We start from the raw sequence: 122,215 nt of genomic DNA, 5'->3' as shown, positions 1-122,215 counted from the left end.
GCAAGGCATTAAGTGCTTTTCTATACTTTTATCACCTTTCCCCACATTTAAAGGCAACAGGCCAACAGGAAGGGAACCAGAAGGAGAAAAGTATTTCTTACCATATGTTGATTTATTCAGAGGGCGATGCATGTGTTTCCCAGCCAGGAGAGCATTACCAGAGGAATTAGCCCCTACATGGCCCTTTAAGTGCAGTCCCAGCAAATTGTAGATTCAAAGCAATCGTCTGGCCAAAAGGGCATTTTACGGATAGCTCCACAGCTTTGCAAAGACCAGCACGCTTGCAGCTGCCGTATTAATGCTGACAAGCACCAGGCAGGGACCGTCTGGGGAGACGTGGGCTTCTCCAGACAGGGGACCCCTAGAGACAGATACAGAAGGGCATTCGAGAGGGCCACGTCTTTCATTTCACAGACGAGTACGCTGAAGCCAGAGAAGTTATGTTTTGCCCAAGATCATAGGCCAGTGGGAGGTTGAACCAGTGAAAAAACCCATGGCCAATAGTTTCTGGCTCGATTCATTTTATTCAAGAAAGGTTGATTAAATGTCTACTATGTGCTTAATATGTTGGGGATACAGCCGAGCATGACACGATCCTTCTCCTCGGGGACATACAGTCCAAGAGGGGATGAGGAACAAGAGAAACGGCCAGTTAGACAACCATGGAGCGATGGATGTAAAGGGTACTAGGAGAGCCAGGCGAGAAGAGTGAGGTACTCAGCTGGGCTCAAAATTAAAGGGACGCCAAAGCGTCAGTAACCGAGATAAATATTTTCCTACTAAAGACAGTATCATTATGACCACTTTTCCCTTTGGTTCAGACTCCAGCACGGCTCAGCAAGTCACCCTGCTGCTCCTCTCTATTTAACATGTTAACATTTTGCTTCCTTCGGATTTTTTGCATTCATTTCGGTTGTTTAAAATATTACATTAAAATATTTTCTATGTTGATGACTGAGTTTTTCTGGTGCCTCCCCTTTAAAATTTTGCACCTTGCGTGAGAGCCTCACTCTAGCCTTCAGGGGAATCTAACAGAGCCCAAGGGGGGGTGGGAGGAAAGGGGGGGGCCTTTATGGGAGTTCCAGCAGAGGTACAAGGCTTTCAGATCCCGCTTCCTTGAGACCCACAGATTCAAAACGAGCCCCATCAGGGCAGAGGTAGGACATTTTCAGCCAGAGTAGCTCAGCCTTGACCTGTTTTGTTTGCTAACATTTTGTGTAAGGGCTTGTCGAAGTTCTAAATTGGTAGAAAAGGATTCTCAGGTCTAAAAAACTGGAAAGTTCTTACAGCAAGGGGGAAAAAATGAGATTCAAACATAGAAGACCCATCACAGCCATCACAGGGCCAGAGTTAGGGGCTGAAGGATGGAGTGCATAAGTGGAGCAGGCGAGGCCTTGGGGCCCCAAAGAGAGACGGGACACATGGAACATACCAGACGCTGACCCGCCAGAGATGACGGGTGTCGGAGTTCAGCTCTTTGCTCTCCTCCCAACTCCTCCCACAGCTCCGTTAGCTGACTCATTTGACAGACGTGTCTGGTCACTTTACTGGACCGCGTAGCGTGCGTCCCCTTATCTGCCCACCAAGGAGAGGCTCTAAAAGGATAATTTTTTAAAATTAGCTATCACAATAGAAAGTCTGCTTTCCTTAGACAAATGCTGAATAGATGAATGGGGGGGCAGGGGGAGGGCAGAGCCAGAGAAAGAAAACATCTTAGAAAAGATTCCTAAAATGAAATTAAGTGTAATCCAGCCAGATTGGGGGGGGGGGGGGGTGTACCACATTGCCCGACTCCAGGGGGCGACCTCTCAGTGTAGTCATGTAACTGGCACCTTCTGGAGTCCTGCAATGCACAGTTGACCACACAGCTGTGGTTTATGACGGCTGCCAAAATATTCCCAGGAAATCCTAGCTTGTGTCCGTATTTGGCTGATTCCCGCATCCGAATCCATGCATCCAACTTCAAACTCTTAGGCTCTTTTAGTTTTTAGCAAGCTAGATTCTCAAATTAGGAAAATTTTCTCTAGAAAAGCTGTTCAATTTTCATCCCCTTAGATCCCTGTAATTATCAGGGACGAAGGAAGTGCGTGTATCATGACAAGGGATTAAGGTGACAAGAATCCAGGAAGCCACTGAACGTCGTCAGCTAAGGAAGATTTCAAGATCAGATTCAAACTTATTATAGTGGTTGGATTATATATACAACAAACCTGATAAGATCAAGCTTTGGAGAAGATGTCAAAATGCACCCTCATAAACTCCCAGCAAGATGGGTATTTCTTAAAGGCTCTGGGGCTACGTGTTTAAAATCTAAATTATATGCACACAAATAATTTTAAAGCACGTTTTAAAAGTATGTCTACAGTGACCCCACCAAAAATGCATATGACTACAGGAAAAAGAATGGTGAGTTTATATGCATTTAAATGATGGCTCTCTGGAGAGTGTGGTTATGGGTGATTTTTTCCCCAGCTTTATTGGATATACTTGATCTAAGGCATTGTATGAATTTAAGGTGTACAACAGGTTGATTTGGAAAATTATACATATATATAATTATAGATATATATATTGCAAAGGGATTACCACTAGAACTTGAGCTAACATCGTCATGTTACATAATTACCATTTCTTTTGGGGAGTGAGAACATTCAAGATCTATTCTTTGAGCAACTTTCAAGTATATACCACAGTTTTATTGGCTATAATCACCATGCTGTAGCTCAGATCTCCAGAACTTACAACTGCAAACTTAAACACTTTGACTAACGTCTCCCCATGTCCTCCACCCACTAGCCTCTGATAACTACCCTCTACTCTCTCTTCTATAAGCATTTTTATTTTTTAATTATTATTATTTTTAAAGATTTTATTTATTTGAGAGAGAGAGCATGAGCGGAGGGAGCTACACAGGCAGAGGGAGAAGCAGACTCCCTGCTGAGCAGGGAGCCCCATGCTGGACTCGATTCCAGGACCTGGAGATCATGACATGAGCCAAAGGCAGATGCTTAACCAACTGAGCCACCCAGGTGCCCCCATCAGCATTTTTAGATTCCACTTATAAATGATCTCATACAGTATCTGTTTTTCTCTGTCTGACTTACTTCACTTAGCATAATGCCCTTAAGATCTATCCCTGTTGTAAAAAATGGCAGGACTTCCTTCCTTCTCGTGGCTGAATAATACACCATTTTTAATTTATGGGTGCCCCTCCCCCCCCAATTCTCTGATTTTACTTTTCTATTTTCTTTTTGAAAAATGTATTTGGTCAACAAACATTTATTGAACACATGCCACAGGCTGGATGTTGTTCCAGGTACAGGAGACACAGTGGCCAATCTCGTGGCACTTAGATTCTAGTGGCGGGGGGGAGGGGGCTCTAGGCAACAAAGGAGATGCATAAAATATGTAGTGATATGGAGAAAAATAAAGTAGAGAAGCCTTTCGGGGTACCGGGGAGGGGGTGACTTATGAGTGTCAAGAAAGGCCTCAGAGAAAGGTGGAGAAGTAAAGACTGAAAGGAAGTGAGAGAGGAAGGCTTTCAGTGTCCGTGGAGAATACTTTTCATGCAGAAGGAACAGCATTGCAAAGGCCCTAGTGGGAGGCGAGCAAGGAAGGCAGGGGGAGGAACAGGACCTGAGGTGAGAGAGGCAGGGGACTGATTATGTGAGATTTCAAAGGTCTTTTCAAGAAGTCTGTTCTACTCTGCTCTGGAAAGCCATTGTCTGATTTTGAGCAGAAGCCTTCCAGAATCTGGCACATTCTTCAGTGGTGTCACTCTGGTGGCGCAGGGGATCAAGGGCAGAAACAAGAGGACCAGCTGTGAGGCTGCTTCAATCATCCAGCAAGACATTCTGGGGCTCAGAGCAGTGGGATGGTGACCATGGTGCCGAACTAGAATTATTCGGACAGTGTGCCTGACGGGAATAGCTGCAGGTTTGGACAGGTAGTATGAGAGATAAAGAGAGATGTAGGTAGGCTCCAAGGTTTCTGGCCCAGTTGGAGTTGCCACTAACTGGGACCAGTGAGAAATAGATGCACCCAGACCATTTCCACTGCCCTCACCACTGATTCCACCCACCTTGCAATATGGCCGTAAGCCTGCCCTCCCTTCTCTTGCAGAAGAACCGGCCTCCCAGGAGGCAGGGTTTGGATACCTCTTCGCTGTTTAATCTCAGTCCTCTGGGGATCTCCAGTCTCGTGGCCTTACAGACAAATGTAACTCCAATCCCAGGCTCCTTCTCCTGTCTGACCCCTGAACTCCAAATCCCACTGCCTCTTGACATTGCAAATCTAACGTGTTCAAAACTGAATCCCCAGTCTTCCTGCCGATCTGCTCCTCCTACAGATGTCCCTGTCTCCGTCAGTGGACCCCAGTAAGAGGCTTTTCTGGTAAGATGCTGGGTGACCTGCAGAGCCACAGCTAGGGAGCTGTCCAAGGCCATGTGCGCTCCTGCCTGCCCGCCCGCCTGCTAGCTAAAATGCGTGCATCTGTTGGCTTTGCTTTTTGTGTTTTAAGTAAACTCTATGCCCAACATGGGGCTTAAACTCCCGACTCTGAGATCAAGAGTCGCCTGCTCTACCGACTGAGCCCACCAGGTGCCCCCGTGTGCGTCTGTTTGACCTATTTGTTCTGGGACTTGCTTGGATCATGACACACGAACTGATGGGGCTCAAATAATGCCGACTGGCCAGTCTGAAGGAACTGCAATTTACCAGGAAGACCTCATAATCTCTGTTGATCAGATTGATTTGGCCCATTTGCTACAAATAAAAACAATCATTTAATATATATAATAACCATTTTCTCAATAGTATATAAGGCAGACATAACAGCGTGTTTAGAGAATTTTACTACTTTTTGGACCTGTTGTACATACTGCAAGTTTTAAAAGTGTGCTGCCTATGACCTAGCTTTAAGACAACCCTCTGCCACCCCATTTTAACCAGATGGCTCCCCGGACTCCTGCTCGACAGGGACTCTGGTGCCGCCGCCCCCCCCCCGCCCCCACAGGGGATTCCAGAAGGCCATCTGCTCTGTTTCCACAATGTGCCACTTCCCTTTGAAACAGCTGCTCCACAATTCAAATTTCCAGCCCCAAGTTGGCGTTTCTCTGATCCATTTGTAACTTCTGCACTATTAATGTTTGGATTATCCTGGATAAATTTAGAGGTTAAAATTGATTCATGCAAATGGATGACTGAGTAAGCAATAAAAACATGACCTAGAATGATCTCATGGTTTGATATGGCAAAAACATGTTTTATAATCTGTTTAATAGCAAACTTGATACTTCCTGAATGTGTCAACTATAACACACCCTTTTTTGTTAGCAGGGAGAAAAAGGAAAACTATATTTTTCTTCTCATTCACAATCAAGGAAATTATTAAACAGGAAAATCTGGTTTGTCCTCAGTAGGACACTTTCTTACACTTTCCTTTTCAGCCTGTATTCTTTTTTCATCTTCTCGTGCAGGACTGGGGCAAAGGCAGCTCTCATACCTGGAATGGTGGCATTTAACTTCGTTTATTGCCTTGTTTATTACTTTTAACCTGCCTAATTCTGACCAGAGACCAAAACGAGCATTGTCAATAGCAGGACAGATGTGACATTATCTGTCTTTTGGGTTGACACACAGAGGAACAACACCACTTCCAGGATATTCCTGGCAAAATGTACACACGATCATAAAGAAACCCATCATATGAACCCAAACTGAGGGAGATTCTAAAAAAAAAAAAAACTGGTGTGAAATCTTCAAAAAAAAATTTTTTTTTCTGTACTTACCGGAACAACAGGAGAAATGGGAATGGGGTAGGTGGATTGCATGGCAGGACTGTATGTCAGCTTCCTTCTTTTGATGGCTGAGCTGTGGTTATGGAGGAAATGTCCTTGTCTTCTCGTAAACACACACTGACATTTCTAGTGCGACTGAGGCATCGTGTCTGCAACTTTCAATTATTTCAGAAAAATAGATAGATGGGGAGAGAAAGATGATGATGATAGATGGATAGAAGATGGATGGATAGATAGCTGATAGATATAGAAAGAATGATGGATACATAGACGACAATAAAGCAAAAGTGGCAAAATGTGAGCACTTTGGAAACCTGGATGAAAAGTATATGGCTTTGGGGCGCCTGGCGGGCTCCGTCGGTGGAGCATGCGACTCTTGATCTTAGGGTTGTAAGTTCGAGCCCCACGTTGGGTGTAGAGATTCCTCAAAAGTAAAATCTTAAAAAAAATGTATATGGCTTCATATTATTCTTTCAACTTTTGAAATTATTTCAAAATAAAAATTAAAAAAAGAGAAACATTAAAGAGTATTGTACAGCAAGACTCAGTAGGTTACTTACCATTACTCTTAAAATGAGAATGTTTACAATCACCATAAAACAAATGGCAAATATCCATATCTATGTTATTCTACATAAGACATAGACAGCACCTATCTATCTCTTTGTATCTATCTTGTCTATGTATATAATCTGCCTGGGACCCGGCAGACCTGCTGAATCAGGACATGGGGGTGCTTCTGGAAGCGCCAGAGGGGATGGCGGCTCACAGCCAGCATGGCAGCTCACCCTTTACACAAGTCTTGTCAGTTCTGCGTTCTGTAGTCTTTTCAGAAGTGTCCTGAAAAGTTGTGCTCCTAGGGGCCAGGCCTTGGGGAAATCTGGGTGGCGCCAAAGAGAAAGAAAAATTCAGTTGTGGGAAAACACAGGAATCAAAAAAGGCCAGAAAATGCACAAGGCACGTCCGTACACTGGTATGCTGACCCTTCCCTCGGGGAGCAGCCCCGGGGTGCACCCGTGTCTCCGCCACCGGCCTCCACACTGCAGCCTGTGGAGCCGCCCCTTCGTCCTCACCCCGGGGACAGCCTGGCCGGGGCTAGAGGGCGGCCTGATAATCTGCTGAGCATCGGGGAGGCTCGGGGTAAGGAGAGGTTTCCCTGAGCCGGGCACAACGCCCTCAGCTCTCTGCTGTTGAAACGCCACTTTGTGGAGAACATTCTGATACCCCCCACAGAACATCCCTCCTACCCACCCCCCCTTAGTGTGGGCCCAGGTATGAGCGGGACCCGCCCAGCCACACGGGGGAGCCCTGCTGATCTGGCTAGATCTGGTGAAGGGTCCGGGGTCATCTGAGCAGGGCGAGTACAATCCGTCCTTGGCCTGGCTGTGAAGGGAGGAGCGTGGGACCAGGTGCCACTCACGGTATCTTGAAATCGCCTGAGTCGCATGAGTAAGTCACCCTGTGGAAAAACAGACACAGGCTAGAAGGCAGAGCTGTGAGAGCAACACACGTCCTGAGGCCCAAACTTCCTTTAGGTGGTTCCCTTCAGCCTCCTGAACGGTTCACACAGCCTTGGGGAAGAAGTAAACCAGGAGAAAGAGTGTCACCGGATGTCATGGGATCAGTGGTAAATGGGAGGGAAGGACGTCCGTGGCCAAAAATGTCAGCAAAGTGTCAAAGTCCACAAAATGCAGCCATTTGTAAAACATTTATAAACGAATGCATATTGTAAATGTCCTGGAAGTTTGTCACCTATACTTAAAAAAAAAAAAAAGAAAGAAAAACAAAAAAACCCTACTTAAAATAAATAACTAAGTAACTGTCCAGGAAGGAGCTACGGTAGGCAGCATGATACAGACTTCTTTAATCCAAGGCCCAGATGGGTTTTTGGTTTTGTTTTCATGGAACACGTGAGTGTTTTGAGGAGCACAGTTTGGGAAGCTCGGCTGAGTCATCCCTCCTTCGTCACCGAGAGATGAGAGACGAGAAAGTGCCGGTGCCTGACCCACAGCAGATGTTCAGTTAGGTGTTCTCTCTCCCCTTCCTTCCCCCAGAACACCGCCCCAGAAGAAGAGACCCAAGAAGTCACTGAAAATTAATGTAACAAGTTACTCTGACAGCCGCTCTCCTGTTGCCCTTCTTGAAATCATCAGCCCCTTTATAATTAGGTCACTGCCTAATTCATTTGATGAATGACGATGTGGTAAGGTATGTTCCCCCCCCCCCCCATTTTTAATGTGAGATCCTCGACACCTCAATTCAAAATAGGGGTAAGAGCTGAGAATCCCAGGCTTTCTCCTCACCATCAAGGGCTGGCTCCTCTCTTCAACCAGTTTTTCGGGTCTCTTGGGACAAGTGACCCTGTGCAGCCTCCAGTTTGTCAAATATCTGCCTCAGAGAAGAGTCAGAGCCTTACATTCTGAGAGTCTCTTGAGGCTCACAATTCTTCAAGGCCACCTCCGATTTGTGAGACCCCCCCCCCCAGTCCCAGAACTGCTTCTGCGTTCACCAGTTCCGCCGAGGTAAACCACAGGATCCGAGAGTCTCAGGGTTAGATCCTCGAGGCGCTATGCTCTGTTCTGAGCTACTAATTCCCCGCCAAGCGGTCTTCCAGCTTTCTCTGAAACATCTCCAGGAAGGAGCTCGTTCTCAAGGAAGTCCATTTTGCTTTCAGATAGTACTAATTGAAAGTATTTCTTAGCTCTGGTTAAGTCTACCTTTCTGTAGTTTCTACCTCCTTCTACCTTCTGAAAGAAATTTTTAAATGCCCAGGTTGTCTGTAGCAGCTTACACTCAGAGCCTGCCATCTCCTATAAAGGAACCTTCTGCTGGAGCAGGCAGGCCTGCCCTGTCCACCATGCCCAGCTGAGGGAAGCAATCTGCTTCCTGGTACCTAAATGGCCATGTTCTATGTGGCAGCGCCATTCTGGTCTACCTAGGGGCTGATCCTTGGCCTGTGGGAAGCCCCTCACCAGTGTTTGTCTTGCTGGGGAGGGTGATGATTTAATTCATCAATGAAATTATTTCTCTCAAGCATTTGGACTAGAAAAATGGGGAGAGGTCAGTCAGATGATAACGTCAGCAAAGCAGAGACAAAACAAAAATCGCCAAGTCCTGTTAGTGATGAAGGCCCAGAACCAGAGTTCTGCTGCAGGGGGTATGGTACGACAGGTTACCTGTAACTGGACTCCAGCCATACGGTTCAGATCCTGCACTAGGTTGAAGTTCTAGGCTCAGGCAGGCCCAGCCAGACCACAAATATCTCTCTTTTCTGACAAACCTGACTGTGATTCCTCCTGGGTTTGTCATGCTGCTCGGCACTGTAATTGAGATTCTTGCCCTCTGTATTTTCACAGAGAGTCTTCTGAAAATTTCTGCATAACCTAAAATAAACCAAATGAATCTCTAAGCCTTGAACCCACAGAATTTAACTAAGAGTTCTCACATCTTCCAAGTCTTCTCTTCTCCAAGGTAAAGATCTCCGAACATTTAAGCCACCATTATGGAATGGCGTCCAATCTCTTGCACTGCTCCGCCTCTCTCTGAATTTCTCGGTCCCCCCTCCTCTCCTGCCATAGCCAGCATCGCAAATGAAGGAGACTGAAAGGCAGCCTGCCCTAAGCGCACCCCGTGTGGCTCCAGCATAAGCAGAATACTTGTATGAAGTCAAGTGTGCATCTTCTTTCCATCTCTGGAATGATCAGTGGAAACATTTCCCTACTTGACCAGCCCCATGAAACCCGAGGCTCGTCAGAACCAAACCTGTGAACAGAATTAAAATGGATGATTATCTGCACTCTCGTAAAGGGAATATGGTGTGGAGCCTTCTATTCATCTCCTCACTACTCCTTTTCACAGGAGGAGGTTATCGAGTATTGGCTCTCATTTCGATTTACTTAGATAGTTTTGGGAAAGGAAGTTAAAAAAAAAACCCTCAACTCCAGATCATGTGTTTAAATTGATTATCTCAAAGAAAATGCAAATGTTCTTGTGCGTATCCACTTTTTCGGCTGCAAGTAATAGAAAACCTAATAATTACGTAAACTATAGGACATTCTTTACTGGGGTATCTGAAACTGGGTTCAGGGTCTGTCCCCCTCCACCCCACTCCCCACCCAGTACTCAAGATTAGAATGTGTAATTCTTCCTCCAGAATCTGGCTTGACATTTTCACATAACTCTATTGAAGACTGCAAGTCCTGAAAATCTTGAGCCGCCGGAAGACGTCCCCTCCCATGTCATTAGTCAGGGTAGAGGCACTTGGGCCACTCTGAGCTATAAGGGAAGCAAGGAAGTTTCTGGCAAAGGGAAGTGGGATCGTCATGACCAGGCATCTGCTTCAGTGCACTGAGAATGCTTAAAAAGAGAGTTTTATTTTATTACTGAAGTTAATACGTCATTATTAAAGAAAGTCTGGAAAATAGAAGAAAAACATTTCCTAAGACCCCCACCCAAAGTCTTCTCTCAATGCGCTATGTACTACTGTTCTAATCCTATGGTACATGGAGAATGAGTTTCCTTTTTTTTTTTGCACTTAACATACGATTATTTTAAAGATTGATGGTTTTTGAAATATATTCACTGTCTTGAACTAAAACACAAAGCAAAGGAGGCGACAGGGAACAGCGGAAAGAGGGCTGGCCGGGGCCGCGTCCTGGCGCGCATTGCTCCTGCGTGTCCGTTTCCTCGAGATAAAGAGCTGTTTCCTCAGTTCTCCCACTTCCGAGGCCACGGGATCTTGAGAGCTGTGCTTGGAGACACACAAGCCACACTGTTCAGACACCGATTGGACAGAGCCGGGACCAGCCCCAAAGACACGCGGACAGGTGGATGGGAAGTTGCTGCCACGTGCCACCGGACGCCCCGTATGTCATAACAGAACATAGGATCGGAATAAATGACCATCGCAGAGTCCCAGATCTTCCCGTTTTTGAACAGAACCCAGAAACCTGGATTTTCAATGAAATTGTTTCATTTTTAAATATCGGTACCTAATTCGAAATACCGCAGAGGCAGCCAGCGCTGATTGGCAACTCCCGCTACGCCCGCGGCGCCCTTGATCGACGCCGGGAACAAGGACACACACACACGGGCGTTCTGAGGAGCCGCTTCTAAGACATTTTGGCTCTACAGCCACTGCATTATTATCATAAGTCTAGGACATCAAATGCTTATATTAATGGTGAATAGATACAGTGTAGGATTTTATCGCCTCTGGTTCCTTGCATCGGCAGGATAAGGACTTCGCACTGCTTCTTCCCCAATCCCCTGAGCTCACAAGTGCTCTGTATTGCAAACGAGTCAGGACCCTCCTTGGCCACGACTCCTTTTATATGTATCTTTCATGATCCCGCCTGGTCTAAAATCCCATCCTGCGTCTTTCGCCTGACTCAACGCGGTTTATGGAGACATTGGAAAGGAAAATGATGAATGTCTAGACAGGTGTTCCCCGGAGTAAAAACTGCCACCTTAAGCAGTCTGTCCTCTTCAATGCCCCTAATGCTGGGTCTTTAATCTCTCCTTTTCAGAGAAAAAATGATCAACATCACAGTGACAGGGAGCCCCTGCGCTTGGCAGTTCGGATTCTCACTCACTGAAAGCAGTGCAGAAAGAGGATTTAACGACTTTGAACTTTTTATGTGATTTTTGACTTTGACACAGTTGTTATTAAATGAGTTCTAAAAAGGCAACAGCCCCCTACAAGAACATCAGGTTTCTAAATGATTCATCTTCTCACAGACCTTGATATTCAATCCAGGTGTAGGAATAAACAGTATAGCCCTCGGGGTCTATCCTTGGGCCTTGGAAAGGCTTCAGTGAAATTCTATAGCAAAGGGCCCAGGCGCTTCCCCTGACTTTCTCTTTGTTCTACTAACTTTTTATCTCTGAAAAGCAAAGGGATTTCCTTTGGGGATTAAGCAGAGGAAACAACCTGAGGTGGCAATAGTGTTTCATTAGAATTATGAGATGCAAAGGTATCCTGGAGTCGACTGAGCAAGAAGCCCTTTACCCCGGTCTTGGACCTCCTCCCTCTTACCCAGCGGAGAGCGCCACAGCCCCTGCCCGTCGGGTTTCACTCTGTCCTTTCTCCCAGCCACGGAAAGATCCTGTGCAAACACAGAGGTGTCTCATCCCAAAGTGATGACGTGCTGCTTTTTTTTTCCCCTTTGTATTTTTCAAAGGTTTTATAGGTAGCCTTTTGTTAACACAGAATCATTGTGATAGATATTTATAAAATCAGTAAGTGCCATTCTCATCCTGCCAGGTCACTGTTTTGAGTCACTGAAAGGAACGGAGGTTAGAACGAGGCAGATGATTAATATTCTTAATGATACGTTTGTACAAAGAATGTGACGAAAGAGAAATACTCTTAAAAATACTCTTCCTGCTCACAGAAGGCCAATGTGCTGCTCTGCAAGTTTGTCCCAGCCACACTTTTCATGCCGAACCGGAGTCCGTAGAAGGATTGCAGTAGGACAGTCAAGAAAAGGATTTGTGTCAAAGGAGCTACACTAATGCCAACCTGACCTTACCCACCTCCTGTCAACACAAGGCTAGATAAAAAGTATACACACGCTGCTACTTAAGAGCCGTGAAAAAATCCTGAAAGAAACGATTCCATAAATCACATTTCTATTACATTTGTTTCTCCAATTTTTCCACTCCAATTAGTGGCTGTCATTTACTTTAAAAAGGTTCATGGTAACCCGAAAGTTAGCCGCGTTTTCATTAATTACTTTTGAACTAAAACAAGTTTTCTTCTCCTTTTGGTTAATGATTAACTTTAAAATTTTCAAAAAGCCAACTATTTTTCACATTTTTATGTGAACTTTGTATATTTTCCTTTCACTTTGTTATGATCACTTCTTACCTTGTTAGGAAGATCCTTGGCCCATACTTTCGGTGGTACCCATCGGATTTGACAGGTTGCATTTCTATTTGCATTTAAAAATACTCCTCACTACATTTTGGGGTTTCTTCACTGGCCCACATAGTATGGGAGTTTAAGTTTTCTTTTTCTTGTTTTCTGTATCATTGAGCATTTTATTTGGTTATTTCTAATTTTATGATTTGCTCTCTGGATATATATAGTGTTGTAACTTCCTTTATATCATGGTCAAATTTTGTTTAAAAATACACTTGGACAAAAAAGAAAATTTACTTCTATTTCCATGTAGTTCTTTGTACATATGTTAAGTGTGCCTTATTACTTATGTGTAATATTATATCCTGGATTAATAAAATTCTACTTCTGAGCTGTTGATATTCCCAATTATTTATGTTGAATCTCTGCCAATGTTTTCCTTATAAACTTTTTGCTTTATAAATTTAGAAATTTTAGATGAGTGAGCTCCGTCCTCCTACTGCTTTTGTTTTGAAATCTACTTTATTAGGAGAAGAATCTCAAAGCAGAGCCTTTACTTTTATTAGGAACATGTTTGAGATTTGGCCCAAAAGAAAAGGCAACGTTTGTACTTTGCAAAGAAAAAAAGTAGTTGTGCACAGCCTCTCCACCCGCATTAACCTCTGTCTCTGGGCAAGCCACTGACCTATTTTCCCATAAGCCCAAGCTGCCATTGTGTTACCTGACCGAGAGTCCCCGCTGGGGCTTATAGAGGACGACCTGGCAATTACACTGTGTTTCTAGATTCCGTGTACATTCATAAACCCTCTGGTGCCTGAAGTCTGAAACCTCGTGACCTGCTAAGGCAAAAACATTGTACGAGCCATAGTGGACAGGAAGCATACAGTGTATTGAAGATATAATTCCCTTAAATATCTATTATAGAGCCATCCATACATATCATTGAACCGGCTCATGAGTTGAACACAATTATTTGTCAATAACTTCCAAATACTGGAATCATTTCTTTCTCTCAGCAGCCAAATATTTCTATCCAGGGATAGAGGGCTTATCTTTCAATCCTCTTAGATGCCCAGAATTTATCTTGGGAACAAAAGACCAAGTTTGTTCCTCGTGTGAATGAAATGGTAAGCGAGGCTCTCGATGGCTTTGTCTTTAAAGAAAAGGCAGAAAGCAAATAATACTCGTTCTCTAAATGTCAAAGGCCAGGGATAGTATGAGTTCCAGGTGTTTGTCTCACTCGCATTTACTTTGTTCCCATTCCAGGCCTTTCTCCCACTTCTCCTTTCTGCCCTGCCTCTATTTAGGATAATTATGGCATTTGTATGCTCAGGTTGAATTCCTCCGAAGTTGCTCAGAGGCTAATTTTGGCCTGAAGCTTGAGGTTTTCTGTGTATGGAAGGCTAATTTCTTTTACTTTTTCTTTTTGTTGTACTTTTAATAATAAAAACATTCATTTTGGATTAAATATCAAGCTTTCATTCATAAGCACTTAATACCTGTATCCTTCCCACAGTTACGTAAGTTGAAATCATATTATTTGGAAATGCAGTCCAGGAAAACAAAATGATTAATAAATAGCAATAATATCTACCATTTATTGAGCTCTTAACTCTGTGACAGCTACTGTGCTAATCATTTCACAAACATAATTCAATTATTATTTTCACCTTTTATAGGTAAAGAAAACTAAGCTTCGTGAGTCCCTTTCCTAAAGGTCACACTGCTAGAGAAAAGCAAAGCCAGAATGTACAGCCGGGGCTTTCTGGCTTCAAAGACTATGCATGTGGGGCACCTGGGGGGCTCAGGCGGTTAAGCTCCTGCCTTCGCTCAGGTCATGATCTTAGGGTCCTGGGATCAAGCCCGAGTCAGGCTCCCTACTCGGCAGGGAGTCTGCTTCTGCCTCTCTCTCTGACACCCTGCCTCTCCACCCCTACTAGTGTTCTCTCCCTTTCTCTCTCAAATACATAAAATCTTAAAAAAAAAAAAAAAGGCTGTGCACGTAACTAGTGAGCTATACAACAAAGAGCAAGTCAGAGCGATGCCCACTCAGGCCCCAACATCGGGCATCTGAATTTTTACCTCTGCTATTTCTTCCAGTCCATTCAGCCTGGTTTTAACTGCTTTTGGCTGGAAGTGGATTGAAATCAAATGTTTTTAAAACACTCGAAAACAGGAAAATTCTCATTTACTCCACAAGTATCTGCTGAGTTTCTGTGAATGAGGCCATGTACTTGGTGGGGAAATCTAAAGATGACAGCGCTTGCTTTTTGAGAAGGGAGAGCCACAGCGGAAGGGGCAGACTTGCAACTGCACTGCCATCTACGTTGGACCACAGCCATGCAGGGAATGAGTGCGCGGGAATGATTTCATCCTGGGGGGTCAGGGCGGGCACCTGTAGGGGTGCCTGGCTGGCTCAGTCTGTGGGGTCGTGGGTTCGAGCCCCATGTTGGGTGTGGAGATTGCTTGAAGATAAATTTTTTTTTAATTTTATTTATTTGAGAGAGAGAGAAAGAGTGAGAGCACAAGCAGGGGGAAGGGCAGAGGGAGAGGGAGAAGCAGACTCCCACTAGCAGGGAGCCCAAGGTGGGGCTCTATCCCAGGACCCGGGGATCAGGACCTGAGCTGAAGCAGATGCTTAACCAACTGAGCCACCCAGGTGCCCCAAGAATACAATCTTTTAAAAAAATGTCTTTAAAAAGGCAACCTGTGAGCAGGACTGGAATGTTATGAGGGCTGAAGACAGGGAGTTCCAGGCGGAGGGAACGGCAAGTACAAAAGCCCTCAGGCAGGAGCTATTTTGCTTCTTCAAAGGAGGGCAAAGAGGCCACTAAGGCCAGGGGGCAGTCAGCGAGGGTGACCCAAGGCAGGGGGGGAGAGGAGGTGCACGACGAGGGGGTAGGGGTCTCTTTACTACTGTCAAGGCTTGAGGTTTTACGCTGCTGAGTGCGATGGGAAGCCCTGGAAAGCCCTGGAAGGTTTCGAGCAGAGCCACACACGTAAACTCGCTTTTCAGTGAGCACTCTGGCCTATGACGCAAGGACAGCAGGCAGGCCAGCAGGGACGCAAATGTCATCGTAAGAGACAATGGTGGCTCAGGCCCTGGCAGGTGACAGAGGTAGTGATCTGCTGAAGGAATGGAAGGTGAGGTGTGAGCGAAAGGAGGCAAGCGCCGCTCCGAGGTGTTCGGCCTGAGCACCTGCTGCAGAGCTGCCCTCGCCCAGACGGAGAGCTAGGGGAGGAGCGGGGGGGGGGGGGGCGGCGGGCGGGTGCAGCAGAGCTCGGTTTCTGACGTATTCAGAGCCCCTACCAGTCTTCCCCGTGCAGATGTTGGCCAGGCAGTTGACTATGCGGGTTAGGACGGAGAGGAGGCTGGAAATCAGAGAAAGACCAGAGAGAATCCGCAGAAGCATAAAAAAAGAGGGGGGAGGGACTATAAAATGACTCTTGAAAGTTTCAAGGCATTTTAGTTTCTATCACCACTGTTTTTAGATCGCTTATAAAGGTGTGTGATGCCTGCAAAGATGTGGCAACACCATGTTGTGAGAAGTGGTTATAGCTCCGTCATGGGTTTCTGGAGGGTGGGCCTCAGGCCAGCAAGCATCTGCATCATCTGGGAGCTTCTCAGAGCTGCAGATCGAGCCCCTCCCCCACCCGGTGACCCTACAAACGGGACAGGGCCCGGGCACCTTCGATAAATGCTCCAGGACATTGTGACGCATAATGAAAGGTGGCTGAGCTGGGTAAGAAGTTTAGTATTTCAAGGTTTTAACCATCTAAAAAGAAAGGAACTTTTTTAAAGGTAAAATGTCTTTATTGTTTGAAGCTTAAGAAATGGTAAACAAACCTCAGTATGACATTTCTTAGTCTTTTGAATGAGGTTATAAAAATACAATGCGCTTAGTCTGTATAACTTTTGAAAATGTCTAGAAGTTCACACTTAGTATAATATAAAAAGGCACTTAAAACACACAATGAGGTGATTTTTTAAAAAACAACACCTTATAGTTATGATTGAAATTGAGGAAAAATTTATAAACACAGACTCCTACATAAATAGGACTTGACTTTTCCTTCTTTTTCAAAACATAGACAGCATTTTCCCCATGTTATCTACAGACAGCATAAACGCAGACTGCCCTCTCCCACCTTCTTTGCTCTTGATTCAGCATATCAGAAAAGTAAGCAAAAATTAATGTTTTTCTTCAATTTAATCTCATTTTTTTTTAGATAAAACAAAACTCTTAATTTGTAACCAAATCTCCTTGAGCATTTTTTTTTTTTTGGAATGCCAGGCTCATTTTCATTTTGTTTTAAATCGCAGTTCGTTAAAAAAAAATAGGAAGACAATGATGTGAATATTATATGTACTTATTACTCAGCCACCAAAATCACCCTAAGCAACAACATTGCTGAAGCGTGTGGACATACGTGTGTGTGTCTGTAAACATCACTGGTGCATCTCCAGGCATCAGAGCACACCGAAATCCCACCAGCGCCATCTTGGCAACCAGGGTCACAGCTCTGGACACAGCCCAAGTCACCCCGCGCACTCATCCACGAGAGCAGAAGTGGCTTCATGCGTGTCCAGCTCTTCGTCTTCTTGCAGGTTGGGCAAAGGAGAAGCCATGTACACCAGAAACGAATAAAGCCCACTGCCCTGTGCCACGTATGTCAGTGTATTCTTGCTGTGGCAATTCTGTGCTTTGGGATTTTATAAGCTCATCATTTCAGGACACTGTGAAGAAAGAATAAATTTTGTTTTGAGCTGACAGAAGCATGAGTCAGACGACTCCCTCGTTCTCTGCGTCCACGAGGCAGTTTTAGAGGCAACTGCAGGACTTCAGCCCAAGCGTGTTGTTACGAAGGAAACACATCCATTGCTTTAAGGAATCGCCTGAACGTGATCAGTTGAAATGATTTAACAATGAAATTCGGAGATTTGGTCACCTTCCCAGCAGGATCTGGACCATAAACGAAAACTGGCATTTACAATGATATGGGGGAAATACAGAGCCACTTGAATAGTTATCACTTTATTACTGCAATCATAAATGGTAATGATTCGGATTAGTCCTTGACATTGATTTGTGTGTTTCAATTAGCCGTTAACTATGCCTCTTCTGCCTTTTGTTCTGTTGCTCACCCTTTTAAGAAATGCCGCGAGAGTTAGGATGCGGTTGTGTTGCACGAAGCATCTCGTCCTGCCTTCCTGAGCACAGGTACATGGGGTCACTTATCAAGCCTCTGCTCATGTTTTTCTATTTAACTTTTCTGCTGGATAACATTGAAAAGCCTTTGCTGATTTTCAAGGCAGTCTTTCAGCTTATCCTCTGTCAAAGTCAGTCGCTGCTCCAAGATTGAAACCGTCTGCAAAAGGAGGACAGAATGATCAATGCCTAGTGCCCTGACGGTGAGGACGATGATGCTCGTCTCTGCGCGGGGGATCCTTTTAGGAGCTGGAACGTCCACCCCTCGGCCAGGAAGGGGCTCACAAAGTAGCCCCAGAACCTGTTCTGCTTCTGGGCCCTACCACGGGCAAAAGCGCTCTGAAGCGATTTGAGGGAAAGATAAAAACTGATCCCTTTGGTAAGAAAAGAGTAAAACAGGAGGCCTCGGTAGACCATCCTTGTCTGGTCTCCCGAAGCACCAACGCCAGGGAAGAGGCCGCAGGGAGCCTGCGCGCAGTCCCGCATGCTACACGGCAGTGTGCGTGGGGCCCGGGGGCTACTTATATGCCATCACTGGTCACTCCGTCACGACCAACCATGACAGACCCTATCTACACCAGCTGGATCGCTAGTGTACTTTAAATTGCCGTAATGACCGGCATCAGTTCTCACACCTTGAACATGGTGACGGCACCTCACAGGGCTGTTAGGAAGCCTGAATGACGTAATGCACGTGAAATGCTTACGTGATGCCTGGCACAGAGGACTTGAAGAATCTTAGCTCTTTTAACTCCTGTGGCTAATAAATGAGCATATGGACACACACACACACACACACACACATACACACAAATGCATGTTTTTAAATTTGGCAAATCTAATTTGATATTGACTATTTCATCTTCAATCTTTCAGATTTCTTTTAAATATTTTATTATAAAATAAAATGGATTCAGGAAGCTGCACAAAACACGTGTCCCTGAATGAATCCTCATGAGAAAAATACTCTGATAACTAGCACCCAGGTCAAGAACTAGAACTCTGGGGCGCCTGGGTGGCTCAGTTGTTAAGTGTCTGCCTCCGGCTCAGGTCATGACCTCAGGGTCCTGGGATCAAGCCCCGCATTGGGCTCCTGCTCAGTGGGGAGCCTCCTTCTCCCTCTCCTGCTCTCCCTGATTGTGCTCTCTGTCAAATAGATACACAAAATCTTTTTTAAAAAAAAGAACTAGAACTCTGTTAGCCACTCCAGAGTTCTTTCCATGGGCCTCTCAGAATCCCCACTCCTGCCCTCCCCCTGACAACAGCCACTATCCTGACCATTACAGTAATTGCTTTCTTACATTCTCCATGGTTTTATCTTTCAGGTATACATTCCTAGACATTATAATTTTGTCTTACCCATTTTCAAAGTTTGAGATGTCATTTAAAGTTCCTTTTAATCTACAGCTTCTCATCTTCTCCCACTTTTTTTTTTTTTTTTAATTTGTCTGTTGACAGACTCAGGCCATTTAGAGTAAAGTCTGTCCGCAGAGCTTCCACCAGTCTGAATTTTAAGGACAGCATGCTAAGGGTGAAGGTCAGTCTGTTCTGTTCTCTACATTTTCTATAAATTGGCAGCTGACTCAAAGGCTCGATCAGACTCAGATTCAATCTGTAAGTCTACAGATCTAATAAGACCTATAGTTAAGACTATAGGTAGTGGCCTATTTCAGTAGAAGGTATGTTAATAAGGTTTGATCATTTCTTTTCTCATAATGTTGGGCCTGCTCAATGCCTAGATCTATCCATCCTTGAGGACTGTAAATGACGACATTCTAATTCCATCATTTAAAAAAATTATTAGCTGGGATAATTTATAAATAAGAGACACTTTCCTCATCTACTACTTGGTTATCCAGTGGTAGATTTCATAGAAAAGCAAGATAAATGTTTAATTATTTTAGTCAACAAGTTTCAAGATAATGAACTGATTCCCTATCGTCCTCTGAAGGCAAACAATTTTTAAAATATCATTATTTAATAGCTTTTGCTTTCATATTTCAAACTATAGATTACAGCTAATTAAGAATGATGCTGATAATATTTTCTACCATTTCTTGAGGACCTCTCTGGGCCAAGCATTTTGCCATATACTTTACATATATTATCACAATTCCACATGTTAAAGCTATTACGTATATTAGCAACACCTTTAACACTGGTTGACTCCATTTAAGTACCATATAAAATGTAATTTTGCTTTAGTTTATTTCTGGTTATAGTTCAGTGCAGATAAGTTATAAACACTGCGAGTGAGTTAGGAGATGTTCAGTCATCTGTAATTAAAGTGAATCAGAACATGTTTATTTTACTTGCTACTTGCCCACAGATTTGCTGTTTCTATTTTGCAAGTGTGTTGTGCTTGTTTTAACCTCTTTAATTATAAAAGAGAGCCAGGCTTGCAAAATTAAAAATTAAAAATCATAGAGACATTCAATAAATCTTAAATGATTCATTTAACCTTGAATCAGTTGTAAAAAGAAGGAAAGAGGGGTCACAAGGCTGAAAGAATAGAGAATGGAAAGATTCACTTAGGAGAGGCTCTAAGAAGGACCCGACATCGAATATGACAGTGTAGGTGAAGAAGTCGTGGTAATATGGGAAATAAGCCAACGAAAACTAAATTTGGCCTGAGGCCGGAAGAGAAGCTGCCTTTAAAGGGAAGAAATTTCTGATAAATACAAAGAAGGTCATCTCCAGTACAATACTGCAAAGTGAAAGTTAGTGATTTTAATATGATTTTCACTGAACAAATCTTGTGATGACTCCAAGTTTTCACATGGCTCTTTCCCACTATCTGTCAGGACCCCAAATCCACATACATGGCCCTTGCTTCTAAACACCCTCAGATGTTATCAACAGCTTTTTAATATTCATTTAATTAGTGGCTCTAAACCCTGTCTGTAAAACAGAATCGTATGGGGTACTTAAAAAGACAAATGTCAGGGCCTTACCCCAGACCAATGGCAATGGATTGTCTGGAGATGAGAACTGGCCCTTTGTGTCTGTATGCTTTATAACTGCCCAGGCGACTATAATGCACGGCCAGTGTGGAGAACAGAATGAGATGATTTCTATGCAAGATCCATTTCAACTTGAAATATGTATTCTGGAAAAGTAATTGACATTTCTCTAGCTCACATGACAGCCTCTCTTTCTGCATAGCTTGTAGCAAGGTCTGCTCTGACAAATATTGGCAACCTCATTCCATAGATCAGAGGAACAATAAGACTTCTTCAAAGGAAACATGGAATCAGCAGAGCTGGAGGAGAAACCTTTGATGTGTCCATTGCAACATACAACTTCCCTTAAATGACACCTGTATCTTCTGACCAAGAGTTGGAAGACTTTCGGTACATAAGGATCCATAGTATATCTTCTTTGCAAAGGTAAAAAGGGATCAAGGGACGAGGTAATATTCTAAAACACATATGCAAAAACCATCACCTCCAGAAGAACACAGCATCAGTGGAATGAGCTTTGGAATGAGGAAAGTTATATCTTGGACAATGAGAATACCTTCACAGTGAAGAAGTATAAACATTGTCAAAATTTCATTCTAAACAGAAATTGTTAATCATTTTTCTTAGGGCCCTTAATATTTCTTTGATAATGTCCTAATCTGAACACAATACATCAAAAATCTTCAGGTAAAACATTACTGGGCAGAATCATATACATTTAGAGCATGGAGTACCACTGCTATTCTTCCCAATCTCCACTGTTCCTTCTGGCCTCCAGATGGCAGATAGAGCACAAGGGCAGGTGTGTGTGTGTGTAAATGCACACATGCGTACGTACACGTGGGCTCTGATCTTACCTCTGTAAGATCTTACTACAGCAGCTCAGCAGAGCATGCTGGGCTATGCTGATTGCCACCTTGAGCTCGCCTTCTTTAGAAATCCCCCCCCGTCCCACTCTGCTAGTTCTGCAACCTCCAGTAACCAGGACTGTTCTGTATCACCTACCCCTAAGTACAAAGCACGCCAGCCCACCTGGGTCAAAACACTGAGTTGTTCCATGATATGCTCTAAAGCGTCCGTCACAGCGAGCGGTATGCTTCTTTGGCTCTCAGAAGGGAGGTCACTCATGTCTTCTGTTTTCTTTTTCAAGGATGTTGGTGAACATTCCGATGACAATAAAGAAGGGTTCAAAAAATATCCACTTATCTCTTCGCTCTTGTCTGCTAAGGTTCTGACGGTGGTGGTATCTGTTGTCTTTGACATCATAGAAAAGACAGGAAGAGTTATATTTTCCAAACCTCAACATGATATATATATGTGTATACACACACACACACACACACACACACACACACATATATATATATATATTTTAATATTCTTCTTCTAAATACCCGGCTTACATTTAATTGTTTATCTTCAACTGCAGTATTATAAAAATTACAATTACAGGGAGAAAATAAAGCTAACAATGAAGAGATAAAATTCACAATTTTCCTTGATTTTTTATATGAAATATACTTTGTATGTACCTGTCTGCTAGATGAGGTGTCTACTACTAAAAGGACTGTTTAGACGCACTCTAATTCTTAATTAAAAACAAATACAACATCAAGATAACCATCTTTTTTTTTTTTAAATGGAAAACAAGTGTGGGTGAGGATGTGGAGGAATTGGAACCCTTGCACATTGCTGGAGGGAGTATCAAATGGTGCAGCTGCTGTAGGAAAGTTTGGCTGCTCCACAGAAAGCGAGACACAGAATTACCATACAATGCAGAATCCCACTCCCGGGCATATGCCCAAAAGAAGTGAGGGCAGAGACTCGAACAGATGCTTGCACGCCACGGCTCACAGCGGCTTTATTCATAATAGTCCAAAGGTGGAAACAACACAGATATCCACCAACTGATAAATGTAGAAACGAAATGGGGTATGCACATACAATAGAGGGTTGTTTAGCCACAAAAATGACTGGAATTCTCATACATGCTACAACATGATGAACCCTGAAAATACTATGCTAAGTGAAATAAGCCAGATACAAAGGAAAATAGTGCACGAGTCTACTAATACGAGGTATGCAGAAAACAGGAGAGGTCACTATGGGCTGGAAGGAAGGGAGGGTGGAGTTATTGTTTGATGGGTACAGAGTTTCTGTTTGGAAAGGTGAAAAAGTTCTCAAAATAGATAGTGGTAATGAATACACAATGCTGTGAATACTTATTGTCAGGAAACTGTACACTTAAAAGTGGTTAACATGGCAAATCTTATGTTGTGTATATTTTATTACAATAAAATAAAACACAAAAAACCCTCCAAACATATGGTAATGAACAATCCAAAAATAAAATTTAAGAAACAACTCTATTTACAATAGCACTAAGAAGAATGAAATACTTAGGATAAATTTAACAAAAGTGCAAGGCTTGTTCATTGAAAACTGCAAACATCCCTAAAAGAAATTAAAGAAGATCTAAATAAATGGAAAGGCATCCACATCCATGTTCATGGACCAGAATAGATAATACTGTTAAGATGGCAATACTCCTCGGGGCGCCTGGGTGGCACAGCGGTTAAGTGTCTGCCTTCGGCTCAGGGCGTGATCCCGGCGTTATGGGATCGAGCCCCACATCAGGCTCCTCCGCTATGAGCCTGCTTCTTCCTCTCCCACTCCCCCTGCTTATGTTCCCTCTCTCGCTGGCTGTCTCTATCTGTGTTAAATAAATAAACAAAATCTTAAAAAAAAAAAAAAGATGGCAATACTCCTCAAATTGATATGTACAGATTCAATACAATTCCTATCAAAATCCTAGCTGCCTTATTTGCAGAAATTGACAAACTGATCTTAAAATTCATAAGGGAATGCAAGGAACCCAGAATGGACAAAATAATACTGAAGAATAAAATTAGAGGATTCACACTTCCTAATAACAAAATTTAGTACAAAACTACAAGTATGGCAAAGGGTATAAAGACAAACATATAGCTCAGTGGAACAGAACTGAGAATCCAGAAGTAAGCCCTTTTACCTATGGTCAATTGGTTTTTGTCAGGGTTGCCAAGACAATTTAATGCGGAAAGAAGAGTGTTTTCCACAAATAGTGCTAGAAAAACTACATGTCTAAATCCAAAAGTATGGATTTGGACCCTACCTCACACCACATACAAAATTACCTCAATATGGATCATAGACTTAAACATGAGAATGAAAACTATTAAACTCTTAGAAGAAAACATACAAATAAATTTTCCTGGCCTTGGATTAGACAGAGGCTTCTTAGATACAACATCAAAAGTACAAATGACTGACTAAATTAATACATTGGACTTGATCAAAATTAAAAACTTTTGTGCTTCAAAAGATATCATCATAAAACTGAAAAAAAAAAACCCATAGACTGGAAGGAAACATTTGCAAATCATAGATTTGATGAGATTTGTTGAAGAACATATAAAGAACATATAACTCCTACAATTCAAATATAAAAAGAAAAATACCTCAAAAATGGTCAAAGGATCTGAATGGGTCTTTCTCCAAAGATACACAAATGACCAATAAGCTCATGATAACATGCTCAACATCATTAGCCATCAGGGAAATGCAAATCAAAGCCACAATGAGATACCACTTCATACCTACTAGGATGACTAAAACAAAAAAGACAAAATATAACAAATGTTAGTGAAGATATAGAGAAATTGGAACCCTCATATATTTGCTAGTGGGATTGTACAATGGTGAAGCTACTTCTGAAAAGTTTCGTTAGTTCCTGAAAATGTTAAACACAGAATTACCAAAAGACCTAGCAATTACACTCCTTGGTATATATCAAAGAAAAATGAAAACATACACCCATACGAGACTTATACATGGATGTCAGGGAAGTATTATTCATGATAGCCAAGAAAATGGAAACATTCCATATGCATCCAAATGCTGTGATAATGAATGGATTCACAAAATGTGGTATATCTATACAATGAATATTATTTACCCACAAAAGGGATGGAGAACTAATACCTGCTACCATGTGGATAAGCCTTGAAAACATTAGGCTAAGTTAAAGAAGCTATACATAAAGGCCACACATTGTATGAGTCCATGTTCATGGAATGGTCATAACAGATAAATATATGAAAACAGACAGAGATTAGTGGTTGCCAGGAGCTTGGAGGAGAGAAGAAGGGGGAGAGATTGGTAATGGTATGAGGGTGATGAAAATGTTCTAAAATTCTGGGGCACTTGGCTGACTCAGTCGGTGGAACATGCGACTCTTGATCTCAGGGTCATGAATTTAAGCCCCATGTTGGGTGTGAAGAGAGGGAGGGAGGGAAGGAGGGGGAGGAGAAGAAAAGCAAGAAAGCAAGAAAGAAAAGAAAAGAAAAAAGAAAGAAAGAAAGAATAAAGGAAAGGAAAGGAAAGAAGGAAGGAAGGAAGGAAAGAGAGAAAGAAAAGAGAAAGAAAAGGGAGAAAGAAAAAGGAGGGAAGACAGAAAGAAAGAGAGAATGAAAGAGAAAGGAAGGGGGAAAGCAAGGAAGAACAAATGAATGAACAAACGAATCAAAGAGAGAAAGAGAGAAAGAGAAAGAGAAAGAGAAAGAGAAAGAGAAAGAGAAAGGAAGGAAGGAAGGAAGGAAGGAAGGAAGGAAGGAAGGAAGGAAGAAGAGAGGGAGGAAGGAAGGAGGAAGGAAGAAAAAAATGTTCTTAAAATGCTTTTTGGAGTGGTGAAATATTTTAAAATTAGACAGTGGTAATGGTTACACAACTTCGTGAATATACTAAAAACCACTGAATTATATACTTTAAAAGGGTGAATTTTATAGTATGTGAATTGTATCTTATTAAAACTATTATGAAAACAAACAAAAATACAAACATACACACTACAGAGGGTTTTTTAAAAATGTTAATCAGTTTTACATTTTTGGCTATCACGTGAGAGTTCCTGACAGAGGTCACCTCAAATGTGGGAAGTATACTTCTGATGATGATGATGACTGTTGACGACCATTAGCCTACAGAGCTTACCATGTACTTGGCTCTGTTTCAAGTACTTTACATATATTAATTGATTTAATCCTCACAATAATCCCATCAGGTAGGTTCTACTAATATTCCCATTTTACAAACGAGGAAACAGAGATACAGAGAGATTGAATAATTTGCCCCAGGCTACACACGTGGGACAGATGTATGAACCATAAGCAATCATACATCTCAGAGATGCTGAAGTATTCCAGGTACGTGACTTTGGGATCAAAGCCACTTTCTCCGTGAGAATCCCAGCCATCTTTTAGGAAGATGAAAACTTACAAGTTTCCCTCTATCGAAATCTTACAAATTTGCCATTTGTTGAAAATAATAAAAACAAACTCAAAATCACCATTTGCAATTCCAGTTTATTTTAAAAGGATGTATAAAATACACCTTCACAGTCCCACCTACCTAAGTGTATCTGCTCACAGTCTCTCTGTTTGTTCACTCAGCACATACTCCCAGGGCCTCGCTCTGTGCTAGGCACCCTTCTAAGCAGTGAGAACCCAGCAGTGGGCAGCATGACCCAAGATCTTGCTCTCCTGAAGCTTACGTTCTGGACCCTTCAATCATTTGGTAACTTATCTTTTCCACTTTCCACCCTCAGAAATTTATGAACCTACGTTTTTGTTTTATTATCTAGCAGGCTATATTTATCTTCAAAAACCATCCTGGTTGCTGAAGAGTTTTGCTCTGTACCCCCTATTCTTCCCCCTTTGTGATGTGCCTGACAATGTTAAAATACCTGAGTGGTATTATTTTAGGAGATGAAGCACTCATTAAAATCCACACCCCAAAACAATCCCATTACTAACCCTTTGAATTATTCACACCATGTGAGGAAGAAAAGCTAAAATTGTCCTTAAAATGTCCAGAAGTGAAATTCCTAGCAATCACAGATCATGGAAGAACAAGTTAACAAAGGGTTTTTAACGCTCCTCATGAGCCATGCCCAGATGCAACTATGACCCACCTCTTTCTGCTCTGAGCTCAGGGAACTAGGAAAGCAACATACAGCAATTCTCTACCTGGGTCCCCAGCTCGCGGCTGGTGACAAAGACAGAAATGAAAGCCACGTAGAGATGAGTATGAGGTACACGCAGTATTTGCCCGGATGTCCTGCCTCACAATCAGTCCGCATTCCGGATCGTAGGCAGCCACCTCACTGACTAGGGGCAAGGTGGGGATGGCCATGTACAACCATCCTCATCCCAAAATAAATAATTCCTGCTCAGACAACAGACTTTTTTTTTTTTAAGATTGTTTCTGCTCTGCCTGCAAAGTCTACTCTGCCCTTCCAGCACAGCTGAATCCTTTCTGATCTCTAAATGTTGGCTTCATTGTCACCTCAGAAAGTTGTCCCCGACACCTTACTGAAACCAGACTCTCCATTCTCCAAGATGGCCTCCTCCACAGGTTTTCCTCCATAACTGATCAGAGTTTGTGTTTACATATTTGTTCGTATTGCTGTCTCCCTCACTAGACTGTGCTATGGCCACTCCCCTACGACTGTATCCCCTGGACTTAGTAGGAACTTGAATACTTTAGAATATGTTAACCACCGATATCCAATTTTATTACTGTTCTCACAGATAGAAACCAGGCGCTCCATATCACCAAGACAGTCTTTTTTACACGGGTCACGACATACCTCCGTATGTACACGCAAATATCACTAGAGATGCTATAGCAACAGTTCCGATCATCCATGGGAAAAGGCCTCGAGCTAATTAAGCAACCATCTTTGAACTCCGGGGCTTTGCAGTCAGGGTGGTTAGTGAAGAAAGGGTAACAGGAAATGGACAAAGGAAAGATTTAAGACCCTTAGTCTAAGCCGTAAAAGATCTCAATACAGCCTTAATAATGGTCTTCTTGTTTGGGACCAGCAACAAATAAATGACTATCATATGACATGTGGAGGTGAATGAAACACAGCCAAGAATATGGGCAGAGAGAGGAGAAAGGGACGAGGTCTCCATCCCACATTCCACAACATTAGCCAACTGACATATCTCTCGTTCTGTTTCTCAGAGGCATTGGAACCTAGAAATTAGTAACTTGTTTCCCACCAGCCAACCCTGACTTTGCATCCTGCTTGTACAGGAAAAGGGAGAGATGCATGGCTTGGGGAAGTTTCAACATGCTCATTCATGAAATTTTTTAAAAAGGTTGAGAAGGGAAAAAATACGTTAAGATTCTGGGCTATCAGAAGTCCAGCAAATGAGGCTGCTGTCTCTGCTGCTCCCAGTGCACCTGGGCCCTCTCCTACCTCCAAGCTGCTACTACTCTTTTCCTGGGTAAATGCCTACCGAGCACTGACATCACAGCAAGCATTTACTGATATTAAATGTGAGTATGATGCACGGCCTGCTCTCGAGGATTCTGTTGTGGCCAGAGAAAGGCCTAGAACCCCCGTGGTGCCTGGTACATCACTGGCAGCGCGGAATGAAAAAGAAACAGGAGCTCAACACATGACTGTGAGACTGCAAAAAAGAGTGGTGCTTTGGTGCACCATAAAAGGAAGAAATCACACCATGTTCCCTTAGCTCCTACTTTTATTGCTGACACCTGAAGTACAGTGAGGTAAGAATAATTCATTGATTGCTTGATTCAGCAAGCAAAGGCCTCCTATGGTGGGCATTAACGCTGCAGCAGAGAGCAAGAGGGATGTGCTACCTTTCTTCGTGGAGCTTATAGTTCTCCAAGAAACCACGTCATCCAAAAGGATGGCAGGGCAATCACCACCCCTAAGTTTTCGTCGGATAGGCCCACGATGGCCACCTCAAAGATGGGAAATGCAGCCTCACCAAGTGCATGAGTACACCTGAGTGGCCGAGAAACCCTATGCCTACAGGTCAAAAGGCTCGACTCTCCCTTTGAACATGCAAAATAAAATAAGAGAGACAGAGTTGACTAATGCCAACAACTTTGATAGTCCTGAGAGCTAGATACAAAACATCTGACATTCTGGGGACAACTGACTCTTAACAGATTGTTTAGATGCCATGGAAAAAGTAATGCAAAATTTTTCATTTGCCACTTACTTTAGAGAATCAATTTTTTAGATTTTTTTTTTTTTTTAAGATTTTACCTATTCATTTGACAAAGAGAGAGAGAGACACAAAGCACATGAGCAGGGGCAGAAGGAGAGGAAGAAGCAGACTCCCTGCTGAGCAGGGAGCCTGACTTGGGGCTTAATCCCAGGATCCCAAGATCACAATCTGAGCCAAAGGCAGACCCCCAACTGACTGAGCCACCCACGTGCCCTGAGAATGAATTTTTAAAATACATTAATAGAAAGTGAAAATCATGGCATTTGCAAGCAAATTTTTATCAGGAAATAACCTCCAACAATGTAATCAAGGTCTACACATTTAAACAACTACTATTTATAAAATTAACAATGGAACATTCGAGATACTGTGTTGTGCTGCTCTATTACACATAGAAGGTCACGCATTATGCTTATTCCCTTCCTTCCTCTCCCCTTCTTTCCCCTTCCTCCTCCCCTCTCACCCACTCCCTGTCTGGGTGAGCAAGCCAGAACTAATCACTGGTGCCTCTCCGCTTGCCATCAGTAGAGCACGGTCATTTCCTGTTACATTTGTGTTTACGTGTCTATATTCCCAACTAGCTCATGAGAGAGTCTCTTGAGGGCAGGGGCCGTAACTTGACCATTCCTCAGGTGTCTGGCACGTGCATAGGACACTGACAGGGCTCACCAGTTACGGAGCTGAATTCACAGATTCGAATTCACTGACTTCTATATCAGTTGAGCCATCAACAAAACAGAAATATTAGTAATTCGACAGTATTTGGAGACAAGTAAAAACCCAAAGTTAAGCCAATACCTTTCTCTACTAAAATTACTGCCTGAAGTGCCTCCTATGAGGGAGCTAATGGAAGCATTTATCACATAACTGCAAATCTGCAGATCTGCAAATCACTTCTTGAGTTTTACTCACCATTCCCCCTCCAGAATATTTGATGGTTTCTGATGGCCTAGCATAAAGACTTTCTGCAAAAGTAGGCATTTCACATGTAAAGATAATCAGTGATTGGGCTTCAGATAGATCTTTAATACATGGGTTAAAATAAGTCAGTTTTAGCTTATAACTAATATTTTTAGTCTTGGTTTAACTTTGTAAGTAGAGAACAAAACAGACAAAAGTCAGAAAAATCTATCCAAAAGTGTTTTGACCCCTCCAGCTAAAGTGAGTTTCCCATCATTGAAAATTCTAAAATAGACATGGGATGGTCACTTGTTGGGGTATAGTATGAAAAATATACAAACATCAGGTCAGGAAATTCAAATGAATGCCCTTCAAAGTCCTTTCCATTCCGGATATTCTGAGATTTTTACATCACTACGCACGCGCGCGGACACACAACACACGAAATGCCTCCTTGAAATAGACTAGGATAACAAAGAATATCTTTTGCCTGGATAAAAATACAGGTAAGTATTATTTTCAAATAAAGAATGGATTCTTTATTTTCAATAACATTTAGAATACAAATTTGAAACTTCAATAATTTCTATATGGGATCTAAAATAAGGAAGACATAACACTCATTCAAAAGACATTTTCTTACTTAATGCCTACATGCCAGACAAATTCTAAACAGCAGAGATACAGAACTGTATTAGTTTCCTGCTACTGTAACAAATTACAAGTTTAGTTGCTTAAAACAACACAAACGTATGAACTTAAAGCTCGGGAGGTCAGAAGTCCAAGAGGTTTTACGGAGCTAAGAGCATGGTGCTAGCAGAGCTGTGTTCCTCCTGGAGACTCTCAAGGAGAGACTGTTCCTTGCCCTTTCCAGCTTCTAGAGGCCCCTGCCTTCCTTGGCTCATGACCCCATCACTTTAATCTCTGCTTCCATTGTCATACTCCTTCTCTAATTCCCATGCTTCCTTCTTTCCCTTACAGGGACCCGAGTGATTCTATTGCTCCTACCCTGATAATCCAGGATAATCTCCCTGACACAAGACCCGTAACTTTATCACATTTGCAAAGTCCCTTTTGCCATGTAAGAAAACACATCCACATATTCTGGGAAAGGGGACATGGACATCTTTAAAGGCCGATTAGGGTGCTTACCATAAGGAATGAATAAACAAGAGAGAGCCTGTGGACACGGGGTTATACTCAAGTGGGTGAAACAGGAAAATAAATATACAGATACGTGATGCAATGTCAGGTAATGACAAGGGTTCTGAAAAAAAAGCTGGGTAACGTGCTATATTATGATATAGCTTCATTGATGATGTATTTTTTTTAAATGGGGAAGGTAGAAAATAAATTTTAAGCATGTTAAGTTTGAGATACCTATTAGACTTCCAAAGGGAAAAGTCATGAATGCCATTGGACGTATATAATTCTAGACTTCTGTGGAGAAGTTGTGGAGAGTTATCTGAATATATGTATATATACCAGTTTTTATAAAGGATACAAATGAACAGCCAGATGAAGAGATACACAGAGCAAGGTCTGGAAAAGTCCCAAATACAGGAACTTCTGTTGCCTTGAAGTTGGAGTGCTCAGCATGTAAATATTATAGCCATGGGCCTATGATCAGTTGGTGGGGGGGGAGTCAAACAAGAAAAGAATTGCAAAGACTTCAAAAGGCAGGAAGGGAAGGAGCAGGAAAGGTGACTAGGGGCCAAGGGGTGGGAAGGGTAGTGGCCCAGAAGCCAAGGAGCAGAAGAGTTTCAAGGAGAGGGGGTGATCACCAGGACCAAGTGCTATAGAAAGGCTGATTTCAGTGAATCACTGGGACCTTGACCTTGAGTGGAATGGTGGGGACAAAATTTAATTGGGGGTGGATTCAGAAGAGTGGAAAATGAAGAAATGAAGATCAAATATGGGCAACTCTTTTGGAGAGTTCTGCTTTAAAGGAGAGCAGAGCAATGAGACAGGAGCTGGATAGGGATGAGGGGTCAAATGAAGTTTTCCTTTTTAAAGATGGTAAATACATTATAAACGTGTGCTGATGGAAAAGATCTAGTAGAAAGAGAGTATTGATGTCATAGGACAGTGAGGTGATAACTACTCAGTAAACGGGTTGGCTACGCCGTGCTGAGTGCCCTGGAACTTTGTATAAATAAATTTAAGATGCAATCAGTCAGCACGGCTGTCTAGTCAAAATCAGTTGCTTGGGTGTTGGTGTACAGTAGGCAAAGAAATAGATTTAATCAGGTTGAAATTTTTCAGGTGAGTACAACAGAGGGAGGAAGGGACAAGAGCATGGCTGTAATAATGGACTACAGAATCTAAGGTAGAAGAGAGGGACACAGGAAGTGGGCAGTGAAAAGGCAGGAGGCTCAATGGATTGGAGACCCTTCTGGGGTTGATGAATTATCAAAACTGGAGGACTGCAGGAAGTGGTGGTCAAAGAGTAGGAGGCTTTTACGCTGAGTTTACCATCAGCACAAAGGATTCAGACAGTCACTGAGTTCATCTGAGAATCCTGACAGAGAGAGTATGGCTGTCTTTCAGGAGTGACTCAGTGTTGCTCTATCTTTAGCTTTCTCCTTGAGATAAAAAAATCCTGTGTTAACCAAAGAGTGGATGAACCAATCAGGAAAACAGAAAAAGGAGCTATAGACTCACCCATGTGGGATTGTCAGAGGACCACACCAAAAGATTCATTCCCAATTTCTAACCTCATTAGGAAGAAAATCCTGAAGAAGAAAACCACAAGTCTTCTATTTTGTGTATCTGCACAGTGTAGTGTATATCCTTGCAGAAACATACCCACCTGCTCAAGCCTTATTGATTTAAAAGTATCTCTTGGATAAAATCGGAGAATGTCATGTGAAATCTGTGTCTCTCACATTACGTTGGCTGAGCTGAAAAAGACTTCTGTTTGTCCCTTGGAAGAAATCATACATCTTTCTCTCAAAGAAAGAGCCTTCAGGCTTTAGGGATAAGGTCTTACAGAAGGCTTTGATTTTTCTTCTTCAAGCCAAATTGGAAATTTCATTTTTGTCAGAAGACTTGAAAAACACACCCCTACGCAGCTATCAACTACAACATCTGAATGCTTAATTCAGGCCGCTCGGGAAAGGCAGCTGCCGCAGCAAATCGACTGTCTTTGTCTTTAATCTTTATTCTCATCTCTAGAGAAGCTTATTAATTTTGAAGCCATGAACATGTAGGATACAAGTAGGACAAATAAAATCTGTACAAAAATTTCCTTCTATGTTTCACTTCTTACATGATTAGGCAAACACAAACTATGACGCCGCACTCTGTTCAAAAAAGGTGCACGCGTGCGTGTATCTAAATTTTGAGGCAGGTAATAGCTTATATTATACAATGATGTATTTCTTAAAGATATTTTATATTACATCTTGGAAAAAAATGGAAGTTTGACGTGGAAAGCCATATTTGGTTTAGTTTCACCCACATGTCTCAACAGAGCCATCTGTTCACCTTTCAGAAAGCTGCCCCCTTCTCTGTGTGCACAACAGCAATCAAGAGAAATTAAGACATGAGTGAATAAGAAATGCAACCTCACTGCAATACTAACGTTTTTGAATGAATCAGTAATCCCTCTCTTTTTATCTAATAACTGGTTTTCTTCAAGTTCCAACTATGCTTTTTAAAACTTTCAATTAAAAGGTATAAGGACTAATAAAGCAGCCTTCGCCCCTACCTCAAGAAATAAAGTGTATCCTTTTCTGATCTAACCTCTTTCCCTCCCCTCTTAAAGATTACCATCATCTTGAATGTGGTATCTATCATCCCAATGCACGTCCCTTTACTTTTATCACATCTGTAGATATCCCTAAACAATAGTATTGTTTTTGCATGTATTAGAACTGCAAATAAAATGGTCATGTAGTATATCCTTGTAGAACTTTTTGTTAATCATCATTTTTAGATTTGTCTATGGGGATGCAGCTAAATCTAGTTCACTTTCACTGCCAAATAGTATTCCACTGATTGACTGTTCTACAATTCATATATTCTTTCTACTGTTAACTTGCATTAAATGCTACCATGAGCAGTCTTATAAATGTCTCCTGGATACAGGTGTCAGAGTTGCTCTAGAATGGAAAAGTTAAGTCAAAGTTTTACCAGATATTGTCCAAAATGTTGTCCAGACATTGTCCAAACTTCCTCTTACACGAGCAGAAGGCAATTTCCCCTTTTTTCTACAAAATCAATATTTCATTGTGCATTTCCATGATTACTGCTAACTTGAGCATATTTTATGTGTATATTATCATTCTTCTGTAAATTGCCTGTTCAAATCCTTTGTCCACTTTTTAATTGTTCTACCTCTCTTTTTTCTAATTAAAATTTTATATATTTGGATATCAGTATTTTGCTGTTTACATGTAAAATACATCTCCTACTCTGTGGTTTGTCTTCACTTCTATTTTATGGGATTTTCTTTATTCATACAAATTTTTGTTATAAATGTAGTCAAATTGATCAAATCTTCCTTTGTAATTTGTGCATTTCGTATTTTGTTTAAGCAATCCTTGCCTACCAGGAGTGTATAAATATATTCTTCTGTTTTCTTTTAGAGGTTCTGAAGTATTTTCACATTTAAGCTTTTAACTCCCCTGGTATTGATTTTGTTTGTGGCTAAAAGTAAGAAAATATGTATTTTTTCCAATTAGCCGGTTGTTCCAGCAACATTTATTGAACAGTCTGTTCAGTGCCTAATCCATCTCCATGGGTCTGCAAAGCCAGGCCTTTCACGTACCAACCATCTATACCTGAGTGGGTCTGTTTATGTGCTCCCTACTGTGGACTCGGTCTCTCCCTGTAACAGCACCACATTTAGAGCTTAATGAATCTCCAACGTTCATATTTCTTCAAAATTGTCCTGTTCCAAAAATTGGCTATTTTTGGCCCTTTGCTCTTCCACAGGAGCTTTAAAATCAACTTTTTAGGTTCATTAAAAATCTTACTGGGATGTTTATTGGAACTGCTTTCGCTTTGTAGATTTATTCAGGAGAACTAAACTAACACCTTTATGACATTGAGCCACCCTATCTATAAACATGGCACTCCAAAAACCATAGAATATTTTCTAAATCTCATGTTATCCTTACATGAATGCCTTACACCCTGTATTTTCTGTATCATTTCAATTTTAGTATATGTGCTTCAAAAACAAACACGTCCCCACCATGTGGGCATTGTAATAGTTATTCAGACAGAGCCCAACTTACCATGATTTTCAAATTACAGTTTTTCAACTTTATGATGGTGCAAAAGCAATACACATTCAGTAGAAATCATACTTCAAATTTTAAATTTTGATCTCTTCCCGAGCTAGCACTACGCATGGGGTATGACACTCTGGTGGTTCTGGGCAGCGGCAGCGGGCCGCAGCTCCCAGTCAGCCACACGGTCTCAAGGTAAACAACCACTCTACTTTCAACCATTCTGTTTCTCACTGTCGGTACAGTATTCAATAACTCACATGAGATAGTCAACAGTTTATTACAAAATAGGCTTTGTGTTAGATGATCTTGCCTGACTGTAGGCTAACGAGCCCATAGCACATTTAGGGTAGGCAAGGCTAAGCCATGACGTTTGGTGGGTTAGGTGTATCAAATGCAGTATATTGGGTGTAAACTCGTTGTAAGTTGAGGAAGATCTGCACACACAGCCAACCAAATCAACAAGTCAAAGTATATCCTCAAATAACTATCCTCAGGATTTTTGTGAAACAAGGTTATCATAGAATCAGGGACATTATTTAGAATGTATTTTTGAAACATTATTTCCTGAGCTTGCTTATTCTCTCAGATAAATAATGCCATTTCCTGGCCTTTCCTACAGGCCCTATTTTCTGTTCCTCAAAACTCTTCACGTGCCAGATTCAAAAGAAGTGAGCTGTGTGTTAAAAATCATGAGATAATTCTTTTAAATTGGACACACAAAGAACATCATGCTTTACTCACTTGAGTAAGACTTCAGCTCCCTTACTGTATTTGTTTTAGTGCTATGAAGAGGCAATTTCAAGACCAGAATTTATCCAATCATTTAACAAAGCCACATTCAGAAAACTGGCAAGCTTTACAGAACATCTTTTGGAGAGCAAATATTGTATTTATTTATTGTTCTATTCATCATGTAGCATAATGTGAATATTATACTACAATTAATAATAACTGTGATTGTAACAGTAATATATATTCACAGCTGCATTTAAGAACCACCCTTCTGTCTATTTACTACTCATTAAATCATTCAAAAAAACAGAGAATGAAAGCTTTCTATGAGAATTCAATATACACAGTGTACATTGTATTAGTTGACTTTAATTTGCATTTGCTAAATAACAGTCTTTCCTTATCTTCCCCAAATAGATGAAATTTGCCCCTCAGCTAAATCTCTATAAAAATTCAATTTTGCTTCTTAGGGCAATTATCAATTTTTCCTTGCATTTCTGCTATTTGTGACATCATATAATTTTTGATGCTCTCATACAATATGGTGGCTGTATGAATGGGACACCAAGTCACACAGACCTTTAACCCTGTATCTTTCGTACATTAACTATGTGGCCATGGACAAATTACTTGACCTGTCTAGGCCTTAGTTCTCTCCATCCATAAAATGAAGAAAATAATATTAGGCTACATTATAAGGTTGTTGTGAGAATGTAATGAGCTTAATGTATAGTTTATATTCACCTACCTACCATCATCAGTATCATCATATTATGTCCTCCCCCAACTCCTCTAAAATCTAATTTGCAAGGTTCTAAAAGGGCAGAAGCCACAGCTTCCCTTCCTTCACACAGTTGACAACTTGCTGAGTAATTCCTATGTTTAAGGCACACAAAGTAATTAATAAAATTTGTTGAATTAAAGATATTTCTCTATGTAGTATACTCCAAGTTTTTTTTTTTAATCCTCCTCTTTATATGTCTGGTTTCTCAAATTAGATGATAAAGCCATATAAGGGCAGGTGGTAGTTCAACAAATAAATGAATGAGCAATAATAAATAAATGCTGATAGTAAATGATTAAGTATATACTGAATATACATTTAAAATGAAAATCACTGACAAATTCAAAATAAAATATTAAGACATTTTCAGATGTAATTTAAACAACATACAAAAAGCAAGGTTACCATTTTCAGGCAGCTGCCTGAAAAATGTATATAATATTTTTAAAAGACATTTAGTAGGGGCGCCTGGGTGGCTCAGCCATTAAGCATCTGCCTTCAGCTCAGGTCATGACCCCAGGGTCCTGGGATCATCCCCGCATCGGGCTCCCTGCTCCGCAGGAAGCCTGCTTCTCCCTCTCACACTCACCCCTGCTTGTGTTCCCTCTCTCGCTGCGTCTCTCTCTGTTAAGTAAATAAATAAAGAAAATCTCAAAAAAAAGAGAGAGAAATTTAGTAGACAAAGATCTAACATCTATTAAAAATTTTTGGTCTTGTCGTTTACATGGATAAAAAATGGTTTCCTAATAATAATACAGGAAGCCAATCTAACATCAAGCATTTAAATCTATGAATCTCACCTAAAATATTTAACCCCTTGATGAAGATTATATAACTAGACATAGTTGAAAATTATGGCATAAAGCCTCCAGGAAGAATAGCTTATGAGAAGAACTTCAGTAACTGATATTTCATTATAAATAGCTGAAAATAAGATGCTATGATAACAGTGTGCCGTTTGATAGAGATACAATATTTTCCTTTCCAACGTTTTTGTTTGTAGAAAGGTGTGGGTGTTTCTCCCTTTCTTATTTTGCTGGTGGAAGAAACCTAGAAACAAAGAACAATACAAATAATAACTGCATTTATCAAGAAATATTTTCTCTTTTTTTCTTTTTAATCAATCACCATGGGAAAAAATGGTCCAGGAAAAATAACTTACAAATACTGCCATAAAATTCACTTTCTACCCATGGATGCTGCCGAGTAAGCATCATTAACGTCTCCCCTCCTGCCGCCATCATGTCTAAGTCAGAGTCTCCCAGAGCCCCAAAAGCTGTGGAAGCTCTTCATCAGAGATTTGAGCTCTGAAACAACCAATGAGAGTCTGAGGAGCCATTCTGAACAATGGGGAATGCTCTTATACTGTGTGGTAACGAGAAATCCAGACACCAAATGCTCCAGAGGCTTTGGGTTTGTCACGTATGTCACTGCAGGGGAGGTGGATGCAGCCATGAATGTGAGGCCACACAAGGTGGATGGAAGAGTTACGGAACCAAAGAGGGCTGTCTCAAGAAAAGATTCTCAAAGACATGGTGCCCAGTTGGCTGTGAAAAAAATTTTTGCCAGTAGCATTAAAGAAGACACTGAAGAACATCATTTAAGAGATTATTTTGAAGAGCAGGGACTGACATCATGACTTACCGAGGCGTGGCAACGAGAGGCTTTGCTTTTGTAACCTTTCATGACCATGACTCTGCAGACGAGATTGTCATTCAGAAATACAACACTATGAATGGCCACAATTTTGAAGTAAGGAGAGCCCTATCTAAGCAAGGGATGGCTAGTGCTTTATCCAGCCAAAGGGGTCGAAGTGGTTCTGGAAACTTTGGTGGTGGTTGTGGAGGTGGTTTTGGTGGGCATGACAACTTTGGTCATGGAGGAAACTTCTATGGGTCAGGTGGCTTTGGGGGCAGTTCAAGGTGGTGGTGGTTATAGTGGCAGTGGGGATGGCTTTAATGCATTTGGTAATGATGGAAGCAGTTTTGGAGGTGGCAGGAGCTATAGTGATTTGGGCATCCACAACAATCACTCTTCAAAATCTGAACCCATGAAAGGAGAAAATTTTGGAGGCTGAAGCTCTGGCCCCTACGGCGGTGGAGGCCAATACTTTGCCAAACCATGAAACCAAGGTGGCTACGGTGTTTCCAGGAGCAGCAGTAGCTACAGCAGTGGCAGGTTTTCACCATTGCCAAGAAAGAAAGCTTCACAGGAGGAGAGACACAGAGGTGACAGGAAAGCTACAGGCTACAGCAGATTTGTGAACTCAGCCGAGCGCAGTGGGGGCAGGGCCTAGCTGCTACAAAGAAGACATGTTTTAGACAATACTCATGTGTACGGGCAAAAAAACCAGTGATTAATTGTGTAGCAGGTTATTTTAGTTCCTGTTCTGTGGAAGATGTAAAGCATTCCAAGAAAGGGTTTTAATGTAGTTTTTTTGTGTGTTTTTTGTTTTTCTTTTTGCACCCATGCTGCCAATTGCTAAATGTAATAGTTTGATCACGGCACTGAATAAATGTGTCTTTTAAACAATGTGTTGTGTAAAGGTAGTCTACTCTGACGCCATCTTGGCAAACTACCTTAACAGTGTGAAGTTAGAATTCCTTCAAGGTGATACCAGGTTCCGTCTGAAATGTATTTGCAACCTGCTTGGGCACAGAAGCCACAGTCTCCAGAAACCCTGGTGTAGCTGAACTGACAGTTAATGTGTTGTGACCTGGAGTTCATGGTTAAAAGAACTTTATTTGGTTATTAATATGATTGCTGGCACATCCTATGCAATATATCTAAACTGAATTACAGTATCAGATAAAATTATAGATGGGACTGAAGCTTGTGCCTCATCCATTATCGTGTGTAATTAATAAACGATTTAACATCTTCTTGAAAAAAAAAAAAACAAATACTACCATAAAATTCAAACATACTTTTCATAGACGCCACAAGGCAAAGAGAGTATGAACTAGATTCTCTAACTCTATAAAAGAGTGGTTAGCGATCATGATAATTTGCGTGCGTGCATACACACACACACACACACACACACACACACACACACACACACACAGGCGGAGGTGGGCCATTCAGCAGGAGGAAGCCAGGCCACCATTAAATCATGTCCGATATTTCCTGCCATCACACATAACCAGTTTTATCTGCTTCATATTTCAGTCACAGTACTTAGCAGATAACCAGCATGTCTCAAATAAACAGTCTTCTAATGATCCCTCCTGATGAATGGTACGAGATTAATGCTGATCATTGGTTCATCATAATTGTTCCAGTATTTACTATGGAGTTCAGTCTGGGATCATTCTGTGCAACCTTATGGCTTTAATCAATAAATTAAAGATTCTCAAGTCTCTATCTGGACTGGGTGCTCTCTCCCCAAGGTCTATGTCCTATCTTGGTAAACTGTTTACTCAGTAGTTCCAAATTTAAGGTCATTCACCTCCTCTCCATTCCCTATGTTACTGCTTTTGATCAAGCACTCCCCACTCTGTATCTGGATTACTATTGCAACTGGCCCCCCTGCTTTTCTACGCCTCCAGTCTGACCTCCCTCTCACTCCTCCTCTATCACATTTTTCGGAGTACCTATTCTGAAATTCAAATTTCCTTGTCACCCTCCTGCTTAAAATCCTTCACTGGTCCTCCTGAAATTCTCAGGGTGAATTCAAACACCTTCAAATGGCATTCAAGGTCATTCATGATCCAGTTTCATCTCTTCTCTCCTGCCTCAACTTCCCCCCGCCAATGCTGCAGCCAATCAGGAATGCCCACAGTATTCTGAATTCACCATGCCCTCTCAAGCCTTCTTGCCTATGCAGAAACTGAGCTCTGTCCTTGCTCCCCATATCATCAGGCAAATTCTTAAAGAACCCGCTCAGGTATCAACCCACCTGGGAGGTTATTTCTGATTAACTTTTTGTTCCCCACCTTATTCTTCTAGTCAGTACACACATATGTGTATGCATACACACACACACACACACACACACACCTCCTATTTAGCCACTCTGCCCCTGTCCTCCCATAGCAACTTAGGCTATATCCCTATTGTTGGACTTAGTCCCTCATCTGTACATTCTCACTGTCTTGTATATAACAATGTTCAGCAAATGTACTGAATAAAAGAAAGAATGATCTATTGTAGCTGCCTCTTTTGCTCACCCTTCCCCCCATACTCACTGTTCAACTCATTCATACTGGCTTGCACCTGTATTACTCCATCAAAAAAGCCCTCCAAATGGTAACCAAAAATCTCTGCCAAAGTCATCAAACATTTTTCAGTCCGTCTCTTGGTTTTCAGCTATGTTGCTATACCCATGCCCTTGAAACACTCCTCTCTTGACTGCCAGGACGCTACATGCTCCCACCCACCCCTGGGCTCCAGCCCTCTTTTCAGTCCCTAGGGCATAACCAGCTCCCCTGCAAGATGGTCTTTGCACACACAGTTCCTTCTGTCTAGGACACTCCAGTGCTCCTAACCTTACTCTCACCTCAAGCCCCACTGAAGCTTTAGATCACATTTCTCAAACTTCAATGTACATGTAAACCACTGCGGATCTTATTAAAATGCAGAGCCTAATTCAGTAGGTGTAGGACAGGACTGGAGAATCCGCATATCTAATAAGGTCCCAGATGACACTCAAGCAAACTATTCATGGACCACATTTTGAATAGCACGGTTTTATTTTTTTATTATGTAAAGTATTTATTTATTTATTTGAGAGAGAGAGCGCGCGAGCTGAGAGAGCACCAGCAGGGGGGAGTGGCAGAGGGAGAGGGAGAAGCATGCTCCCTGCTCAGGGAGCCCGCCGTGGGGTTCGATCCCAGGACCCGGGCTCATGACCTGAGCCGAAGGCAGATGCTTAACCGACTGAGCCACCCAGGTGCCCCTGAATAGCAAGGTTTTATATCTCAGTTCAAATGTCTTTCCAGGAGAACCTTCCACCTTACCCACACACCTAATGAAGTCAAATGTCCCCAATTCATACTCTCACTGTACCATGTAACTCTCCATGATAGCTTTTGCTTAGACTTACATGCATCCTTCTCCCCAGCCCCCAATTCCCACCTAAGACCTGGCACATTCTTTTCTGAGAAATGAATGAACAATGTCTACTGAGCCTATTCCTGACACCCCAAATCACACTAACAGAAGGTTCACCGCCCCGAGCTCAGCTCCTACAGAAACCCAGCTCGTCTGTGGTTAGTTCTTGGAAGGATTTGCTATTCCTTCCCAAGACTCGCTCAGTTGGGGTCTGCTGAGCTACGGCCAGAGAGTAAATGATTCCGTATGCGCTGGCCTTTTTGTTCATTACAACAAGTGTGGTTGGACACAGTCTCCATGTACCGTCTACTAGGTATTCCAGGTTCTCTTGTGCTGGGTTTATAAGAAACAGAGTTTAACAAGTAAATTCTACTTATTGTGGCCAGATCCAAATCTCCTACCCTGGTGTGAGAAAAATTTTGGCACCAGGAGGGAATGAGGCAGGAGGAAAAGACAAAAACCTTTAGTACACTCTGATGTTTTTCCATTTAAAATTCATTGCCTAGATTCTCATAAAATCTTTTCTTTCTTGTGTTTAGGGGAAAAAATTTGACTAAAATTTGACTATAGGAAAAATTATATAAGTTAATGGCCGGATACAACAGCTAGAACATTCACATGGAGTAAGCTGTGATGGGGATATAATGGAAGAGCTTAATTGCGTAAGACACACGACAGGCAGAGGCAACACCACTGTTGCCAAGAGAACTGCCTGGAAGGAGTGCCAAAGCGAACACTAAAAATAAACAAAACATAGTTTGAGATATAAACTCCATGAGTGTCATTTCTCTTGACTAATAAATACATAAAAATAGTCATAAACACATAGTAGCACAACTAAAAAGATATTAACACTTGATTAAAATATTGTTAATATATCTTAGAGAAAATTGTTGCTCTCTGAATAACAAGTTTTAAGTGTACTTAAGGGAAGAGATCATTTGTTTTGAAATTACAAAAATTTTTTTTCCTCAATTCTGTTTGGTAAACCTACTAGTATACTCAACTTGAAAAATGGTGATGTATTTTTTTTAATAATAATCTTATTTGTGTGCAATTGTTCATGTCAAAGTTAGTTGTATACCAGAATGTAACTTTTTCTCAGAGGTAAGAGAAAAGAGATGTGACCCTCTGACACATTAGTGCCCAAAATGTAAATAGCCATAGTTTTATGCATTCATAATTCACAGAACACTTATGTATATAAATGATTTCTTGAAAAAGAAAGAACAACTTTTAAAATAGCATTAACATTTTGAATTTTTTCAGTAATTTGACTGTGTACAGAATTATACAGAAAGTACACAGACTTTACTAAAAATACAAATCTGGGAGAGTACATTGCTTAGTCAAATTTTTCAAATTTTCAACTGATTTTCCAAAGCACCTGTCTTCACTTTATCTTAATAATGCATTTCCAGTTCTGTTTAAGATAAGAAATTATTTTAGTTATTTATCATCCCCAAATTTCATTAGGTTATTAATTCTTATCCTCAATATGTGTATTTCAGAATTTGGAATCACATTCCTCAGCATGGTAATCTGCCTGACGCTAGATGTCATTTAGAATTAATTCATTCTACATAATATTAACTATGTAGAGAATGGACAAAGTAGGGCACAGATCCATTTCACTGAACCTGAAGCTTCAAATAGAAGTTGTCCAAGTGAACTAGGAAATGTCTTTGAAAGTTCCCATCTATGGGGACAAGGTTCAACACAGAAACGCAGCTCTGTTACATAGTGGCTCCCAGGGAGGAGATGCCCACGGAGCCCGAGGAGCAGTGAACGTGGAAGGACTGGCTCCCTCGGAAGTGTAAGTACTTGGAATGTGAGGGGTAATAACAGCAAGAGAAAAGAAAGGTTGGAGGAGACCACCTGGATTCTGCAAACGGGTGTATAGTTGCAAAAGTGCCTCAAATCAATAGAAACAAACAAAATATGGTATGCTTTCCAGCCTTGCCCACAAGATTTCCAGCCCAGCAAACTAAGGATATTTACCAGGAAAGCACAGCTCTGTTTAAAAATAAAAGTTAGTGGAAAATAGGATTCACTTTATAAAAGCCACACATCACCAAATGGAAACTGAAGTTATCATCTGTTCTACAAAGGAAATAAAACCTGTACACACCAGGACTAATAGCAGTAACAACACCAACGGAAACTTGGGCCCTCACAATTCTTGCCACAAAGAATATCCTTTCTTCAAAAGCAACGGACAAACAAAAAATGAAAATCTGTAGTAGGATGAGGTTGGGGACTTGGGGGAAGCAGTAAAAGAAAAGTAACTGAAAAGCCCTGCCAAGGAGGTAAACCCGCTCTATTATCGTGAGAGAGATTTAAAGATATGAAAGCTCAACAGCTGTTCTTACCAGGAAGCTCGATCCACACAGTTAGACTTGGACAACCTAGGATGAGCATACTATATGGCATGCCTCCTGGGTAATCAGTAAGAGACGGCGTGTCTTAAACACAATTCTTTGTGGTGAGGATTCTAAGACTAAGTTAAGGATTTGTGCTTGTTAACGTCTGGTATATGCTGAGGATTTAAGTACTTGGCAAGTAGGAATGGGTAATGTATAAAATCCCAAAGTAGGCTCCACAACCAATGACTTATAAGCATTGACACACTAGGGCCTATTTCTCCATATGCTCCCAACCAAGTACTGAGGTGCTCAAAACTTGTCCCCCCTATTCTCCCCAAACGAATAGTCATCAGGGTTTTTTGGCTACTATATTATACTCCAGCAAAGAAATATTTACTTAGGATAAGCCCTGTTGATAATAAGGAAGCTAAAACTAGGATTCAGAACGACAAGTCATGTGGTGTGGGTAGCTTAACTATTTGGGGAGTGGTAGAGTGTAGGGGGTCAGATTTTGGGCTCTGAGCTTAGTCCCATCTGGCCCTAGCTCACCTCTATCACTTTACAGTTGGTGGGACTTTGGGCAAGTTACCTTAACCTCTCTATTTATTTATATTTTTTTTAAGATTTATTTAGTTGAGAGAGTGAGCACGCATGAGCTTGTGAACAGGAGGAGGGCAGAGGAAGAGGGGGAGAGAGAGAATCTCAAGCAGACTCACCACTGAGCACAGAGCCTGAGACTTAGGGCTTGATCTCAAGACCCTAAGATCATGAACTGAGCCAAAATCAAGAGTTGGATGCTTAACTGACTGAGCCACCCAGGTGCCCGTGGGCAAGTTACCTTAACCTCTTTAGAGCTAATTTGTGGAGAGAGACTATGTGCATCCTTAGTAAGGAGACAAAATGCTTAGTCATACATAAAAAATCGTGACTGTTTTTGTGGAAACCATAGACATGTAAGGAGAATGCTCCTAAACTTGATTCCGTGAACTTGAAAATACTTGTCTATAATACTATATTCCTAGGTGAACAAATACAAGATGGTAAAGTTGGCAATCACCCTCAAATTATTTTATATATATTTTATATAAAATATATATTTGTATATATATTTTATATAAAATGCAACCCCATCAACATTCCAAAAGAATGTTTTTGGAGAATGGACAAAATAATTCTAAAGTTCATATGGATAAATAATAGGCCAGAATATCCAAGAAGCATTTGAAGGGAAAACTTGTGCACTATATTTTAATGAAATATTTTGAAGTTACAGTAATTAAAAAGGTATGAAAATAGATCAAGACCAAACAGATCAACAAGACAGAAGACAAAGGCCCCAAACAGACACAAGCACATAAGGATTTAGTTTTAAGAAGGTTCAAATCAGTGAGGAAAGAAACAATACAAATGGAGAATAACTTTGTTAACTATAAGTATGTAACTTATAACCAAAATTAATTCACCTAGAATTTCAGATTTAATTGTCAAAAATAAAACTTTAATGGGGGCCTGGGTGGCTCAATCGGTTCAGCATCTGACTCTGGTCTCAGCTCAGGTCATGATCTCTGGGTCCTGGGATAGAGCCCAGAGAGCATCAGGCCCCATGTTCAGTGCAGAGTCTGCTTGTCTCTCTCCCTCTGCCCCTCCAACCCGCCCACTCCTGCACACACACTTTCTTTCTCTCCCTCTCTGATTCTCCCCACCCTTCTCTCTCAAATAAATACATTAAACAAAACAAAACAAAACAAAAACTTAAGAAGAGTAGCTAGAGATGTATTTGGGAAGGACTTTTTTTTTGCACAAACTCCAAAGAAATCATAAAATTAAACTGATACTTTTCAAGAACTTAATGCAACAAAAACCTATCAAAAATCAGAAAGAGAGGGGCGCCTGGGTGGCTCAGTCGTTAAGCATCTGCCTTCGGCTCAGGGCGTGATCCCGGAGTCCCAGGATCGAGCCCCACATCAGGCTCCTCCGCTGGGAGCCTGCTTTTTCCTCTCCCACTCCCCTCCTTGTGTTCCCTCTCTCGCTGGCTGTCTCTATGAAATGAATAAATAAAATCTTTAAAAAAAAAAATCAGAAAGAGATGGGCACCTGGGTGGCTCAGTCGGTTAAGCGTCTGCCTTCGGCTCAGGTCATGATCCCAGGGTCCTGGGATTGAGTCCCACATTGGGCTCCCTGCTCAGCGGGGAGCCTGCTTCTCCCTCTCCTCCCCACTCTTGCTCTCTGTCACTATCTCTGCTCTTCCTCTCATATAAATAAATAAAATTTTTACAAAAAAAAAAAATCAGAAAGAGAATTCAAGGGGAAACAACAACGAAACTTTGTAGCACATGGCAAAGATGGCCAACCTTATGTATTAAAATGACTTAAGGATCAATTTTTAAAATGAACAAAACAATAGAAAAAATGGGCAAAACACACAAATAGGCAATTCTGAGAAATACGAACGAGCAGAAATCATGAAAATAGGTCAAAGCGCACAAGTCATTGTTCTTACCACACACACAAAAGGTAACTATGGGAGATAATAGATATGTTACTTATTTCAACTGTGGTACTCATTTCATAATATATTCATATGTCAAAACATCACATTGTACACCTTAAATATATCCAAATTTTTATTTGTCAAAAATAAGCATTTTTAAAAAGCTCACAAGTCACTAAAAAATAAAAATTAACACCTCTTGCTTATTACATTTTTAAAAGCTTTTTAAATTAAACAATTAATAATTAAATAAATATAACACCTAACATATGTTTTAGAATGTAGGAAATGGGCACGCTCATATAGTACTAGTGGGAATCCAAATTCACACATTCCAGACTGAATTTGCCTTCTAGTTTTTTTGGTTCCTACCCTTTAATTCAGTGATTCCTCTTATAGAATATGTTTCTTGGTTCTAAATCCACCCTTCAAAACTCTGTTCTGTGATGCTGTGATTGGGCCTCTGCAAACTACAGCTTTCTCTTGCCAATGGGTTACCCTATAGGCTCTGCCAAAACGAGCCATGATGGGGAGGCCAGAGGTCAGAGGTGACAGAAGAGACTCCTCCTCCTGTTTGATTGCTGCTCCAGTCAGCCTCTTCCCAGCAACAGCCTTGACCCCACAGAGACATTAGCACCAGGTGACCAGTGCCCCTCAGAAGTCTGGGTTCAACTCTGTAGGTTCTGCCCTCTGAGCTCTTGAGGCTGGAGGGGGGGCCTCTTCTCCAAGCCTCTAGCGTCTAACAGTGGCAACCTTCCTGGAAGACTATATTTTAAATGTTAACAACAGTTGTCTCCTGGAAATGTTTTTTTCTTGTGTTTTTTTTCTTCTATTTTTCATTCTTTGTATAATAGAAAATTTACTTCTTTAAAAACATACACAACCACACTACATAGTGGTTAAAAGTGCTCTCTCTAAAGCTAGATAAAGTTCAAAATCCAGCTTTGTTACTTACTGGCTGGAGGACCTTGGGTAAATTGCAAATGCCCAGGTTAGTATCCAATACATACAAGATGCTCAGGAGGAATCCCACTGAATGGATACACATATTTGTTTCCCTTGATAAAAGAACCATCTCACTTATGATATCCTTTTTTCACTTAATAAAAAAATAAACAAAAATCATATTTAAAAATTGTAAAAAATAAAAATCATACTTCCCTATAAAAATATGTGACTTTTAACTTTCACTTTGAAATAACTTCAACCTTATAGAAAAGTTGCAAGAATAATGAAAAGGACTCTCATATACCCTTCATGTAGATTCATGTGTTGACATTTTGTCACATCTTCTATATCATTATCTTTTTATCTAATTTATTTTCTGAATCTTCTGAGAGAAGCTATAGACACTCTGCCCCTTTACCTCAATTACTATTGTGGGTATTTCCTAAGGACAAGACCGTCTGCCCATACAACCACAGTATCATTATCAAAATCGGGAAATTTAGCATTGATACTATCATCTAATACTCAGCCCATATTACATTTTTGCCAACTGTCTTAATCATGTCCTATATATCAATTTTCCCACTGACCTGGGATCAAATCCGGAATCACACACATTGTATTTAGTTGTTGTTGAATATGGTATGGCTAATTCCATCCGTGGATAGATTATACCTCTATTTAAGCAATACTCTTGTAAAGGACATCTGATTTGTGTCCACCTTTTTGTTATTATAAGTCATGCTGGAATAAACATACTTGGATAGAAGTCTTTGTCAGTACATCTTACTATTTTTTTAAGACAGGAAAACAGAAACCACAACAGTTATTTTAACAGAGAGAATTTAATATATGATGCGGAAGTGTGTGAAGGCTGAAAGGGAGCACAGAGGCGAGAAACAGTAAATGCATGAAACAACTACCTCGGTAGCACTGGAGAACAAAGGAAACATGCTGGATTATTGGACACTAGGCACTCAGATGCCCCTAGCGGACTGAGATGGTTTGTTCATAGGAGAGAAGAGGAATGTTCATTAAAAAGACACTCTGAAAAGGAAGAGGAAATGCCTGGCATTCCTTCTCCATCTCCCTTCAACTTAGAACAAACAAGTTAACTTGTATGTGCTTTAGTAAAATAATCCAAGCAAACACGCAAAAAGTAAAAGAATTTTGCCACCATAAGCACTGAAACCCAGGAGAATTCTGTAACGATTTGGAAAGCAATTTAAAATGTACACATAATATACACACTGGGCTTTGTAGTAGCCATCATCATCTCATGCAAAGAGAAAACGCTCTAGGAATTAGTTTAAACAAACAAACAAAAAAAGTCAAGTTATACTAAAACATTCTTCAACTGTAAAAATCCATTTGGAATGTAAAAGATAGGAGCTGGTTGGTTGGTTCAAAGAAACAGAGCTTTATCTATGTTCGAGAATGTATGATTGTGCAGAGTATGTTACCTTCTACTGATGCCCACTTCAGAAAATAAAGAAAGGAAACTGAAAGACACAGAAGGAACTAAACAAGGACCAGCACTGGCCTTAATAGCCACGCCACTGATTATAAGGGTTTTAATCTCTCTGAAGCCCTCACATATTTTACAAATGTTGATTTCACAAAGTACAAAGAAATGACTGAAAATTCATATTAGCGGATTGTTCACTACTTCCACCAAATAATTAACTGTCAAGTGGCTAAACAGAAGGCCAAAGCCAACTAGCTTTACCGTCTATGCAGCACCAAACAACTCAAAACCAGCTAGGTAGAGACGGACAGAACAGCTGAAAGCTGAGTTTACGATTTTCCACGAAACTCTCACAGACCCACATGTGGTGTTAAGCTCCACAGTGAACCGCCCTCTGGGTCAGCAGCAGGAAGCTCCTTCCCGGCTGACCGGCTGACCGTCCAAGAGACAGACACTTCTCAGAGTGCTACTGGAGTAATTTCCTGTGTGAAAAGCTCACTGCTGTTCTTGCATTCCTCAGGGTGCATTTCTTCTCATCTCAGAGGATGTTGCTCTTCCACAGGAAGAGGAAGGAACCAGTTGTTACTGGCTGTGTGGGCGGAGAGAGCTGTGGGGCATTTTCAGCATGCCTCAGGCTCAGCTGTGGGAATTGGGGGTGCAGCCGAGTTCCCAGGCCCGGGACCCTGGGTAGTAAGTACAGCAGCAGTTAGGGGTCACGGCTTAGAAAGACAGAATCTCAGGAGGCTGGAAGGCAGAAGTAATACCTGGAACTTCAACACCTCCAGTTCCCAGAACTGTGTTAATTTTCTAAAGGAAATTCTAAAAGAGTACTCTGTTGGGCTCCCCAATAGCGTAATTTATAAAATCTTTTTGCAGAGAGTCTCCTTTTATTCTTTTTTCTTTTGTACATTTCATGAAGAAGAGTTTAAGTCCTAAATCATTTTTGTTGAAAAGTAATTTGTATAACATTTTTTGGTAAAAGGAAACACTCATTAATGTAAGCTTTCTTTCTCTGTGACCTTGAAACTGGGAATGAAACTCAAATTAGTACGTTCTTCATTTAGCTAAGTCAAACACTTGGAACTTATGATCATTTTGATTTTTATTAAAAAGTACATTTTATTTCAACGAAAAAAAGAAAGGCTCTGACCTACACTATTAATCTCTTTTTCTAGTTGTACTATTTTAGTAAATTTTACGGACTACCAGATCTTTGTCTTCTAAAAGAAAGAAAGAAAGAAAGAAAGAAAGAAAGAAAGAAAGAAAGAAAGAAAGAAAGAAAGAAAGAAAGAAAGAAGTCATGTTCCTTTAACAGACTAAAAGTTTTAGTTGGATTTTTTTCCTGCAACAATCCAAAACCACATTTTTTAAAGGTCAGCTATCACATTCACAACTGTCGGTAGTTTTCTAACATACTGGGTCATGATATACTTCAAAACAAAGATACAATTAATTTGGAAATAGTCTCTTTCCATCTCTAATATTTTCTCTCCTATCTCTAAAATAACTTGTACCTGAAAAAAAAAAAGCGCTGTTTTCTTCTAAATGGTAAAAGATCTGTGAAAACATTTTTCTTCATTACTTCTGTTGATTATCATGTATATCTTCTTTTTTAAAATGTCTCTGACAATTTAATTCATTTCTTACAATTTCAAGGGACAATGTTTTAAAATTATTTCTCAACCCAGATGAGAATTCCTCTTTTATTCCTACTAAGCATCTCAGAGTTACATTTAACTTTTTGAGTTCTGGATAAAAAAAAATTACTATATCCTATTTGACATGTTCCTTATTGTTTGAAATGAAGACTAAAAGCCTTTTAATAAAGGTTGGACAAATTGTGGAAGGTACCAGCTAGTGAGTCTGGACACAGATTCTACAAACATCTATGTTCATTTCCTTTCAAATGCTTGGAGCAAGGGTCAGGAGAAAGATAGCTCAAGGCCCACTGAACCAATGTCTAAAGATATGTTAACTTGTGTTTCCCAAAGCTTAGTAAGCAGCAACAAAGTTACAAACGTAAAAAGTTTCAGAAGTCATATGGACTAAACTTACAAATTAAATGCCACCTTATAAAATATTGCAAAGTTTAAAAACTTAAAAAAGAATCTCCCCTACCTCCAAATTTGGAGGTGATTTATATACGTAAATCCAGCAATGTTAACACACAGGAAAGTAGTGAAAGCAGGAGGATTGTGCAACCTGATTTTTACTTATTTTCCTGGAAAAGTAAATGGGGACTCTGAGGACAATAAATTGCATATTACCATTTTACTCCTTTAAAGTTATAAATTTTAGTTTTGAGACATTTAGGTTTGCATACACCATGTTCTTTTGAGTAAGTCTTTCCAAATCTTTGCTTACATAAGCAGTTAGGAACTGGAATAACTCTGAACTAGTTATGCAATGTTGTTTAGTAACCAGGACAAACTGTTGCCACAACATCCATGGAAATATTCTCTCTGTATCTGCAAGTTTACTCTTTGTATGTCCATATATTTTATCAATGCATTAATATTTTTCAGAGAGCATATACCATATGACCATCTCTGTGAAAGCCTGTAACATTTTCTTCCTAATATATGCTGAGACAAAAATCTTTCCAAGAGGGAAACCAGCACACTTTACTGAAAAACACAAATCTAAATGACATCTAGGAGGGAGGAGTGTGTTTTACCAGCACGCTTCCCTAGCCACAGCAGAGTATCTCTTGCACTGATTCCACTGCTCTGATGGCTTTCCTGAGCCTAAAGAAGAATATGGTAAAACCACAGTTCTTTTTCTTTCAGCAACCCCTCCGGCAAAATGACTCGGAGCCAGAAGATAATCTCAGCTAGCCTGAGGTTAACTCAAGGCTACACCTTACTGTCCCTGGGGAAAGGAGATAGGGAATCCCACAGCTGACATCCAACCTGTCAGGAAATCCTCTTGGCTCTGCCTTCAAAACACATCCAGAATCAGATCACTTACGCCACCTCCTCTGCCACCACTGTGGGTCAGGGGACTCTGGCCTCCCATCTGACTATTCATCAGCTTCCCAGTTCGCCAGTCTGCATGCTTCTCTCCACCACCACCCCTGAGCCGATTCTCAACACAGGCATAGCAATGCTGAACCTGTTAAAACTGAAGTCAACCAAGTTCCGCCTCTGAAGGACACCCTCTGGCGGCTCCTACCTCACTCTCACTCTGCCCTTCCAGCACAGCTCCCACTTGCCTGGAGCGCCTGCCCAGATACCCACAGGGCTTGTTCCCTTCATTCCTCACATGTCTCCTCTCGCATGACTCTTGTCCTGGCCATACTACCTAAAGCACACCCTTCCTCCTGCTGCCTTTAGTGCTTTCTACACCTTTGCATTTTCGGGGGCCTGTCTATGCTTTGCCCTACCATACTATACAGTCTATCTTTTAATCTGTCAATTGCCCGTCTTCCCCACTAGAATGTAGAAAGCAGACTTCTCCGGGGCAGGTATTTTTGTTTTGTCCACTTTTTCTAAATTCAAGAGCAGTGAATGACACAGAATAGTTACTCAGCAAGTATGTATTAAGAGACATATCCGTTGTGAGAAGGCATGTTCCTGGCATTCTACCACATCTGCTACCAACTGAGTCAAGCAACTTCAAGATCCCAAACTAGACTGATGCACTTTTATTACTGTGGTATATATTTTCAATTTATTTCTGAGACATCTACTTAACACCTTGCTTTACCCAACTGGAATGTCCCTTTCAAAATCCTACTCAACTCTGGTCAGGACAAGAACTGGTCAAAAGTTTCCTTCTAGAGAAATTCTCTAGTTTCCTCCAGCCCATTAATGGTCTCTTCTGAGTACTTCCATCAATAACCTTTCATGATAATCACATACTCCTGACATCTAGTATCCTGAAATTGCCGCTTATTTCTTACACTCTTATTTCTGTTGGGGGAGGTTGTACGTTTCTTGAAGTCAGCTCACTGAGCAGCTCATGTAATGTCTTCACGCACTATAATTTAAACTATTTTGACTGATGTAGCAACAGAAGACTGTAAACCCTTGATTTTTTTTCTATAATATAATTGCAAATTCTCATTTATTGTAAAGAATTAATTTGACCTGAAATACTGTCCTCAATTCTAAAGAAAGGAACCCACATTATGTCCATATTCTACACAGCTGACAGAATGAAGATGAGAACATTCTTTTGGTTCTCAGTGAAGAGTCAGTCTGGTGTTTTGACAATCAGTCAGAGGAACACTAGCAAGATTACCAATTTCATTTTGTTTATTTGTAGGACAAATAATAAAATTAATACGTCAAAACTTCGGAATATAATTTACCTAGAATAAAATATTTTAATAATCCTAGAGTATTTTAAATAAATTTTGTTTATAATCAGTATTTTTTTAAAAAAGACTTTATGTTAGGATACAGATGAGAAATTCCTATCTTGCCTGCCTTTTACAGGAGAGAGGTGAGCATAGGGGAGGGTCTGGAACATCCCATACAGCCACATCCCATGTCAGTGCTAATGCTAAATGCTGCTGTACAACTCTGATGACAAAATCTTGGTCTAGTTCTAACTGAATAAATGAAATATTAAATGATTCAATGGAATCTTGGAACACCCTCAGAAAATCAGTACATAATAAGTAACAATGTAATCAGAATAAAGATTTAGGAATTTGAGATCAACATTTTTTTTTTAAAGATTTTTTATTTATTTATTCAACAGAGATAGAGACAGCCAGCGAGAGAGGGAACACAAGCAGGGGGAGTGGGAGAGGAAGAAGCAGGCTCATAGCGGAGGAGCCTGATGTGGGGCTCGATCCCACAACGCCGGGATCACGCCCTGAGCCGAAGGCAGACGCTTAACCACTGTGCCACCCAGGCGCCCCTGAGATCAACATTTTAAAATTATGACTATTTGACAACCAGTATATCCCTTTACAAACGGCCCCCCCCATTCTGTTTTTGTTTGTTTGTTCTTTTAACAGAAAAGCTTTAAAAATGCAGATTGATGGAGTGCCTGAGCAGCTCAGTCAGTGGGCCGTCTGCTCAGGGCCTGATGGGATGGAGCCCCACATCAGACTCCCTGCTCAGTGGAGAGTCTGTTTCTCTCTCTCTTTTTGCCCCCCTCCTCTGCTCGTGCTCTGTCTCTCGCTTTCTCCCTCTCAAATAAATAAAATCTTTAAAAAAAAATGCATATTGGTAATACCTTATTTTGATCCTGAAATACTGTATCACGTCCTACCTGCCATTAGAGGCACAAGTATAAGCCACAAATATACCAATGTTACACTGTATGTCATAACTTGTAGTAAGAAAGCATCAGAGCCTAGATATCAGTACTCTCAGATCTATAAATCATTCTGAATGTAATATTAAATCAAGACAAAGCAGGAATAGAAGCCAACTGTTTCTTATATCATAACAAACCTGGCTTTTATCCTACTAGGAAATTTGACAAATTAAGGCTTAAAGAGTAATCTTTTTAATGTCCCATCTTGATGAAATGAATTCTAAGGAAAATTTCTTCCAGTCTTGTATGAAAACCAAACAAATAAATCCCCAGATAAAGGTAACCACAACATTAAAAACCAAAACCACCTTTAAATACTGGTTTTTGGCTTCTAGTATTTCTCTGGGTTTTAAAATTATAATCACATGCAAAGTTCACATCACAAATACTTAATGCAGTTGTGCTTCATGCCAGAGTGGAAACAAATCTCCCTTACAATTATGCCTGATTTGTTGTGTAGAAGCAGAAGAAAAGCAGCTAATGTATAGAGACCACAGATTAAGAATTACTTACCAGTAGATTAATGAGAAGATGAACATTTAAAGTGATTTCACTTTAGTTTTCTACCCAGTTATCTATCAATGAGCTAAAAGGAAGGGACAGATAGATATACATATATATGTATATATAGAGAGAGAAAGAAAATTTAGAGGGGAAAGTTTTAAAGATATTCTTTATAAAAAATATGCTTTATGAGCATATATTTGTGTCTTCAGAGAATGTCCTAGTAAAATAAATCAAATCAGAAGTCTTTATACCTTGCCTGGAGGCAACCAGCTATCTTCCAGATTATAAAAGAATCTACCTAGATGGGACTTCATTAGACTAATCTTAAACTGATTTATAGCAAATATGTTTTTGTTTTCCTGTGTTTTCTTGTCTTATTTTTATGGACCATCAAGCACACAACTCAAAGTAACAGTAGCAAGTCTTCTTTGTAATACATATTGGGTTGAACCATGGGAAATCACTGACGTTAGACCACTTTGGCCTACAAAATGGCAATTTCATATAATCCAACCTAATATTATCCCTTATGTGGACAATATTTGTACTCTTCAGTGTTATTAAATGTTTTATAGCATAGCTGCAAACTTGTCATGTGTCTATCATACAGAATTGTCCCCTCGAAGTTCCACATACATTGTAGTCCCTGAGTCAGGGTCCTATAACATGGACTAGTCGACTTGGGCACCTTTGGATCACCATCCAGGGATAGATACTCTGCTATCACTTGCTACGTGGCAATTAAGCCACTTGCATAGCATACTGGAAAAACAAAAAAAATCTGGATTCTTCAGGTCAAGAGGCTTTGCAAAACCTCAAAGGCAACAGCAGGAAGAGTGAGTCTCAAAATATAGACCAAAGACTTTTGATAATCTGTGATGACTTTTAGGCCAGAAATACCCAAATTTGGTAGACTAACAGCCTCAGAAGAAGGCATCACATCTCAAAAACCACCTCTCTTTTGCTCCTCTTACTGCAGGGGCAAAAATCCAACTCATTGGAATATATGCTTTTTGAGTAAGTCACTGAACATAAATGTATTGAGTACCTATTATTATTTTTTTTAAAAGATTTTATTTATTTATGTGATAGAGAGACAGCCAGCGAGAGAGGGAACACAAGCAGGGGGGTGGGAGAGGAAGAAGCAGGCTCCCAGCAGAGGAGCCCAATGTGGGACTCGATCCCAGAACGCCGGGATCACGCCCTGAGCCGAAGGCAGACGCCTAACGACTGCGCTACCCAGGCGCCCCTGAGTACCTATTATAAGCCACCAATCAATGTGGCAACAATTAGGTGTCCAGTTAATTTTTAATGTCAAAAGTAAGCTATTAATGCAGAAGTGCTAAGAGGTATATTTTATAAACACGAATATTATAAGAGACAGGACCACAGACCTGCCTGAGGTTCTGTGACAATTCTGCATGACAATTAGCCTGTTGGTTACCCCTCCTCCCCCAACCCAAGGTGATTTCTTGCTGGAACTTCTCATGAGTGATCTCAGAGTCTTCTCTGCCTGGGCTTAATAGTGAAAGAACCCTTTAAAAAGTACAGTTCTTTTTGGTACAGGATAGATTCAACATGGACTAGTCCCTCTACAGAATTCCTCTATCAAAAATACCGTTCTTGAGATCTGCTGGAAAGGGCGTTTTTATTTGTTTTCTTTCTTGGCCACACATTAATAATTTCTCCAAAATATTTAACTACGCTGACACCATCACAGTGGTGTGACCAAAGACCATGCATGCCATTCCTCCCACTCATTCTTGTGACTACTTTTGCATTGACTAGCAGGAATGGATGGCAGCAATGATCTGCCTTGCAAAGGCTAACAGACTCAGATTGAAAGGCTGAAACTCTCAATCTTTGACTTTACACTGAGTAAATAAATTACATGTATATAATTATTATAAACAAAATTGCAAGTACAAGAAATACTTAATGTCTGGATAATCCATCAAGAGGGATGAATGAAGAGAAATTACTATTTTTTTTAATAGCTTCTCAGGAGAAAACTAGAAATGAGTTTAGCATCTCTGAAAGGCAATTAACAGAGAAGAAAACCTGTTCTGTGACAATAAAGTGAGATGTCACCTGGATGGCACCTTAATAGGGAATGAGACAGGCAGTATGGGTTAGATTGAGTTTAAGGTCATCAAAGTAAAGCCTTTTCTGAAAATTGGTGCTGCTCCCCCTTGTGGCTATTTAGACACATTGCAAATACGACTTTTGTATAAGTTTTTTTAATGCTATAATGTTAGGCTAATTATTTAGCCCACTTTTTATCTCCTCTCCCACACACTTTTAAGGAAAATGGATTTTGATAAATAATTAAATGCCATTTAAATTTCAAGGAAAACTTACTGTGGTTGAATCAAAAGAAAGGACGTCCACAACAGGGGGAGAAGAATTCTGCAAATCGATTACCTCAAGCTTTGGATTAATCTGTGTGTATATATATAAGAAAAGTTAACATTAGTTTTTTCTACCATTAGAAACTGGATGCTATTTGTAACAACCTAGAGGCTATTTCCTAATATATTCTAAAATTAAAATATATTGCTATATTTATGAACATGGATACAAAAATTTTAAATATATTAGCCTATCAAATCTATCAATGTATAAGAAAAGATTATGACCTGAATTGATCCCAGGAATAAAAAGCTGATTTTACATTAGAAAATCAATATAATTTACCTTTATAAAGGGATTTTTAAAATAAAATAAAATGACCCACCTCAAAGATGCAGAAAAAAGTCCTAGCCAGTTCATTAAAACAAGAAAAGGAAATAAAAGGTATTAAGATGTAAGAATTGGAACAGAAGAAATAAAACTGTCATTCATATGTAATTATCTATGGAGAAATTCCAAGAGAATCTACTGCTAAAACATTAGAACTAATAAGAGAATTCATGAGATCCAAAATCCATACACAAAATCAAATACATGTCTGTACTTCAACACACAGAAAATGTAACTTTTAAAAAGACATCATTTATAGGATGCCTTGCTGGCTCAGTCAGTAGAGTATGTGACTTGATCTTGTGTGGTGAGTTCAAGCCCCTTGTTGGCGCAAAGCTTACTTTAAAACAATAAAAAAATTTTTAAAAAGACATAATTTATAATACCATAAAAATTTAAATACATCACCATAAACATATAAACATGTGTAAGATCTCATGGGAAAAATACTAAAATTAATGTAAAAGATATTTTAAAAGATTTAACTAAATAGAAAGCTACCATAAAGAGCTCAGAAACAGAGCCCTATATACAGGGAAATAAACACAAAAGAAAAACAGCATCACAAATCAATAGAGGAAGGATGATTATAATTGAGAAAACTGGCTCACTATATGACATACAAAAGTGGACAGTACATAGATTATAAAACCTAAACGTTATGTTAAAACCAGGAAGTTATAAACTATAAGGTAAATGTAAAGAATATCTTTATCACATGGGATCAAGAAGGACATCTTAACAAGAGCTGCAAAAGCAAAACTGTAAGGCAAAATGTAACAACACCACCTAATTTTTAAAAACCTGATCTATCTGATGACATCAAAATTAAGAATTTCTGTTTAACAATGGACACCACAAGTTAACAATCAGGTCATGGAAAAGGAGATAGATCATGATGTCTAAAACTGAAAAAGTAGGTTTTTCTTAAATATCTACAAATCAATGTGAAAGAGATCCCAAGAAAAAAAATTATGGAAGAGAAAACCTAATAGTTGACCAGCGTATGGAGAGATTTACAGAAACATTAGTAATTAGACCAGATTAAAGCAAAATGCCCCTTGGATATTACACTCTGAAAATGAGAAAGCTCAATGATGCCAGCCTTGTTTATAGCAGTACTGTTTATAATGGTAAAAACAAGCAAAAAAAGCCACAACCCCAAATCCCCTAATGTATATCAATGATAGAAAAGACACATAAGTTGTGGTAGTTACTACTGTGGTACAGTCACTGGACTCCTGCACAGCAGTGAAAATAAATGAAACACAACTATGTACGACATTTCATTGTACAAATTTAGAATCTATATGTATGACTCCCAGGATTTTAATTTTTTTAAAGATTTTATTTATTTATTTGAGAGAGAGAGAGCACACACGAGCAGGGGGGAAGGGCAGAGGGAGAGAGAGAATCTCAAGTGGACTCCCTATTTAGTGCAGACCCTGACATGGGGCTCGATTCCGGGACCCTGAGATCACGACCTGAGCAAAAGGCAGACGCTTAACCGACTGAGCCACCCAGGCGCCCTACAAAATTTTAATTTTAAGTGAAAAAGCAGTTTACAGAGAAATACAGTCAGTATGATTTCATTTGTATAAAGCTTAAAACCAGCTAAAACTAAATAACATCTAATTATAGATTAAAATATATTATAGTAAATGAAAAAAGGAAAGCAAGGGAATAATTAACTAGATTGGTGATTACTTCTGAAGGAGGTTACTTCAGAATTCAAGGAGACCAAAGGAAAAAAATAAAAAATAAAACCACATCATCAAATACTTATTAAAGATTGTGAACACAAATTAGTTAACAAAGGGCAACAAAGATAGGAGAACTTTGTATCAAATGAATGGTACCAGCAATGAGTATACAAGAACCTCAAAGAAGAAAGTGTTGACTGGGCACTTAGGAAGAAAAACTTTTCCGTGGAGGAAACATAGGAAGGGCTTAAAATGGATCCTTGAAAAAAAAGGTTTAGAAAACAAAACCAGAGACAGAGATGAGGTAAAGAGCATTCCTGAGCACAGAGGCAGAATGCTGACATGATCCTTCTGAACAGGGTAGTAATAAGACTACTATATAGTGGGAAGGGTGAAGGAATTTGGGAAGGCACAGAAAAGTTGGAGCCTGCAATGTGCTTCAGCAAGATGAACCTGACAGAGGCCTGCAGAGCGCCTAGAGTAACGCTGGGTAACAGTGAGAATACTACTGCAACAGTCCGGGACCACGCTGATAAGGGCTGAGCCTGTGGGAAGAGGGGCAGAATGATTCTAAAAACACTTATCATGTTTGATGGGTATAGCTAGAGTTCTGGAAACATTAAGAGGTTTTTATAATTATCCAGCCACCTGTGTGAGAGGTGAGTGCCCAGGAGTGCCCACGGCCCAGAAAAGGGGTTGGCACGGTGCAGGATGAGGACGAGGGCCTATGGACTCAGCCTGCCAGCACCTCTGTTTCTTTCTGGCTGCTCCAGACAGCAGAAAACACAGCCTCCGCCATCAGCTCTGAGTCCACAGGGGAGGCCAAGATAGGAAACCTGAGGATGAATCACTTTCCTTCTGATCTTAGCCTAGCCGGCCAAAGACACTGCTTGCAGACATTTTATTCTCTTTTATCTACTGCCACCTAGCGTAGATATGTAGTGGAAAAATACAATCTTGTTTTACCATCTGAAATTGGAATCCTCAAAAAATCTAAATCCCAAGGAAACAGCATCTCTCACAGAGAAATCCGTAAAGGTCTCCAAGTTGGAAAACTCTCGATGTAACTAACGAGTTGCTGCCACATACATTAAATGGAGCAGGACTTTCTTACTAAGGAAAACTTTACAGTCTTCTCCAAAAGAAAATACGTGGAGGGAGCGAGGCTTCCAGTGAGGCTCTTCGCTAGCAAACCTCCAGGAAGATTAACAGTACATCCTAGCTCTCTGTCCTTATTAAAGGGAAGAACCGTGTCATAACTACACTCACCTTGAAATGGAGTGGGCTGCCTTTTGAGGGGCAGAGTTCTATCACTGAACCAGGACATATCATTGAGGGGTTTGTGCAGGAGAGAACCCTTGTGCGCACCACCGCATTCTGAGGTGACCCACCACACCGAGGAGTCCATGAGCACAAGGACTGCTACTAACAAATTCTGAAGGGCAAAGAATATGCCTATCTTGGTCTTTGTTGCGTACTCTAAAGCTCGTACAATGTCCAGCACACATATACTGTCTGTTAGCAGAATAGCATTTAATTTTGATTATTTTGAAGCATTACATCAAAAATGGTTAAAAGTACAAAATGGAACCAGAGGGCCTGGGTTGAAATTCTAGCACTGCCACTTACTAACTTTAAGTTTTAACTTATATGTGCCTTAATTTCTCAAGGAATAAAAATTGTACTTCATAGAGCTTTAAAGGAAGATTTAATGACAACTTATGTAAGCCAAATAGAATAATTTTGTATGTATTTCATATTGTTATTACTAATTTTATTATTATGTAATCTCTGAAGAACATTTATTGAGGTCCAAAACAATATAAACATATGTCATGGCTAGAAATAAAATACAAGATTTGTAGAGAAGTAGTCATTTTTTTATCCAAAATTATGTTTTCAACCTTAAGAAAAGATTGAGATAAAAACCCAGTCTCAGCCCTGAAGACTTAAACTGATAATCTTTCAACAATGAATCATGGCCAGACTGTCACAAATTATTATTATGTAGATATTTGGTTAAGTTAAAGGAATTTTTCCTTCCTGTTAAATATCGCACAGAATTTTCTGTGCAATATTAAGAACATAGATTAAGTTCATCTCAAATGGCTATTATAAGATTAAAAAACACCAGAACAATTATTTTATTAATAAATTCTTTTTAACCATAATCCCTTCCTACAATATTCTGCAATTCTCCTAGAATAACTATTTTGGTGCCTGTCACCTTAAGATGGCTTTATTGTCTTCCCATTAAAATATGCAAAAGAGGAAGTTACTGCACACACATTAAGTTCCCCCTCAAGAAGGAAAGTTTGGTTTTGTCTGGGGGTAGAACTGTGCAGTTCAGCTCACACCAGTCTGAAGAAGGTAAAGACAGCATGAATAAATGACGTGCCATAGCATATCGTGGTCGGAGTTAAGACACCTGGGTTGGGGCGCCTGGGTGGCGTAGTCGTTAAGCGTCTGCCTTCAGCTCAGGGCGTGATCCCGGCGTTGTGGAATCCAGCCCCACATCAGGCTTCTCCACTAGGAGCCTGCTTCTTCCTCTCCCACTCCCCCTACCTGTGTTCCCTCTCTCGCTGGCTGTCTATCAAATAAATAAATAAAATCTTAAAAAAAAAAAAAAAAAGATACCTGGGTTTAGGGGCACTTGGGTGGCTCAGATGGTTCAGTGTCTGCCTTGGGCTCAGGTCATGATCTCCAGGCCCTGGGATCAAACCCACCCAATCCGGCTCCCAGCTCAGCCGGGAGTCTGCTTCTCCCCCTCCCTCTGCCTCTCCCCCTGCTTGTGCTCTCTTTCTCTCTCTCTCTCTCTCAAATAAATAAATTAAATGTTAAAAAAATAAAAAAGATACCTTGTTTTAAAATTGGGCTTCTCTCCCACCAAAAAAAGAAAGAAGTTATCATATTTTTAATTAAGATGGAGTGCCTTGGGGGCATCTGGCTGGCTTAGTCCACAGAGCATGCAACTCTTGATCTTAGAGTTATAGGTTCAAGCCCCATGTCGGGTGTGGAGATTACTTAAACTTTAAAAATACATACTAAAAAAAGAATAAAAAATATCGAGTGCGTAGGCCAGAAGTGCTACAAAGGATCTGCGGTTAGATCAGCAGAAAGGCCACAGGAGGGATCTGTCTCACGCAGCTGGGACTAGGGCTGTATGCTGCGTGCCTTCTTTCATGTGGCCTTCTCTCATTTATTCTAAAAGCAACCTGCTATCACCCTCTCTACCCATGTAAGAATTAGTAATTTACATATTTCCTCAGCTGGAACCCAAGGTCTAAGATGCCACCTTCAAACAAGCAAAACACCTACAATGGCAAATGGGTGGCCTTTGCAAAAGGCCAAACGACTTCACCCACAACACTGAGATTATGCCACTCAAATGAGCCTCACAGAAAACACACAAGAATAGAAACCATAGGAATACTACATTGATTCAAACTCAGAAATGGAATACTAATGGTTACTATAAAAAGAGCAAGTTAGGGATATTAACTAGATCATTTAGGAGCCATTTTTTCCTATACCTTTTAATAATACATTTTTATACTGTGAATCATGAATTCCGACCTCAAAAATAAAAAAAGGTTTTTTTTCTAATTTTCAAGTATTTCCAAAGTAGCATATGATACATAAATTGACCTTGCCTACCTTTGGGAAAAAATCAATCCACCAAATTTAGTAGTTCAAAGTAAAATGTAGGGATCATAAATGGACAGCATAGTACAACCTCTATTCCGATTCATCCTCTTCCATTCTAGGCGATATTTTCAAACTAATAGTTTTTTGGTTCTATGAGGTTGTCCTTGGACATTAACTTGAAGCCTTTAAAAAATTTGATATTTAACATTTATTTCTAATAGCAAAGATGTCCTCTGTCCAGAAAACTCCATACCATTGCTTTACGATAAGATCTTTTCAAGAAAAAAAGGAAAAAAAAAAAAGCAAATGGCTGTTCGTATGCAGCATCCTATCACTTCTCTGGCACTTTATATCGCATGATCTGAAGATGTTTTACAAATATATGTCATACTGTGTACTTAATTGAAGCAACCATGAGTGCTTTACAGATAATTTAAACTGGATACACAGAGGCTGACATTCTTAAGGCCACAAACATAATTCAGTCACAAGGCTCAACATTCTGTTCAGCAAAACTGAACTCTAATTCCAGGATGAAAGGTTCGTTTTTAATAGATTTTTCAAGTTACATGTGAAAATTACGGTCTAGAGTGACTTTGCATGGCCTGGGTCATCTCGACCTAGCCAAGCAAAGCAACCCAGCTGCTTTTACTGCTTTCTGGCTGCTGTGTCAGAGCAGAGCTTCTCGGACAACTTGTTGACATTTTCAAGAAAGTCCAGCACTGTTAAGTGGGCTGGAGCTGACAGCAAATCACAGAGAAAATGGCTTGGGTCTCTAATGCGGGGGTAGTGCGGTGTCATGGAAATATCAGTGAATTAGGAGTCAGGAGACCTGGGCTCAGCCTGCGCTCCACCCCCCACCACTCTGGAAAGGTGGCTGAGTGGATGACAGGGCAGCAGCAATGCTGAGGATCACGCCCAGGCAAGCCACAGAACTGCTAGAATAAAAAACACCACCAGTCAATAAAACCAGCTGGGGTAAAACAAAAAAAGGGAACTTAAATTAAAATATATTTCACATGTACATCATGTGAACACGTGTGATCACAGGGAACCCACAAATACATTTATCATTGTAGAAACTGAAACAAATATGTGATGAACCACAAATTGTATTACATAATTACTTTCAAAGAAATTTAAAAAATGATACAATAATCATCAATAATCATGAGATACAATAACAGCACAAACAAGTAGTAAAGCGCATGGTAAATACTTGGTTTAGAAGAACTGGAAAGATGGTCAGAAGATGGGAAGGACAAAAATTATAAAAAAGAACTGAAAATAAACACTACCAAAAAAAAACTAGGACAGAAATCCCCAAATAAGGCTAAACAAAATCTAGAAAATAATCCAAAAAACTTTTAAAAGTTTTAAAAACTTACATGTACACACACACACACACACACACACACACACACAGTGACTAACAGAAACCCAAATCAAAGAACTGATTGGGGTGGAGACACAGGGACCATGGAAAGGAATATGGATCCGTCACATAAACAGTGCGTGGGGTGACTGAACTTCCACTTGGTAGTAAGCATTAAGAACTCAAAATAGCTAGTCTAAAAGCAAAGCAAGGCTCTGTCGATGATGAAAAAACAATTCAGATAAATAAGTAATAGTGATTTCCAGTATCAGCTCTTGGAAGAGAAAGGGGCTTAAGAAGAATCATGCAAAATGGAAAGAAACAGACAAACACCAGCCAAGTATCCAGCAAAGATGAATGTTGCCTTTGAGAAGAGTAGGACATTTAAATCTATAGGACCTAGGGGAACTTGTCAACAAAAACGTATAGCTAAATAGATAATTAGATATTTGAAAATGTATGTAGGCAAAGTAGGCAAATAGTAAAATGGTCTTGATGATTAGGTTTAATGCCTAAATCTCTTTTTACTGCCCACAAGATTTTTGTTTTGTCATAAAAAGGCTTTACAATACCTATTCCAGGGACTGTTACAAAAATTCTTGCCTTTCAGCCCTGTTCTCGTGACAGCCATCACAGACGCTCCCTAAACACACCAAGAATATGAAGTAATTCAGGCTGCATGGTCACCACAGGCCGCAGGTTTGATTTCTCATTTCCTATGATCATTGACACAATTTTTAAGCTTTATTTCTAGGCCTTTAAGCTGTGAACCTGAGAGGTCTCAGCAGAATTACACACTATCATTATTTATAGCTTCATTGTATTAGTGAAAATAATTGTTTCTCAAAGTGCTGCTATTTTAAGACATAACTAGGTTTTTTATAATAAAGTATAATTTCAAGCATCTAGTTAACCAATTGCCCCAAAATGTACACTTGCAAACAGTAGGATGACTGTGCACAAAGTACTCACTTCAACAGTCTCAATTTTCCCTTCGTGGGGATGTGGCGTCCTTGGGTAAATATCGACAAGATGTGGTGATGCATCAAAATGTAACCTTTTGAGATTTCTTTTCATCATGTCTTTACAATTCAAGTCATCAAAATTAGTCCTCCATAACAAGACCTATAAAAACATTAGTATGTTGGCATTTAAAATTGACTTGCATGTAAAAGCAACAGAACCGATTTAAAAAAAAACAGTTTATATAATTATTCCTCATGATAGTCAGGAAGGCTAGATGTATATTTCAACAGTGCTACTACTTCCCAATACTCCTTTTTTAAGGGTGGGAGGGAGAGATTTAGCACTTTGAATTGCCTTCATGTCCAATTTAAAATTCATACTAAGAAAATAATTTCTTACTTTAAAATCCTCTCTTATGTTTTCGAAGTTCAAAGTCATGTTCTTGGCTTGACAATCCACCTCGATGAATACATCTGCCTATGAATGACGTTTGGTCATTTCCCCAAAAATGCAGATTTGCTACATGAACAATTTATGTTTACCATCCTCAAGGAGCTTAACATTTGAAAAGCAAGACCTCGATATAAAAGGTGAGGCAAGAGTTCAAGTGGAAGTGCCACACCAGCCCTGGGAATTCAGTAAATTCCGTGTACGATTAAGTGTCAAGATGAGCACAAGAAATAATTGCTGTCTGAGTTCCAGAAAGCGTCAGAACCGGCGCTACTGCAGCTATGAGACAGCAGACTTCCTGGCATGAAATTAAAATATAAACTCATTTATAATCATCTTAACACCTACAAATGAGCTGGTTGCAAGAATCCTAGCTGAGGTCTCGGATCCCTTTACCCTCACCAAATCAAAGGAGCCGGAAGACGTACAAACCTGCATGTCTGCACCTCCTGAGCTGAACAGCTCTCCACCTTTTGAAAATGAAACAGTAAAGACGGGTCCCTAAGAAATAAACAGAGATTAAAGAAAACAAAAAAAGCACTTGGTATTGTTTTCTCATGGCCAGGAAGACTGTATGAATTTTTCATCCTAATCTATGTAGACGATTTATGCAGTAAGTCTGATAGAACGTATCTAGTCACTGCCAACTAATGTAGGCAGAGTAAAGATAATCGAGGAAACTATCCAATTATATTAAAACACAGAGAAATGATACTAGATTCAAAAAGCAATACTAATAAACATATGAAAATACATTTTCTTTCCATTTAAAGAAAAGCTTGTACGTGTGTACGTGAATAAGAATGTCTGTTGAGATTTTCTGGTTTTGGACTCTTTACTCAACAAATCACTAGCAGAAACTGAATGACAAGTCTGAAGGTGATACAAACAAAGGCCGTTTCCTGACCACAACAGGCTTCACTGAGCTCTCCCTTCATGCGGGCAACAGTGAGTCACGGACAGTTGTGCCAGCAGCACACAGATAGGCGGAGAGCTGTGACTGTGGAACGCTGGGATCACGACTGTTATGAACGATGACCTGGAGCAAGAATTAATGGTTGCAGCCAGTTAAGCAATTACTGCAATTATCGAGGTGAGAGGTAGTGAGGACCTGAAATTAAGCAACGACTGTGGAGTTGGACAAGTCACAAAATGCAGAGCCTCCAGGTCAATTTGTCAGTCAAGATAAGAGTAATTCTTTCTCATCGCAAAAATAGTAGTATATTGTTCGTTCTTAATGTTCTTAATCGGTATAAGAAAAATTTGGGGGGAAAACCATTTTGTATTTTTCAAGTAGATCTTAGGTTACTATAGCCTCTTAAACATCTTTACTCTAGACTATGAAAAATTCCATCTTTGTGTACATTGTTTTTGTCCTAGAATATTATCTTTTTTCTATTATTCTGTATTATTATTATTATTACTATTCTATATTACTCCATGTATATTCTAATCCTTGACCACTTTTATTGGTTGTTTATTCCACCTAAATCCATGGACACGCATAGATCTGAGGGGTCAGTGTCTATTTCTGCTTTGCTCTAACACAGCTGCAGAACAAATGCTAAAGCAAAGCAGGAAGGCAGGCAGGATATATGAAGGCAGAAAGAACCCCTTCTCCCCTAGACCACAAAGCTTATTCTATTTCTGGAGATGAACAGCTTACACTTGGTTAAAAGGAAGTACCTAGTACATCTTCAAAAAAAAAAAAAAAAAAAAAGGATGCAGGATGCATTCTAAAAACTTTAGAGAAGTTTGAATATTTACCCAGAAAGGAGGAATAGTTTATACACTTAAAAACAGTTCTTATTTAGTGCATTATATGCTGGTGTGTGTGGGTGTGTGTGGGTGTGGGTGTGTGTGATCGAACAGGCTCAATCAACAGCAAGCCTCTCCTCACGGCTTCTAAATTAATTAAAAATTAACACATAGGAATGTCATCTTTCTTACTGATAAAGGCTTGTAAAGAGAAAATGTGGCTTAATCTGTGGGCAAATGGGCTGAAGAACCGAATCCCAGAATTAATCACATTTGAGTCCCCTGTCACAGGCCAGACCGGACAAGAGCAGGCATTCCCACAAGAAGTATCAGAGAAAAACACTGAGGACAGGCTCCTAACAGAAGGCACTGGGCTCTCCTTGTTGGCTTTCTCCTTCTAAACTCACCAGTCAGATTAATGAAGAGGAGTGTGTGAGAAGGTGTGAGGGGCTTGGTGTCAGAGCTACGGGACAGCCTCCACATGAGGGAAAGATCAGAAGGAAAGAAAAAGCTTATCCATCGCCATCTACACTACATACTGAGGAAGAGAGCAGTGGGGGATTAAGCTAATGGCCATTGAAAGATACACATTGATTCTGATCAGAATTGCAGTAATATTTCTAAGCATTGCTTCCAGAGGATAAAAGCAAAGCCCTGAAAGCAAACATGTTGTGTGTGTGTGACAGCAGTAATGTGTGCTACGCCTGGAAAGATAATAAAAACATATAATAAGATGGATCAACACTTTAAAATATGTATTATTTTAAAAGCACAAATCTTAGTGTTAATACCGTATGTCCTTGAAGTGTATATATGAGCCTTCCTTCTAAGAGATCCAGAATCTTCAGTGTGCCATCAGAAGAAGCAGTGATGAGGTAGTTACCCGAAGGATGGAATGACACACAGTTAACTCCACCACTGTGAACTGATTCATAGAAAATAAAAGCAAAAAGTTCAGAGAACAATTTTTAATTCTAAAGATGTTTCGTGGCCCTGTTAGCAGTATTAGGTTGGGAACCACTATCAGTTAAAGACAGTGTCTCCACAATATCAGAATTCCAACTAGCTCACCAAAACAAGTAAGTAGCTTGTCATCATATGGCTTCAACTTCCAGCGAATGAGACAGAATAGCTTTCAAAGTGGAAGTGTGCCATGGAAAGATGAGCTTGTTAACCACATAACTAGAAACTCTTCAGATACGTACCAATATAATATAACCAAGAGTTGTTTGCCACCGGTTCACATAAGGTATACAAACTAGCCTTAAACGAAATTTCATAACCAATTAGTGGCTTGAGGCTCAAGGGGAGAAGAGTGTGGAGTTCTGTTTGTAGAAGTGCATAGTCTTGCTAGCTTGTCTGAGAATTCATTCCTGGACACCATCTTTCCAACAGGAGGCAGCATGACACAGCCATCAGAAGGCTGTTCTTCCATTTACTTTGTAAGCAGAAAACCCTAAGCTAGTCTATCAATTATTTTAGCAAGTTACTTACTCTCCTTAAGTCTCAATTTCCTTATCTTTAAAATGGGGACAGCAACAACAACAACACTTCCCAGGGTTGTTGTAAGGATTTAGCACAGTGTCTGCTACATGGTAAGTATTATACTTATTTTAAAAGGGAAATGTGAATTTAATATAAATCCAGTACAAACCAAGAAATCAATTCATTTCTCTTCTAGTTTCAATACACAGGCGCAGTAGGATGTTGTTTTCCACCAGTTATAACACCTATTTGTGCTCAAAGAACTCCTTCTGATTCAGAATTCAGAGTCCATTTCTATCCCAGACCTCTCATAATATACAGAGAACCAATCTGCGAACATCTCACAGTAACTTCTTTTTTAACAGCCCTGGCGTCATTGTTAAGGTCCCTCCACCTCCCTCTCCACTCTGACACCCATCCCAGCTTCTGAGACCACAATGGGGATGGAACTGTTCTCCAGTCAATTCAAAGGCAGCCCCTGACTCTGTTTAAGAGGGCCAAACCACACTGAGAAGCATGGGCTGTCGGCTTCAGAGGTTCCTGGAGGAGGCCAGGCATCAAATGGATTCTGTTGTCATGGAAATTGTTACCTTGATAATGCTGAAGCAACTTGTTTACTCTGATATCCCAGATTTTCACCGTGTGATCAGAACCTGCTGATGCTATACATGTACCATTAGGGTTAAAATCCACAAAATTTGCAAACCTGGGAGGAAAGAATAAAATAGCCTAATATTGATTTCTTTCCCTTCATTTCTTTGTTTGAATTTTAATAACGAAATGTCTCCTTACCAAACTAACCCATATAAAAGCACAGAGAGAATGGACTTACCCTACAGAATCTGAGAAGTTATTAACACACTGCTTATTGGTGGTATCCCAAATTTTAATAGTTTTATCTTCACTACATGATACAATTAGCCTTCCATCAGGGGAAAATCTGGAAAGCACAAGAAAGAAGACTGTCTTTGTGAAAGGCTCCTGACAACCATTCACACCGCCTACACACACACACACACACACACACACACACACACACACATTAGGCCGTACATATTAAATACCAGAGATCATAGTTACCACACCATGCAGCAAAGTCATAGTCTACAACCATCTTTCTAACTAAAAGTAAGCATGACAAATGACAATGACAGACCATATCAAAATATACTATATAGACCAACTGTCTTTTTTCCTTTTATTACTTGATTTAAATGATTTAGTTTTATGGCACTTGTCCTAGGTCTTTGATTCAACTCTGCACTCCTCCCAAGCCAAGTACTTTGGGTTTTTTTTTTAAAGTATTCTTTATCTCATTCTTCTATTTTTGTCATTTTCCAGTATCATCCACATGACCTATGAGAGTCTTTATTACTCATCCCACTAACCCTGTATCGAAGCTTTTTGGAAGAAACAGATTGGCATGTTGAGAATTAAAATTAAATGATACCACCAACAAAAGAATCAACTCCCTAAGCCTGTAACTTCCTGGACTTCAAGAGGCCGGAAGTCTCCGGTGGATAGCTCATTTATACAGAACTGAAGGTACTGATTCATGGGCACACCTACCATCCACACGACCCATTAAAAAACAAATGAGACAATTCTCAGACCTCTCATCTGCTTTTATGCACTCTCTTCCTTTAAGAACCGTTCTGAGGTTCATTCTTTTTCCCCTAAGTGGTAGGGGGAAAACAGAAGAACAGAAGACCAAGAAAAAAAACCAAAAAATTTCAGACTATTAGGAAACTATGAATAGTATTTTTATTATTAATACTTTAGCAATAACAAAAACCAAAAAAGACAGACTTATGTCATAGACTGATTATATTTCAATTTTCTCTGTACTTTCCCTCTATGCCCAGATGACTACAAAGGTCATCAATTAAGGGTGTGGATTATAATTGAAGGGTTTCGTTTATGTTGTTCTCTCACTCTCTCCTCTCCTCCCTCCCCATTTTGAAGGCTGACTTAAAAATAATTCTTCTTGACAGAAACTTTGAATCTGTCATTTATGGACTTACCATATAAAAAAAGGAGGGTAGAAGCATAATTAAGTTCTACGTGAAATAATCTTTTAAAATTCTGGAAAGTGGGACGCCTTCAGTTAAGCATCTGCCTTTGGCTCCGGTCATGATCCCAGGGTCCTGGGATGGAGTCCTGCATCGGGCCCCTTGCTCAGCAGGGAGCCTGCTTCTCTCTCTGCCTGCTGCTCCCTCTGCTCCTGCTCTCCCTCTGACAAATAAATAAATAAAATCTTAAATAAAATAAAATAAAATTCTGGAAAGTAACCCTGCAAGGAAATGCTTGCCATGCTGGGTAGTTCAGCTTTATTTTATATTATTTTATTTTTTTAAAGATTTCATTTACTTGAAAGAGAAAGAATACGAGCACAGAGGGAGAAGGAGAAGCAGACTCCCCACTGAGCAGGGACCCTGATGAGGGGCTCAATCCCAGGACCCTGAGATCATGATCTGAGCTGAAGGCAGATGTTTAACCAGCTAAGCCACCCAGGCACCTCTTGATTTTATAATAACATAATATTTTATTAATCTTTTCCTCTAGAAAAGAAGTGAGGAAGATTCACATATGAAGAGCAATATTAGAGAAATCCTTCAAATAGATGATAGTATTTCACACGATCCTGGGGAAGGAACACCTATTCAGTACCCCCACCGAAATAAACGTCGCATGATAACACAACTAATACAAGGAATCAAATTGCATTTCTTAATAAATTATCTTTTAAAAATCACTGTGAATATTTTAAAAAGTATTTCTAAGACATTACTTGGTTCTTACATTTTCAGAAAGCAAAAATGAAAGAATGGTTAATAAAATGGAAATGACCAGATTAAAAACAAAGTCATTGACATTACTGGCCAAATACCACCACCTCCATTACCGTTATTATCCTGCCTACATTTATTGAGCACGTATATCTTAGAATGGATCCTAACACATTACCTATAGCAACTCATTTAATCCTCAAAATAATCCTACAAAACAGTGCTACTGGTAGCCTTAATGTACAATATACCCAGCCCCATAAAGGATCAGGTAACTGCCAGAGCCACACAGCCAGGAAGATTTGACCCGGCAGTCTGGCTCCATAGCCAAACCTCTCAGCCACTCTGCTCAAGTCCCTGACTGAAAGGAGACGTTCTTCAACTGACTAAATGATTTAGAGCACAGTTCAGTGTGGCTTCTGGGTAACCACACAAAGTTCTAGAGTGAAGGGAAACCATGAGGCAGTGCTCTGAGGAGGCTATGTGACTAGGCTCTGACCAGCAGGCTAGCCACTGGACTATTCTCTAATACAAACCTGTCTGTGCTGCCATACGCTGTCAGTGTCCTTGGGGAAGATATTCATTCATTCATTCATTCATTCATTCATTCAAATATTTACTGTGCACCTGCCAAAACCAGGCACTGGGCATTGTCCTGGGTCCTGGGGATAAAGTGGTGAATGAGACTGGTAAGATCCCAGCCCTCATGAGGTTTACGTTCTAGGAAGGGCACACAAATATCATTTTAGATAATGCTAAGAAAGGAGTTTGTAACAAAAAGGTGTCAATTTGTCAGCAGAAGTTCCATTGGAGCAACAGGATTTTAAAGAAACCTGTGAATAAGAGAAAGGAGGATCTTGGCTGGCTAGAAATTCATCCTGAGCAGGAGGAGCGAGAGCTCCAGGTGCTAAAGAAATGAAGGGGATGAGAATGTCAGGTAAGTAAAGAGTGAAGGGCAGCGGGGGTGGGGGGTGGGGGTTCTACCCCAGGTCAACACGACCAAAGGAGGACTCGGGGTTAAGGCTGTCCCTCTCCTCTGGACACCACATTATAATCTCTGCATATGGCCTCTCTATATGTTGTTGTTGTTTCCCTTGGGAGGGGTTAAAAGTGAGGATGGTGGTTTGTAACTTCTCTTCTCCCCTTTCATTTTAAATTAGATACATCAAAAATAGGTTAGCACCAATGAAACAGGCTTCTCTTTGCCCTGACTTTGGGGCAAAGGATCGTCCTTTCCTTTGTCAGGGCTTAAACAACATCTAACTGGGTTATTAATTTTAAGAATGTTAAGAGGATTTAAAATTTCTACTGAAACATCAACAGATTTCTACCTCTCTAATTTAGCCCCACTCAACCACCTTTTAAAGCCTGCTCAGCAGGGAGTCTGCTTCTCCCTCTGCTTCTGCCCCTCCCCCTGCTCCCTCTGCTTCTGCCCCTTCCCCTGCTCTCTCTCGCTCTCTCAAATAAATAAATAAAATCTTTAAATACAAATAAAAAATAAAACCTCTAGAGAGTGTGTCACTGACATGGACATTATATTAGTCAAGACTGACTCATGGATTAGCACATATGAACTGTCTGTAAGGTATCTGGGACATTAACTGAACTACTATTTAATCTCTTAAACATAGTGATACGCATTTGAGAGAATCAGGAAATTACTGAGCTTCTTTCTAGAAACTCTGGTTCACAGGTCCTTGAGAATAGCCCAATTGTGTAACAGGAGTTCTTTAAGTTGGAATCTATGGAGTTCCTGAAACTCTATGTAAAATTGTATTACTCTATGCACAGATATAGAGCTATTCACTCATTAGAGAGCCAAAGGGGTTCATGAACCATGAGAAGTTTCAAAGTGTTTATAAGAAATAAAAATTTTCCTTTGACCTTTATTCTAGAAACTATAAATCACTCTTAAAAGACATTGAGGAAGACATAAAAAGATGGAAAGATATTCCATGCTCATGGATCGGAAGAATTAACATAGTTAAAATGTCCATGCTACCCAGAGCAATCTACACTTTCAATGCTATCCCGATCAAAATACCGAGAACGTTTTTCAAAGAACTGGAACAAATAGTCCTTAAATTTGTATGGAACCAGAAAAGACCCCGAATCTCCAAGGAACTGTTGAAAAGGAAAAACAAAGCTGGGGGCATCACAATGCCGGATTTCGAGCTGTACTACAAAGCTGTGATCACAAAGACAGCATGGTACTGGCACAAAAACAGACACATAGACCAATGGAACAGAATAGAGAGCCCAGAAATGGACCCTCAGCTCTTTGGGCAACTAATATTTGATAAAGCAGGAAAAAACATCCGGTGGGAAAAAGACAGTCTCTTCAATAAATGGTGCTGGGAAAATTGGACAGCTACGTGCAAAAGAATGAAACTTGACCACTATCTCACACCATACACAAAAATAAACTCCAAATGGATGAAAGACCTCGATGTGAGACAGGAATCCATCAAAATTCTAGAGGAGAACATAGGCAGCAACCTCTACGACATCAGCCTAAGCAACCTTTTTCATGACACATCCCCAAAGGCAAAAGAAACAAAAGATAAAATGAATTTATGGGACTTCATCAAGATTAAAAGTTTCTGCACATCCAAGGAAACAGTCAGAAAAACTAAGAGGCAGCCCACGGAATGGGAGAATATATTTGCAAATGACACTACAGATAAAGGACTGGTATCCAAGATCTACAAAGAACTTCTCAAACTCAATACACGAGAAACAAATAAACAAATCAAAAAATGGGCAGAAGATATGAACAGACACTTTTCCAATGAAGACATACAAATGGCTAACAGACACATGAAAAAATGTTCAAAATCATTAGCCATCAAGGAAATTCAAATCAAAACCACACTGAGATACCACCTTACGCCAGTTAGAATGGCAAAAATAGACAAGGCAAGAAACAACAATTGTTGGAGAGGATGTGGAGAAAGGGGATCCCTCCTACATTGTTGGTGGGAATGCAAGTTGGTACAGCCACTCTGGAAAACCGTGTGGAGGTCCCTTAAAAAGTTAAAAATTGAGCTACCCTATGATCCAGCCATTGCACTACTGGGTGTTTACCCCAAAGATACAGACGTAGTGAAGAGAAGGGCCATATGCACCCCAATGTTCATAGCAGCAATGTCCACAATAGCTAAATCGTGGAAGGAGCCGAGATGCCCTTCAACAGATGACTGGATTAAGAAGTTGTGGTCCATATATACAATGGAATATTACTCAGCAATCAGAAAGAATGAGTTCTCAACATTTGCTACAACATGGACGGCACTGGAGGAGATAATGCTTAGTGAAATAAGTCAAGCAGAGAAAGACAACTATCATATGATTTCTCTCATCTATGGAACATAAGAACTAGAATGATCAGTAGGGGAAGAAAGGGATAAAGAAAGGGGGGGTAATCAGAAGGGGGAATGAAACATGAGAGACTATGGACTATGAGAAACAAACTGAGGGCTACAGAGGGGAGGGGGGTGGGGGAATGGGATAGACCGGTGATGGGTAGTAAGGAGGGCACATATTGCATGGTGCACTGGGTGTTATACACAACTAATGAATCATCGAGCCTTACATCGAAAACCGGGGATGTACTGTATGGTGACTAACATAATATAATAAAAAATCATTATTAATAAAAAAAAAAAAAAAAAAAAAAAAAAAAGAAATAAAAATTTTCCTTTGGAAATTTCTTATCATTGGAATAAATAATCTATGAAAAAGACAGTTGCAGCCCTCAGGGCTCTGACACCAAACCCAGGAGGCATTGCTCCATGCCCAGCAAGAAAGAAACAAATCATTAGTAACTGGTACTCTGAAGCCAGCGGCTATTCAGTAGGAGGGGAAGCAGTAAAAAGCAGTGGAAATAAGACTGCCCAGTCAGTACATGGTCCCGAATTCTAGGGCCAATTCTGCAACTGCCCAGCTATGTAACCTTGTGAAATTCAAAACCACACTGGCCACCGTTTTCTATTTGTATAATGAGGGCGTTTGGATCGCATTCAGACCTAAACTTTCATAGACTCATTAAAAAAAATATATTGGCAGCCTCAGAGTTTGCTTTGGTGGGATTTTGTGTTTGGATACTGAGGGTGAAGCTCAAGGCAATAAGCAAAACATTTATGTTTTGTTGTTGTTTTTTTAAGTGTTGGTCAGCATCAGAAGAGAACCCATCTGTTAACGACAGGAACAGGATTCATTCCTACAGCTGCTGAGACAAAAAGCAGATGAAAGAGATATAAAAAGATTTAACTATGCCATGAAACATGCTAATTATTTGTTGGGTCATTTACCATTTATATGCCCAGACCTCTCTCCTGGGATCTCCACCCATAAATACAACAGCCTGCTGGGCGTCTCCTCTTGGATATCCTGCAGGCACCTCCGACTCTGAACTTGTCCAAATCTGAACTCATCGTCTACCTCCCCAAACTGCTCCTTGTCCAGTGTTCCTTTTTTTCAGTAAATACTTTCTCAGGCCAGAAACCTAGGAGTCGTGTTTTGTGCCTCTTTCTCCTCCACCCCCCCCCCCACTCCAATCCAGTATCAGGCCCTGTCTCTTCAAACCACAATGGGAACTAATGTCTTCCATTCTCCACAGGCAATAAAAGTGATCTTTAAACATTAAATCAAATTTCTCTGATTAAAACGCTTTGATGATGTTGCACTTCCCTTGGGAAAAAGCCTGGCATCCTTCCCACTGCTTACCAGGTCCTCCAGAGTCTGCCCTCCTGTCTCCTCATCATTCTACTTACTCTTCCTGGCATACACACCTCTCCTCTCAGGTCCTTGCTCCTGTCGCAGGAAGTTTCCTCACCAGCTGTTCCCTGTGCCTCAAATGCTGCTCCCTACTCTTTATCTAGTTTAAAATACCTAAGAGGATTTTACTCATCCTGCAAGCCTCCGCTCAGCGTCACTTCCTCAGGAAGTCTTCCAGACAACCCCCCCACCCGCCCCCCGCCCAGGTTAGTCCCTCGGTCTGTGTTCTTAGAGTAGCTCATATTCACACTTAGGTCACACTTGTAACCAAGCAGTCTGTCGGCTTCCCCAATAAATATAAGCTCCAAGAAGACAGAAACCACATCTGTCTCATTCATTGTTGCACCCCAGACACAGTATATGGCACTGAGTAGGTCTTCAGTAAATATTTAAGGCATTTAAAAGAAATTTTTTTAAGAGAATTGGGTCCAACTTAATATCATAGCCAATGAAAGCTGATGTTTAAAATCTTTGCAATTTGTTGTGCAGATCAATATACCTAATGACGCTTAACTGCATACTTGAAAACGGTTAAAATGGTAAGCTCTATAATATATATATCTTACCATTATAAAGAAAAATCTCTTCCATTGAGACGGTCAAAGATCACGTGTAACACTACCAACAACTGAAAATTAAAGGTAGATTTTTCCCCTAAAAATTAATGCTGGTAAAGCAATAATGTTGGAAAAGTTGTCTCAATAGGCTGTACTTATTTTTGATGGAGGATACCATAAGAAAGCATACGTTATCCTAGAGTACACATTATGTTAGGAATACAGGGCCACAATAATTTTACCTACTAGAAAAATTCTTTGCCACTGGAAAGACAAAATATTTCTCACCTATGTATATTTCAAATGATAAATGTTTTCTTCATTACTCATTAAAGAAAAATTGCATGTTAAAAACATGGGAAATAGAGTAAGTAAAAAAAAGTCCATAGTCCCATCACTCAAAGTCACACTTTACATTGTATGTATGATAGCTACTTTATCTTTTGTACTATAATGAGTTCTGAATTTTGCTCTCCCTCTCTCCCATAAACATTTTCATGTCATTACTTGTATATGGTTTCCCCTTTTAATGGCTACACAATAGTCTAAATTTATTTAACTAGTTTTATTTGGAAAAATTGTTTCTTTCCAATTTCTCATCATTATAAATTATACTGAAAGCAGTATCTTTGAATACAAAGCTTTTTTTTGCATACAAAAGAGTATTCACTCAGAACATATCTCCGATTGTGAAGTCACTGCAACAAAGACACCTGATATATTTTGCAAATTGATTTCTGAAAAGACTACACTAGTTTATATTTTAGAAGCATGAATATATTTCCCAATATACAGCTTATCTTAAAAATATTTCTGTGAATTAAAATGTATGACCATAAACAACAGTTACTCCAAAGAACATAGCTAGCTATTCATCACTTCTTACATGAATAGGCACCATCTCTATGCCACATAGAGTAAGTCTAGGCTCCAAGAACAAACTTATGGTAAGTACCAAGCATAGACAGACACGGAATTTTAATGAAGTCTATGCCATACATTTAAAATTCAAATACTAAAGGGAAAAACAATTGCTCTGCTGACCCTCTATATTCATTTAAATATACCGCCTATGTATTAGGAGGAAGAGCAGTATCATTTGGACAACTTTTAATGTTTAATTGTTTAATTCATCTACAAACTTTGTAAATGTACAGTATGCAATAAAGATCCCACTTCATATTCTTCCAAACAGAAGTCCAATTTCTTAACTATATATTAAACAGTCCATCCACTTCCCCACTGATTGGAAACACCATCTATCATAAAACATATATGCATCTCCTTCTAGACTTTCTATGACTTATTTTCCTAATAGTATACCATTATCACCATATTTTAATTTCTATAATTTTATACTGTGTTCTAATAGCAGTTGGACAAGTTTCTTCTCATTTTTTCCTTGTCATTTTTTTCTTGGCTATTCTTGCACATATAACTCATCCATATGAATTTTGAAATTGGCTTGGTAGGCTCCACTAAATTCCTTTGGCAGAACTTCTAGACAGAGGGAGTAATGGTTATCAGACTTAACTCTCCTACTATAAACAATCATACAACTGGACAAAATATATGAAGCAACTATTTTTAGGCACTGGAGAGGAGACAGCAAGGGTTGTGAATTTTGAGAGAGAGATAAAAGGAGATGAGCGCCAGATCGATCCCAGATTTGTACCTGGGAGCATTTTCCAAACCATGGCACAAGGACGTAGAGCCCAAGGAGACAGCAGCAGTTAACTGGGCAGAAAAAACAGAAGTCAGAATTCAGAACTGGACTAAAGGCCTGGAATTTTAAAGGCAGGGTGTGAGAGAGGAGCTATGAAGAGCAGAAACCCCCCAAAACATCTGCCTCCAAGCCCCCTTGAGTCTGGTCAAATACAAAGCTGCTTATGCTTTGGACAACCAGGCTTGACAGAGAGCAACCACTGAGACTAAGAGCTGAACAAAGATGCCAGAGGTAACATAGTAGTGAGAGATGTTCAAGTTCTAAGCAGACTTTGCTAAATGCATCAGGCATTTGGTTGAGGCCCTAGAAAGGACCAGGACTACAGCCCAAATGTAACCGCTACTCTAGATCCACCCTAAAACAGCCTAAATCCAAGCCTCAAGAGAAGCTAGCTGAGCCAGCAGAAAGTTAACTGCCTACCAAAACAAAACTCTACACTTTCTAGAGATGACAGAGTAACCCACACCCTCGAACACTTAGCAATGTTTGGGCACACAATTAAAAAAGAAAAAAAAATACAAGACATACAAAGAAGCAGAGAATCTTGACCCACATAGGACATCAATGTTAGAATTCACAGATAAGAACTTTAAAACAATTATTATAAATATGTTCAGGATTTAAAGGAAATGATGGGCATAATGAGCAAACAAATGAGGAATCTCATCAGAGAAATGGATAAGCTTACAGTAGATCAGACACTGTAGGAACAAAAACACCAGGGAAGCTGAAGAAAGGCCAATAGAAACTATGCAAACTGAAGTGCAAAGAGAAAAAAAGTTTAAGAAAATGAGCAAAGCCTCAATAAACAATGGGATGATATCAAGATTCAACATACATGAATTGAAATCCCAGAAAGAGATGAGAAAGAAATGAGGGCAGAAAAATATATGAAGAACAAACAAAATTTTTCCAAATGTGATAAAAACATCAATCCATATATCCACACTGGTCCATAAACCATAAGAAAAAAATACAAAACCATAGCTAGGTTCATCATGGTCAAACTGCTAAGAAAAAAAACCTAAGAGCAGGAAGAAAAAGAGATACATTACATATAGGGGAATAACAATAAAAATGACTACTGCCTTTACATAAGAAAATTGCAAAGCAGAAGACAGTGAGAAGACATCCCCTAAGTGCTAAAAGAAAAATTATCCACTAAATTAAAATTCTACAGAGCAAAAATATCCTTTAAAAAGGATAAGCAGAAAGAGAGAATTCATCACCAGGAGAAATTCATCACTACAAGAAATAGTACCTGAAGTTTTTTTAGGTTGGGGGGAAGTGATACCAGATGGAAACTTGGATCTACCTACATAAAGGAATAGACAGTGCTGGAAAAGGTAAATAAGAGAGCAAACATAAAGACTTTTTTATCTCTTATTTTCTTGAAAAGAAAATGGCTGCTTAATGTAGTATGGGCTCATTGCCATATACAGAAGTAAGATTGTCAAGATTTGGATAAATGGAGAAAGATTTTTTAAGTTCTGACAGAACTTTTATAACTTTTTTTTAAAAGATTTTATTTATTATTTGAAAGAGAGGGAAAGGGTGAGAGAGAGAGAGAGAAAGAGATCATGAGCAGAGGGTAGGGGTAGAGGGAGAAGCAGACTCCCCACTGATCGGGAGCCTGATTCGGGACTTGATCCCAGGACCTGAGCCGAAGGCAGACACTTAACTGATGAGCCACCCAGGCACCCCAGGATTTTTATAACTTTCAATATTATATATAAAATGACATAAATTAATTCAAAAGTAGACAGTGATATATTAAGGATATAGACTGTAACCTCTAGAGGTTGCTACTAAACAAAAACCAAGACAAAGAGCAAAGCTAAAAAGGCCAAACAGGAGATAAAATGGGATACTAAGAAATAATCAATCCAAAAGGAGGAAAAAGAAATGAACAGGGGTGCCTGGGTGGCTCAGTCAGTTAAGCATCTGCCTTGGGCTCAGGTCATGATCCCAGGGTCCTGGGATCGAGTCCTGCATTGGGCTCCCTGCTTAGCGGGGAGTCTGCTTCTCCCTCTCCCCACCCCCTGCTTGTGCTCTCTCTGTCTCTCTCTCTTTCTCAAATAAATAAAAATCTAAAAAGAAGGGGAAAAAAAGAAATAAACAAATGGGACAAATAGAAAACACAGAGTAAGAGGGTAGACTTAAACCTAATCATAGGAAGAGTTACATAAATATAAATGGATTACGTTCTCCAATTAAAAGGCAGAGATTTTCAGATACAAGTACTTGGAAATAAAGTTACGTTCTGATAGTTAAATACATAAAGTACATTCAATGAATGATAGCAGTTACCTATAGTAGCAACCCCAAACACTGTGTGCAAATGTGTGAAATGACTGTGAGCACAACCGAATGGTGACTCCAGTATAATCCACAGGAGGAGAAACTGGAACATGAGGGTAGTTGATAGCTGACATTAAGTGACAGTTTATGTTCATTCACTTGTTTAATTTTCACAAAGACTCTATGAGGAACATACCCCTTGATACCCATTTTATAGCGGAACAGACCAAGGCCCAGAAAGATTGAATCATGTTTGCAGGATCACGTGCTGGTGAGCCCACACTCTTAACGACCCTGTACTGCCTCTCTGCTGAATCTAAACAACTGTGCTGTGCACCTGGGATGTACTATGTCACTGGAGAGGAGGTGTCCAGCCACAGCAGGAGGCAAGAGGAGTCAGTCTGTCTCCTGCCTGGCCCGGGGAGGGAGACCTGACCAGCTGATCGTGCAGTTTCCTGGGCAGGTGTGTGCACGTGGCAGAGGTGGCCCCATCACACAATCTGAACCTGAGAAGACTATTCATCAACATACTTTTTTCAACAAACTTTCTTGCTTTAGTTCCAGGACCCATCAAGTCCTTATTCTGACTTTGTTAGCAGAGGAGGAAGGCCCTGACTGAAGCAGGCAAATATTCTAGTCCCTCTGCAAGTTAGCACTGTCACTGTAAATAAGTAAATTGGCATCTGGCTTGTGTTTCAGACTCTCCTAAGTTTATTAAGCATGACTCAGTGCCTCAGAGCATTGTCACCTCTGAATAAAAAGTGAAAACAGGACTTCTGGTCCTTCAGATCTTTGGAAGGAAGTCCTGGACTGGGATGACCCTGGCAAGGCTAAGTTCTCACAGGAAGTTGCACAAACACTGGAGAGGCTGGGCTTGAGGGGTCAGTTGAGCCCTCTCAATGCTCCTGTTGTCTAACTACAATAGCATGAGCAAGAAAAAAGATGATAATAAATGCATGAGAAAGACTCTCAAAGCATGCTGTAGAGCATATACATGGAAAGTTGCCCCAAAGATGAGATCCTTATTCATTAAATTTAACCAAATTAGTTATCAAAGAACATTCCTCCAGAGAGGCCTCTGCAGTTTCACATGAATCACTCATGCCAAACAGTTAGAAAACAACTGAAGAAGGAAGGAAGGAAGGAAGGAAGGAAGGAAGGAAAGAAAGAAAGAAAGAAAGAAAGAAAGAAAGAAAGAAAGAAAGAAAAGAAAAGAAAAGAAAAGAAAAGAAAAGAAAAGAAAAGAAATCAATCCACCTCGGAACCACAAGGTACCAGCGAGATAAAGGCATTCCATTAAGACCACATGAGCTCAGTACAAAATTATCTCAACAGGGATGGACCAAAATGGAAAAAAAAAAAAAAAGTGAAGCCCCATAAACATTCTCCATCACAATGTGCATGTACAGTCCTCTTATATTTGATATAAAAAATCCACAGAAATGACTCTTTCTTGAAGAGGCCCATGAAAACTCCCACCTAAGCTACCCGCACACCTCTCACTGATTCATTCAACCCCCATTTCTGCACACCTCCTCCGAGCCTTCCCCACCCCATACTAACACTGCAGTGCTTCTCCCACTGTCCATGACTCCATCGCCAACACTAGCCCCTGGTACCCGCCTCACTGGCTCCCTCCCTTCAATCAAAGTCACCCCAGCAGAGATATGTAAAAGAGCACCTTCCAACCCCAGCACTCTCTATCTTGTTACCCTACAGTATTTTTTCTGCAGAGCACATATCACTAACATATTTTCTTATTGTCTACCTCCCTTTGGTAGAAGGAACTCTACAAGACTGGGAATTTTGTTTTGCTTTCTATGGTTATCTACAGAATTTAGAACAGTGCCTGTCAAGAGAATACAGTATGAACAAAATACTTGTAATTCAAAGTCTGACAGGGAAGAGAGGCCTAAGCAAACAGATCTCATAAACAGGACAATGCAGGGGCATAAAGGACTTCTGATAAGCTGGGAGTCCAACGTTTCCTGGAGGGAGAGATCCAGAGCAGGACCGTGAGAGAGGGGGGATTCAGGGGGCATTCCAGACAGGGCAGGCAGCATGTGGAAAAGGCACAGAACACAAAAGAACACTGCACACAGGAACTCTGTATCGCTGCAAGAAGGGGATGGAGATAGGGACAAAAGACAAGGTTGTAACAGGAAGGCAGAGCAGACATGCCAGGGCAAGGAGTCACTGAGTGGTTTTAACCTGAGGAGCAGTACAAGCAGATTTGCATTTCCTAAGGGTTTCCGTGGAGACAGTGGAGCAGTGGTGGTGGGGGCTGGGGAAGGAAGGCAAATCTGCAGAGAGGAACATTTGGGTGTCTTGAGCGCACGTCACTGGATGCAACAATATCTCCCACTTTTCCAAAACACTGCTCAACTATCACATCTTATAGAAAGTGCCTTTAAAAAAAAAGTGAGAATTTTTAAGGCCCATTTCTCATACACATTTACATGCACATACAGAAACACATGCTAATAAAACCAGGTTTGACTGTGTCCAGAAACCACACCATGTAATTAGATAGCAATTCTTTCTTTCTCCAGCTCACAGCTCTCCTGCCCCCTGAGTCGGTATCACTGTGAGGTCAGCTCTTTGCCCACGGTGTCCCTCAGCAGCCACAGGTTTAAATAAGCCTAAGGCGCGGCTGGCTGGCTCCATCAGCAGAGTATGTGACTCTTGATCTCAGGATCATGAGTTCAAGCCCCAAAGGGGGTGTAGAGATTACCAAAATAAATAAATCAACTTTTAAAATAGGATTTGAAAAAGAAAAAGAAAATAAGCTTAATGTAGAAATCCCAAGGGAAAGGCCTGCCATTTTAACAAGACTCACTAAGTCCTGTAGGCAGGAGATGCCCTGCTCCAGATGGCAAGCCTGAGCTCAGTGCCCTCTGCAGGGACTGGAGATCGGGCTGGACCAGCATACACATAACATAAAGAGAGACTGTGGGGGAGGGCGGGTTCCTCAGGGAAAATTGGGCACCATCTCCAGAAAACAGAACAGATGCTAGACAGACAGAAAAGCAGGGTTCCACCATCCCTCCTCCTCTCTAACTGATGAGGGAGAACATTTTTAGGGGGGTCTTCCCCAATTCCTAAATTTCTCCCTAACTGATGCTGCCTAGCCGGAGGAATGGCAGGCTTCTGGCATCACTCAGTTCTGAACACAGTATTTCTCATTCTCACAACAGTCCATTTGAGAAGCCTCATTACCCTCACCTCCCACTGAGGCTGAGAGCCATAGACTAACTTGCCCAAGGGTAATTATGTGGCTCAGGGAGGCATATGAGTCTTGGCCTAGCTCAAGCCAACTTTCTAAAGCAGTCATGCTGTGGGATGTAAGATCAATTAGTAGAGAGCTTGGGAACGATCATGCTTCTTCCCCATTCCAAACCCTCTGGTGTCTCTGTGTCACCTGAAGGATGAAATCCAAAGTCTTTTTCATGACATCCATGACACTGAGCCTTCCCCACATTCCCCCTCCACCTCACATCCCACTTCACTTCCCCTGCCTGGCAACAGCTGAATAATTAATGTTCCCAGAGCACAAAACGTTTTCCCAGGCCATAGCGCCTACTCCTGCTGATTCCCTCTGTGAATGGCTTGCCACCCCTCCCCATCTGACAAAACGCGGCTGCCTCTTCTCCTGCCTGTCCCTCAGGGCTGGGCCCAAAATGTCCTCCCCAGCTTTTCCTCACAAAGGTCTAGTTCAGCGCCCCACTGCATACTCCCTTAGTGCCTTGTGCGTCATCCCAATGGACACATTAGTTTGTAATTATTTTGTATCCATTTTTTCCCCACTGAACGATAAAATATAAAAGCTCCTCGAGGCTCAGACTGTGGTTTTCATCTCTACCTACCTAACACGCAGCATGGGTGTGTGGTATGTAGCAGGGCTATGCTCATTAAAGGAATATTCTGAAGATCAAAATTTTACATTATTGGCGACCTTTTCAACATTTCGTAAATTCTTCTTGTATTAGCAACACCTTTTCTTTTGCATGTATATTATACATAGATGATTCAGTACAAGGGCAAGGAATAAAATACCTCCTAGAATTTACTATAGGAAAAATTTTGCCTTATCTGAACAACTTGACAGGATTCCTTTTCGTTGTTAGAACATGAAAATACATCAGCCATCGTCATCCCATTGATACCTTGGCTGCAGGAAATTCAGGCTAAACCTGTCAGATTTGCACTACCCAAAGTTACATGGTTCTAGATAGAATTGTCTCTCCGTTCCCTCCAGTTGTGTTACAGTTATTATAAACCACCTTGAATTATTTTAGGAAGGAAATAGCGACGGACAGGACACACTAGATAAATAACGGCTATCATTCAATGTTTGTGCTTCTGATGAGCTCCCTGATGAAGGTAACAGAAACCAGTGTCTTTGCCAACATATGCAGAGTCAATTCTAGTAGGAGCTGAATTATGACCCCCAATCCCCGGCCTAGTCTCCTGTGTCTCTGTCTGTTCTCCGGGTCTGATCCACTGGACGATAGATCTCTGTTCACAACATCATTTCATAAATAAATACAAATGATTTGACCAGCCTCTTGGGACCACGACACGTCACCTCCTTAGGTGGGAAAAAATTATCAACTAAAGTTTTACAATATCTTTAAAAATGAAACAAGACTGTGATATCTAATGATGATGATGAGGACGACGGCTAAGATTTATCTAGCGATTACTCTGTGGGAGGCACGGTTCTAAATGTTCCACATGTATTTACTCACTTAAATACCATGACAACCTGTGCAGCAGATTATTATCCTAATTTAACAGGTAAGAAAACTAAGGCACTGAGAAGTTAGATAACTTTCCCAAAGGTCACACAGCTGGTAAGTGGTGGGGCTGGAATTTTAACCTCTATATTTAGGTCCCAGGTCCATGTTCTTGACTACACAGCTCTATGGCGTATATAGAAATAAGACTGAGATGGCCAGAGCCAAAAGTAGCTGAGATCTTTAGAAGGGGAAAAAAAAAAGCTATTGACTAAAAATATGACCTTCTGTCTTTTTTATTTTCATTAGCCTCATTACCCTAGATTATAATCAAAACCTGAACAATAATTCCCATTGAGAGCATGATAAAAGGAGCGTGGGATGTAAGGCGAGACAGACAGAGCTGGGCTCCCCCACCCACTCCCCCTCCACCACATCCTGGCTGGGGATGCCCAGCACGTTGTTTCATCCAGTGTGCACAAAGTTGGCTGGCTGCGGGCTTCACAGATTATCCCCTAGTTACCATGTCTACACTAGTCCCCTTCCTTTGAGAACTGTCCTCTCTCCACCACCAGAATGCATGGTTGGTATGTACTCTCACCCCTCAGCTGGCTGGGGTAACTGGTCTCGGTCAGGTGCCTGGCTAACCTGAGACAACCACAGTGTCTCAGTGCCTGGAGAAGGGATGGGCACAGGATCCAAGCTGAGAGCTGCCCCTGGCACTTGTCTAACTGGAGTTAGGAGAACCTTTTCCTGTGTAGTCACAGAGCTGTGAGGACTTCTGCCAAGAGCTGGCAGTGACCTCAGCAGCAGGGTGTTTGACAGAATAGAGTCGGCGTGTAGGGAGGCCTAGAGAGACACTGGGGGCATTGGAGTCCCTGGTTCTAGTGTCCCCTTCTTCACTCCAAGGATACCAAACATCAGCCAATTAATCACCTTGAGAGGACAAAAAGAATTTCTTTGGGTTTCTATCACTTTCAACTAGATGAGTTCTAACTTTAACTCTGAAACTCAGTTCCCTTATCTGCAACACTGGGAAAATAAAACAATTAGCCCTATCCTCCCAGGGCAGCTGGGGAAATATTTTAAGTACTTTAGCAGTATGTCGTAAGAACAGAAAGGGACACCTACAATAGCACTTGTCCTAATAGACTACTGCCAAAGACTGTGGAATCATTCTTAGTTCCTCTCCTTGTCTTTCTCATCCAGTGTGACAGCAAGTAGTGTTGGTTGTATCTTCAAACTACGTCTGGAATCCAATCACTTGAAATCTCTACTGCCACCACCGTGGTCCAAGCCAGGGTATGAACTACTACACATAACCTCCCAATAACACCCCCTGCTTCTGCCCTGACTTTGACCGCCTATTCTCCACACAGTAGTGAGAGCAATCCCATTAAAACGTTGGTCAGAGAGGTGAACACGCTCCAGCGGCATCTCATCTCACTCGGTGCATGTCAGCTGTTCCTGACCTGGCTGAAGCCTCCCTCGGGGCCTCTCCTATTCCTTCCCCACACTCTGCTCCACACCAGCCTTCTTGCTGGTCCTCGAACAGCCCCCAGGCTCCCACCCCAGGGCTTCTGTACTAGTTTCCTCTATCCAGGACATTCTTTTCCCAAATATATTCAAGCCTTGCCCCCTTCCCCTCTGTTAGGTCTCAGTTCAAAGGCCACCCTCTGAACACCCTGTTTAAAACTGCAGCCCCCCCAATCCATTTTCCTGTTTATTATCTGTCTCCCCTTTCTAGAATGTAGGCTTCATGACAGCGAGGGGTTTTGACTGTTTTGTTTCCTATTCTTTCCAGCATACAGCAGACACACAATAAATATTTGCTTAATGAACGAATGAATGAATTTGTCCTCAATCCTCTTTTCTGGGGGTTGGGGGGGGTAAACATGGATGACAGCAGGAAAAAAATGTGGAAATCTTATGACAAAGCTTCACACTTACTTGGCACAGCGTACCCAGTGTGTATGTCGGTACAAGGAATACAAGAAACGCTGGCGGTACATGTTCCATACTTTGATGGATTTGTCTTCAGAGGCTGTAGCTAGAAACTGGCCATCGGCTGAAAAGTCTACACTTCGAACTGGAGCTGTATGAGCTTTAAATTCAGAGGATTTCCCTCTCCTGGAAATAAACAATTTAATATTTATAACACTTGATTTCATTATAATCAATAACTATTGATTATATACAGACTTTGAAACATATAAAACAGTTAAACTCCTATAAAAAGTTAACAAAAGTATGAAAAGTTTCTTCATCAACACTCTTTAAAGCTGGTTTTACTAATTAAAGTCACAACTGATCCTTAACAGGAAAGACATGGGTGGTCCCACTCAGAAATGCACTTGCTGGTTTTGTTTTAATTGGAAGCTACAGAATAATATTTTTAACAAATCTCGACCATCAATTTTAACTTCCTGTTGTTCCTCTAGAAAAAGCAATAAATAGTTTAAAGAACCGGGAATCTAGAAATCTAAGATAGATTAAATGAATAGCTCCAAGGAAGTGTTTTCAAACTGGGGTCACGTGGAACTCACGTGGACCAGCAGTCTGGGTCGGGAGGGAAGAGATGCCCCTTACGCCATTTTTCCCCTCTACAGAACATGGCTCTAGGTGATCTGACTTTCCTGTTTCCACTTGTGTTCGCACCCACCAGCAATGACAACTGAGACCCCCAGGGTGTATCTCAGGCCTTGCTCAGGCCAGGCCCAATCTTACACTCACAAGCAAAACAAAGGACAAATGGTAATAACACAATCCAGTTCTCAACTTTGAAACTTCAGATGCTTCTTTTTTCTTCTTGACTAGGGTGAGAAAAAGAGAATAGGAAAAGAAAAGATGGAGAAAATAATGTGTGGCGTTTAAGGAGAAGCACCAAGGAGGGAAAAAATGTTAAAATAGTTAGGGGCAGGCTAGCAGATAGCACTGGAGTTCAAAGGTGGCATTTGGGAAATACTACTTTGTGTCGGCATTCCAAAGTTCCCAAGACACTTTGGAAAGTGTCTTTTCATTCAGAAAGTCGTATTTACATGTAACTGAAAAACATTGGGCAACAGAATTTGCAGAGCTGAGAAGTCATACTCAACTGCTCCCCTTCTCTTCCCACATTCAGTAGGTCAACAAACGGATTTAGTGATAGTGATAAATTGCTATGACTTCCCAAATATCCTTTTAATACCTCTTCTTTCTATCCCAGCTACGCTTACACTAAGGTAGATACACCCTCCATATCCTTCACTGAGATTATCACAAAAGCTTCTTAACCCATATCCCTGCTCTAATCTTCTATCCTCCTCCAGTCACGTATATATTGTGCTTATTACCTCCCTAAAAGTGTCATTCTAAGCATGTAAATCCCTGCATAAACGTGTCACTGGCTGCCCTCCAAGGAAAGGTGCAGAGCCCAAGCTGCCCCGCGAGGCATCCTGCCGCTACACTGAACTTTGGACTCAGAACAGTTGCCGAGCTTCAAACACACCTCTGGCCTTGCACTTACTGCTTTTTCTCAGCCTGGATTATTTCCTCCACCCCAACCCCCCTTGACTCACTCAGGCAGGCTTCATTGCTCCTTATCTGCTACATCTATTTTGCTTATTACATTATACAGTACTTAAAAAAAATAGAACTGTTTCTCTTCTATTAAGCCGTGAGTTTTTTTGAGGACAGGAATGATGATTTATTCATCCCTATGAGACCAGCATCTAGCACAATTATCAGGCATATAAAAAGAACTCAATACATTTTGTTGAATTCCACTGGGAAAGGTCATTACTTAAGGTTCTTAGAGCCATCCCGGCTTATCCCTCCAGTGGTCTGTAGAAGGTAAAAGTGACTGTCATACATTTCCATCACCTGATACATGATATTATACCAGGAGAAACTAAAATTGATATTTAAAAAAAACGGGAAGGAGCATTCAGGGTCTAGTTCAGTGAAGTTTCAAGGGAAAGTTCTATGAGTGGCAGTTAGGAGTATAGTTTGGCTGAATTCAAGAATACAGCCTAGAGAAAACAAAGACAAGACTGCCACCTGCTCTGACCAGGAAGCCAGGAGACAGTCCGACTCATCGGGATCGGCCCTGGTCTTCAGTTCTACACTCCACACTCCAGCAGGCTATCCAGCTGGACTTCTTTCTAAAGGGCCCGCCTCTCGGCTATACTCTGGTGTGACCCCTGGACCCGGTCTCAACAGGAAGCATGTAAGAAACCACAATAGGAGTGCCTCGTGTTTGCTGTGCTGCTGCTTAACTGCTTTGTAGCTCCTCACCTCGCCTTGACATCTGCTCTCTGCCCACACATATTTACGCCCCCTTTCCGCCCACATTCTCTTGACTGCCCAGTATGATGAACTGAGTCCATGCTTGTTCCTACTATTCTCCCCTAGCCTGCCAGTCACCAGGTGTAGTGTCTGCGAGTATGGCCGCCTCCTCCTCTCAGCCCTGTACACACACGCTACTCCTCTCCCCTCCCCACCCTTCCCCCCGCCCCTTGAGGTGGATTCTACCCAATTCTCCTCCTTTTGCACCTGGGCTGGTTGTGACTTACTCTGACCAACAGAATGAGGCAGAAGTGACACTGTGAAGTGTCAGACCTAGCCCTTCAAAGGTCCAGCAGCCTTCATTTTTACTGTCCTAGAACCCAGCTGCCAGGCTGTAAGGAAGTCCTCATCCTGGCACAGAGAGGGCATATGGAGGACCAGATGCCCCAGCCAACAGCCAGCACCAGGCCGCAGGCGTATGAGTGAGGTGCTGGACCTGCCAGCTAGTGAAGCTAAGTGAGTAACAGCCAACATCAAATGGGCAGAAGGATCATCCAGATAACCCACACAATTATGGGAAAGGACAGTTACTGTATTAAGCTAAGTTTTGAGGATAAGGTTATACAGCAATAACTGATAGATCAGTCTCCATCCCACTGCCATGATCCACGAATGCCCTGGCCTCACGATGGTATGATTTAGAAAGAGAAACCAGACACATCTACTCAAGACTAACTGTTGCACTTAGATCAGTCCATACAATTTAATGATTGTGTGCGTTTTGCTTACATACCCTTATATAGTTTATTCACTAAGAGTTCCTTGAATTAGTAATGGGAGACGGAAGCTGTGTTGTAGTGAAGACAGTAGATCCACTAGCCCTAAATCCCCAAAGTTAAGGATTTTAGAAAACACTTTCCCTTTTGGACCCCAAACCAGTCTCCCTTCTTCACAGCTCCCCTGTACATTGCCACCCACAGTGTCATGAGAACACGGTGCTTCTCTTCAGTAGTTTTCGCTACCATCAGGGTATAATGTTCAGATATCTCAGCATGGTGTTTCCCTTGGGTGGTGGCAGAAAACAGAAGTGCCTACTGGCAGGAAAATGCCCTGTGAACTTCCACGTGGGGGTGCCTGAGACTGTCCAGTCATGTACCACGAATCAAATCCTGCCACGAATCAAATAGAGCCAAGACAAATACTCAAATTCTTATTCTCTGAGGTAGTTATGGGAGGAAATGATATACTCTAGCTAAAGAATAAAAGGGGGGAGTATGGGTGAAACCACTGATAACTGCTGATACCAATAGCTGCTGGACGTCGTGGGGCGGGGGAATCACTATGTTGTTCATTCTATTTTCATGTGTGTTTGAAAACATATAATTAAGAGTTCAAAAAAAAAGTTCAAAAGCTTTTTAAAAAATCATGGCTCAATAATTGCTTAAAATAGATAAGCTATCAGCTAGGATTTTAAAAGCCTCTTATAGAGAGGTTTGTTAGGATAGGACTTTACACAAATGCTATGATTTATACATTTGTCAGAAACTTTCCTTAGACAGAAAATAATGAATGATATGCACCAAAGAATCGTCCTGGCACAGGAATTAATAGATATCCAAAGGTCCCCAAAAGATCCACAAATGGGCGATAGTAGGTTAATAAACTATAAATTTCAGTTATATATGTCGATGTGTATCTCTCTGGGGAGGCAATCTGAAGTTTACAATGGATTTATAAAGGGATTGATAACCATCCCCCTACCAAAAAAAAAAAAAAAAAAAAAAAAAAAACCTTAAGCATATTTCCACGGTTAGAAATAGGTTTCAAACAGAAGGGATAATTATGAGGAAAAAATGATATGAAATAGTTTGCTAACTTTGGAACAAGGGCAACATGTCTTGCATGTGACTCAGACTAAGGGCAGTGCAGGTAACCGGGAGTGCAGGCATTCCCAAGAAGCGCACAAGGACAGCCAGGCTCATTTTCTTTCACATTCCTAAATCCAGAGCATATCAGATATTTCTTTGTTTCTCTTACTTATCAGGAATCCAGAGTCTAACAGTTCTGTCTCGTGAAGCAGATGCCAATAAGTTTCCGAGTGGGGAAAACTGCACGCTGGTTACAACATCCTTGTGACCCACATATCTGAAAGCTCTGGCTTGTGGCTTGCAATTCCATAGCATGAGAAACGTATCCCAAGAAGCAGTAGCTATTAGGAAAGAGAAGAACAAACCACTGATTGTTAAAATGCAAATGTAGGCATGTGTCATTACAATGGGCAGCATATCTTATAACAAGATGTCCAGGTAACAGAGGGGCTGGAGGTTGTAAGGCTGACCATGTAACAGAAAAAATATTTTTAAAAGTAACCCAAAGCTACATCATTAATGTGCAAGCTTGGCTGAGTCCTATGCAACCACAAGTCAGGAATACTGGCCCCTGCACCTGGTTGGAGCTCAATGATGATTTACTAGAAGGTGGCAGCACAGCATAACACAGTCCGCAGAACTAGGAGAGGTTTTGTCTCTCTCAGGGTGACTGGGAAAGTTACTTAACCTCTGTGTCACAAAGACCGAATGCTTTTCCTGAGAGGGCTGGATGAGATGATTTTTTAAAAACTGTTTATGCGGAGAGAATTTCACACTTAAGAGGAAACATAAGAATAGTATAAAGAAGGTTAATACGCCCTTTGCCAGATCTACCTGTTGTTAATATTATGCCCCATTTGGTTTATAATTGACTCTTATGCTCACTTGTACTCACTCTCTCTCCATATGCAAGCGAGCTCACACGCATGCATACACACACACACACACACACACACACACACACACACACACATTTTTCTTTCCTGAGCCATTTAGAAGTAAATACACCATCATGGCATCTTTATTCCTAAATACTTCATTGTGTTTTTCTAAGAATAACAATACTCTCTTACGTGCCCATAGCACTATCAACTTCAGGAAGTTGATTACTGACAATACTTTAATCTACCAATAGTTTTCCAATTCTGTTAACTGACCCAGTGATGTCTTTTATAGCTGGATAACATGATCTTAAAAGTCTCTTTCTGCTCTGACATTCTACAATTAATAAAAGAATTGTATATGTCAAACAAATAGCTTAAGGCTTTAAGGAAATAAAAACAAATGCAACCAATGGTGGAAATAAATGCCTCAAAGAATGAACAAATAAACAAATGAAAGATCAATCTAACTCTTGCCCCCAAGTAAAATTTTATATATGCATGTAGCCCCCAAATTACCCCAATAATAGGAACCAGGTAAATGACAGTCACTATCTAGATTGCAGAATTCTTAGAAAAAATGCAACTTTCTGTTAGAGAAGAGAATATAAGTCACTGAAAACCTTCTAATTTCTTTGGCCACAGATAAAATTCACCTGGACTTAGCCTATGCATTGTTTCCATGTAAAATAGTTACAGTGAATTGTAAAATTTCAGGCTATAATGCAGTATACTATCCCCTTTTTAAAAAAATACAAAAAGTTGATGTTCCACCACAATTCATAAGATTATTAAATATTTACATTAGAGTCTGAATTATCTGGAGGTAATGTAGACAAAACAGGGAAAACAATGAATTATCACATGCATCATACTTAGGACCCATTTGAGTTCTAAAGTATTATGCTGCAAATAAGATCTACAAAAAGAAGTAAGACACAATCCCTTACCTCAAGGAATCACAACATCATAGAGGAGATGGTTCATTAATAATATCATACATTTTCAGAGGACTTTTACAAATTATTCATTCTATTTTCTGTACCTCCCACTCCTTCTTATCTACTGTGCCCACTCCCCCACTGGCAAGTATACTATGTTCTTTGTATTTACCGGTCTGTTTCTTTTTTTGTTTGTTCATTCATTCATTCGTTTTGTTTTTTGGATTCCATATATAAATAAAATCATATGGTATTTGTCTTTATCTGACTTATTTCACTTAGCATTATACTTTTGAAGTCCATTCAGGTTGTCACAAGTGGCAAATTTCATTTTTTTTATATGGCTGAGTAATATACCTCTCTGTGTGTGTGTGTGTGTGTGTGTGTGTGTGTATACATACCACACCTTTATCTACTCATTTATCAATGGACGCTTGAGCTGCTTCCATATCTTGGCTATTGTAAATAATGCTACAGTAAACACAGAGGTGTATATATCATTTTAAATTAGTGTTTTTATTTCGGTAAATACCCAGTAACGGAATTAATGGATCATATATTTCTAATTTTTTAAGGAATCTCCATACTATTTTTCATAGGAGCCGCACAATTTATGATCTCATCAACAGTACATGAGGGTTCCTCTTTCTTCACATCCTCGCCAACATTTATTTCTTGTCTTTTCAATTCTAACCATTCTGATAGGTTTAAAGTGATATCTTGTTGTGGTTTTGATTTGTATTTCCCTCATAATTAGTGATGTTGAGCATCTTTCCCATATGTCTGTTGGCCATCTATATATTTTCTTTGGAAAAAATGTCTATTCAGCTCCTCCACCCATCTTTTAATCAGATTATTTGTTTTTGGGGTGTTGAGTGGGTAAGTTTTTTATATACTTTAGAGCTTAATCCCTTATCATATATATCATTTGCAAATATCTTCTCCCATTCACTAGGTTGCCTTTTTGTTTTGTTGGTGATTTCCTTCACTGTGCAAGAGCTTTTTATTTTGGTGTAGTCCCAATAGTTTATTTTTGCTTTTGTTTTCCTTGCCTGAGGAGACATATGTAGAAAACTGTTGCGAAAGCTGAAGTTAAAGAGATTACTGCCAATGTTTTCTTTTAGGAGTTTTATGGTTTCAGGTCTCACATTTAGGTCTTTAGCCCCTTTTTTTCACTGAAATTGAATTTTTATTCCAAATAACTGTAATGGCTAGAAAGACAACAGATAAAACTGAAAACTATTTGTTTAACTGGGAATTAGTAGTAGTTGGTTTCAGGAGAGCAAATGGCGCCATGACAGCCTGGCACTCTGGTAAAAATAATCCATCTTCTTCTGATACACAATCTGGATGTGCAGCATGTACAGCAGATAACATAGAAAGAAAAAAAGGAGGAAAGAAAAGAAAAAAAAGGGGACAAATCCACAAAATTCCAAACCTCAGAAATCAACATTCATTTAAGCACATAGTAGTGAAGGTTTTTGGTAGCAAAATTTTCATAGCTCTTAAAATGGAAGTCTTCAAAAGTACTTCTTCAAATTCAAAAGCTAAAAACAATGAAGAGAGAAGAGTTACACTGGCTTAAAAGAGCTGCTGTCCATCACAAAGATGACAATCAGTCCCACTTCCAAACATAGTGAGATCTGAGGAACCTGCCAATAGAACGGAGAGGCCACCTGGCAAGCACTGACATCACCGTGAAACAGTTCATTAATAATATCATACATGTTCAGAGGATTTTCATATATTCTTCATTCTTAGTGTCTCGTGGAGTGGTTAGTGATCCTGAGGAAAGGGCTTTTTAAAAAATATTTTACTTATTTATTTGAGAGAGAGAGTATGCACAAGTGGGGAAGGGCAGAGGGAGAGGGAGAAAGAATCTGAAACAGACTCTGCACTGAGCACGGACCCTGAGATCACAACCTGAGCTGAGACAAGAATCCGATGCTTAACCGACTGCGCCACCGAGGCGCCCCTGGAAAGGGTATCTGAGCATAGACTTGAGTGCAGTGAGGAGGGATTCAGGCTGACATGGGGAGGAAGAATGCTCTCTGGGCAGAACAAACCCCACGCATAACTGCGCAAGTCAATAATGTATTTGAAAGACTGAGGAACAGCAAAGAGACCAGCATGTCCACTGTGGAGAGCAGAAAATGAGAACAGTGGGGTGAAAGCCGAGAAGAAAGCAGATTCCAGGCAAAGAGCCATGGTAAGATATGTCTATTTCACGCTAAGTGCAGTGGGAAACCTTTGAAGGATTTTGAGCAAGGGAGGATCTCGTGATCTGAGCTAAGAAAATTACCACTCTTACAGTAAGAAAAGGATGGTCTTTACAAAAAATGATGTTGGGTCAACTGGATATTCATAAGGGGAAAGAATGTATCTTGACTTTTTACATTTTATACTAAACACAAAAATAATTTCAGAAGAGTATAGATCTAAAAATGTGATGGGTAAAATGACACACTTTTAGACTAGAACACAGGAGAATACCTTCATGAGCAATGGGATGGACAGGCAATAAACAGGACATGAAAATGATTAAATTACTAAAATTACTAAAGGAAAAGCAGTAATTTGTACCACACCAAAATTAAGAAACTGTGTTCACTGAAAGATACCACCAAGTGAGTGAAAAGGCAAGCCACAGAGTAGAAGAAGGTATTTGCAATACATATATTCCACACTGAACACAGAATCTGTAAAGAACCCTACAAATCAATAAGAAAGGGCAAGAAAATAGGTAAAGGGCTTAAATAGGCACTTCATAAAGGAAGATATCCAAATGATCAACAAACATGAAAAGGTGGTCAGTTCCATGAGTCGCTCAGCAAATGCAATGCAATGAATGAGATGGCACTATCCATCCGTCAGAATGACTACAATGAAAAAGATGAATAATACCAAACCTGGACGAGGAGGTGGAACAACTGGACCTCACATATAATGCTGAGGGTTATAACCATTTTGTTAAATTGTTTTGATGTTTCTGCTGAAGCTGAATATATACTTACCATTTGACTCAGCAGTTCCACTCCTTGGTATATCCCTGACGGAAACTCTTACGTAGGTTTAGCAAAGGACGAATAATAATGTTTGTGGCAATATGATCCAAAATGGACCAAAACTAGAAATCCAACTAGCCATCAAAGATGGATACATAAACTGTCATGTATTCATACTGTGTACCTTCTGTGTAATGAAGTTTCATGTATATAAAGTTCAAGAAGTAGTAAAACTAATCAATGGGGTTAGAAATCAGTATACTGATTACTGGGGGCAAGAAGGGAGGACAGTGGCTCCAAGGGAGCACAAGGGGGACTGCGGGAAGTACTGGCTCTGGGTGTTGGTTAAATGGGCATGTCACATTGTGAGAATTTATCAAGTTGTCCAGTTTGGTTACATATCTTATACTTCAATAAAATATTAAGAAAAAAAAATTTAAATATCACTCCGATTGCTCTGTGCAGACTATACAGGGGACAAGGAGACAGAATTGAAGAAGGTGGTGGTTTGGACTAAACTGGAGGCCATGGAAGTGGGAGAAGGAGTAAAAATTAAGATACATTTAAAGGTAGGGGCACCTGGGTGGCTCAGTCAGTTAAGTGTTCAACTCATGATTTCAGCTCAGGTCACGACCTCAGGGCTGTGAGATTGAGCCCTTCGTTGGGCTCTGCACTGGGTGTGGAGCCTGCTTAAGATTCTCTCTCTCTCTCTCTCCCTCAGCCTTCCCCCACCCCCAAAAGATATATTTAAAAGTAGAGCCTGTGCAGCTTGCTACTGGATTCAGTGTAAGGAAGAGAAAAAGCAGCAGCAAAGGTGCCAGGGTTTTGGACTGGACACCCAGATGAATCTTGGAGCCATCTAATGAAATTAGAAAAACCAGAAGAGAAGGAGGTTGGTGGTGAGGCAGGATGGAGGAGGAATCAAGAGTTATTTTTTAGGATACAGTGAGTTGGAGATGCCCATTAGACATCCAAGTGGAAATGTCAAGTAGTGGGAGGGGTATACTCACCTAGAGTTCCGGGAGAGATTTTAACTGCACATTGTGATGGCTGAAAGAGCAAACTATAGAATTAGACTCCCTGTGTCAAATCCATGCTATCACTTACCAGCCATGTGTCCTTGGGCAAGTTACTCAGCGTTTCTATGCCCGGGATGTATTAAAATGATACTTGCAATTCACGGCTGGCACTCAGAAAACACTCCAAGGTAGCTATTATTACTATCGCTTTTGTTTTTGTTACTGTTAGCCACAGCAGCAGTCTAGATCAAGGACCGGATACTGGACAGGATCACCCGGGAAGTGAGTCTAGATGAAGAAGAGGATGAAGGTACCTTGAGAGAAGGAAGACCAAAGGAAGGAGCCATAAATGGAATAGGAGGGGACAAGCAGATTTCGCTGTCCAGGAACTCAAGAAGTATTCCAAGAGGGTGACGAGCTGTATCAAATGCTTTAAAGAGACTTAGTAACATTAGGCCTGAAAAGGACCAGCTACATAATTTGTGGGGCCCGATGTAAAACGTAAATGTGGAGGCCCTTGTAGAAAAACTGTTAAGAATTCTAAAACAGTGATAGCAGGACATTAACCCAAGTGTGAGACCTAAATGACTATATAGGTCATACGCCCTTAGAACTGGTCCTGGGGCCTGAGGACCAACTGCTGGTTTGGCAATAAGAACTGTGTCACTGAAGTGGAGGGATCAGAGCTGGAGTGGTATGGGTTGACGAGAAAATGGGAGGGAGGCAGTGGAAAGAGTTAATATATACAATTGATTCTTTAACTCATTGAAGGTTTACAGGGTCCCTAACACTCAGTATGATAAGGGGACCAGGAAAAAACGGTATTATAGGCTGATCATTGTGATGCAACAATTAATGGGGTGAGTGAGGTCAGAGGGATAAGAATAAGAAGCTTAACTGAGCAGGTGACACAGGGCAGGGCTTGAGCCTTCACATATCTCATCAGAAAAGGAAAAGAGCATCTTAACCAGAGTGGACGCTCAAAAATTATAAAGTTAGAGCTGATGGCCGCATGCCCACATTAAAGCAGTGCTTGCTGCTCTCGTGGGAGGCCCGGTGAAGAGAAGTGAGAGAGCAGAATGAACAAGTGGTTCCTAGGACAGGGACGGCCTAACCTTTGGGCAAGGTGGTACTTCAGAGGCCTATTAATGATGAAATACCAGAAGCAGAGATGTCCCAATTACCACTGTGTGGCTCAGGGTACACTTTGTATTTCTTCCAAATTTTTCGTCCTTACTTCCTTAACCTGATCCCACCAATCTCTCATACCGTGATAATAAGAACTACTTGACTATCGATATCCATGTTGTACAGTGTCGACGTGGAATTTGCTTTCATACATTTCCACTGAGCCCCACCTTATATAAACATTACCACATGATTTAAAATGTCAAAGCTTGTAGCATTCATCATCTGGTCTATTTTGAGATAAAATGTCAAAGGCAGGAAGTTAAGAGAAAAGGTTAACTGGTAAATCCACTCATTTAAAAAAAAACTATTTATATTCTATAACAATAATTCACTGTTTCAAGAAATCCTCGTTAGGACCAAAGAAAAAACAAAGTCAGTGCTCACCAAAGCCAGTGCTGAGTCTCTGGAGGTAACAAGGAACATACTAATGGAGAACATGTTTGCTTTCCGTAATGTCCAAAAGTTACTGTGCCACCCTAAGTAGCAATAACTTTAGTCAACCCAAGATCTCTCACTCCTTGATTTACCCAAAGCTGAAGTTATTTAGAAGTCTGCTCTGTCAGGAATACTGTATCCTAGAAAAAAATGGTATTGCCTCCAATTTTTGAGTTTATTGTTAAATTATCTTACCTTTTCAATTGGTAATATATGTGCATGATATTGGTATTTACCAAAATCTCCTTCCAGATCTTGGCCACCCACTTCCCCTTCCTAGAGGCAACCGATGTCAACCATTTCTGGAGTGCCCTCCTATGTGCTTAAACAAATACATGTGTATTCGCATGTATGTTCTATACAAGTAGTCACAGGTAACTCCTGCCGTTCTGCATTTTGCTTCTCCATCTTCTTCTCTAGCAGCCCACTTAGTACAATGGATTGGAGGTCGTGTTTCACAGTACATAGAACTGTCTTACTCTTTTCCTCCCTAGTTTTGATAAAACTTTATCTTGATAATTTCAAGCTTACAGAACAGATACAAAAGTAGTACAAGAAACTCCCTTGTATCTTCTACCTTAGATTTTTGCTATTGTTGACATTCTATTTGCTTTATACTCTCTCACCAAACACTCTTACACATGCATATTCCTTCTTAACTATTTGAAAGAAAGTTAGAAACGTAATATCTCTTTACTACCAAATACTTCAGTATGCATTTCCTAAGAACAAGGATACTCCACTGACATAAATCATAGTATAGTTAACAAAGTCAGGAAATTAAATGCTATTTAATATATTCTTAATACTTATCCACAATCTATATACAGACCTTGTCAATTTTAGCTATTTTAACCCAGTCCACGGTGTAATTCAAGGATATGCACTGCATTAAGTGCCATGTGTCTTTGGTCTCCTATAACCTGGGAAGATTTCCTAAGTCACTTTTTCTCTTTATTGACAATATTCTCAAAGAATACAGACCTGTTATTTTTGTGGGATGTTTATCAATTTTTTTCCTGATGGTCCTCATGATTGGATTCAGGATATGTATTTTTAATAGGAAATTCCCAAGTTTTATTATGCCCTTATCATATTAGGGTGTATGTGATGTCTGTCTGTCATAATACTGGTGAGATTTACTTTGCTCACTTGGTTTAGGTGATTTTTGCCTAGTAGAGTTAGTATTGTTCCCCTCTGTAATCAGCAAGTTGTTTGTGGGGAGATACTTTAAGACCATCTAAATACCCTATTCCTCAATAAGCTGTCACACACTAATTTTAGCATCCTTAATGCTTTTCTAACTCCTCCTTCTTTAGGTAATTTACCTTCTTTCCATAATTTACCTTCTTTCCATAATTAACCAATTAATTAGAAATTATATTAATAATTTAATGAACTAACATATAATTTGTTAATTTATTGTCTTAAGGAAGAACTTCCCCTTCCTCTATTTTTCTCTTTATTCATTAGCTTATTTTATTAATACGAACTCAGATTATAATGCACAAATTTCATTATTTATTTTGACTCATACTATTCCAAATTTGGCTAGTGAGAGCCCCTTAAACTGGCTTCTGTGACCTTCTCTAATATGTGTCCATCATTCTTGGAGTACTCCCTTCCAGAATCACTTGCCTTCACCCAGCCAGAGTGTCACTGCTTCAGCTACCTGATTGCGGGCTCGCCTTGCGTGTTTCTCTCCTTGCCGGGATCATCACAGTTTTGCACTTTCTGTTGCTTAGTGCCTGAAAACAGTTGCCTCATACATTTTGTCTCATTTTCTAGTTGTTTTCAGGCAGGAGGGCAATTTTGGTTACCAATTACCCTGTCCTGACTGGAGATGGAAGTATGCCTTCTTCTTTCTAATAGCTACGTAGTCTTCTCATGTGTAGCTACACCTTAACTTATTTAACCAGTCTACCCTGTTTAGGTTGTGTACAGTCTTGCCCTTTCACAAATGATGCTGTACTGTACAGGTGCCATTTCTGATGTGTGCAAGTACATCACTGTGATCAGTACCCAAAAGAATTATGAATGGGGCAAAGAGTACATGTTTTTAAACTTACAAAAAGGTCTGTGATCACAATATAGTATCTTTCACAACTTTATACATTTGGATTATCCCTCTCAGGCTTTTCCATCCCATATTCAAGAGAGTCCCAATAATTCAGGTCACCTTCATATAGAAATTCTTGAATCTTTCAACTATTTCACAGGTCTTTTATATATTTTGGACCCTGATAATGTCCCCCTTGCACTGCACTGCCAGAAATAAACTCAGGTTTCTACTTTGAGGGCACCATGATTTTGAACTTCCTGTTACATTTCCAGGTTCATGCTTGTCTTTGGGTCACAAAAGAAACTCCAGGCTGCCTTCTTCAAGGAAAAATAAACAAGGACATCTTCTAAGGAAATCCACAAGAAGGAGTTTTCTAAAATTATTTTTAAGAAAAGAAAAAAATATCATTCCCAAGCATACACATCTATAAACTTAGATAAAAGGGAGAAGGCTGCCCAATAAAAAGATAATAATCTAATCTTCACTAGATTAACTTTACTTTTTTTTTTACTAGATAAACTTTAATACCTATCTAATACTTTCAGAATTAGCTTGCGTTCTCCAAGCACCGTGTAATAATATAAATGAGTGATGGCACTAACTGAACATTCCTCTGCCCTGCCTGAGGGACTATTTAACCATGTTTTCCTTCTAGCGGACACTAAGTAATTATCTTACTAGTGTAAGCATGGTCTTAAAGGAGCTGTGGATACTTTAAAAATAATCTCTAGCGATGATAATCTGGAGAAACTTAATTTAACTTATTCAAATTCCACATCTCTATGAGGATGGACAACATGCACCTTGACTGAGTTGTTACTATGGGACAAGTACTTTTAAAGACTTCATAAACATGATTTTATTTAATCCACACGAGGCAGGTAAATATCATTATCCTTCCTGTACAGATGAGGAAAAAAATAAAGCTTAGCAAGGTTAGGTGGGATTTCCCCAAGGTCACGGAGGCAGAAAGTAATGGAGTCCATTTTTAACCCAGTTCTAGCAGACTCTAATGACTGGGTATTTAACTAATAACCCAGTGCTTTGAGAAGCACTGGGCATGTATGGATTATCTCCATTAGAATTACTGGAAACCTTGTTTAAGTGTGTTTCCAGGGGCAGCTGGGTGACTCAGTCAGTAAGTGTTCAACTCTTGGTTTCGGTTCAGGTCATGATCTCAGGGTTGTGAGATCGAGTCCCACAGTGGGCTCTGTGCTCAGTGCTGAGTCTACTTGAGGTTCCCTCCCTCCCCCTACTCACTCCCTCTCTTTAAAATAAATAAATTAATTAATTAAAAAATCTTCTATAAAAAATGTGTATTTCCAGCAAATTAAGCATTATTTAGGGTGAGACCAAGGAATCTGAATTTTTTTTATCACTTTCTCATTTAAGTCTGATGGACATCAAAACTGGAGAAATATGGTGCTCTGCTACTGCCTCTCAGTGCATACGCTAGATTGCTGTAGCACTTAGGATTAATTTTTTGAACTAAAATAGTAAGAGAAACTTTAACAAAGCTACTACACAGATTGCCATCAAGAACCATAATAGAGGGGCGCCTGGGTGGCGCAGTCATTAAGCGTCTGCCTTTGGCTCAGGGCGTGATCCTGGCGTTATAGGATCGAGCCCCACATCAGGCTCCTCCGCTATGAGCCTGCTTCTTCCTCTCCCACTCCCCCTGCTTGTGTTCCCTCTCTCGCTGGCTGTCTATCTCTGTCAAATGAACAAATAAAATCTTAAAAAAAAAAAAAAAGAACCATAATAGAAAAAGAATTTCTGGCAAACTTTTACTATGGTTTCACCATCAGGAAAGCAACTTAAAAATTACAAATTTCATTCTGCTCCTATTCAATAAGAAGAAAGAAAGAAAGAAAGAAAGAAAGAAAGAAAGAAAGAAAGAAAGAAAGAAAGAAGTTAACTTGTTCTTTACTATCATTTATTCTACGAACAGCCTAAAGGCTAAATAGGGATTGAGTTGATGACAAGTTAACCTTGAAGGAGAAAATGGGAGGGAAGTGACAACTGCAATGTTAAAATTATATGGGGGAGAAATCAGAGCCGGAGATGAACCATGAGAGACTATGGACCCCAGGGAAACAAACTGAGGGCTTCAAAGGGGAGGGAGTAACAGGATGATGGGTATTAAGGAGGGCATGTGTGTGTTACCCATTGGGTGTTATACGTAACTAATGAACCACTGAACACTACATCAAAAACTAATGATGTACTATACAGTGGCTAACAACATAATAAAATAAACAAATAAATAAATGAAAAGTGAACTAAAAAATAAAATTATATAAATTTAAATAAAAATTTCTGAAGTGCAACTCAGATTCTACAAACCACATGACAGTACTTTTAAACTCTTCTAATGTTTAAATAAACTTGAGTGCTGCCCTCTGAGAAGCTAGCCTAATGGAAAAAATGTGGCTCCAGAATCAGACTCCAAAACAGGCCCAGCCAGGCTATAGAGCTTCAGCAAAGTCACTGAACCTTCACCCGTAAAAAGGAATGGAAACACTTCACAGGTTATTGTTTCTTCCCAATCCCCTCTCCTCTGATCCTTCCCAACCCACCCTGTGAAAGACAAGTGCCCACTACCTTCGAAAAGGCTATCAAGTATAAATCTGCCATACTTTATGTTCTGTTTCCCCCAGTCATGACCAGAAGTCGAAGCCTTGAGCCCCTCTGGTCAGCAATCACATGTACTCACTCCCACAGTGCTCTGGACGTCCCCTTAGCTGACCCTAACAGCTCTGCCTTCTCTCCTTTCCAAAAGTTACCACTGGGCCAGAAGAACACCCACTAGATGATCTCCCTTTTACCCACCTCCTCCTCCCTGAAAGTCCCTTCTCCTCAACCACTTACGCTTGATTCTGCTTGGGAACCCCAAGTTCCCCGAAACCCTTCCAAGTGACAATCATTTTCTCTTTCACATTTCACCTACCCAAGGTCACAGTTTTCCTCTCCAACTCCTGATATTATTAGTTCATTCAACAGATATCTCACCCCTACAACACGTAAGGCATTGTGGTGAGGGCAGGGAAAGTCCTAAGTAACAAAATAGTCAAAATCTCTAAATGGGGAGCATACATTCAGAAGAAGAGGAGGAAAACAAGTCAACAACAGGCAAACATTTTAGATTGTGCTAACAGACATGAAAGATAAGTCAGGAAGTCATAATAAGAATTTTGTGTGGGGGTAGAATACTTAATTCAGATGGAGTTATCAGTAGCATTTTAAGTAGAGGCATCAAGGACAAGAAGGAGCCAGCCAAGCAGAGTGAAAAGTGAAGAGCATTTCAGACCAAGGGGTAACCAAAGCCCTTTACTTCCATGCTTCCTCAGCAACTCGTTCAGTGGCCACACCTGGCATTTTGTCATCAGCAGAACCTGAACCCTTCCCAGATCATGAATCGAAAGCCATCATCCTCTGACAACCTGCATTCCTTACAGCATAGTCAAGTAACATCTATCATATGCAGAACTCCAATCCATTGACCTATATTCTCCCCTGAGGCTCTCTTCATTTCTCCCTCCAATTTATAATCTTCATTTCTCTCCTTATTCAATTGATAATCCCTCTCTTACACATATATTCAACCCCTGGACCCTCTCTCCTTCCTTCAAATTTCCCCAGTCAAGTCCCAATCACTTTGTCTTTTCTGGGACTATATCTGTACCAGTGAAAAGGGCTAGACACACTCCCCAAACAGATTGGAAACACTGTAAATTCAGAACCACTAATTTCACATGGATCTTCCATATTGTCCAGCAGTGCCTAATGCTGCAATAGTCCCCTCTCCACTCTCCTAATGACGCGGAGCCTGATGTGGGGCTCGATCTCAAGACCCTGAGATCATGACCTGAGATGCTTGATTGACTGAGCCGCCCAAGTGCCCCTCCTAATGACTATGTAATATCTTCTCCTCTCAATTCAACAATTCTGCCCCACTCTGGACCTTGGCTTTCATGATACCCATGGTTTTTCTCCTATCTTTCTGATTATCCCTTCTTAGATTCTTTTGCCATTTCTTCTTCGGGTCTAGAGGCTGGAGATCTTTAGTACTCAGCCTTGGGCCATTTGCCCTCATTGTTCTATGTTCTTCCCAGGTGACCTCAAATATTCCCATGACTTTGCTAAAATCAAAAACAAATGGAGACCAGACTTGAAAATTCCCTGAGTAGACAAAACCTATTTAGTCATACTAAGATTAATTTAGCTTATTTTGTAAAACTAACTTGACCTGGATCATTTCTTGCTTATGTCCTTGGAAATCATAAGCAAAACTTGAACTGTTTCCCAAGGTAACTGCTGACCAACACCCTATCATTTAAGAGAATTCTAATATTACAAGCCATCAGTGTGAAGAATAAAGTCACTGCTTTCTTACTATAAAAGCTGCTTTATAATGTACCTCTGATCCTCATTCCATGCTTTGAGTTGCTCCCAGTTTGCAAACTGTCTTTATGGTATGCACACAATAAACTTTTACTAATTACTATTTCAGGGATTGCTTGGTTTTACTTGTTATTTCTGAATTTTTGACAACTTTAAATACCATCTTTATGCTAGTAACTCCCATATTTCTCTCTTTCCCAGATCACCACCCTAGTTTGAAGACCATCATCTCCTGCTGTTATTACTAAAATAGCTCCTAATTGATTTCTCTACGAATAGTTCAGTCTCCACGCAGTAGCCACAATGATCTTTTTGAAGTATAAGTCATACCATGCCATTCCCTTACTTAAAACCCCTCAACAACTTTTCACAACTCTCCAAACAAAATCCTAAAACATGGCCTCTTAGTTTCCTGTGGCTGCCATAACAAACTGCCACAAACTTAGAGGCTTAAAACACAGGAAATTTTCTTGTATAGTTCTGAAGGGCAGAAGTACAAAATCAAGGTGTTGCCAGGAATCTCTCTCAAGTTCTAAAGGGGATTCCATTCCTTGCCTGTTCCAGAGTCTGAGGCCTCCAGAAGCTCTTTGGCTCGTGGCTGCATGACTCCAACCCCTGCCTCTGGCTTCTAATGCCTTCTCTTATCTCCTGTGTGTGTCTCTCATAAGAACACTCTTCATTGGATTCAAGGCTCACCAAGCTAATCCAGGATGTTCTCTTTTGGAGATCCTTAACTTATTTACATCTGGAAAGAACTTATTTTTTTTTCCCCCAAATAAGGTTACATTTACAGGTTTCAGGGACATGTTTAAAGTGCCACCATTTGACCCACTCTAGCCTCCAAGAACTCACCTAACTGCCTCTGCCTTCCCCTGCAAACTCATCTCCCAAAGCTCTCTCTCTTCCTTTGTTTACAGGCTCTACCTCTTCTGGTCTTCTTTTAAGTTAATTTTTTAAGTTTGTTTGTATATGTATGTATGTATGTATGTATGTACATATGTATGTATGTAACCTCTACACCCAATGCCAGGTTTGAACTCACAACCCTGAGATCAACAAGTCATATGATCTTTCGGATGAGCCAGCCAAGCGCCTCTGGCCTTCTATTTCCTTGATCAAGGACAAGTTCTTTCCCACCCTTGGTTTTTGCATATGCTATTCTCTCCCCAGTCTTGGCCTAACTTCTCCTTCAGGTCTTGAATTAAATCTAACTCCCACAGAGAACTGTCCCTTAACCCCATAAACTTATGTCACCACTGTTCTTCCTCAAAGCACTCTTCCTTTTCTTCATACCATGAACCTCTTTTCCTGTTTCAAGTTGTACTTGCACATGATTTATGTATTTTCTAGTTAATATTTGTCTCTATCATTGGGCTGTGAATTCTTCATACGCCCTGAAAAAGCACACGTGTTTTGTTCACCTCTGTACGTATACCCAGAGCATAGGCTAGCATCTGGCACACAGTAGCATTACCTAAATAAAGGAGTACTAAATAAATAGAGTACCTCCCATTTCCCCCTTTGAACAAGATTAGATACATGCAAATAAGAGGGTTAGAATAGTGACCACACAGCCAAGGACACCCCTGGCCTGCAGTAGACAACTCTCCCAGGCCACCCTGAGAAAGTGATTGAGCTTGGCACAAAAGGAATAGTAATGTCTGATTATTCGCAAGTTGTAAGGACCTGTCTGCTCTTCAGTTCTGCCTTGGACAACCATATGATTCAGGAGCTCGTTTCACCTTTTATAATAATCCCAACTTTCTGTTCAAAAGGATTGATTGAGGTTTCTCTGAAATTTTAGAAAAAAATTCCAATACAAACTATTTCTACTCACAGCCCAATTCACATATATATCTAGCTTTCTTAATTCTGCTGAATTACAAAATGACTCAAGTATTAGTAAATCCTGCTGGCCTGTTTTAAAGTCTAACAGGCACAGAGGGACTTAGAAATCTTTTCTGGGATACATGAAATTCTCCAGCCTCTTCTTTTTCCCTAAAGTTTTGTATTTGTTGTTTTTTTTTTTTAATAATTGAGATGTAATTCAAATACCATAAATTCACCCTTTTATAGTGTATAATTCAGTGTTTTACCAAAGTTGTACAACCTCTGTCACTATGTAATTCCAGAACATTCGCAGCACACCCCTCCCCCTGCCCCCCCCGCCAAAAAAAACGAAAAACAAAAAAACCACCCATCCCCGTTAGCAATCATTCTCTACTCCTCCCTCCCCTAGCCCCTGGCAAACACTATGTACTGTCTCTATGATTTTCCCACTCTTTCTTCACTTTCATAAAACTGAAACAGAGATAAAATGATTTGCACGGGGCTGCTGTCAGTAAGACAGCAAAATTATAACATCCATATTTATAGTGACACTTTATATGTAAAAAAACAAAAGATCAGTAAAAATATGTTTAGCTCAACTACACATATTCTAAATGTGGCTATAAGACGTCTTAGCATACTGAATCCCCATTATTCACTTAGAATAGTGATTCACAGGTAGTGTTTCAGGCTGGGGAGAGGCATCGGTGTAGGGCATTAAGCAGAATCACTAAGGAGGAAGACAGATGTGGCTGGTGGACAGGAATTGTACTTAGGATGGGGTGATGCAGAGAGAAGGTTAAGGGAAATGTGAGGTTATGTGGTTTATAGAATAGACACATTTCTTTTTAGCCTAGGGTGCTGAAATTGGTGTTAAGGTGTCCAGGAGCTCACCTGCTCACATAGTGCCCCCAATGGGTCCCAGAGCTCCGGGATCATTTCCTGTTTGTTTATGGGTAGTTAACACATGCATTAATAGTGCTAACACCACTTCGGAATGCTTGTTGGTAAACGACACCTTGCAAAATAATGCAAGAACTTTGACTTTTTAACATTCTGTTTGTATTTTCAAACAAGCAAAACAATTACAAGCTTAACTCACCTGTTACCATCAACAAATGTGTACACAGAAACAATGATCCATGGACTAAAATTATTAGAATCCATTTGCAAAAATAATTGGCCACACATTTTATTTTATGTCTTAATCAATATTGCAAAAACCATTAACAAAAGGGGAAAAAAAGGATAGAAACTGCTTATCACAAAGGAAAAAAATTCATTGTTCCAAAGAGATTAATCTGAAACTCAACATTTTTTGTGCTCATTTAAAAATATGATTAAAATAGCAATTTAAAGGGACAAACAAGTCAAAACTAAGTATTTTATTAATTAAAATTGAGATCTGAAAACCACTAAGATTCTACAACTTAAAAATAACCTCTTGTCTTCAACCTAGAAAAGTTCAATTTGCCAACATATAATGAACATGCAGGAGCCTACCCCTAGGGAAGTAAACACATTTTCTTATACAAACAAGTTATTCTGAGTTACAGAGATCCTGCAGATGACTAGGTTATCATTTGTTTAAAAGATGACTGCTAGAAATGCCTATTTAGACAATCTACTCATAGAATTGGACACTAAATGACAGTGACCATTTAAAATGGAAACCTCTTGTCTACCGAATATTTCATTGAAACTGTTACTAGTATGTAAAGTAACTTAAAAGGTCAACTCTTCATTGTCTACAGCGAAAGAGAGCTTTGGTACCAATAAATTGGAATTAGGAAATAAAAATAAATTTTGTTTGTAATTTTACAGCATGTTTTTGAAATTAAATTGGAAATGCCTATAGATGAAAATACGAAAGTCTCATTCTTCTGTAACTTACACTATCAGGAGGAATGAATAACTGGACCCTCTCAAGTTATTGATATAAATAAAGCGCTATCCTAAAATTCCAAAAAGATTAGTGGGTTACAGCCTGCAATTTAGGCAATAGGTAAACAATTAAGTACTTCGCTTTTCAATGCCCCCTTCACCTTTTGACAGGAGCAGCAAGACACTGGTAATAAAAGTGATTTCAACAAGTACTTCCAGAATACATCAATTTTAGTTTTTCCATTTGATAGTGGGCTAACAAGAACAAAAATAAATAAATAAAAAGAGAAAGAGTAATTTAAATTAAAAAGTAGATAGACTGGGCAAGGGGGGGGGGGTTAGGAGAACAACTGCTGTCAAACAACCATTTTTGCAAAATTCAGAGTATTATTATAAATCCTTAAATTACACCCATGACCATGTACATTGCACATGAAATTTGGACAATTCTTTGACAAACTTTAAGGTTGCTAAATAACTTAATGAAAGTTATTAACACACTTTCATTTTAAGAAGCAAAAGAGAAATAAAATATTCAAGATACATAGCACTTTAACTTTTTGAAATGGTTATCCTAAAAGCTTTTCTTAAATTCACATTCTGCAAAGTTCCTTCTCTCCGGTCTTCATGTACACACTGAAAACAACTTTACTTATGCGTACTGCTATCTAATTCTCTATGGAGTATGCATTTTTCATAAATCTAGACCAAAGTGAACTAACTGAGATTTAATTGTAAATTCGGCCTGTGACTTCTGGATAGAAAATTTGTTTTGGAAAATATTTATTTGATTAACCCAAAAGATTTCTGGATATAGCATTGAAATAAAACTAGTAAACATCCAATTTTCTTAAGAAAAAAGTATGCTTACTTCTCAGATAATTTGTTTTGGAAAATATTTATCTGATTAACCCAAAAGATTACTTTTAGAGTTTGAAGAGTAAAGACAAAAACAAAATTGGTTCAACAACTGTCAAAGTAAAATGAATATAAACACTGACCACAACAACTTTCCACTCAATCCAAACTAAACCACTTCAGTTGAGCTCAGCTCACTTAATTATTTTTTAGGGATTTATTTATTTATTTGAGAGAGAGAGAGAGACAAAGACAGAAAAAGAGAGAGTGGAAGGAGGGGCAGGGGGAGAGAGAATCTCAAGCAGACTCCCCACATAGTGCAGAGCCCTATGTGGTGCTCGATCCCATGACCCCCGAGATCACGACCTGAGGTGAAATCAAGAGTCAGACACTTAACCAACTGAGTCACCCACACGACCCTCCACTCACTAATTTTAAAACTGTCCCTCTTTTCCAGCTTCACAACTGGACTGAATGTTGTTCGACCACATTATCTGTGTTAAATGTGAAGAGATAAAAAGTGTTATAAAGACTGCAAGAGTGACTGTAACATGTAATTACAACATTTCAGAGCTGGAAGGGATCTTTGAGATCTAATCTGGCACCCACATTTACAGATGAGAAAACTGAGGCTCAAACAGTCTTTTGGTCAAAGAACAGGACCAAAATCTCATTCCATGGCTGAGCCATCCATCCATCCATCCATCCATTCATCATCCATCCATCCATCCATCCATTCACCCACTTACTGAAAGCTGCCTAAGTGCCAGGCTGGGTGCTCGGTGCTGACAACAGGCTTCAAGGCAGCATTCACCAGTGCCCAGACAGTCCTCTTCCTTGTTTTAAGATGAATCCTTAAATGTCCTAATCAGGAAGAACTCCTAGAAGAATCCCACATTCTTTGTAACACGGGGCCCACTTTCAGTTTCACACATTTCAGTAAACGCAGTTGGGTTTAAGTTCAGAGAGCCAACAACTGTGTTTACTTTAAACGATTAAGCATTAACAAAGGGAAGCACAGTATTGTGAATGAGTCCCTCGCCAGTACATTCATAACTTACGGAAGTGCAATCAGAAAATGCCCCACACAAAAAAAAGAGTTCACAGAGAGGACAGCTTACAAAATCAGAGCAATATGAGGTATCAAGACAGATCAATGAAGTCTAATAGCTCAAGTTCACCAAGTGTGGAATGTAAATATCTCCCCATTTCATTCAGACGTGGGTATACTTTTCTGAGATGTCTCCATGCTAAAAAAGATCTCCAAATGCACATTCAAATTAAAGCCCTCTTCCAATGAAACATACATCTAAACCAGGCCTTTTTCCTTAAGATCAACTTTCTTTGATTTCTGGTTGATTAAAGGAAAATTAAAATAAAAAAAAAACACCTAAATCTTAATGTGCTGGCTAAAAGAAATTCAAATCCTACATACAATCAAAATAGCAACAGCTCCAACCACACATTTATGAATTTTGTTCTTAAAGGGATGGGCAGTGAACTTACCCATCAACATAACTCATCCCTCATTCTGCTTGGACTTTTACATTCTGTAATATTAAGTCTGGCACTTAAATATTCTGTGTATCTCAATTCACAGTCAACTTCTTTAAGGAGAAGAAACCATACTGACAAAGCTCTTAAATAAGACAACCCACCAGTAAGGCACTTTGAGATTAAACAGCAGCTCTCCAGGCACCCACTTTCAGTGTTCTATACCACAATGAAACACAGGTTTCACAGAGCTCTCGCAGATGACCAGTGGGTGACTTCTGATAAAATACAATCTTCGCCGAGGTTCTTTACCGGCCCTTGGACTTCTGGAAGCTCTTGTCAGCTCAGGAAGAAAGTGCCGTGGTGCTCTTCTATTTCTCAAACTTCCAGATCTGATTTTTATCTAGAGCGTCACAAGTTCTCATCTGAACATCAGGCCGACCCTCAGGTGTCCGGAAAGCACTAAGACACAGCCCCGAGTGTGGATGAAAAATGGTCCCATCTTCTTTAAAATGCCAAATAATGTTTGCTGGGATAGGGAACCCATCTTTTGGACAATTTTGCATTCCTACATATTTTTTTTGCTCAGGAACCTCTGCACATAACTCTGTCACAGAGTTAAACCTTATTTCTTTGTTTGAAGTATATTCAAAGAATTGATTGCCTCCTTGACCGTGGCATCCAAACAGGGAAAGGTTAGCACCTGTGGGGTTGTTGTCAGGAGAATTATAATCTAAACATTCAGAAGAGATTCCCATACTGCGAACAGCTCCATGCCAGCCTGGCCTATCCTCTGGAACGTGTAAATTAGAAAACACGTTTTTCAAATACCAGTCAAAACTCTGGCACTTCAGCCGTTCTCGTAGTAATTTTCTTTCAGAAATATCACCATAAGCTTCTTTCCTTGCTGGAGGGTTTCGATTGTAGAAATGCTCTTTGTACTCGTCCATCCACACTTCCGCTGCCCGAGCAGTATTCTGTAGGAAATTGGGCCGAGCATATGGTGCCCGCTTGGGGAATACATGGCCCACATGGGAACATGGGTGGATCTCCAATTTACCTCCACACTGCCACACCCTAAAAGACAGCTCAAGGTTTTCACCTCCCCACACTTCCATTCCAGTGTCGTATGTTCCAAGGTACTGAAAATATTTCTTGCTGACAGCAAACAGTCCTCCAGCCATGGTAGGTGATCTGATCGGGTCAATTCTCGATTTCCGCCTGTCCCTTTCATGTTTGGGGACAGAATGCCACTGGAAGGTTAAGCGCCAGTCAAATCCACCAATCATGGGCTCCCCAGTCTGCATATAGAATTCAAAAGTATTCCAATCAATGGTGTCTATAACAGGACAAACAACTGTCGTCTCATCTTTACTAATTCTTTCCAATAATGGTTCTAACCAACCAGAATTACACTCACAGTGACAATCCAGGAAAGTGAGGACATCCCCAGTGGCAAACGTGGCCCCAATCAGTCGGGCTCTAACCAGCCCCTCCCGCTTATTTGTTCTAATCAAGCGGACTCTATCAAGATTGCTGATATAAGATTCAAGCTGTGCCTTCAAATAAACTCTGTCACTCAAGTCATCCACTAAGATGATCTCCTTCAAAAGGACCGCAGGAGAAGTTTCTAAAACACTGTGGATGGTGCGGAGCAAAGTCGACCAGGCTTCATTATAGAAAGCAATGATAACAGAGGTGGTGGGAAGTCTCCTATAATCAAACTTCTTGGATTTACACTCATACATTCTTTTATCCTCTATGTGGCGATGCAGGGAAATCCTGTCACTGAGATAAATATTAATGGCATATCTCTCAATAAGTTCTTCTTGCTGCTTCAATTCACCCTCGCTGAGCTGGAGTTTGCTGGCTTTCCCCCACTCCCCAAGTGCATGCGAGTCTGCAGGAGGCTTCTTATAGAGAGGTCGAGACAAATCCTCAGCCTTTTCCCAGAGGTCTGAAAGCTGTTTTGGCCCCCGCTCCCTGGCAAGGTCGGCTGCTGGGGAGGCATGGAAAGTAGAGACCGAGAGTTCCACCAGGATATAGGCCACTGTTAAAAGCGCCAGCAACAGGCAGCTTTTGCCTGCCCAGGTCCACCTCACGGCCATCCGGATCCTCCCAGCTAGGGCGCAGACGCGGCCACCAGAGTCACCACGCAGGAGAAGGGCTGCGGACCCGCAGATTGAGCTCCCGGCTCAGGTAGGAGCGAACTTCGGAGCGAGTCCCTCCTTTGACGCAGACGCTCGGCTCCTTTCCAGCCACGGGGGCTTCCAGGGGTGACCTGAGACCTCTCAGTCCTTGGCCTCCGGCACAGCCCCAACTCCTCTCTCCCCGCTTCCTCCTGCTCTTCTCACAACTTTTCACAAACTCTCTAGCCAACACCCCACCCTCCCTGGGCCCAGGACAAACCCCTCCCCTTCCCACTCACTCCTCCTTGTGGTTAGTTCGCGAAAGTCGTCGGCCAGGCCCAGGCCTGTAGGGACTTTGCGGGGCTGGGATGGGGGAGGGGGGGTCGGGACCGACGCGACCAAGGTGCCCGAGTCTCCGGGCCGCTCTCAACCTCCACCCAGGTCCTCAGTGGTTCTCCTGCGGCCCAGTGTGCACGGGAGACAAGGTTTCGGACCACTGGACCATTTGCCTCATCACAAAAAAAAGAGAATAACACTTACCAAGTTGTTTGCCGTTAGGACTAAAGTCCACGGAGGTGATCGCAGCTTTGTGGCCCTTAAAATATCGCTCCAGAGCGGGGTCCTCCTGGGAAGGAAAGTTGTCAAGTTTTGCAAGGAGGTGCAGACCTCGGACGCGGGGCTTCCGGGATCAGGGCGGTCCCCTCCCCCGGCGCCCTGCCTGGGAACGGCCACACTGGCGGCCAGCCTGCGGGGCAAGGGTGCCCTGCGCGAGCACAGGCTCGGACCCCTGCCGGGGGACGCCCAGCGCCGGCTTCCCACGCAGAACCTGCAAAACCCGCCATGGGCGCTTCCCAGAATCGGGCGCGCCCGCGGGGCCACCTGGGCAACTCATTTGAATGCACGTTCCCGGGCCCCGGCCGCTGGCTCGGAGTCACAGGTGCGAGGCGGCGCCCCGGCTTCGGTACTTTTTAAAACCTGCCAGGTGATTCTGACGTAGGCGCTCCACGGAAACCCCCAGAGAATTCTGGGGGCCATAGGGCTGCCCCGGCTCGGTCCGGGGCTCCGGGACGCGGGAAGGAGCGCCCGGGATCTGGCCATAACTCGGCCCCAGTAGCACAGAGTGAGACGTGGACGCCCCGGGGCGAGGGGCGAGGGACGAGGGACTAGCGGCTCAGGACCCGGCTGCGGACGCCGGCCTCCATCTCCCGCCAGGTGCGAGCGCGGCCCCGACCTGACTCCGCAGCCCGCGGCACCAGCTCAGGGGATGCGCCCCCCAGCCCCTCCTTACCAGGGCGGAGGCCATGGGAGGAGCGGTCGTCGCCGGGCTCCAGCCGGCGGGGGAAACCGGGGGAAGGGAGGGGACGGGGTAGGAGGGGGGACCGTGCGGCGCCCGGAACCGTCTGCCCGGAGCGGCGGCGCCTCCCGGTCACTACAACAACGGCGGCCCAGTCAAACCCCGCGCTCCAGGCGTGGCCAGTCGAGCCCCGAGGCGTCGCCGGCGCCAGAGAGAGCGGGGCCGCAGCGGGCTGGCAGGCGGGGCGGCCCGGGGTCAGGTGTGACCACGGACAAAAGCCAACGTTTACTAACACTGGCGCTCCCCGCGGCTTGACATTGTGAAGTAGGGCAGTCACCAGGTTGGAAATGAGACCGCTGGGAGGAAGGGTAATGAGTCTATGATCGATGCAATCGGAGTTCTACTACACGTTAAAGAGACAGCGCCCAGGAATTTGAAGAGGGTCCCCAACAGCTTAATGACGAGGGGAAGGGAGTTTTGATCTGAAGTTGGGCAGCTTGATAATTATTAATATACGCGCAGGAACTAAACCCCTGGAGGACACATTTTAATTTATTTACTCATTGCTTTTCACACAGTACGCTTCGTGGTGTATAGATGCTGGATAAACTGAGTGAACGAACGAATGTTGTTCATCCACTTAATGATTTTCTGTTACGTGTTTCTATTCTCTGCTCATTAGCGTTTGCTTTAGAGCAGTAAACTTACACGGCAGCATGTTTAAAGTCTGTAGGAAGCCTTAGAAAGAAACTTTTTGTTTAAATTATTAGGCCACATAGTAACTATAGCCCCTTGTACAGCAGGCTTTCTTACACATAATATCATGTGCGCTTCGGGAACACTATGAAGTTGATGGTGTCAACCTGTTACCAACGTTTACAGATTATCGGCTTGATTCCTAGATATTTTACCTATAATTGTCAAAGATCCCAGAGTCACATCTTCCAATTCTAAGTCCATATCCTTTTTTTAACCTACCTCAAAGCATGAAGGACTCAGCTGAAAATTACATATAAGATAAACATTACTGGCAGCAAAAAAGGACGTAATGGACCACACCTGGTAAGATACATGTTCGATGTAGATGCAAAGTATACTACACACCTTAATTACAGGTGCTCTAGTTATCTAGTGATAGAATTTAGTTTTCGTAAATACTGTACATAGCAATTAAGCAGATAGGAAATACCTTTAGATTTCAGTACTAGTTCAATTCAGGTGTAAGTTTGTTGACTCTCTCCTGCTTGGCCCTGAGGGGTGCAAGGGCAACTGAGATATTCTCTCTGCCCTCAAGAACTCAACAGTCTAGGTTTCTGGGTCTCATATTTTAGCATGCATAATGATGATTTAGGGGACCCCATCCCCAGAGATGCTGATTCAACATGTATAGGGTGGGATCAGAGCCCTACAGGGTTATAAGGGAATCTTAGCTGTGTACATTGAGAAATATTGCTTTAGTCTAGGAGGTCATGTATCAAGAGTGTTGATATCAGCAACTTATCAAAACTGTGGCAGGAATCTAAGCTTTGCTACATATTCCCAATCTATGTTTGACTTTAAAAAAAAAAAGTACTTAAAAATAATGCTGGATGCTGGTTTGAAGGTAAAATGTTATAGCTCTGTGGAAAACAGTTGAGCAGCTCCTCTACAAGTTAACTCCTAGGTTTACACAGAAAAGTATTGAAAGCAGGGACTAGAAAAGATACTTGTTCACCATACTTGTACACCAAGGTTCATAGCAGCGTTATTTGCAACAGTCAAAAAGTAGAAACAACTCACATGTCTAACAGATGACTCTACAAATAAAACGTGATACATACATTCAATGACTTATTTGGTCATAAAAAGGAATGAAATTCTGATACATACTACAACAGGAGGGAAACTTGAAAACAATATGCTAAACGAATAAGCCAGACAAAGAGGTGCATATATTGCATGATCCCATGTATACAAGGTAGCTCAAATAGTTGAATTCATAGAGATAAAAAGTAGAATGGAGGCTACCAGAGGCTACCAGAGGAAGATAAGGGAGAATGGAGAATTATTGTTTAATGGGCACAGAGTTTCTGTTTGAGATGATGACATTCTGGAGATAGGTACTAGTGATGGTTGGAGACATTGTGACTGTACTTCATGCCAGTGACTTGTACACTTAGGAATAAAGTGGTATATTTGATGTTATATATATTCAACTGCAATCAAAAATAATAGTTCTGGAAACCCTGAGGAATGACCAAGACCTCAGGATTTCTCACGGCCAAGATATGTCTGATCATGGGTATAGCAGATTAAGAGAAAAAGAAACAGGTAGGGATGTAGAAACTAGTTCAAAAGAAAAGAGAAGTTTTTAAATACAGATTTTAGTAAAAAATTTTAAACTTTTTTTCTAGTTATAAAAAAAATACAAGTTCTTAACTAATAGAAGGAAAATAATCACCTGTTGGCCCATCACCTAAAAGTTGGCTTTAAAAACTTCTTTTCATCATAAGAATGCTATTATTACCATGTACATTTCTATATGAGGAAATCAATATGCAGAGACATGAAGTTACTTGCCCCAAGTACACAGTTAGGAAGTGACAGAGCTTTAGATTTTAGTGGGTACCTGCAGATTCCACTCTTAATCACTAAGTCATGATCTTTTACATGATGGCAGGCATATTGTAAACATGTAAAATTCTGTATCCTGGCCTAACAATAAATTTTACAAAAAGGAAAAAAAAAAGGAACATCTTTTTTTCCATTTCACTGATCTCTTAGTAATCCAAACTGCTCCTCTCATGGTTTTTCCCATATTTGATTTGACTTTGTTTTGTCTGTTATTCCTCACCTTTGCAAACAGCAAAAGCTCAGAGATGGATATTTGGAAACATGGCCAAAGTTGGGTTTTTGTTTTTTTGGGTTTTTTCTAACCTCAAGCCTGCTTGAATTCATGTAATTCCACTTGCTACAGTAACTTGGAACCACTCCAAACTGCAAATGTATTAATCTGGAAGAAAGCCACAATATTTCACACTGTTTGGAAATCAACAAGATATCATTGGAGGCAAGGTACTACATAAGACAAGGGGATCCTTTAAGTAGCTCTCCATTTCCAGATTCCCCTCAAATTAGAAATCAAATTTATCCACTTGAGCACCATCGAAGTTTGTTTTTATGTTAACGGGAGTCATTCTTAAGTTAGTTCCCTTCAAAGGTTGAAAGTTTAGGGATAGCACAAAAGTGCCATCTGCTGTTCACATTCTTGTGTGGCACTTGGGAGTGAAACTGCTTTGTAGCCTGTTTCCAGACCGTGTAACTCCCCAGGATCCAGCGGCTGCAGAGTATAGGAGAGTACTTAAAAAGTACCAGATCTGTCTGAATCATCAAAGCATTAGTTTTTGTTTTGTTTTGCAGACCATCAATGATTTACTTCAGTCAACATTCAGTTTCCAAATCCTATCAACCATATCCTCACAAGAAAATTTATCTTCCCATCTGTTTGTTCTTGAGGCTCCGGCCCCTCTACAGGCCCTCTTCCTCCTCTGCCTCCTAGAAGATTTCGTAACAAAAGCAAAAATGGACAAGGGAGACTACATCAAGCTAAAATGCTTCTGCACAGCAAAAGAAACAAAATGAAAAGGCAACCTATGGAATGGGAGAAAATATCTGCAAACTATGTATTTGATAAGGGGTCAGTATTCAAAATATATAAAAACTCACACACCTCAGTAGCAAAAACATAAATCTGATTTTTAAAAATGGGCAGAGGAACTATGTAGACATTTTTTTTTCCCAAGAAGACAGGTCAACTGTTACAGGAAAAAAGTGCTCAACATCACTAAGCATCAAGGAAATGCAAATCAGAACCTCAGTGAACCATCACCTCACACCTGTTAGAATGGCTACCAGCAAGAAGACAAGAGATAACAGGTGTTGGTGAGGATGTGAAGAAAATGTGTGCTGTTGGCGGCAACATAACCGGCGTAGGCACTCTGGAAAACAGTACCAAGGTTCCTCAAAACATTAAAAATAGAAATACCATATGATCCCGCAATCCTATTTCTGTGTATATATCCAAAGAGAATGAAAACAGGATACTGACAAGATATCTGCACTCTCATGTTCCTTGCAGCATTATTTACAATAGCCAAGACATGGAAACAAGTGTCCATCAAAAGATGAATGGATGAAAATGGGGTATATGTAATTATACATGCAAAATGTGCAAAATGGAATAGTACTCAGCCATGAAAACAAGAAGGAAATCTTGCCATTTGCCACAACATGAATGGACTTTGAGGGCTTAAACTAAGTGAAATAAGTCAAAGAAAGACAAATACTATGTGATCTCTCATGTGTAAAATTTAAAAACATCAGACTCAGAAACAGAGTAGAATGGTGGTTGTCAGAGTCTGAGGGTGGGGAAAATGGGGAGATGTTGGTCAGAGAGTACAAACTTTCAGTTATAAGGTGAATAAGATCCAGGGATCTAATGCGCAGCAGGGTGACTATAGTTAACAACAATGTATTGGATCCTTCAAAGTTGCTATGAAAGCAGAACTTTGACGTTCTTACCAGAATAATAACAACAACAAAATGGCAATGATGTGTTGTAAAGGATTTGTTAACTAGCCTTATTGTGGTAAACATTTTGCAATGTATGTGAATATAAAATTGTCACATTGTACACTGACCGGTGAGCAGGACGTGGGCACTTGGAGGTTTCTCACCCCACCCCACCCCACCCCATCCTTGGAATGTAGGTTCTGCTTGCCTTTCCTGCTCTCTTCTGCTCCCAGAGGCTGCTCCAACGACAGAGCCTTGAGATAGCAAGGTGATGTTGAAAACACCTGCATGGTACAGGTAACTGAACCTAGTTAGGGCCTCTTTGTAAGCTTTTAAGATTTGGAGGATGTATAGGGGGATCCATTTACCTTACTGCCACCCAACACAAGCCTCTTATGTAAGTTCCCTTTGCTGTTATTAAAGTTGCCACCTGCCACCTACCTGCCTCTTTCTTCGTTCTCTCCCTGCCCTCCGCATATGGGGGCCAGTGTCAGCCTACACCAGGATAGCTCCCAAGAACGTTGTAAACCTGCATATACCGTACAAGATCTCAGAGAGTAGCCTGAAATTTTTCATTCATTTCCTTTAAATAAATGAGAGTCATCCATTTTAGAACTTAGCAACACAGAGATAATATAGGTGTTTCCGCCTGCTGCCTGGCAGATAGGAAGGGCTTGATAGGAGTTAGATTCTTATCCCTCTGTCTCCTGACCCTTTCAAGGTTTGAGTAAATACCTGTCATCAGAGAAGGGAGGCAGGACAGACAACAGCACTGTGATATCTCAGCTTCCCCAGCCCCGCAGACTCCGTCGGAGTCTCTTGGAGAGAGGGGATACAGGACGAAGTAGAAGAAACTGTGTTGTGGTCCAGTCTGCTGAGACACTTGACACAGGCTGCACTGCTCGGCAGCCAGGAGGCTAAGTGGAAACCAGAGTGACAAAGGAGGAGGCTCCCACCCAGGTCTGCATGGACCACAGCGTAACCTGGGCACAGTGAAGACTGCAGAGGCCTTACTTTGCTGGGTTGTCGTGAACTCTTTAACTCAATTGGATAATTTAAATCAGTAGTTCTTAACTATAACAGCCCCCCCCCCCATCCCGGGCTGTTTGGCAATGTCTAGAGAAACTTACAGTTGCCACAACCCTGATGGTGGGGGGGTGGGGGTGGCGGGTACGGTGTTCCTGGAATCTGGTAGATAGAGATCAGGGAAGCTGCTAACATCCTACCAGGTACGGCACAGCCCCCACAATGATCCGGCCGCGATGTCAATCGTGCGGAGGTCGAGAAACCTCGATTGAAATGAAAGCATTTACACAAACATTCTCAATAAATGTTGGTCCACCCTTCTGGCCTGATCTCCTGCTGTTCATAAGGTTTCAGATAATTAGCGATCTCCTAAACTTACCACCAAATATACCAAAGTTTCTTCATTATAAGACATACTTTTTCAAAAAACCACTATTTAAACCTAGTAGCTACACTTGAGATGAGCAGAGCATAATGCATAGAGGGGTTGGATCGCTATGTCGTACACTTGAGAATAATGTAACGTTGTGTGTCAACTATACTCAAATTTAAAAAAAATAATCACTGTTTTAGTTTTCTGAATTGGCATCAGATGTGATAATTTATATATTTTCCCCTCTAAGTAGCTGTTATCAAATCATGGTGGGTGTTTAGTTAATGACATCTTAAACTTTAAAAAATGTAGTATACTGTATACATTTCTAAGGTTCTAAGCTTCTATTTCCTGTATGAGATCAGAAGTTCTTAAAATAGTGTCTGGGGACATGAAAAAGTAGCCTATTCATATGTCCAATGATTTATTATCACCAATTACATAGTCATTAATTGACTTTTCTCCTTGTGCTGCTGACAAATACTGATGTCAGATTTCGCCCACGCTGATCTTTTTTCTATGATGAATATGCAAAACAAGGGAGAAATCAGAACTGCTCCCTTTGGTAGAAGTCCTGGGGAGCAAGTTGATCAATTCCTTCCATGAAGAGATGGGAAACCAGGGCTCCAGGAAGGCTCATTGACATGCCCAACTCCGTTCAGCTAGCCAGTGACCCAGTCAAGCCTACAAAGTCAATGGTCCAGAATTCTAGTTCAGTGCTGCCCCTCGAATCACTGCAAATGTGGAATCTTTATCCAAGATGAGTTCAGCAAGAGGTTACCCCTTTTTATGCCTCTTCTGAGACAAGTGACATTCTCTGTGGGACAGAATTTTGGTCCCCAGACTATATTTATTCCACAAACATTATTGAGCATGCTACAGGGAGCCAGGCAGCATATTAGGTATTAAACATATAAAGATAAGCAAAAATGGGTACAAGCGTAGGAAACACTTACCTTCTAAACCCAAGCAGGTAACAAGAAAGAGGG

General features: G+C 40.7%; 2 protein-coding genes across 5 annotated transcripts; both read right to left on the bottom strand.

Annotated features, from left to right (window-relative positions):
* Positions 1 to 16,455: 16,455 nt before the first annotated feature.
* Positions 16,456 to 115,457, bottom strand: POC1B (POC1 centriolar protein B). Of its 4 annotated transcripts, none has more exons than XM_026499925.4 (12): positions 115,271 to 115,457; positions 114,523 to 114,607; positions 92,019 to 92,190; positions 87,666 to 87,845; positions 69,657 to 69,764; positions 69,415 to 69,530; positions 68,131 to 68,264; positions 66,014 to 66,082; positions 65,138 to 65,290; positions 57,059 to 57,139; positions 21,869 to 22,090; positions 16,456 to 18,033 (listed from the first exon to the last, which is right to left on the bottom strand). In XM_026499925.4, the coding sequence occupies exons 1-12, from the start codon at positions 115,283 to 115,285 to the stop codon at positions 17,929 to 17,931; spliced, it is 1,440 nt and encodes a 479-aa protein (XP_026355710.1). In that variant the 5' UTR covers positions 115,286 to 115,457; the 3' UTR covers positions 16,456 to 17,928. The 4 variants fall into 4 exon arrangements, with proteins under 4 accessions (XP_026355710.1, XP_026355712.1, XP_057172252.1 ...); XM_026499927.4 differs by having other exon boundaries at positions 16,456 to 17,401; positions 115,271 to 115,440; XM_057316269.1 differs by lacking the exons at positions 114,523 to 114,607; positions 115,271 to 115,457 and adding an exon at positions 97,784 to 100,063.
* On the bottom strand, positions 108,794 to 114,523 carry GALNT4 (polypeptide N-acetylgalactosaminyltransferase 4). The gene has a single exon (XM_057316268.1). The coding sequence runs from the start codon at positions 113,959 to 113,961 to the stop codon at positions 112,225 to 112,227; it is 1,737 nt and encodes a 578-aa protein (XP_057172251.1). The 5' UTR covers positions 113,962 to 114,523; the 3' UTR covers positions 108,794 to 112,224.
* Positions 115,458 to 122,215: the final 6,758 nt, after the last annotated feature.

The sequence above is a fragment of the Ursus arctos genome, unplaced genomic scaffold (assembly GCF_023065955.2).
Source record: "Ursus arctos isolate Adak ecotype North America unplaced genomic scaffold, UrsArc2.0 scaffold_21, whole genome shotgun sequence".
Lineage (NCBI taxonomy): Eukaryota > Metazoa > Chordata > Mammalia > Carnivora > Ursidae > Ursus > Ursus arctos.
Note: the sequence above shows the minus strand (reverse complement) of the source record. Positions and strands in the feature narration are given on the sequence as shown.

Excerpts from the sequence above, each read along its gene's own strand:
- GALNT4 (XM_057316268.1), bottom strand. The coding sequence starts at position 113,961 with ATGGCCGTGAGGTGGACCTGGGCAGGCAAAAGCTGCCTGTTGCTGGCG.
- POC1B (XM_026499925.4), bottom strand. Across the intron at positions 66,083-68,130 it reads ATACACTTCAAGGACATACG|GGACCCGTCTTTACTGTTTC; the intron begins GTATTAACACTA and ends TTTATTTCTTAG. Across the intron at positions 22,091-57,058 it reads TTTCTTTTGATTCAACCACA|ACAACAGATACCACCACCGT; the intron begins GTAAGTTTTCCT and ends ATGATGTCAAAG.